The following is a 144,179-nucleotide window of genomic DNA, read 5'->3' as shown; positions in this document are numbered from 1 at the left end:
CATGTACTTGTGACTTATACATGAAACCGTTGGGGTCCAAGATAGGGGACATAACCGACCATAAAAATCCATATTTCCACAGAATGATGGCACCAGTTTGTAGCTGCCCAGGGACCAGCTTTCAGAGCATCCACACTTCTCCCATAAAGTTCCAGATGTCCCAAGGGGGAGCTCCCTAGGACTCTACAACTGATATCATCATCCCCTTGAATTCAGCCTGGCACAGACTTAGTTAAAGGGGATTGGGCATCACAAGAGTGGTGTGCAATGTCAAAGGCAGAATTTTCATTGACTCTCATTCTTTCAAATGGAAACTGGGAGGAGAAAAAGATACAAGTGGTGCAGATGGAGTCCCCCATGGAATGAAGGCCGCAGGAGTTTGAGTGAGGCTGGTGGAAATACCAAACTACTCCTTATCCTGTGTTTACAAAGGAAGATTATGTGAATTGAGGGTCCCTTAAATGGCTAACCCACTATATAGATGACTTATCAGCCATTCAAAGTATGTACAAGGTTAGGGAAAATAATTTTTCATTTATTTGGGAAATATAGGCTTACAAGAGGTTACACACACTGCTTCTGTTCAAAGAAATATTTTTGACACCAGCCTGCGAAACATTGTAAAGGAGTTTGAATTGTACAAATATATATATACATAGGTTGACCACAAAAGTTTAGAACATTACCACTAATTGTGTGAACCTGTAAAGAAAAATATCACATGTTTGCTGTTTAGGAACTAAGGTAAAGGTACACAATGCCATCCTTTCCAAAATGTCAAAAAAAGATGAACAGTTAAGACAAAGGGAACAAGCAAAACACATTCATCTTACTAAATGTGAAATATTCAAACTTCCAGACAACCACAAAACATGTTAAAGAGAGTAAGTACGATTATGAGGAAGATCACAATGAACACATGCCTGATCAATTCTCTCAAAACTCATGTATTTTTGTGCCAAATCCAGATATACTTGTACTTACTGTCTCTCTATTGCTCAGACTCTTCTAACTGAGCATGGAGGGTTGGACAGCAGATTTCAGGACCTTCTGGTACAGTGGTGTCATGCGGGGGGCTGAGTATGTGGCTATGAGGACAAGCCCATAATGTCCTTGGGCTCAGTATGAGCTCAGTGACTACAGTAATTACAGTGTTTATGGCACAGCTTACCCCACTAGTAGTGGACACCTACTGCACTGTGGAACATGGCTATGTACCACCAGATTTGGATCAGCTGGGTATCAGGTCACCTATAAAGATGAGGGTGCTTGGCTACAACCTTCTTTCTGATGATGGTTCATTCAGTTTCAGAAAAAAGGAGACTTTCTTAAAGTCCCTAGTCATGTTGAGGAAAAGATTCGGCAAAGAAGCCTCAGGACAGAGGATTATGCTTCTTTGAGGAGAGGATGATTCAAATTGAAAACAAAATGGCCAACTTCCTCTTCCTATATGTAATTTACGGTTTGTCAGCAATAAGCAGAGATCTCTGCCCCAAGCGTGGAGCCTCCACCCGAGTGTGGATTCTCTGCACTGTGTACAGAGCAGGACATCCCAGATGGGAAGGAGGCATTGCATGCAAGAGGTAGACCACCGTACCAACATGTATTAAAATACATTCTAATGTGAAGCTGTGACAAACTGACATGTACTGACATAATGTTTCAGACAAAAATGAGTGTAGTATGTGGATTAAAATGTTTGCTTGTTGCTCTTGATACGTGTAACAATGTGGGAGAACAGTCAACGCTTTCAACCTTGAGCACAGAATGTAACCTGATGACATAATAAAAAGTAAACAAGGTTGTCCCGGGTAGTATTTATGGACAGTGAGTTAGTTAGCAAAAAATGTCTTAATTGACAACAGACTGTCTAATCACATGAATGCAGTAACAAAAAAAAGAGCTCAAGAAACATTTGTTGACCAGCTGAATCTGCACCTGCAGACCCTAACCTTCATTCTGCACACTAACCTAGTGACTGGATGTGGGCATTGATCAGAATCAAGATCTATATCTAAGCCCCATTGTATGGTGAAGTTGTGCAATACACAACAGGCTACAATAATCTTGCACACAAGTTTTGGGGAGTACACCAGCAACCCCTATGTATGTTTAAGACATCTGAATCATGAATGGAGTGTATTGTGAATTCAAATAAAGTGCATTTACTAAGGGCTCATGTACACATGGGTGCCCGTTGGTACCTCTGCTGAGATATTCTATTTGGACATCTGCAGGTTGTGTAGAGATGGGGGAGAGAAAGAGAGCACACGTAGCTTCACCTGAAAAAAAAAATTCTAACTGTCCTCTATTCCAACTGAACTACATTATGCATGCTTTCCTACATGCAGTGTGTGATACAATTGTAGTCCGATGTGAGGTGTTACTTACCAAGACACCACATTTCACTGGAACCCCCAGAATCCAAATGATATGCAAGAGGTGATAGCGGAATATGAAGCTTTAGTGTGTGCATTCAGGAAAGGCAGCATACTCTTCAGCACCTGGCGTTGCAGACAGACTTCACATTATTGGAGTGCTAGCAGTGACTGCTGTGGAATAGGTGTGCTGAGTGGTGAGGTTAATTAAGAGGCACTTGGGTGCAGTCACTGGTACCCAGTACACGAGGGAAATGGACAAAGGCAAAAAGTTCCATTCCCAAGCTTTGCCTTTCTGCCAGACACTGTAGCATTGTGATACAGTAGGGCACTCTTCTGTTGAAAGCAGGCCACAGCAGCAGGCAGTCCTCAGAGAGTCATTTCACAGGTTCGGAAAGTGAACTGAAGAGTGGGTCTCACTGCCCTATTATAGCAAGTATATCGCTAGATGATGAACTATGGGTGGTTTTTATGGAGCAAATGCCCTGTATAGTTATAAATTAAGTAATCTCACCAGATACAAAATGCATACTGCTATCATATGCTAAACCATTTGGAAATTCTTCAAGATCAAATATAGATAAGGAAAAATCCATGACCATGTTTGTGTTACAACTGGAACAAAATCATGTTATATCTATCTGGAGTAGTAATCACACACAACTGTAAGATATTTAATATCTGAAAGTAATGCAAAGTAGGAGCCCATGACATCATCAACAATTTCTTCCAGGGATTTCCAGGTAGATCAACTCTTCTCAATGGCTTTTAAACACATTATCAGATGAAAAACAATGCTTTACATGCTTTATCATGCCTCTATAATTGTCCATCCATACCTAGCGGGGAACAACCTTTACAACGCAACTTTTACAACGCACTACACTTACAACGCATTTTTTACAACGCACAATCCATTACAACGCATGACATTACAACGCATGACACTACAACGCATTTTTAAAAACTACCTTTACAACGCATTCCATTACAACGCATACTACCATTACAACGCATACCATTACAACGCATAATATTAAATTGCATTTAAGGTAAGTATTAGTTAAATTGCATTTAAGGTAAGTATTAGTAATTTTTACCCCTATACTATCCAACACTTACCCTACTGTTGCACCCCCTGGAGTTAGAATAGTAATTTTTACCCCTATACTATCCAACACTTACCCTACTGTTGCACCCACTGGAATTAGAATAGTAATTTTTACCCCTATACTATCCAACATTTACCCTACTGTTGCACCCCCTGGAGTTAGAATAGTAATTTTTACCCCTATACTATCCAACACTTACCCTACTGTTGCACCCCCTGGAGTTAGAATAGTAATTTTTACCCCTATACTATCCAACACTTACCCTACTGTTGCACCCCCTGGAGTTAGAATAGTAATTTTTACCCCTACACTATCCAACACTTACCCTACTGTTGCACCCCCTGGAGTTAGAATAGTAATTTTTACCCCTATACTATCCAACACTTACCCTACTGTTGCACCCCCTGGAGTTAGAAAAGTAATTTTTACCCCTATACTATCTAATACTTACCTTAAATGCAATTTAACTAATACTTACCTTAAATGCAATTTAATATTATGCGTTGTAATGGTATGCGTTGTAATGGTAGTATGCGTTGTAATGGAATGCGTTGTAAAGGTAGTTTTTAAAAATGCGTTGTAGTGTCATGCGTTGTAATGTCATGCGTTGTAATGGATTGTGCGTTGTAAAAAATGCGTTGTAAGTGCATGCGTTGTAAAAGTGTGCGTTGTAACGACATACATCCATACCTAGCCACCAGAACATTTTATTGAATAGCTTCTGTGTAAATATAAAACTTAACTTTCCTGAATGTGCTAATGTTATGATTCTATCTCCTAATGATGCAGGGGGAATAAACAATTCCTGTCTAATTAAAATATTTCCTTCTACTGAAAGCTCTGCTCGTATTTGTGCACAATTATGAACACTACATTCCAAACCATGATCATGTGGCCAGCCAGTATCAACATAGTTCTTAACTTCCATTAATGTAAGATTGTTTCCTGTTTCAAATGCAACATCCTCAGGAGAAGTAGCAACTCTCAACTCCAGGACTGCATCAATAGTTGCTACAACTCACTAGCCAACCTCACCTTCATCTACAGAAGTATTATTGTTTACACAGGGTAATCTTAATAGGCAAACCACCTATACATTACTACAGAGAGACAGATAACCAACTTTAAAGTCATATTCTTGGAGTCTTAATATAAGACAACAACAGCCTGCTGGGGTTTTGACAATAACTTTAACATTCTGCATAAAAAAACTTTGCTCTCTATTGGCAAACTCTGCCTGGGGCGAACTCAGGGGAAGACACTGAGCGTCATGTCTAGGCTCAAAGGATTTGTAATTTGATCTCTTTTTTAATGGTAATGTAAGATTTTAAATATGAGTGGGCAAATAATACCACTCCACCGGCAGAGTTCCCTAAGTTTTCCCCACTCTGCATTCCACTTGGAACATGGGGTACCGGCAAAACTCCAACAGCCACCAGGTGTTTTTTCTTGCTCATGGCTCGCCAAAGTTAAGTTGGTGAGCGCAAGCGAGAATTTGCATCTTCTAGCATGAAATTTGGGCACTAGAACCCCTCTGGGTGAGATTTCTCAATTTGCGGGGTGATAGTAGGTCGCGACCTTTTGCTTTCCGAAAGCTGTCACTCAACTACAAAATCTACTCGAGTTGCAGAAAGAAGTAGTGCCCTCTACCGACTATGTGGTGCAGTTCGTACTGATTTTACAGTGCAGAACAAGCTTACTGCTCTAAAGCACAGCAGAGGCAGCACGACTTGCTGAATTTCGTTCACTCACGGAACTCTGCAGAATCTTGCTGAGTTTTTATGTAACTCCGCGAAATTCCTCAGAGTGAAATTGCCACTATTAGAAAGTTGGTATTTTCTTGCAGTAACCTTTTGGTGTTTACTGTCAGTGTCCTGGTTGTAAATGGCTCTGCTGTTGGTGTTTGTGTATTACTTCCAAATAGTGAGACAAAGGGGATTGCTTGTCAGCAGGATGGGGCATCTTGCCTGGATAGTTGGGGGCCGACCTGCTCCCTTCCGCAGTTACATTTCAAAAGATTTGCCTCCAGCACCCATAAAGGAACATGACACTAATCTTTTGTCATCCCAGTCTTCTTACAGCCTCGGCAGGAGAAGGGAATCTTTTCCAGAACCAGATGTAAGGGTACCCTAGGATGCCCCCCCCACTTCAAAAGCTAGCACTAAGTATAATATTGGACCGTCAGAACAACTCTTCGGTACACTACTGTACCTGTGGACACTACAGAAGAAGGACTGTCCTGCTACTACAAGAGGACTAACCTGCTGCTTAAAGCCAGCCTTGTTCCACAGAGGACTCCCTGTTGCTTGAGGCCTGCCTTGATCTCTGAGAAGAGACACTTGACCTGCTCCCTTCATTCCTAGATAATCTTAGTGACTCCAAAGGTCTGCTGTCTGATCTTCTGTTCTTAGCTATAGGGATACAACATGCTCCAGAGGCCTCCCTGCAACTGCAACTGGACCTGCCTGGCCTGCACCTGGACCTGCCTGAGCCCTGCTGAACTCTGCTAGTGGGAATCCCTGATCCCTAAGATGTACATCTCCAGCTCTGGACCCTTGGCTCACATCAGAGTCCGCTCTTCTGTGAAGAAAGAAGAAATCATGGAGTTTTGGCCTTTATGCCACTGCAAAAGAGCCTGTTTGCATGGAGACTCTTCCGCCTCTGATGACCACCAATGCTAATGGAAGAGCTCCGAAGCAAAACATATCTGCACAAATGTGGAATGCTGCTTATTAGGAACAACAGTAAAATACAATGTATTGATATCACAGTGGTGCTGTAGAAACCTAGTTGGGAATCTACTGAAAGGGACGGGTGATACAAGCTCGTCTGACAATGGGCAGGGTTTGTGGTGAACATCTCTGAGCCCTGGCATCTTTCAAAATAAATTAAGCACCGACTCCAGCTCTGGAAAGACGCTATATGTGAAGAAGACACACGGTGGCAGGATTTCATGAATAAAATGGTGCTGAAAAAGGATCCAAGAAGAAATAGAAAAGTGAAGCAGAGGCACTAGGAGTAATTCTTCACATAATTCAGAGTGAAACAGGATTATTTTATGAATTAAGATTATTCTGTGCTGAACTACAAAGTCCTTCATGATATGCTTGTTACCCCAGGGATGCCTGACTTAAAATCACTGCAAGGACTGTCCAAAATGTGAAAGGCAGACATATCAAGAAGCAATTACTTACAAACAACACAATTCAAATCTAGGTATTCCATGCCTGCTCCTGGAATCAAAAGATAATGGAAGAGTGCACCCCTTGTTACCTTTCAAAAGACTAATTTATAAGACTTTGTAAGGGCATCTCCTTGCACATAATTGGGTGCAATTGAAAACTCTTCCACAGCAAATGCAAAGGTGCACATCTGGATCAATATGGAATGATATGTGCACGCTGTGAATATCCACTGTTTTACAATGTGACTGAAGGGTATCATTTTTTCACACTTGTATGTCTACAATTTCTTCTGGCACTTGACGTTTTAACAACGAATCAAGATGATTTAGGATTTAATTATTTAATAATATATTTTCAAATTGTCACAGTTTCATTTCATTGCTAGACTGAACTCCAAGAACATTATCCATGGGTAATTTTTCACAAATACATTTTCTATGGAAATGAAACCCAGTGCAGGCAAGGAACACCACCCATGTCTGGTTGAGAGAGACCCAGACAGCAATGACCATTACTCTTAGTTTGTTCTCAGTTATTTCAAGGAGCAGCATTATTTACTTTTTGTTTAGCTTTAACATGTTGCATCTCATCCATGTCAGAGGGTATCTACAAACCTGGATATTTAGGTGTGAGCTTTCAGGCAGTTAACAGGGAAACACTTTGATTTACATATTGAAGTCCATTAGAAATTGATTGGTTTATCTGCCACCTCAAGAAGCAGCTAGAGAAATTGTAGTCTCAACTAGATGTGGAAGCTTGCATGGTGGAAGCATTTTTACAGGTATGGTTCCCTTCTGATCTATTTATTTCCCCTTCCACGTGTTCCCCTTCATTTTCACACCTGCCTGATCCTAGTGATCCACTGTTCTCCACCGAAGGTGTTGATACATTCTGTTCTGGAGTGTGCCCAAGACCTTCCTCAACTCCATACAACCGTCCGTAGAATTATTAGGAATTTTGAGGCACTATGAAATCACCTTCCTGGACAAAAACCATCCTTAACAGCGTTTTCCTCTAGCTACATGTGCTGCAAAATGTAGCACAGTTGGAAAGAGGAAGTAATGAGCAGAGGGGGGTCGGAGTTCACGGAGTCCTAATACGCGGAATTCCATGGAGTAAAAAAAAACTCTGACATGCTAAGAGGAGTTCTGCTTGTGGGTGGATGTTGCTGGTGTAGCCGTTCACGTTGGGTTGGGGATGCAGAGCATGCCTGCGCGCTCCAAAATCATGTGTGAACAACTATACGAAGTTCTCCAGTGTGTTCGTGCATTCTAAATTAGGCATTGACAGCACCACGTTGTCCCCATGGGTATGGCCTTCTTGTTTTTCTGCTCTCCGTCATGGTACTGGGCCCAACTTTTATCTGTCCTTAATCTTTTTTATCCTCCTCCTTTATTACCTTTTTACCCCCAAATTTTATTTTTTTATAATAGTGTGTCTTTGTGTCTGTTACGTTTTTGTGTTAATTCTTTTGTGTTTTTGTGACCTTTTTACTTTATTTACCCTTCTTTCCCTATTTCTTTCTTCTTTACTTTACTTTCCCTAGCTTTTCCTCTTTTCATTTCTACCCCACCCAGCGGCAGAGGGACAACTTCCTTGCGAGCGGTGCCTCCACCCAGGTATGCAGCCTCAGGCAATCTTTGGCGAGAAGTAGGTGGCAACACTATTTTTTTATGCAGTGCCACCTCCTGTCTATGGTGGCAGCAGGCGTGGTAGCGGCTACCCCCTGTGGGAGTTTCGACAGTGCTAGGGGATGGTACGCAGGAGGGTTGCAGGCCACCAGCCAGGTTCAGCACACTGCTGGGTAGCTGAAGCACCGCTGGGCAGACATTCTGGACCAGTACCTTTCGACCTGCTAGGCTTCAAGATTCCAGGGCTAAGTGAGTATTAATTATTTGTTGTGTTTGTTTTCTACAATGCTAAAAAAAATCCGAATAGCATGCTGCTCACACTCAGAGGTAAGTTATGTTTCGTTTATGCTGGTATATTATTGTGTGATCCAGTTTCTAGTTTCTGCTAGGCAGGTGCTCAGAGCTACCTAATCACATTCATCAGGCGCTTGCTTTGGCTGATTAAATAAGAAGCCATTGCAGACTGTTCTCCTGTCACTATAGTGAATCACTAAAGAGCACGTTCTCTCTGTGACTTTGTTTATGTAGCTCATACGTTTCCAGGTTATTTAATTGAATTCACAGTGATGTAAAGTATGCATCTATGTATTGCAAGAAAGGGAGACTGAGTTGACTCATCAAGGGTGTTGAGAAATGGGAATAGATAGAATCAAAGATCACTCACTCTAAGACATGAGTTCCAAATGTAGTTTTAGTGAAGGAAATTTGGAATATGGATTTTACGACAATCGATAAACTTGAGTCGAAACTAGTAGAACTAAAGGTGATTTGTTTTAGCGACTGCATTTGCTTTTCATAAAACATTTTGTGGAGATTATTCGCTGAATCACTAATCTATTTGTATTTATCTTATCATGTTCTATCATCAGCACCCAAGGGAAAGAAGAGGGACGTTTCTGAGGGTCCGTGGGAAGCTGGTCAGCCGGCAGAGACCACCAGTGTAGCTGCCGATGGCTCTGCTGATCCCAGTAAGTCCTTTTCTGAATGCTGTGGACTTCTTAGGGTAGAACCTTGGGGTATTGGAACGTTGGTGCCGTATTTTGTGAAAATTCAGATAGCAGGCCCAAGTAAGCTAGTTTTTAAAATAAAATCACCATGTATGTTTGTTGAGAAGGTTTCCCTTCTCCTGCTTATGCCTAGCTCTAACACAGTTCAGTTTACGAGAGAGTGGCCATGGTCATTGTGAGAACCTGAGCTGTTATATGATTCCCACTAATGTAAGAGGGCACCTTGCACCAGTCCAGACAACCCTTATGGTGATTTAAGAGGTATCAGACAACCTTAGAAAGCTCTGCAAGTGGTAGCTGTGGAGAGCAGCATTCAAGCTTAGTCTTGAAAGTAGTGTAAAGCAGCTTGTTTTACCAGAATGCAATCTATAGTATAGATTAGATGAAAAAGATTCAAACAAAGTATTTATAAAAATATGTAATTGTTATATAACACTATATAGTATGTTACCGTATCTCCCGCAAGGAGATAGACACAAAGCACACAATACTTTAGCAAAGAAATCACAGTAAATAGCACTAATACACAGTGAGCCCCGGGGGGAACCAAACCATGTACTAAGAAAGTGGTATAAGAACCCTGACTCGAGTCAGAACAATGTCAAGAGGATGAAGAATTGCTGGAGACCCACAGAACCACCCAAGGGAAGTTGATTGGGACCCCATGGAGAGCATGTGCAGTGTGTGAACATGACCCCGTGCTCCAAACAAGTCTATGTGCATGTCACGTTGGATTTTTAAAGTATAGGGACCCTTCCCAGTGGACCCTGAAGAAACCCTGTGGAAGACAGAATGTTGGAGAGCCACCCCACTTGTGGATACCGTGGTACACACGTTAGCTATCCCAGGAAAGCCGGGTGCATAGGTGTGAAGTGGCATTGGAAACTGCTGTCAAACCCAATTGAGGACTTCAGGAAAGGGCAGCTGTTGGAAGAGGAAAAAGTGTCTGTGGGAATCCAAACATAGATTCTTGAAAAAGAGTACCTGGAAGCATAGGGGAGAGGGTCTATGTCACTAGGAGTGACCAGGAGCCTTGGAAGATGAATGCCCTCCGATGTCGAGTGCTTCATGGATAAAGTCAATGACCTTGACTCTGCAGCTGTGGGGACCAAGCGATGCTGAGGATGACCAGGACCTGGATACGTGCTGTCCCATGAAGGATGTCGAGTGCTGAGGGGTCGGTGTCCAGCGGGAGCACCAACAAGCCTTGGCACATTCAGCCCACGCAGGAAGTCAAGCAGGTGCATGGTTGGAACCAGCAAGGTCCAGCCGACTCACCACAAGCAGGGAAGTCAGGGCAGGCATTCCGCAATCAGGGGAGCCCAAGGAAAACAAATGTGACCCTCAACTGGACCCACAGGCCGGAGGCACTGGAGTCGCAAGAGGATCTCAAGCAGCTCACCGAAAGATGCAGGCCACGATGCACACAATGCCATGTGGCCAAAGATTCTGGTTACTGGAGGTGTGCAACTTGGAGCCCGAAGATCTTCTTTCAAAGACAACAAAAAGCCTTTTCAACTGCAAAGGGGAAGCGTTACTCAGGGGTTTGGGTATTGCAACCCCCACAAGGACTACTGGCCTCAAACTTGGTTTGAGGGTAGAGCAGACCTTTCGGAGCTGTGGAAAACCACCACCTGGTTTGCAGAGCCCAAGGAGTCCAGAGGAGGTCAGGATCTGCAGATCGGTCGACTTAGTTGCGCTGCCTGCGAATGCAGGGGAGTAACTCCTTCACTCCAAGGGAGATTACTTCGGTTGTCCTTGATGCTTCACAGGCCTTGCAAGCTTCCTATGTGATGCACAGGCACGGACGATGCAGCAGATGAGGTCAGGCCCAAATGAAGTCCAGAGTGCCCAGACGGTAGAAGTGCAAGGGTGTCTGATCTGAATCTTTTGCCACGGTGAATCTAAAGACCTACACCCAGGTAAGCCCTTAAGTACCTCAGGGAAAGGGTTGGGAAGATTCAGGGGACACTCCCAGGGGAGGGTCTGAACAGGGGGGAGTTTACTCCCATGTTCTTTGTCCAGGTTTGCGCCAGAGCAGAAGCCAACAGCTCCCAGGCCTGGTTTGAACTGGACTATGCACAGGGACACCAAATGTGCACCTCATGCAGCACTCACCCAGCCCTAATACACTAATTCCAGTCTGGGAGGAGGTCACTCCTCCCTGTGCAGGATGCCTATTGTTCTACCTTCCCCCGATTGAGCTTGGCTCAGCAGCAGGAGGGCAAAAATGTGTCGCTGGTCAGCAGCAACGATTTTGTGCTGTCTGGGACTAGATGGCTGGTTTGGGGAACACTGAGAGCCTAACTGAGGGCTTTTACAGTGCTTGGAATCATACCTCCCACACCGTTTACAGTGTGGGAGTATGATTCCAACATGTTTGATACCAAACATTATAGGTTTCAATGCAGCTGTTTTTGAGATCGTCATTGCGTGATTATGCAGTGCCCCTCTATATAGTATAGGGCTGCTTCACCCTCTCACTTAGAACCAAGCACCCTACCTTCAGGATTGTTAAAGGCCTGCTATAGGGGTGACTTATAGGTTTTAAATGCAGTAACCCTTAGATATAGTATATCTATTTCTTTAGTAAGTGGTGCTTGCACCAACTTACACAGGCTGCAATGGCATATGAATAGTCTCTCCTGAGTGTCATAATACATGTTTCAGCCCATAGGAGGCCTTTGTGGTACCTATGCCATGGGTACATGGGTACCACATACTAGGGACTTATAAGGGTACCCCAGTATCCAATTGGGATATACCTAAGTACTGAACACAACAATTTAGGGAGAAAGCAGATAGACTGTGGTCCTGATTAGCAGGATCCCAGTCAGACTGGTCAAAAACAGTATCACATCAAGCAAAAAGTAGGGGTATCCATAAGAAGCAGATCCTACTTTCCTACAGTCATCATGGACCCCCTCAAAGTAGTGTGTTGCAGACTCGTTCATTTATAGTTCAATTATAGTTACAGTATACTAGCAGTTTTCCATGACAGTGCAGCACGATTGGAAAAAAATATGACGGCCCACTCCCATTGCATTTGCCAACCAACATCATATGTCTTTCATTGACTATTATTCCACGCCTGGCTTGTCTAACTTTGTGAACCAACCAATCAAATGGCCAGAGTGATATTTGAAAGCTACTGACCTGCTAACTGTGCTGCATTGCAGTTGTATTCGGGGTTGCATATCTGGGAACTAAATTATCTTAAATATTTTATTCTAGACACACAAAACATCTGTGATGCTGGCTCCAGTGACCCTGAAGGAGACGGGTCAGGAGGAGAAGCGGCAGCAGTGACGGGCACTAGTAAGTCGCATAATTTCTTGCAATTACTATGCTCACCAGGTTTTGCCATGGCGTCGCTCGTCATCATCAAAAATTACTGCAAAGTGAATCCTCCTCAGCTTTACCAGCCACAGCGGTAGTTGAGTTATTATGGCCTCTTCTATGTGCACCACAACAAAATCTCACATAATGAACTTTGATGGATTGAGTGAGACATGAAAAGGGGAAGGTAACTTAAAAGAATGGAAATGGTATATGAGTGAAAGGGTGTGGGTGGGTAAAGGGACGAATGGGTGAAAGGATGGTTTGAAGAAATGGTTACTATTGAATGGGTGGATAATGTATTTGACATTTTGGTGAAAGGCTGGATGGGATAAAGTAAACCTCAATCATGGTGGCTATGGGTGAAATAGAAAATTGGATGAATTAGCACAGCAGCTCTTCTTCTCATGCTGTTCACCTACTTTGCTTACTTAGTTTATGCAGGGTTATCAATATCATTCAAAGCAATGGTTCTAAGTGGGGGTTATTTCGTTGTATTCTTTGTTTCATGCCCTATTTGTCCAGAAGGGGCCCTCGAAGTTTGTCAGGACCAGGTATAGTGTGAAAAAACATTTGAAGAAACACAAGCCACCCTAATTCTTAGTCTGAAAAAGACTAAATAGTAAGGTACTGGCAACAGATACTCTTATATCAGCAAAGAGACAGAGAAGAAAAATGGTGTGAGTATATATCAGCCACAAGGAGTATATCATGGCTAGATAATGATAGCACATTAAGAATGAGGACTTTCTACATGTGTGGGGGAAATCGTATCACAACTTTGTGTCACTCATCCAGGGAGAATTTAAGTGAGTGATCGATGATCAAGTGCCCAAAGACATACATAGTTTCTTTTAGCAAGACCAAACATACTCGTCCCACCACATATATGTCCAAGAGTGTATGAGAAAACACCGAGGAGTGGTATCCGCTTACCCTGTCGAAGTGTAGGGTAGGGCCTCTGAGGTAAAAGCAGACGTACGCTACAGGCGACCTGTCAGGTGTGGCAACATAAAAGGATTTGGGATTACTGAGTAAATTTTGTGATCACTTTCTGAGATCATAGTGATGAAGACTCCTACCTACATGAAGGACACTACAGAACTGTTGAAACTCATACAGAACTTCACAGAGCCAGATACTATTGATCTCCTGATGACTTTAGACATTGAAGCCCTGCACACTAACATCCCACAGGATGCCACGTTAGACGTTCTGGAGACTATCTTCACAACAGAGACACCATGGATATCCCTGTCAGCCCCCAGCTACATCTTGGATTGCGCCTCCCTAGCTCTAAAGGATAATTTTTGCAAATTTAAAGGACAACTACACCATCAGGTGCCGGGCACTTCCATGGGGAGCACCTTTGCTCCTAGCCTGGTTTGCCTTTTCATGTCAGCATGCAAGGGTAACCAAATCCAAGGTGGAGAAAATCCCTATACAGGGAACATATTTACCTGGCGCAGATACATAGAAAGTGTGATATGATTTCCCCATACATGTAGCACAGCCACATTCTTAACATGCTACCATTATCTAGCCACGATATACTCCTTGTGGCTCATATACACTCGCACCATTTTTCTTCTCTGTCTCTTTTAGGATGGATTTTTTAGGTGACTGATGATATAAGAGTATCTTTTCTGGCATCCTACTACTTAGTCTTTTCCAGACTAAGACTCAGGGAGGCTTCCCCCTGTTTTTTAAGAATTTTTTTCTTCAAATCTTTTTTCACACTATACCTGGTCCTGATGAAACACTGTGTAGCCCTTCTTTACCAATAGGTAGTGAAACATGTCGACCCCACTTACTGCATGAACAACTCAAATCAAACTGTATTTACTCATTAGTGGAAAGTAGTAGTTTGCCTCCTGTTTTTACTCTATTCGGTAGACCCAGGAATAAAAACTTTCTTTTATTGGGCACCACTGCAATATTTTTAACTCACAATCACACTAGCACCACACACTTGCACTCACCATTATGGCGTTTTTTACTTAAAAAGATCTCCGCCAAAGAGCCCTCTTGTGGGGCCCGTGGGGTATTGCAGCGCTGACCCCATGAGGAGCAAACACGCCCAATGATGAACCATGATAACTTCTACACGTGTGTTAGGGCAATATTTCCAAATAAAGGAATTACCCCAGACCTATAGCTCCATCCTGAGACATTTCTCCCCTCCTCCCCTTCTTTATGTTTTCCGAAGCCCATTGGGTTGAAACCTCTTACAGAGACAGAACAATACAGTCCCAATTATCCATTCCCAGATCACCACACATTAACACCCCTGCACATAGAACAACTTGGATACTGTTGCCAGTTCACACAGATAAACCACAAAAAGGTAAACATCGAAAACCCATACTGACACCCAGGCATACATAGAAAGAGGAAAATGCCTCTCTGGATTACAAAAAAACAATCCTGTTTGCAAAGGCGGCACCTGCATGTGTGCCTACACCGGCTCTAGGCAGCAAATTGTGCACCAGAGAAGGGGGAAAGGACAGGAATGTACAGTATTGCATAATTATAGTGCATTCCTGCCCTTTCACATTGGCCTTGGGCAGCGCAGCAAGAAGACTTGCAGTGATACCCTGTACCAATTCTTCTTAAATGGGGCCCCTTGCATTTCTGCCCTTTACACTTTGGCGTGGGGCAACACAGCAAGGTGCCTTGCTGTGCTTCCCTACACCAAGATGCCATAAATGAGGCCCTAAGTATATTTGCACATTTCCTTGAACTTAGACATGTTGGTTCTTCCTTGTGATTGTAGTATGAAGACTTAAATATAAAGGAAGAATCAAGTCTTCAAAGTCAACAGAAGGGGTGGTGGAAGGAGACTCGAAGAAGTGCTGATCTCAGTATTGTGTGGAAATCAACAGCATCGTGATGCTGACAATGGGGAAGTTAGAGGAACAACTGGGCAAGGACCGGTAAAAGCAACACATTTCATCCGAGACACGCACTGTGCATGCAGTACATTGACAACACATCAAACAAATTGAGGGGCATGTTAACAAGGGCTTTATCTCTGCTTTAAAAGACAAAGAAGCGGAGATAAAAATATCGCCCTATCAACAACAGGTTGCTAGCATGCAAAGGCGTTCCAGAGCAAAATAATAGGAGAAATGTTGCTCTCCTATTATCAAGCTTCACGCTAACCCTGTTAGAGACAAAAAAAGCAGCGCTAACCACGGTTAACGCTGCTTTTTTACATCTGCTTATTTTCAGAGTTAGCCATTAAATTCAATGGGAGGTGGATTACATTGCTAAATCCACCATGGGCTATCAACAAGGATATCCCTATCCTTGTAGTTTTCTCGCTGCATTACCAGCGATAACCTCCCAAAATGCCGCTATCGCTGGATTTTTTTATCGCCTAGGCGGTTAGCGTTGTTAATAACGTGATAACCAGGCGATATTATCCAGCGATAGCGGGCGTTAACATTTTTTACGCTAAGCGCCCTTAGCGTTCATTTTCCATGTTCCTTGTTAATATGCCCCTAAATTGTTAGGCATGACGAAAGATAAAGACAAAGATTGTGATAACAGGAGCCTGTCCCTTCACCCTGGCTCTGTATTTAAATTCTACTCATGTGGTTATCAGTATACCTGCATGGGTGATTGTCGCTGATGCTTGTCAGAAGCAAATACAGTCATATTGAGCAGACAGAGCAGAAAAACTTCTTACAAAGGCAGAAATGCAAATCCGAGTATTTTACTGTCCATACAGCACTCAAGGGGTAGATCGGTTCAATCAGACAGACAAGGAACTTGAGGGGACAGAAAAAGCGGGGCGCCTCATACAAAGAGCCACACTTCCACCACTCATATGACACAGTGGGGGCTTTCATTTTGCTGTTGAATGCTGGGCGACAATAACAAAGTGAGCTTTTCTCTCGAGAGTGTTTTGTATCCTCTCGAATGTTTCCCGCACTGATGGTATATTTCAAGGCTTGTCTTTTTCACTGTACGGTCTTCCATCCTGCCTCTGTTTGCGTGGTAGCGTTTATTCTTTTCATCGCTGGCTGCATTGTACTAAACTTTCGAAGAGACAAAAGGCAGCTCTGCCTATCTGGGGGTTGTATTGATTTCACCTCCAGCCAAGGAAATTGTGAGCTCGTTTTCTGTATTCGGAAAACAGAATACAATGACATCTGCGAACTAACCACAAGCAGCTGTGGGCGTTTGCAGGACCTACATTTTTTATACTCGTTCAAAACTTGATCCTTTAGTCTAAAAAAATCCACAGCGTGAATTCCATGCAAAGTGTTATATTCCATAAAATAGCAAGATAGTTGGCAGAAACCCATATTTAATGAAGATCAAGAACATGACACCATAGTGAGAAGCAGAAAACGAAGGCCATGGGAACAAAAACGACCTAGGATACACCAGCCCAATTAACAAAAGAGAGTAAGAGCATGCAACAATGAACGACGAATATCATTTCGAGGTTGTACTGGCCTGAGTCGATTGACACATGCCAGCTCTGGGATCTGAGAAGCATTGCATAACACAGGGTAATGACCGTGGAGGAAGAAACATCTACCGACCATGAGAACATGGAAGGGAAGGTCTGCCTATCCTAGGGATAACCATTTAAATTGGCAAGACAGTCATTAAACAGCAATCAAAGGCAAGACCATGTGGACATAATGACACTTACCTGATTGTCACGTTAGCTGTGACAAAATGAACGCTAGGACCAAGCAACTTTCCACGTAACAAACTCATATGGAGGGAATGTGGAGCCAAATCCTCACTATATTGAAGTACAGCAGCTCCTCGTCTCTGTGACATACACTAAGTTCAAGATGTGACAGAAGAGTGAGCAACAGAGCTGTCCTGGCCGAAACTGAACACAGCAACACAAAGAGTACTAGATCATGCATATGCACATCTCTGAAGCAGGAAAATCACTGTCAAGCAGGAAACAATGAGACATGGTCCAATGAACAACTTCCAGCTCCAAGCACGAATTTTTACACATGTGCAGAAATGTGCAAATGCTGCAAAATGCATGCGCCCATCGCAGTGAGCATGCACACCTACCAATGATAGCACCACGCCATACAGAAGTGATCATGCCACATCTTTGAATATAGAAGGATTTGGGAGCAGTTAGTGGTCTGGCTGCAAAAAGGCAGTAACCCCAAATTCAAACAAGTATTTGCAATGCAATAGGTCTCGTATTTGCGAGGGTTTTGTAGGGTCTTGGGCGCTAGGCCCTCATGCAGTGGAAATTATGCCACAGACCCATGATTGTAGTGACTGGAACTGGCCCAGGGCACCTGCGCCCAGCCCTTTTTATTAGCAGGGTCACCTGACTGATGACACCTGTGGTGGGTGGGTGTGAAGTGTTTTACAACACACTCCTCAGCAGGACACTACATTCTCCCCAAACGTTATTGCAAAAGAAACAAACAAAAGTCTAACCTATTGAAAAAACAAACAACAATAGACAGCACCATTGAGTCCCTTAAGGCCATCTGCCGGGCAGTGTTGGGTATCTGGATAGCATTCAAGGTTTTAGTCCACCTCAGCGATGTAGTTCAGACTGGCCTGGTCTCACGGTGTTGGAGTCTATTTACACAATTCGAGTAGTGGTGCATCTGGAGCGGTGGTGGAGTACATTTTGGAGATCTTCTTGAAGGCGCTCAGGCTCCGGTGGATGGCAAACCTGCAAATACTGAGGATGACCTTGGTGGATGAGGGCTTTTCATGGAGGCGATTTTGCTGCCCAATGCCCACTGGTAGAGCAGCTTCAGACATGCCTCCCTTGCCTGGACTGACCTCTCACAGGAGTCTCCTGGAGGGCCTTCCTGCCGGGCTGCCATGGGACCTTGTGGACTGTGCGGGCCTCTCGTAGGCTGGCAAAGGGGTAGCTGAGGAACTGCCAACAGGGCCACAACCAAGTCGCTCATGCAGCCGCAAAGGGTGGTGTCTCAGTGTCTTTGTGTTCTCGCCCTCATGACTCAGGTTCACATGCCTTCATCAGATGGTCTCTGGGTGACCAGTCTCTGTCCGCGACTTCCAAGCTTCCCTGTGCCTGTCGAGTAGCTGCTGAAGACGCATCTCTCTTATTGGGATTCCCCTCTCACTGGAATTCTCTTTTAGGGTCCTTTCCCCTGGATTGTCACATGACTGCGTGGGCTGTAGGGGGCCTCTTGGAGGCCACACTAAGGGGTCTCTGTGGAACGCCCAACAATGCAATGGCCAAGCTCCGTGCAACCCCAAGGCTGGATATCCAATGGTCGAGTATTCTCTTCTTCGGCAGGCCTCAGGTTTATGGGAAACACAGGAGGTCCCTGGATGTCTAGCCTCCCATGGAGCCAGGAATGTCTCATCGGTCTCTGGATGTCTCAGGCGTTTGGATCCAATCTGGGGGTGCAATGCTCCTTAGGTGTTTCTGGTGATGCACCTGGGTAATGAGGACGATTACCTTCTTAAGTTTGGGTGACAGGTGGTGATATCATGCTTGAGGCGATATCATGGCCACTTGCGGTTGTCTTTTGATAGGCGCATTTGCTAGTGGTGATGCTATCAATGCCAAGCAGTCGGTCGCACTGTGAAGCGTGGGGCCTGGACGTAGATCGTGCTTGCTAGCAGCTTATGTTTGGTCCTCCCACAAAGCTGTCTCTAGTGATGTCTCTACACCCCGGTGGCTGACTTGTGTTGATGAACACCTTCTCTAGTGCTGGCACGAGCCCTCTGTCTTATTGCTCTTCTCACTTTTCTCTTGCGCATCTGTGGTGGTTGTTCGCCCTGTGGCATCATGCCACTCTCTTCTCCTCCTTCGCGGTGTTGTGTCCTGCCACCCTCTTCTCCTTTTACCAACCAGGTTCCTCATTCTGATGTTGCGGTATGCCACATCTCATGTTTGTGCCACATGGACAACTCGCTAGTTGTGTCCGGTTCTTAGGACTATCTTTTCTTTGCTGTGGAAGTTTCACAGGTCGTTCCTGTAAGTAGGACTTGCTTCTAAGCCTTGTGGACCTCTTGCAGTCACAACCCCCTCCTTAGGGATTTTTGCCGTTCTCCTCTGCCAGGATGGAATGTTTCCTTCCTTGCTCAAGGGCGTTGTGCTTGCGTCTCGAGCCTGTGATGTCATGGCACTTGATCCTGCCTCCGTTCAGGCATGCTTGGCAGGGTTCGTCACTTCTAGTGACATGCACAATGCCTGGCCAATGGTGGTCATACTGTGTCACAGGCAGTGGGTGGCGCAGCCTCTTTGCATTCAGCATTGCTTCTTCTCTATGGAGATCGCTCACTATCAGGGGTGCCTGCCTGTGCTGTCAAGCTTCTGGGTGCATGCGTCAGCACACCTTGGCCTCCGCGCTCTTGGTCCTTCTTTAAGACACCTTCTTCTGGTGCTTGGTGTGCTTGCTCTTATTTTCTGTGGTTGTGGCCGTTCACCACCAGCGGCGTGTGGAGCAATTTCCTCTCTTGTTGTGGTGTCAGACAGCCACTGGGGGGTGCATATGCGCTGTTTTCTTTACGCCTTCCATGAGACTTGCTTGGCTGCCTCCTGTCCCATTAGCTTGGTCCTTGCATTGACTCTTATATGGGCACTTTCTGACATCACACTTGCCTGTTGAGTGCGCTGTTAAGGAGCCCTTTTTCTCTGTACAGTGCAGCGGGCAGGCCACTTCACTCAGCCTCTTGCTTGGCCTCCGTGCCTCACAGCCAAGTTTACAGCCACAGTGGTACGATGGGGGGAGAGACAACAGGAGTTAACCTGTGAGGTGCCTGCTCCGCTATCTCCCTCAGAGTGAGCCTTTTCTGGGAACCAGATCTCTAGCTGCATCCATATGCAATAGTGCTTGCTGGCTGTGGCAGAGTGTATTGAAGCCTTCAACTCCCTCTGGGGACCGAGGCAGCCTTTCTGACATTACATGCTGTGATGCTCCTCACAGGCACTGCAACCAATGATTCAGTAGGTCATGCTGTTTTATTTCTCTTCCCCTTGGTAGGCACTGCCTTTCCATATGCTCTGCTGTGTAGGGCTTCTTGCTGGGGATGTACAGTCTCTCCCCTTAATTTGGAGCCCTTTAGTTCAATGCAGGGGCACTGCATGCCATGCTATCCACTGCTCACGGCAGTGCAGCTTGACTTCTTCAACTTAGCGTGCAGGGTCTACTTACACTGTTCATGCCAGGCTACCTGGTATCACTTTGTATTCATGATTTATTCTGCTGTAGGCGGGATGAATGCCCAGTGGGCCCTCATTGTGTCTGCACTTTATTGAGTGAGGCTCAGTGTGGCTGCGGGTGTCATACAGTTAACATCTTTCTGGGGCAGAGTTAAGGTGACCCTGGCAGTGTTCTCTTCTTTTTTTTCTTCATCCACAGCAACTTTCGCAGTGCTGTGGGCCATTTCTTGAAAGTTGTACCCTTGCAAACTGATGCTGTAACCACCAGTGGTCACTAGGTTGCAGTGCAGAGCTATTCGTAGACCTAGGCAGCTTTCCTAATGCTACTGGCCTATCTGGACATAGGGGAAGCTAGTGCTGCATAAGGAGACGACACTCGGTGGCGTCGCACAGAAGGTCTCCGGGAGCATTCAGCTTGTGGAGCCACATGTTATCCAGAGCGGGGCGGGCTCTTCTGGTTCATAATTAAGGCTGGGTGGCTTTGTCGACCACATAAATGCTTTCTTTAACTTTATTTCTGAGGCCGCATCATTGAGTCATTGGTACGGTGTACTGGGCCATGCTCTTCTCAGACCGCTGCAGTTTCTCCAGGCCTGCAGGTGGCTTCTTCCTCGCGGGAATTGCTGAGTCAGGTGTGCAGCCTCTCCTGACGTTTAAGCTGCATCGCGGCTTGTTAGCAGCCTGGGTTTGCAACTGCAGATCTGTTTTATCTTCACAGGCCACGGCAGTCTACTCATTGCTGCTGACCTCACGGACACCAGAGGGGCCAGTGCAGGGCTTTGGTCAGGAGCGGCTTTGTCCACGCCACACTGTTCATGGGTAGTTCAGGAGCTCCGGCATGCAGGTTCTGTAGTGGTACACCAAACACTGTTCTGCCTCATTTGGAAAAGCGCTCCCCTTTCTTTTTTTGTTTCTCACTGGGATGGCAGGCAGGACAGCTTACTGGTGTGTTGCAGGTGGGAAGGGAGGTATGGAGGAAGGCAGCTGCCCTTGCCTACATGCCTCTTTGGGGTTCTTTCGGTGAATCTCCTCTTCTTTCTCCTCATGCAAGAATGGATGGCGGCATGCAGGGGCACTTTGTGAGCTGGGGACTTCGCACAGTGCTGGTTTGCACCATGTATGCACCTCAGACACAGTGCCAGCTGCGACATGAATGCAGATTTCTCTCCTTCGCCTGCCCCCAATTGTTCTACCCCCGGGCTCACCTCATGCCTGGTGAGTCGTGGGGCACGGCTTCAAGTCGACTCCTGCTTACAGGGGTCGCAGCTGGCAGGCGAACACATGGCATAGAGGCTTGATGCTGTCACCTTGCGCATTGGTCAACTTCTCGCAGATGGTAACAGTGTTTGGTGATCTCAGGAGCAAGGCTTCGGGATATCTTGTAGCATAGTCGATAATGACCAGGGCATATTGGTTGCCTTTTCGAGATCGGGGTAGTGGTCCAATAAGGTCCATACCGATACGATCAAACGGTTTCCCGATGATCGGCGAGGGTTGTAGGGGAACAACAGGAGGTCTGTATGGATTCTTATGTTGGTAGACCTCGCATTCTTGGCAATACCGAGAGATGTGTGCATGAATTCCGGGCCAATAAAAGTGCTTGAGAATGGTTTTGCTTGTTTTCTTAGCCCCTGTATGGCCTGCTATTAGATGACTATGAGCAAAGAACATGACCTGCTCTCTGAAAGTCTGAGGCACAAGCAACTGCAGTAGGACCTCCCTTTTTATAGAGAAGATCGTTCTCTTTAATGAAGGCTGGATTTGTGGTAGTGGGTAAAGACACTTGTAGCCATGCGGCCTGAGGATAGGGGTCGTTTCTTTGGGTGTACCTAACATTTCTATCCCCCTGCCGAGGTGCCTGGATGAGAAATACCGGTGCCGTCCTTGGGTTCCCTCTTATCTTTTCTCTAAGTAGTCCCATGAATTCCGGATGGTCAGTCCCTAAAATGAGCTTTTCGGGTAAATCAGGCAATACCCCTACTATGATCCGCAGGGCCCGTCCATCAGGCAATCTCACACTGACTTGGGCAGTTGAATAGGTTTTGACGTCCCTGTGAACACATCTAATGGGAACATGCCGGTGGGGTAGTATCTCTTCGGGTTTAACTAGGGAGCTCTGTATGGCTGATTGTCGATACCCAGAGTCAAGAAGCGCCCGTACGTGAACCCCATCAATAACCATACTTACATAATACCCAATGCCTAATTCTTTTGTATACAAGCCGTGTCGGGGCACATAGCTGACATCCATTGGTTCTTCGCTAGTCTTCTTCTGGGGACAGAAGCGGGCTATGTGTCCCCAAGTACCGCAGTCAAATCATTGCGGTCCTTTAGCACTGCTGGATTCGGTTTTAGGGAGTCGTGTTTTAGCACCTTCCACCAGGGGTTTGACAGCCTTCTTGTCGATTTTCCCTACAACAGTACGCGGTTTATGCTCTCCCTCCCAGACAGGTGCTCTAGGTTGGGCCCTAGAATAGGTCGTAGTCAACTCCACCGCTTGTTCTATGGTAAGGCCAGTATTGCGATGTACTTAATTGCTATATGAATTCAATGTAAGTCACCCAGGGTAAGTTACCATTATGACCTATGTTGGTACATTCTGGGACCCCCCCACTGCATTTGGTTTGCCCCATGTCCCTGAAGGCGACTTTAGAATGTTGGTGTGACAGAGCATTGATGGAGAGAGGAGTGAGCAATAAAGGACTGGAAACTCACCTTCGTGTTGGTCTTACTTTATATCACTGGCGACGATCTGCGTGAGGGGGCAGATGTACCTCACTCCTCCCCTTCTGACTTACTCCATCAGCTGTGGTGTCGCATCGTGGTAGCACCTGCCTGGCTGTTCGTGGACCTGGACAAGTGACAATCTTTCACCATCTTTGGCGGAGGTGTGCATTGTAGCTCCATATGTCATCATGAGCCCGACCGACCTGTGTCTTCTGGTTGACGAGCATCATTCCACTGTGAGGCTGTTACGAGCACAAGAGCGCAGCCAGCAACCCGTGAGGAGTACCCTGATGCCTTGTGTGGGGCGCCGATTTTCACCTCAGACTGAGTGAAAATATCTGGATCTGTTTCCTGTCAGAGTCTAGTGCGCAGCAGCGGCTCCTGTTTCCTGTCAGTGACCGTGCGCAGATGCAGTTTCAAGATGCTTCCTCATCTAGCGCCGTTGCCAAGCTACCTCACGAAGCTTTCGACATGGAACGCTGCCGACGTATCCGCCTGAGTCTCTGAGGCTGCCTGGGTCCAAACACCGGTAAGGTGATTCGTCATTTTCAGAGGCACACACTCCTTGGCGTGTCTGCTGCATTCTTCGGTGACAAGCACACCAATTTACACCTCAAGTCCAAAAAAGGGTATTTGCGGTGACACGCACTCCTGTGTGTGTCTAATCGTACCTTCGGTGACACGCACACCACATCAAGGCTTTCACCGGTCAAATGTTTAGAAGGGTGTCTAAAGTATAGCGGTGAGACGTTTTACATCCACGCCTTTACGCCTAGACCATCCATATTCTGGCACATTTCTGGGCATCTTCAATCACTGCGTGTCGAGGCACTGTTTGGTGACACGTACACCAGTACTGCCATACCTTTGGTCACCTTGCAGTACAACTGACACTAGTAGTAGACAATTGAACTGGAAAAAAATAAAATAATAATGACAGGTGCGAATGATATATGGACCTAAAGCAATTAATGTCATTTCCATGTGAATGCCTATGTGAGTGCCTATGTTCTTTGGGGTTAAATCTGATTAGCATTCACTTCGTACCAGTTCCGTCTGCAAGCAGAAACAGAACAGAGCACTATAGGTTAAGTCATAGGTTAAGCTATACGCCGCACGCATTATTCTTGCTCGTTTCTATCTACTTTGGCGATTAAATATACCGCACTGACCCCTGACGTACCATTCTCAGCTAGGCAAGATAACCTGTAATCTTGTAGTGGGCTGTGAATCGCATTCCTAAGGCACCTCTGCTCTTTGTCATGTGACTTCTTGGTACAATGATTAAGTTTGCACTGTAGTAATCCCATTTTGTAGAATATTAAGCTTGCACTGGCATAATATCCTTGTACATTAGGGTACTAGCTACGCATTGCATTACACATGGTGGCAAATCACCTATTGTTCATCTAGCCTGCGCATCTCCAGTGTCACCTCAGTGTGTTACACAGTTATTTTCCCTTCGTTCCACAATGGCGGCTGCCAGCATGCTACAACCTGCACCATTCTTAAACGAGATGGGGGAACCAACTATTCCATGGGAAGATTGGGAGAAGGTTTTCGAATCTTACCTAGTGGCAATAGGAGGGGATAAATTCTGTGCTTTCAGGAAACAACATATCTTGCTACACAATTTGGGTTCAAATGGTAGGAAAATCTTCGAATCTCTGCCGGAGCCTGAGGGAGAGGAAGAAGATAACGATGCATATGATACAACGCTAACCAAATTGCGGAATCATTTTGGGGACAAGATAAACGTAGTCTTGGAGAGACACAAATTTTTTAGTCGTACACAGGGCAAGCACGAAAACGTTTCAACATACGTTGTGGTTCTCAGAGGTTTAAGTAAACTGTGTGTTTTCAATGAACTCAATGATTCACTGATCAGAGATCAGTTGGTACGCTGTACTAACAGCAAAGAAATACAAAGAAAGCTATTGGAAAAACAACCGGACCTTACAGAAGCTATTAAAATCGCTAAATCGATTGAGCACACTGCAATCTGCATGAAAGAAATAAATTCAACGGACTCCACTGGGCAGGTTGCTGAGATAAATAAACAAGAAGAGGAAATAGAAGTGTGCAAAATTAAACATGATTCCGCAAAGAAGAACGAAGGATGGCGAGGGCAAACGGCAAGCTCAGAGAATGGAAAAATTCAAATGCTACCGTTGTGGAAGCAACAACCATTTGGTGAATGATCCTAACTGCCAGGCAAGGCATGCTTGGTGCAGGAAATGCAATGAAAAAGGGCATCTCTCAAGAGTTTGTGGATGCTTCCCGAAGACATCGGGGGGAAGCCCAGCCACCACCACGCCGACACAAGTGAAGAAAATAATACTACAAGTGAAGGAGAATGAGGTTCAAGAGCGCCAAAGCTATCCGGTATGCGAGGTGACCCTCGATGGGAAGAAGGTGAAAATGTTCGCTGATTCGTGCTCACCTTTCACACTTGTGAATTTTGCAGATTGTGAAGCGATCCTAGAGAAAAGACAAGACAAGCTGGATGAAGCCGACATAGCTCCTAGTGGCTATAATAGAGATCCCATACCCATGAAAGGGATGTTTAAGTCACTCATTTTGTTCAAAGGAAGACGGACGGTAGGCAAAGTCTACGTAGTAGAGAACGGTTCGAACCTACTGGGGTGGCAACACCAAAGGGAGCTGGGGATCAAGTTGGACCCGAATAACCCAGAACAAGTGATGATAATAGACCCCCCAGGTCAGAGTGGAGACATTGCTAACGAATTCCCGGAGGTGTTTTCTGAGAATCTAGGATTACTTAAAGACTTCCAGCACAAAATTCAACTAAAAAAGAACGCCAAACCAGTGATCCACAAAACTAGACCCATCCCACATCTTATGTGGGAACCGTTGAGGAAGGAGCTGGAGAGGTTAGAAAAGATGGACATCATCCAACCAGTAGATTGCTCGGAATGGGTTGCCCCGATTGTAATCGCAAAAAAGGGGCATAGTCAGGACATTCGTATATGCATTGATCTTCGCGATCTGAACAATAGCATATTAGTGGAAAAACATCCTTTACCACGCATACACGAGATGTTAAGCACCATGGGAAGGGCGAGTTACTTCAGTGTCCTGGATCTCTCCATGGTATATCAACAAGTGGAACTACATCCGGAATCCAAGGCACTCACTGCATTCACCACACCCATGGGCAACTTCATGTTCTGCCGCATGCCGTTTGGATTGGCCTCTGCGGCAGGGGATTTTCAAAGAATTATGCAGCACATCTTGAAAGGGGTACCGAAAACGCTTTGTTTCCAGGACGACGTGCTGATATATGGGGCGAGCAAGGAGGAGCACGACAAAGCGTTAAGACAAGTGCTAGCTAGATTCAGAAATGCAGGACTCACACTGAAAAGAGAGAAGTGCCAGTTAGGGGTGGAATCAGTGGAGTACTTAGGACATTGCATTTCAAAGGAAGGCTTCAAACCCAAGCACTGCCTGGTGGAGGCGGTAAGAGACACACCTGCACCTACAAACAAAGATGAGCTAAAGTCATTCTTAGGATTGGCCGAGTACATGGCAAAGTATGTAGACCACTTCTCAGATCTGACGGCCAACCTGAGGGACCTCACAAAGAACAACACGCAATTCACATGGGCTGAGGAACATGAGAAGTCATTTTCAAAAGTAAAAGAAGGTATTCTGTCGGCTCCATTCTTATGCAACTTCGATCACAGCCGAAAGACTTTCCTCACAACGGATGCCAGTGGGAAAGGGTTAGGTGCGACGCTGTCACAAATCATTGAGGGAAAGGAGAAAAATGTCGCATTTGCGTCAAGGTCACTCACAAAAGCGGAACAGAACTATTCTGTGGTGGAGAGAGAAGCGTTGGCTTGCTTTTGGGGGGTGAAACATTTCAGATTATTTTTGTGGGGCATCCAATTTTGTCTGCGCACAGATCATAAGCCTTTGGTTTTCATGTTCAATCCAAAAAACAGTCCATGTAACACTCCCCGCATAGCGAAGTGGTTGTTAGGATTGGACGGGTTTTGCTTTACACTCAAATATGTACCGGGAGTTCAAAATGTAGCAGCCGACTTCTTATCTAGAAGCCCCATTGACAAGGAAGAACAATTTGAAACACAGGAATACCCGGTTTTCCAGCTCAACTTAGACACCATCACCACACAAGAGTGGCTAGAAGGCATGAACTCTGACACCAACATGACACAAATCATTAATTACACCATACAAGGTTGGCCCGAGTCTTCAGACCACATTAGCGCAGAGTTGAAAGCGTTCTGGGAGGTACGGGTGGAGCTTAGTGTAGACCAAGGCGTCCTATTCAGAAACGAGAAAATAGTCCCACCTGAACCCATGAGGGGTAAGATAATCGATTTGGTACACGAGGGCCACTTGGGTAGAAGCTTGACGAAAGCAAGGTTGCGAGAGAGGTATTGGTTGCCCAAGATGGACTCCCTGGTAGAGGCAAGGGTGAGAAGTTGTACCATTTGTTCCAACAGTGACAAGTCTAGACTAACAAGGAAGCCACCTTTGTCACCCGTAGCGGTACCGGACAGGCCGTGGGAGAAGGTTGCATTAGATATCATCGGGCCACTCAACTGGAAGGGGGTTGGAAAACCGTTTGCATTGGTCGTAATTGATTATCACTCCCACTGGACAGTAGTCAAAATGGTCCATCAGATAACGACCATATCGGTAGTCCAATTTCTGAAGGACACATTTGCACAGGAGGGTATACCGTCCTCAATAGTGACGGATAATGGGGTCCAATTTACATCCCATATCATGACAGAGTTCTTGAGTAAACTCGATATCACACACTTAAGAACAGCATTGTACTGTCCCAGGGCCAATGGACTGGTGGAGAGAATGAACCGCATGGTTAAAGGGTGCATTCAGCTAGCAGTGGTAAACAGAATACCAACCGAACAGGCATTACAGGAGATGTTATGGGCGTATCACACCACTCCTAATTCGGTCACGGGAGTTTCCCCATTTGCTGCACTGAGAGGGAGGAAACCAGGCACCAAATTCTTCCCATACTGGTTAGGAGGGGGATCCCAAGTCACAAGGAACAAGCACATTTTCAGGGAAAGAGTGGACGCTCACCAAGGCAAATACAAAGCCCAATATGACAACAAACATGGGACCAAAGACTCCCAGTGGAAAGTGGGAGACTGGGTATACGTCAAGGTGCCGAGGAGGTACGAAGGTGAGACAAAATTTACAGGACCCATGCGCATAAAGGACGTAAGAAACAACACAGCCATACTAGATAATGGCCAAATGTGGAGCATGGACAGGTTAGCTAAACCACAAAACACACACAGCCAACATAGAGCAGAAGTGCAACATAACCATGACATCGAGGGGCTACCTGTCACACGTAGATCATGCGGGGCTCCAGGTTGGCACAAAGACTTTATTATGTACAAGTAGGAAATTAACTGTTAGAAACTGTTCATTTTTCCTCAACGTAAAGGGGGATGATGTGTTGCGATGTACTTAGTTGCTATATGAATTCAATCTTAGTTACCCAGGGTAAGTTACCATTATGACCTATGTTGGTACATTCCGGGACCACCCCTACTGCATTTGGTTTGCCCCATGTCCCTGAAGGCGACTTTAGAATGTTGGTGTGACAGAGCATTGATGGAGAGAGGAGTGAGCAATAAAGGACTGGAAACTCACCTTCGTGTTGGTCTTACTTTATATCAGCCAGTATGTTGTTTTAGCCACTTCTGGGTGTGATAGGGTAAGGCCTCTAGGAAACGCTCAAGATAGATCATTGACATTATTTCCTCTTTCGTATGGTCTTGTGGCCTTAGCCATGTATCAGCAGGGGTATCCCCTGGTTTGCCCCTTTCTTTCCTAAAACGTGCTCTGTAGGCTTCGGCATCGAGTCCCAAGTGATCTAATATTATTTCTTTAACCTCTGCATACATAGAAGTGCCTGTGGGGTTAGCCACCTGATAGGCTGCCTGCGCCTCCCCGGTCAGTAGGGGAGCCAAGAAAAAGGGCCATTTGCTCTCAGGCCAGCCTGATGCCCGGGCAGCGCTTTCAAACTTGAAAATAAATGAGTCTGGATCTTCTCCCTCAGTATACTTTTGTAGGGCAACAGCGGGGAAAGAGGTATAAGGACTTTGTCTCGGAGGTATCTGTCAGTTGGGTGCTTTATATAGGCTCTCCAATTGTTGGTTAAAGGAAGCACTAAAGAGTTCCCGGTCAGCCTGAGCTGGCGACATAGGCTTCTCCAAGGCCCACTCGAGTTTTTCCTGTCCTACAATGAGCTGTTGGATGAGGTTTTCCATGTTGTATAGTCAAATGGAAGTCTAACCCACTTCTGACACCACGTGTAGAAAACCACGAGGAGCCAATACTGGAGATACAAATATAAGAGGACTTTATTTCAATCTCTCTTAGGGTACAACAAGTTTCTCTTTCTGGTGTGACTGTCTTTACTTGCTTCGGTTAGGGGATGACAGATGGCATACGGAGTCCCTCCTCTTCTCCCGCGGTCAGGTACGGACAGTCATTGTAGAGAAAACAAAAAAAGGGAAAAACAAAAGAAACGGGTTTCACGCTTGTGTTCTCAGCACACGGTAAGACAGGGGGCAGGGTGTGAGGGAGTAACACCGGGACCGCCACCATGGGGTAGTGAAAACGTATAACGGGGACTTTTAATACGTCAGACCCGACCCTCCTTATCAAGGGGCCTAGTGCCCGTGTCCTCTTTATTCAACCACCCCCGGATTCGGGCCCATACCTCAGGGAGCCACACTCCTCCAGGAGTGTTGCTGGCGTGCTCGTGGTACCGGATGGGGTCCAGCTCCCGTTCACGGAGGTCGGCTTGCTTCCTCGAGGCGGGTTCCAATTCCACTGGGTCGATCTTTCCCACAAAGGTCGTAGGGGGGTCTTTTTTCTTCGGCTCGTCTGCTGCTCCATCGGACGCTATGCAGCCTTGGCTCCAGAAGTAAGCGATTTCCATCCGGGTTGTGACGTCGCTTAAGAGGTGTTCTTCTTCGCCATCTGGATTTCCTATTGGAGCATGTGACCCTGTCACATGGAATGGGGAAGCTGCAGAATTAAAGGGACCTCTACAGTCCAGTCTTTGTATGTCCCTCGGCGACTGCAAGGGAAGAACAGGAGAGACATAAGGGGGTAACTGATTTGTGTTCTCTTCCTCCTCTAGCGCTTGGACAGGCATTTCGTGACAGAGGGTATGAAGTGTATTACAACACACTCCTCAACACTAGAACGTGTCCAGCAGGACACTACAAGTTTAAGCTTTTGGCATTGTAAATGACACTGTCTTTTATTTCTGTTTTTTAAAAACAAGACATAAATAAAAGGCATTTTCATTTAAAATGTCAATAGCTCAAACTCCTATTGCATTTCAAATGCCTATATAGTTTGCCTGCAGAGTGGACGCAGAAGAATTTTTTTAAATCAATTTCACTGTGCTGTTCAACAAAAAATCCATCATATTTCAAATGGTTCACTTTTTGGGCAAATCATTCTGTTTAACTCTGACATAAAGGCAACTTTTACAATAATTGATGCATACTCATCTACATACAACACAGTATACATACAGACAACTCACACACAGAAACATAACGAAGTACCACGCAGTATTCACTCACACACACATGAAGGCAGATGGACGACCTTTTTGCATGCGCAAAATTGGTTGCTAATTGATTTGCGCATGGGAAAATGGCCATACGCATTGTAAGAAATGCACCCGCAAAAAAAAAATTGCGCTGCTGAAAAAATGTGAGCTCTTTTTTGCGTATACCAAATTGCGAGTCGCAAATAGCGAGTCGCAAAATATTATGTATGGAGCGACTATGCGCAAAATGGCCCATTTGCTCATGCAATTCACCACTAACCTAAAACAGGTGGTAACAATCCCAAACTATAAAAACAGCCCCAGAATGCACCATAGCCTTTCAAAAATGGCTGCCCTGTATATGCAAGGAGGATGCTGCTCCTCAGGGGAGGCAGAGACAGGTGAGGATTTTCAGAGTCAGGCTGACATTGTTTGAGAAGACGAAGGAAAAGATATATGAGTAGCACTGTCATCCTATACCTCATAGACACCCGGAAGCCACATTTGGTTTGCAGAACCTAGTGCAGCAAAGCAATCGCAACACATGTGCAGGTGTTGTGCTCCCTCCACCTATTGGGCACTGGTAGCTACCAAGATGTAATTGCAGTGGCTGGACGTGTGTCACAGAGTGTGCTTTCGCGTTTCTTCCACAATTTCCTAGATGCCCTGCTACACCACATCCATCAACACATCTACATGCCAAGGAATGATGAAGAACTTAAAAATTCCAAAATTCAATTTTATAGAATAGCATGGTTCCCACAGGTCATAGGCTGCATAGATGGGACCCATGTGCCCACATGTCCACCCTCCCGCCCAGAATATGTTTTCTGTAATAGGAAAAGCACACATTCACTCAACATCCAGTCTGTGACACAAACCACATCATCACAGACATTGTTGCCAAATTTCCAGTGACATTTTACAGAAATTAGAAAGAGGTGGCTTTGATGAAGGATTCCTACTGGGTAATGAATCCTTCCGCCACTGACACACCCTAGCGCAGACCAACGCTCAGGGTGAAGTGCATATGTTTTTTGTTTTAGAGAGAACCTTTCTCTCTTGGAAGGGGATACCACATGCAGAGAAAAGAGAATGTATTTCAAACTGTCTAAGTGGCGTGCCCTACGTAATTTTATTCTTGGGCCACCATTGACAGGGTTAAAAAGATAAAGGAGGGTATATTGAAGAGTTTATGTCTCCATTTTCCTCACTGCCAGTATCAACATGTTTCAGCCTCTACACACTGCCAATAAGGGTCAGGCCTTCTTCAGGATTTAGATCCCTCTATTTTCATATACACTATCCCTATCAATAGATATTTCCTAGTTTTTGGGATGAATATTGCTGGCAATACTTGCCTATTTGTCAACACACTTGGGGCATGTTCCAGAATTTCCCTTTTGTCGATCTCAACACGGGGTCAGAATAGGAACGCTCTCCTCTCATCACACTTTCGTCAAGGAGTATCATCTCCGTGCATGCCACTTGAGACCCTCCGACAGTCTGCACCAGGGTGTGTCAGTGGCTCAATGAAGAGGCATGCCACTATCTAGTGGGTGAGGGCAGTATTTACAACCTTTTAGGTTTTCCACCCAAAGTGAATACTCACAAGACCAGAATTGTATTTCTGGACATCCAAATGGGATGCTCAGAGCTTTAAGTTTGTTTAGTAGTACTTCTCATTGGGTGAGTTTTTGAGCGTAGCTTTTGGGGAACAAGGGAAGGTTTAATCTCTAGTCCTCTGTATTGTGTGTACAGATATATGTGTAGGCCTGATTGAACATAATAAACAAAGGTTGTCAGAACATTTTCATATCTTTTTTAAAGCAATGGAAGACCAAGTTTGCTTATGTGTACAGAAATGGGCAACATAATTCGTAAAAGAGATCCCTCAGGAAATATTTATCCAAGCTATTATTATAAGGTACTCCATCAGTGAAATTGCTAAATTTCAAATGCAGCACTAGCTTCATTTATTTCATTTCTATATTAGCTTAGCAAAGATGGATAAGTGGAATACTGACAAGAGTATGTACAGTCCCAGGTGTAGATCTCAAGAGGTGGATCAGTGCACATGTTTGCGACATGCCAGGTACTTAGATCCTATTGGGAAATAGCATTATCTTAAGCTTCATTAGCCACAGGAATACTGCTAAGCTACAATCCTGTACATATTATGATGAGGCTCAATAGAAAAATGTACAATGTTTTTTTTTAATTCGTTTTAGCCATACTGATGGTGCATAGGCAAAAGCACCAGAAGATATCTACACATGTTGGGTCATGTACAGATACACACATTGTAAGAGAGTACTTCACTTAGTGGGATTAGTTAGGCCCCAAATAGGAAACTGTACTGGTCTGTATTTTCTCCACTTTAAATGAAGGATTCATTTTCTCTTTTAATCTGAATTTCTCCTGGGGATTTGTATTCTATGATACTATGTATATACTCATTTGTCTGTCTAATAAAAAAAAAACGTATAGAGGTCAGATGAGCAGTATTTTTAAAGTGCATACTACCAACCCCTTATGCTTGAAGGCATTCTGAATAGCAATGCTATTAGGGTCATCTCAAGTAATTAGGATTTATGTAATAAAAAAATGAATGCCTGTCATGACTCATCCAATCTAAAGCCTGCTCAGATATCAGAAGATTAGTCTCATGTGCACATGTTCCAAAATATGTTCAGCTTATGTCATTCTTTCAGTGCATGGCCCATTGTAGTTTTCCCTATGTTAGCCTAACTGTGCACGATAAAGGCCGCATTTGCTTTGCGCAAGTTACTATATAAACGTGCTTATTTTTGTGCTACATTGCACTTTCACACAGAACTTGCAGTTGTTGTCACATTCTATTCTTTACTTTGATTTAGTCTGAACACAGCAGACAAGGTCAAGCAACAATGTCTGTTGTTATTTTGTTTTGGTCAGGCACTAGCACCAAGACACAACACGTGAGTTCAGTTGTTGTTTGTGAGCATATGAGCCTTGCCATTAGAGATATGCACAGTAATGTAATATACATAGTGAGAGAGAGACTTTCTGAGAGGAGATCACAGCTGTACCTGAGATGTGTAACATCCACCTGTGTATGCTAAGCTACGGGGTCTGCTACTAAACCCAGAGATTTTATTTGTATGATCATTTCACTTCTGTAGAAGGGGGTTAGGCTAATCTGTTTTATAATATGACAGGGATTTTCATGCTGTACGGCTTACCGACTATGCTGACTGTATTTTCATTAGGCATTTTTTCTAATTGTGGCACAACTACTGCATTCTAGTGCACAATAGTTTAAATAAACATTTCAAACTTCCTTTGTGTCTCTGTTATATCTTATTGTGACGGGTACGAGTGTGAGAGCGAAAGGGAGTGTCATGTGACCACAATTCTTGAGAGGGTTGAGAGTGTTGTGTTCTGGGGTGTCAATTCACTTGTCTCTCTGGATATGGTTAGGAGGACAAGTGAGACACTATAGCTAGTCAAACTAGTCAAACTAGGGCTCATAGGTACTGGTGACTAAGTTTCTACCTACTGACATTCTATGGTCCCAAGTATAATTCTGTTCCTGAGCAGAATGCCCTCAACACTTATATATCCTGAAACCATAAAAGGTACAGAGCTAAAGATCAGAGACTCAAAGATATATATCTATCATATTATAATTAGCCAATCTCAGTCAGGCAGAGATTGATGTGACATAACAGCACTTCATTATGACATACTAAGTTTCCACGTTTAAATGTAGGAACTGTTGAGAGTTGTGCCTGGCTGTGATGGAGCTGGGTGTCTTGTTCTCTGTGCGAATAAACATGTGATGAACAACATGGAGGAAGTGATGTTGGTATTTATTCATCACAATTTTGGTGATGCTTGATTGGGCCAGGCGTATTAAATGCAGAGAGACAGCGATGAGACCAAAAGGATTCTAAGCGAGTACACCTGAGGAGGGTGCATCAGAAGCATCTTGAAGTGAGGAGACATTTTTGGAAATAAATGAATCAAATTTCTTTCATTATTATTCATTATAATATCATTGCAAATAGGGCAGCAGCACCAAAAGTCTATTAACTGAGAATCAGCCATTAATGATTTTGACCGGCCATGGTATTAAGAATAACTCACAAGCAGCACTAGAGAGTAGCCCCCTGAGCATCAAGCAAGGCTTAAACATGAAATAATAGGGTGGAAGGACAGTCAGATGCTAGCATGGCTAAACGTTCCAAAAATAACCACATGGGGGTGACATAGAAGAAATTGTTTTATTGTTTCCAACTTCTTAGCTTAGCAGCAAAGTCTCTATTGTGGAAACAAACGCGAAAAATCTGTACATATGCAACGTCCGTAGACCCCAAATAAGATCTATTATCTAAAAGGTAAGAGAGGAAAAAACTACATGTTTTGTCTCTAATTTTATTTGAAACAACAAAAAAAGGTTTTGGCCTGCAGCTTCTTTGGAACTGCTATCCACTAACCCCCACAACTCTTAGGAAGGGACATATAAGGGATATATCTGAGGGGAAAGGAGGTAAAAATGACGATTCCTCCCAACAGGAGGGTTGCTGCCCTTGAAACATTCCCAAAATTGGTACTCAGAGAGGACCAGGAAACAATACGTGATCACAAAGGTAGCATCAGGTCATATGTGTCACAGTGAACACTTCAAGGAAACACCACATCTCGAGCATATCGGAGGCAGAACTTTTTCACAACACATCCAAAATGTTTAAAATACGGAAAACAAAGAAAATAGGAAAGGGGACTTAGCTACGAAATGAGCAACATCCAACATCCAGTGAAGATCCTGGGTCAGATTGATTAAGGTTTATCATCTCCAAGCAGCACAGGGCCATCTTGTTTGGCCCTATATGGATTGATAAATCTAGAGTAGCGCGAGACAGTGGAACTCACTGCCTTGCTTTGCTCTGTGCCATGGAGGCGCTCCCAGGGTGGAGCGTGGGATTTCCGATGCAGCCACTCATTAGATTTTGGCGCATTCCCAGATTTAACTTTAGTGATAGACCTGGGAATGCGTCAAAATGTTACGCCTCCCCAGGTGAGGTGTAACGAGGAGAAATATATTTAGTTCACCTCATTTTTTCCTCTTTCTACATCGAAAGAGGAACATTTCTCCCAGGATTGTTTTTGTGCTATTAGGTATCCCTTGCTGCACAAATACAATCCTGCCTACAACGCAGGCACCCATGCTCCATGAGGCAAGAGTGACTGTGTTGACACTAGGCAGCCAAAAGTGTGCCAGTGGTGTGAAAGGATAGGAATTGCCGTATAATGATAAATACAGTGCATTCCTGCCCTTTCACGCAGCACAGCAAGGTGTCTTGCTGAGTTGCAATGCGTGACTGAATGATAAATCTGTCTCTCTCTCTCAAGGAAAGAGACAAGTGATACTTGTGGTGAGAATTCAGATTATTATGTCCTAAAGGCCAAAGGGGTTTCTAAAAATGTTAAATGAATGTAAAGTTCTAGTGCCGTTGCCTGGTTCCTGTACGACTCACATTCATCAGGTAAGAATAATTATGATGAGGAGGAGGAGTATTACTCAATGTAACCAGGATTATTGGGAAGTAATCAGAGCATGACTATCATCTCTCGTACCCCGAATGCATATGAATCAATATTTAAATACATATGGATATACATATACTTCAGACCCTCTTTTCCGACCACAAAATGTTACATTCAAAGATAGTGTAGATTTTTCTCCATTCAAAGAGAGAGGCAATATTATTGCTGTTCTCTGCTTAAGGTGCCCTGCTTCTGATATGCTAGCTATGAGTGCAATTTATATTTCACTTTCATTATTAACCGAAATATGGAGAAAATAAGCCTTACTTCTGTGTAAACACCGGGACTACTTCAGGGGCCTTCTGAGTAAAATTTAAAATACATGACACACTCCAAAGAAATTGACAGAATATTGCACAAATCACGAATAAAAATTATTCTAAATTGGGTAAATTACAAATATATTATTGGAATATGTTTCTTAGTATTTTTTTTAGATTTCTGAATGCCATATTAAAAGCGCTCACCTCTGCTCCCAGCCAACTACAGACCTATCAGTCTTATAGACGTCCCACAAAAAAATCTTTGGCAGACTGATTCTGAACCGACTCCAGGCCTGGGTTGATGACCACAAAATACTGAGCCCCTTTCAAGCGGGCTTCAGGAGGGGTGTCTCAACAGTGGATCAAATTTTTCACCTGAACCTACTATATTGGAAGTCAGTAACAATCGAGGGGGTAGCCTATACACAATATTCGTAGACCTCCGAGCGGCATTTGATTTAGTCCCTAGGGACAAATTATGGGCCGTTTTGGCAGTCTTAGGGGCCCCCGCTGACCTTCTCATAATCTTGAAAAAATTGCACCAGGGTAACTTTGCTAGGGTAAGGTGTGGCAGAGGAGGAACCCTTTCGGAGGGCTTTCCCTATTGACAGGGGGGTCAGACAGGGTTGTGTGCTTGCACCGACCCTTTTCTGCCTCTTTGTCAACGGGGTTTTTGGCCATCTAAACGAGCTAAATAATATTGATGCCCCTAGGTTGGCGGGCAGCAGGGTACCAGCAATTATGTTTGCAGATGACACCCTGCTGCTCTCCAAATCTCCTATGGGCATACAAAGGGTTCTCGATGGATTTGTCGACTTTTGCAAGTCGCACGGCTTGGAGATCAATACTACAAAAACTAAATATATGATCTTCAACCCGCCCGCTTTAACCCGACCGAGCCCTCGGATAGGGGCTCTCAGCCTCGAGAGGGTATATACCTTCGAATACTTGGGGGTCATTTTTAACCAATCAATGAAGTGGGACTCACACCAGACAAAAGTAAATTTGAAGCTTACGCAGATGACGGGTGCCATCTCCAGGATGTTGAGTGGGCTGAATTACAAACCACTAGGCCCTCGTCTCCAAATTTATAAAACACAGGCGAGGGCGGCCGGGCTATATGGGGGCGAAATCTGGGGACACACATCCAATCAGAAATTACAGATCACTGAGAATAATTTCTTGAGGCAGCTTACAGCCCTACCGTCTAGCACACCATTATTACCTTTAATACTAGATATGGGATTAAGACCCATTGTGGTGGATTTGGGCCTCAAACCTTTAATTTTGTGGCGTAAATTATGGTGCACCCCAGAGCTTGAGAATTATAGATTGGAGCTACTAGAGATTTTGCGCCTTGTAAGAGTTGACCAAGTACCATGGCTATTGTACGTCAAACAATCCTGTGAGTTAATAGGTAGATCTGATTTGTGGTCCTGATGAATACAGGCCCCAGCTAGGCCCGCAGGACACAAGGGTTCGCTCTCCTGCAATGGAATCTATAAGGAAGTTGGCACGGAAACTGCAAAGTACAAAGACAAAGTTTATTAACCCTTAAGGGTGGTCCTACAATCCATACAACACCCTTCAGTATTGCATAGAGTAGCACAAAGAACTTGCGTACACGGTCCCCTTTTATACACAACAGAGGGGCTCATAAGTGGGAGGATACAACATGAGGCAAGGAATGTTGTAATGTTCTAAGGAAGGAGAATTCATGTCTTTAGTAAATGCTTAATCACATCGTGGTTTCAATTTACAACAGACGACCCTTTCAGCATTTACTGAAGACATCCGGTTTGTTAGGATAATCATCGTATATGTCAATTGTCATCATTTCTTCTACTTCTTTAGCTAAACGTTTCTGATAGGTGACATTGGCAATAGCTTTCTTATCGGGAATACAGAATGATACACATAAGGAACAGAGCAAAGGACCACATTGGACACAGATGCAACAAGAAAACAGAACTGCTATAATTATACAGAGACCAGTTAAAATCTTCCTACCCCAAGCAGTGATCAATGCCCAGAACCATCCAGAAAAGGACCAAGTGCCGTTTTCTGTATGGATTTCAGCTGCAATTTTATGCAACCTGTTGATAGCATTATAGACTGACGGTGTGTGGTCAGGGATAAACACACAGCAACTACTTCCGATAATTTTACAAGCTCCACCTCGGTCAGCTAACATAACATCTAACACCATACGATTCTGCAATGCAACAATTCTAGTAATCTGCAATTCTTCCGTAAGATTCCCAAGAGCAGCAGCGGTTTGGTTTGTCACAGCCTCTACCACTCTTGTTAACCTTCGAACTTTCCTACTATTTAGGGCAGCTCCAACGAAGAAAAACAATCCTAAATTAAAATCAATGTACTGCTGCAGACTGGTGTCAGTCTGATCCACATCATCAATTGATAGAGTACGTATATACCTATTTACAGTCACATTATTTAACAACTTCAAATCCTTATGATAGGATGCAGGTGCCAAAAATACAGGAGGCAATAGAAATGCTACATAACATACTCCGGACCAACCGGCTGGCAAACGGTAATAACCTTTATTTCCGCATACGAAGTATGTATTATGGGATGCTAAGAAAGTACTGTTATTCAGCCCATCGATGTTTAATATGGTAATGCAATCACTAACACCAACAGGAATATAACCCACACTCTGGACACACAGGTCCGCTTGAGCTTGTGCCACTTGAATCACAAATCTGTCTTTTCCCACAGTGTCTCTGGTGTTCGTGAAAATATAAGGAATCGATTCATTGTCTGGTCGATACTCTTCCCATTCCCAAATTGTCCCATTCGCTTGCGGATATCCATCTTTATCCTGATGACATTCTTTATTGAGTCTGAAGAGTAATCGTCCCACTGTGGGTTTCCGGGTGGCAAAAAGCAAAGTGTACCATGCTCTACAAGAGCCATTATGAGAGAAAGGAAGAGGTATGAATGGCGTTCCTCCTTTCTTCTGATGAGCTGGCATCATACCACATATCCAACAGTTCGTAGCATTCGTGGCAACGTGGGTATGATGCAACATCTGGATGAAAGTGTTATTCAAATAAGACTGACGATGCTTCAATTCTTGATACGGAAGGGTATAGAAGTAGTGCTCCTCAGGCACTGGAGTGGTCAACACAAGTAACTCTCGAGCAGGAGTCACATCCTCCACAAACCATGTGGTTATCCCAACAATAGCTACTGTGAGCATAAAACCTGTTGCACAAAGGATCTTCTTTTTCTCCATGTCAAGATAAAGAATCAATATCTTCCTGAAACTAAAAGGTTTGTCAGAACTCTTCCCCTTGGGCAGCGGTCGATTTCTTCACCAACGGGCCAAGACGGGTGTCTCTACACTAATGCAGGGCTGATCCCCCCCCCTTGCCTCATTGGCTCTCCGTTTCACTAACCCAAGGGCCGTTCTGACAACATGTCCTGATACTGAAGGATTCACTTTCTTGGCCTGAGATGATATCGCTTTCCTCCAGGAGTCGCGTGGTGCGGAAAGAGCTCCTCAGCGTCGTTCGGTTCCACAGCACGGCCTTTCTCTGTGGTCAGAATCTCTCGTTGATCGGTCAATACAGCAGGCTCCACCAATCCGGGCGGTACTTTGCGGCAGTGCAGGGAATGGATCCAATTCTTTCTGTTGGAAACTCGCACAGCCGTCCTCGTTGCAAGTAGGACTTGCTCAGGACCAACCCATCTCGGTTCCAAGCTGTTCGTCCTGTCAAAGATTTTTATCATGACATAGTCGCCAGGCCGGAGACTATGTCCTTCACCGGTGGACCGATCAGGGAGCGCCTCCCGGACCTGTTGATGAATAGAAACCAAGTTATCCGTTAACTGCGCCAGATAATCATTCATCATTACACAAGGTACATTATACACAGTCTTAGGTTTTGGTGGACCCCAAATATTCATTGGGCGTCCAAAGACAATCTCGTACGGTGTAAGACCGGTTCGAGAGTGCGGTACCGATCTAATTGACAATAACGCCAGCGGTAAAGCATCTGGCCAAGTCAAAGACGTCGAAGCTTGGATTTTAGCGATCTTGAGCTTCAGTGTACCATTATACTTCTCGACTAGTCCTGCAGATTGAGGGTGAAACACTGCGTGGAACTTCTGGGTGATGCCCAGACCCTTCAAAACATACTTTATAACATCCGCTATAAAGTGGGGTCCGTTATCACTCCACAGAAGTCTACAAACGCCATATCGAGGGAAGAACTCCTTCAACAGCATCTTGGCGGTAGTCATTGCAGTATTGTCTTTCGTAGGGTATGCCTCAACCCATTTGCTAAAGGCACAAACCACTACTAGAACATACTTCAAATTGTTACAGCGCTCAAGCTGGATGTAATCCATCTGCAGAACCTCAAAGGGTGCAGTGGGCGTTACAAATCCTCCTGCTGGAGTTCGAGTACCCTTTCCTGGGTTGTACCTCAGGCAGATCATACAGGTCTGCACCACTCTCTTTGCTGTGCTAGCAATCTCTGGATGCTCCCAGACTTGGGTAAGCAATTTTACAATTGCGGAAGCTCCAACATGTGCTAGCCCATGTGTCATCTGAACCATAGGTTGTACAAAAGCCGTGGGTAATTTCCATCTATCCATCTGCTTATTTCTCCAGCAACCCTCATCATCCAATTCTCCCTCACTGGACCATTGCTCCCGCTCTTTATCAGAAGCGGTCCTCTGTATTTCTCGCACTTCTTCCTTCGCATCGTGCCATCTTTCTACTTGCGACTTCACTACATACATGGCAGTAGCACCAGGCTGCATCGCAGTCTCCCGTGCCACCCGGTCTGCTAACGCATTCCCTTCTCCAACTTTATCGACTACTTTCCTATGGGCGCTACATTTAACGATGGCAATTTTCTTCGGATATGTCAATGCAGTTAAAAGATTATGAACTAACTCCCCATGCATTATTTGTACTCCATGTGACGTTAAAAACCCTCTCTCCTTCCAGAGCAGGCCGAAATCGTGCGCTACTCCGAAGGCATACCGGCTATCTGTATAAACATTCACACACAATCCTGTACTGAGTTCACAAGCTCGTGTTAATGCTATCAGTTCCGCTGCTTGAGCTGATTTCTGTGGTATGCGTGCTGTCTCCACTATTGTTTGCAATGTGGTAATTGCATACGCTGCTGAAGTCGTACCATCTGGTAGCTTCAGGCATGACCCGTCCACCCACAGTTCTCCATCTACATCTGGAAAGGGCGTATCCTGGAGATCAATACGACCCTTTGTTTGTTCCTCAGTCACAAGAATACAATCATGTGCTTTCCGTGCTTCAGACTGAGTCTCGGGGTATGGCAACAATGTGGCCGGATTTAACGTCACGCACCTCTTTAACGTAATATGAGGAGCCAAAAGCGTCAGCTCATATCCCGTTAAACGGGCACTGGTCAAATGCTGCGTCTTTGTCTGATTAAGCAGGGCATCAACAGCATGGGGGACTAATACCAACAGCTTATGAGATAACACAATTCCCTCGCTTTGGCGTATTGACACAGCTGTCGCCGCAACCGAGCGAAAACAACCAGGCAATGCTCGGGCAACAGGATCAAGTACAGCCGAAAAATATGCACAAGGGCGCTGCTTGTCGCCGTGCATCTGCACTAAAACTGATAATGCACATCCATCTTTCTCATGCACATACAGCGAAAAAGGTTTGGTATAATCAGGAGTCCCTAACACTGGTGCTGAACAGAGGGCCTGTCGCAATTTCTGAAAGGCAGTGTCACACTCATTCGTCCAAGGAAGCGGGATAGGTGTGTCTTTTGTCAAAAGGGCTAACAATGGCTTAGCTATGTGTGAAAACCCTAGTATCCATTGCCTACAAAACGAAACAAGACCCAAAAATGCACGCACGTCCTTCTGCGTGGACGGCGTCGGCGTGTCCAGAATTACTTGGACACGATCTGGTGTGAGTGCACGCCCCTCCTTAGACAAAAGGTGACCCAGATAAGTCACCTTTGGTCTACAGAACTGTAACTTTTTCCGAGATACTTTGTGATTGTGGGATGCCAAAAAGGAAAGTAAAGACAACGTACTCGTTTCACACAACTCCGGAGTGTCGGCCGCAAGCAAGATGTCATCGACATATTGAATGAGGGCGACACCCTCGGACAGAACAAAGGAGTCCAATTGTCTTTTCAAAGCTTGACTGTAAATGCTAGGGCTTTCCGTGTAACCCTGAGGGATTCTACAAAATCGGTAAGACCTATTATTTAGAGTGAAACCAAAGAGGTATCGACTATCGGGATGAATAGGAATTGAAAAGAAGGCATTTTTCAAATCAATAACTGAAAACGTCGTCGCCGTAGGCGGGACCAAAGTAAGCAACGTCGTGATATCAGAAACCACTGGGTACTGAGGTATCACGATCTTGTTCACTTCTCTCAAGTCAATTATAAACCGATAGACTTTAGCATCCGTATCCTTTTTCAAAATGGGTAAAATCGGGCTATTACAGACTTTATAGGGAACTTCTTCCACTACTCCCACCTTAATCAAATCCTGCACAATCTGTATAAGAGCCTCTTCCCCCTCCTGCGAAATACGATACTGTGGAAGGCGTGGTAACACCGCCCCCTCCTGGACACTAATGTGAACAGGCGGAATCACCATCTGTCCCACATCAGTATCCGAGGTGGCCCACAAAGCACAAGGGAGGGTAGCTAACACAGCATCTTCTGCAACCACACACATCCGTTCAGACAGGGGGAAATTGTCATTTAATATCACCCGCACTCCAGCAGGGGAGCAGCGGATCGTAGCTCTGAAGTACTTTAACATATCAAGGCCCATAATATTGTCCGGCGTGTTCGGGGCAAGCAGAAACGGACAGGGTGCAGAAAAAGAATCAACCTGAAATGTGAGGGGCCGTGAAAGAGGGCTTCGGGAGAGTGTACCATCAAACCCTACCGATGTAACCATTAAGCCAGATGGGGGAGCCCTCGGAACCAATTGTTTAGACAGCGCACTACGAGTCGCTCCTGTATCCACTAGGAACTGATCAGTAGAACCCAAAACCTCAGCTGATACGTAAGGACCCTTCTGATCAACCGGCACCTCAACTGATTCTAACCCCCATCCAACGCATTCCTATGCATGCTGAGAATCATGGTACCCAGAACGGTCAATCCCCGACACTTGATACTGGTTTTGTCGATCGAAAACATTAGGCCTATCTCGTTGCTGCCCGGCAGGGTCAAAACGAGCGTGATCGACAGAATTCCCTCTAAAATTCGAGAAACCCCCTCTACCTCTCGGGCCACCCTGATTATGTCCCTGACGCGAAGCATGCAACGCCGGGCAATCTCTGGCCCAGTGTCCCGATTGCTTACAATACGCACATTGATTCCTATTCAAATCAGATCGGCCCGAGGGAGGACCATAAAATCCTCCCCTACCTCTATTGACACCCCGTCGGGGCGGACAATATACTTGTGCTAACATCACCTTCGTTTTTAAATCCTTCGATTTCTTCTCCTCCTGCCCCTTCGCTTCTTGCTCCCGGCGCTCATAGTACTGAGCTATAGTCAGGAGGGCCGTCGGGGTCGCAGTGGACCAAGAACTTTCACTCGCTTTTAGGCGGGCTGCGATCGCCGGTAATAAATTCGCCACATATTTATCAGCAAAGAGGTGTCGACCCGTATCATCCGTAAGTGACTGACCACTAAAATCATGAAACGTCTCCTCAAAGCGCGTAAAGAAATCTGCAACTGATTCATCAACTTTCTGCTTACACGAGGCTAGCATATTCCAGTCAATCTTTTTAGGGGGAATGATTGTCTTCAACTTAGTCAGAATAGCAGCAGGGAGATCTAAGATAAGCTGAGGTGGTTTCTGCGCGGGCTTCCTCTCCCTATCCTCATCCTCAAGCTCAGACCACCGAGCCTTAAAAGCGGCAACATCGTCCACCTTCCGCACAGATCGCCACATATCTGGTGGTAAAATAAGCCCAAAGAACAAATCTATATCTGCTAAGGTCATAGTACAAGAATTCAAGGCCCCCTCGACTTCTTCGTAAAAGGCCGCTGGATTCTTGCGGGGATCAGGCAACGCATTCTTTAACGCCATGACGTCAGCCCTGTGCCAGGGAGTATAAACCCAATTATACACAAAATATCCCTTAGCATCGGCGGAGGTAATATCCGAGCTAGTCCCCGCTCCTTTAGGAGGAACATTCAAAGGCGCCGCCTCTCGCATTGGTTTAGCATGCACTAGGTCGCTCTTATCTGACGGAGAGGTGGATGAATGGCCATCTCCGGTACGCGAATCCGACCGCTTCTCCTCCTCAGCTTGTTGGCGTGCTTTCTCTTTAAGGTCCCTCGCCGCATCCCGCAACGCAAACAGTCGCCGAACCGCATCAGGCGCCTTAGAGGGAGAGAAAACACCATTACGCAATGCTTTAGCATCTAATACCACATCGTCAGGCTCAAAAACACTGGAATATTTCCGGAAAGCAGCAATCACTTCCTCAGAAAAGTGGCCCAAAAAATACAACTTTTCTCTATCCTGCCACAACTCCCAAGAATTCAACAACTCAGCAAGGGATAACTTGCCCTTGAGTGCACGATAGGAAACTTGCCGAAGCTCACCCATTCGGTCAGCCGATAACATGGACCGCGTGTCTACCTTACCCGAACCCGATCCAGAATCTTGTGGCCTCGGGGCAGACGCGCCGACATAAGGAGGCGGAGAACGATCTAATAAATAAAAATCATCGTCATGATTATCAAGGACAGGATAAAGTGACTGACGAACAGCATATTGACCCGAGACTTGTAACCTACGCTCTTTCTCTTGCCTCTCCGTCTGTTCTCGCTCCTCCCGACGCTTTGCTTCCTGTGCTCTCACATGATCATTCTTCCGTTGCTCTTTATCAAACAGCGCTTTCTCACGTTTCTCTCGCTCACGCACTTCCTTCACCCATAATCGCACACATTCAAACATATCTTGCCGAGCACGCCGCTTACACATACACTGTTCCACATACTCAATCTTACGCATATCAAACGACCCATACAACGGCCACCGTAACTCAGGATCCTTTCTGGTATATTTCCTCCATACTGTGCTGTACATTATGGAAGAAAGACCATGCTTCACATACATATCCCTATTAGGAGTCCCCTCTCGGGGAGCTGGAGCAGATTCCTCGAGGTTTAACCGGTTTCCAAAGCAGCAGCACCACTTACGGAGTGCGCTAAAAGCAGGCATGCTCAAAAATAATGCAAAATATGCAGTATTATCAAAAATGGCACTTAAACGTTGTGCCGTTCAAAGTTACACAGTTCCGGAGAAATATCTCCACATTACCTGCCTATATGTGTTGCAACGCATATATTCTCACAATAATCAATACAAGATATGACCGGTCATCACAAATCAAACTCAAATAGCCAAACCAGGCTTCAAAAACTCGGAGCAAGTACCGTACAACGGTTCTTACCAATCAAGAGTCCAGATTCCAACTGCCAAGCTCCAAAATTCGCCCAAACGGCTGTCACGGCAGGACCGACAGAAGAGGTCTCAGTCGAGGACCGGCGCCACCCAGATGGTCAGGTCGGAAGGGAAGGAAGAAGAACCTCGGGATGCCAGGATTAAAGTGCCTCTGGCAGTGATCACATCCCCGGCCAAATTCCTCACCTTCGTCGCGACCAATCCTTCGAGCATCCGAGTCGCCGATGAGCCCCACGTGACGGGCGCCAATTGATGAATACAGGCCCCAGCTAGGCCCGCAGGACACAAGGGTTCGCTCTCCTGCAATGGAATCTATAAGGAAGTTGGCACGGAAACTGCAAAGTACAAAGACAAAGTTTATTAACCCTTAAGGGTGGTCCTACAATCCATACAACACCCTTCAGTATTGCATAGAGTAGCACAAAGAACTTGCGTACACGGTCCCCTTTTATACACAACAGAGGGGCTCATAAGTGGGAGGATACAACATGAGGCAAGGAATGTTACCTTTTATGGACATTTTCGATACAAGATCAATATGTGGGCGGAGCTGACACACTCCTTGAGCCCGCAAAAACATGGTCAAGCAAGGACTAACTGATAACAGATGTGGTCAAGCCTGGGCATGCGCCAGGCGGACAAAGGAACTATTTATAGACTGTTACTAGGCAGATTACAAGAGCAACTAACACGAAGATAGGACTCTTCTCATGTTGAGCACGTGGAGACTTGACAATACAAAATGGAGTCCAGACTTTAGTCAACATAACGAAAGAGACATGTTCTAAGGAAGGAGAATTAATGTCTTTAGTAAATGCTTAATCACATCGTGGTTTCAATTTACAACAGTCCGACCCAGCCAATGCATGTTGCATGATTTCTCGTAAAACCATCTCACTGGCCTACTATGAGCACAATCTACGTGCTCTATATATGAAGGCTAGGGCTGGCTCTTTAACTGAGCACTTTCTGGGATTCAAAGATACGTACAACCGAGAAGTAGTCTTAGATGCTATTGAACCAACGCTAACTAGAAAACTTTACTTACAATGGCGTTATGGCACCCTTCCCCTAGGAGCTCACACCGCCAGTTGGTCACAATCACAATCGGCATCACAATGCCCAGCATGTGGCTATCCTTATGAGTCCGATTTGCACATTATATTCTTCTGCCAAGCGTATCAAAGATCAAGGAGACACTGGCTCCTCCCACTTTAAAAAAACCTGGGCTTTAGGCAGCACATCCCAGCTTATAGAATTTTAAAAACTGATTTATCAGCACCTACAGTATTCGCAGTTGCGAAATTTTTAACAGCTATGTGGATTAGTCGCAATCGTTGCATAAAATCAAACATTGTGCTTGAACAAGCTTCCCCATAGCTACGTCGCAATTTCTATCTGGTGTATTTAAAATATGCTGTGACTAATATGTACTTTTTATTGTATGCTTGCATTATTTTACTCTTTTATGGTCCTTGTGACCGAAATAAAGCGATATGATGATGATGAATGCCATATTTTAAATTTTGTTTGTCATTTTGATGATTTAGTAGCAGGTTGCACTGACTCCATGTTGATCCGTGCAAAAAAGGGAAAACGGTTAGGTTTTGAAGGTGACCCCTTTTAAATAATCAATATAAAAGAAAATTAAAATTCTTAGGGCATATTATCAACGGCCAGCGATAATTATCGCTGGCCGTGCTTGGCTATCTCTGGAATGTATCGCCCTGGTAGCGCGTTATTAACAACGTGTTTCTCCAGGGCGATACAAATTCCAGAGATAGCGAGGTTATCTCCCTTTTGCAGGGAACATGGCTGGTTTTCCAGCGATGCTCCCTGCAAAACGGCAATAACCTTGCTGATATGACCCACAGGGTCGTATCAGCATAATCCGCCCCCTATGTTAGGGATGGCTAAATCAGGATTTTAGTAGACGTTAGATTTTGACAAAAACGGCAGTTTTTGCCAAAATCTAACATCTGCTAAAATCATGTGGGCTGCCTTGTAAATATCGTGATGTAAACATCAGCGATATTTGCAAGGTAGTCCATCCGGGGTATGCCCAGTAACGCCCACTTTGCATCTCATTGGAGATGCAAAGGGAGGCGTTGGGAAAAAGGGTGCTAACATGCGATTATGCATGTTAGTACCCTCTTGTAAATAGGGCGCTGGTTTTATCTCCGCTTTTTTGGCTTTGTAAGCCAAAATAGCGGAGATAAAGCCCTTCTAAAAATGCCCCTTAGGAAGTAATACGTATAGGCTGCAGTTTGAAGTGACAGTCGTATTTTTTAAAAATAATTTTTCCCCTTTGCAAACTTGCATCGTGTAACTTTAGTGGGAGGCCGAGGTGGTGTTATATCCGAGCTAGAGGCAATACGTCCTCTGACACTGTGTGAGCTTTTGCTTCTGTTATGTGTATTTGCCAGAGGTCAGGGAGACTGTTGTAGTAATGAAAAGGAGGTAGGATGGCCACCTAGGAAAAAATAAACTGGTGAGGAATTATAAAGGAGTAGGTCAAGATATAGAAAGAAGAATCAATAAAAGGAAAGTCACTATCGGGATTTGGGCTTAAGTAAGGGTAGGAAGCATTAACAAATGCATGATAGGTGAAGAGGAGACTCATTTCTTGGCCTAGTTTTTACGTGGCAACAGTGGAGGTTTGGGGGTCAGGAGAAGGGAGAGCAGTCGCCAGAAGTGCACTTTGGGTGTCAGCCTCCTTCTAGCCAGTTGACGAAAGATTAATATAAAATGCACAGGCTTGAACAATTGAGTCAAGCCACTTGCAACTTTCAACATAGAACAGATTATATGAAGAAGTCGCATATCTGCAACGTATGCAAGTGAAATACATCTAAAAGGTCACTTTTAGTTTTGCTTTGGCTGCTTGAAAGAAGGGCAGGAACTAACTGTCCCCTTATTTTGTGTATGAGTGAGCCCCAGAAGCTGTGTGAGGTAGAAAAGAGAAACAAGAACAACATATGATGGTGGGTTGAGGGCAATGAATGTTGAGCCATTCACAGTCCTATGAAGTGAACATCTACCACTATTTGCCACTGCCGCACTCCTGTGTGTTGTCATTTCAGAAGAGGCAAGGAGAGCTCAAAGGAGGTGTTCACTGATGTCCTTCGAGGAGTCGCCGGTGCAGGCAGGGGCTCAGAGGATTCCCTTCCCTGCCACTGATGGGAAAATATAACAAGATATTGTGATTAGCAAGACTTGCCACGCCTTCTGTCTTGTCTAACCACCACTGAAACCAGCCCCGTGGTACGTATGTAGCAGCCTCAGCCACACTGATGAATACCAAGGTCACTATAGGGCATATTTACAAGCCGGTTGTGATGCTTCGGTGGCGCAGATTTCAAAATATAGCTATGAGACCACGCAAAGCCACTATGTGTGCTTTTGAATGGCCTTATAGATATAGAGTAAGGCAAGGCTGCGTAAATCTCTGCGTTGCCTTATTTGGCACTCGGGAGGCATTTCATAGGCGTTGCAGTGGATTTTACCATGCAACATCCATGGATTTTGACACGTCCCCAGATTTCCCAGAGCATGTAAACCTGGGGTAGTGTTGAAAGCTTACACCCCCCCACATGAGGCCTAACAACTTTATTTCTCCTTGATTTTTCCTGGTTCGGCAGCACACATTGAAAAGGAAAACAACTCTTAGGCTTGGGTCTGTGTAGGAACGCTTCCTGCACAAAAGCAATCCTGGTGACAACACAGGCACCCCAGGCACCATCTAAGGGATTCTGCACTGGTGCCCGGCTGCCGACATGGCCCTAGCAAAGGACAAGAATGCACAAAATCGGATAAATACAGTGCATTCCTTCCCTTTCACTTTGATGTAGGGCAGCGCTGAAAGGTGACCTCCTGTGCTGCCCTACACCATATTTCCGTAAATGAGGGAATATGTGCGACTGCACACCATGCCCGTCTGTAGTGCACAAGAGGAAGCTCATCAGCTGCAGTCTTGCTGGGAAAATTCTTTACTTTTTCATTTACACAATGTAACCAATCATGAAGTGATTAGGTCTGATTCAAAACGAAAAGAACACAACAAACAATCCAATATGGAAGAGCCCTGACCAGCACAACACAGCGGCCGACCCAAAGACGTTTGCTGTATATCGCTTGGTGTTGTCTATCAAGCCAGAAAAAAAGAACTGGCCTGGCCAGATCCCGTCAATGACATTTTGATATCTGTTAAATGTATGTAAGTACAAAACTAACAATGGAATAAGTTGCAGGGGAAAGTGTTTGTAAGGATTCTATAAGCAAAATTAAAATCTATTTTATGAGTTAGTGAAAATTGCGTCCAAAATACAATAACATTTATTCTGAGATCAAGAAATACATGAACACAAGCGCAATGACACGCCACCATGTAATAGTACATAAACTCGACAGTCTTACCGTCAAGAGCAAAGTGCTCTGGAAGAAACTACCCTGCCTTACTAATAAGTAACACAACATAAATATAAGGAATAATCGGATGGCTTCCACGCAGGGGTATAGATGTATTTTCCCACGGATTAGAAAATGCTAGTTATTACGTAAGGCCCACCCAGAGAGACCCTAGACAACATCTTAATTCCGAAAATATTTTATATATCAATTTATAAGGCCACCACATCTGTTTACTTTAGGAAAAGGATGAACTGTCTTAGAATACTGCAGAAAAAGGCCTCTTTTGTTACAGTAATTTTTATAAACCTCACCTCCCTAATATTCTGTGTTTGGTATCGCATTCAGCCACATCGAATTAGAACTTTTGTAGCAAAGGTTTCAAGGTGCATCTTCTATTAAGCCTGCTACTTATCACCAAATGCCACAACCCACTGTAACGCTTTTCCATTTAACGACAGAACAGACCTGCAGTGGACCATTACTTAGAACTCGGCCTTCTAACAGGGTACTGACAAATACCACTTATCTTAACTATAAGGCGTTCAGCAGTCTTAAAGCCAGTGAAAAATACCACTTATCTTAACTTTAAAGTGCCTAGCAAATTTGTTCAGTCACTTACAGAGCAGCATAGATAAACAGGTCAAATAAAAGCCCTGATAACCTAGAGACGTTTTACAAGCTAAACTTGGTTAAAGAAAAAAAACACTAATCGAAAATTGTCACTATTTGTCTGGCTGGCAAGCCAAAATGACTACCATAAATGAACAAGATCGGAGAATAAAGTTTGTAAGTGTTTTAAAGAAAATAGTGTTTCATAGCCAGCCAGTTTTTTTTTTTAGCTAGATAATAAAGAGCCAAGATTGAATTTAAGAGGTACACTCTTCTATATAAATAAGAATGAAAAATAATCCTAAGAAAATATCTGTTTCGGCTTCATAATCAATGTGAATAATTTTATCTTTCTTAAAATTTTCCATGTTATTATCCATCCTGTTGGTATTGATCCATTTTTAATTTTGAGTAGACTGATGAATGCCTACTTACAAATTTATGACTTTCGGATTTCTGTGTGCAAAGTAGCCACGCCACAAGCAATAAATGTTTATCCTCACGTGAAAAAGTTGCATTGTGATAGTAGCACATATGCACATAGACAATTACCTAAGTTATATAAAGAAATGTTATCTCTGTTTCTTAACAGCCCATGTTTGAAATAGAGCATTGTTAGACCCAGCGGTTTATGGCTGGCTTTGATGCACCGAAGCCAGACAGAATCCACCGCCCTAAATAGGATGCGTAGAATACACTTTTCGGATAACCTGTGCTTAATCTTTGGTTGCTTGGAACAGAGAATTTCGGGTTATCCTTAAGGTCAAAGTGTAATGTATTGGCACATCACTACCCTAAAAACACTACATAAAGACTCCACACACACATTGAAATCAAAACGACATACACATCGGATATATGTTTTACTGTTATATGCAATTGTCGAACTCTTCCATTCACATCAGAATGGCATGAAATTACATGTACCCGTCATAGGAATTCATATGCTACTTTATCCCTTCAGCCTCAAAAGCGATATAAACCCATGTGCATACTCTCCAGAGGTATTCACGATCCAAGCTATCCCTCCCACTTCAAAATGACAAAACAAATATGCAGGCTTATACAAAGGTATTCCACTTTCCCACTATCATATTAGCATCAAAGATGACATTCCCAAATATTGCATACCCCGTACATCTTGTAATTGTCAAGAAATCACAGGTTTTGACTACACCTCATGACTCAGCCCTGCAGCCACTCAAACTACACCAGCCAATTATACACGTTTCACCCACTGGAAACACTTCGATTAGGTCATCGGGACCACTTAAAATAAAAGAAAAGAGTTTGTTTGGTTTCGTCCATCCCAATTAGGCCATTATGACATCCAGTGGCACCTTCACAAGTGCGGGATTCCTAGCCCCCCCATAGGCAGAAGACTGTGACACCAGAAGTTGGCACCCTTTGAAGTTGAAGAAATGTTTTCCCCCCAGGTGGAGGTGCGAGCCACAGTTGCTCCAGGCAGCCAGCTGTGGGTGCACACAAGGCACAATGAGACCTCTCTGATCTAGTCACGATGTTACCAACAACAGAGTACCTTGTGGCATGTTTAGAGGGAGCCAGTGACCACGGACTGAGGCCACGATGTCAGGCACTGTCATCCTCTTGATCTGGAGGTCAGAGACAGTACAGACTTATGGCTGGGGTCGTGAGGACTATGCAAACATTCACCAACACCCCTCGTACAGCACATGCTACAAAGTGTGAGCTAGCACAGACATCCAGTTGCAAGCTGAGGTCCTTAGACTCGGAAAACGTCTCCAGCACTCCACAACAGTGACGGCCCGTGTAGGGCGTTTTACCAGGGCGATGACGTGGCGCAGAGGAGGGGCAGGGTGGGGGGTTGCAAAATGCGGCAAAATGCCGATTTCAGGTAAGTTCCCAAAAAAATTCATAAAACGTATTTCGTTGCGCGTGCTGCATTGCATTTGGCGATGCAGTACGCGTAACGAAATTCGTTTTATTAATTATTTTCGTAACTTACCTGAAATCGCCCGTTTGCCGCATTTTGCAACCCCCCACCCTGCCCCACCTCTGCGCCATGTCACCGCCCCTGTAAAACGCCCTACACGGGCCGTCACTGCTCCTCAAACTCCTCATGCTACGGCACCGCAGGTGCGTTGCTGATCTTTACAACACATTTCTCTGCACAGTGTGATTACTGCATATGTCAGGATAGTCCATGTCCAAACCGACGATAACTTCCACCCATTTCCACCTCACCCTGTGCGGTCCTTATGATCTCATGGAAATAGGGAGAACCTTTCTATCCCTGGTATCTTGTGGACAGGAGGCCAGCCAACCAGCCCTTGGAGATTGTATAGGACCCAGATCCATGACAGGAGGCGATTTACTGCAGGCAAGTAACATCCAGCCAAAAATCCACAAAGTGATTGACTCCTTCCTGGAGGACAACAACCCCAGGCCACCACAAGTCTGCAGATAATCCTATAGCAGTCCCTCCCAGTCCTGATCCAATGTTTTCTCTTGTCAATGTCCCAGCATCAAACCAGCATAGAATGGTTTGGATCAACTCACTGCGGTCGGCTCCACTCCATTCCGAGTTTTCGTTTGCACCCGAGCTGCACCCGAGCTGCGAGCAGGCATGCAGCAGACGTGCAGGCAGCAGCAGCCGCAGGAGTTTCCCGGTTGGGTAAGCCGCAACTGTGGAAGACTTGACTTCACGGCATCTTGAGCGGGTAGAGCATAAGGCAGGCTCCCTGCTCCCCGCAGCCTCACCAGCCTATCTGTCACTTGCCCGCAATCGTTTGCTGAAGCCACCAGCCGCCACCAGCAGCAGCAGCCGTCACAAGGATTACAGAGGACTACGGCGGCCCACCATGACGAGGTAACGTGACAACGCTGGACAACTGCTGGGAGGTCCACTTGCTGGAGCCCCTCAGTGGAACTGATAGAACTGGGTTGGGCCTGGGTCAGCCGGCGTGTCTCTAGCTCTCCATTTCATTGACCATTTCTTTTGACCACACTGGGTAGGACATTCGCCTTGGCTACTCCCTGGGCATTGCCTTGACTTGCCCCGATTTGTTGACTTGCTACCTTGACATATTGTCACATTGTCACATTGATAGACCCCCTTCATCTAATAACTAGCCCCCACAGACTGCCCAGTGAAGGAGTAGAGAGAGGCAAAGGAGTATCAGCAGAGAGTATCAGCAGAGACACTATTACAAACAGGCTGCAATCAGGATTGGCCCTCCACTCTGACCCCTCAGCCTGCTCTGGAAATTGTCGTCTGGGAAACTACTGAAGGTCATCTGGAGGGGAGCACAGCTGCTCAGCATCTGATTAAATAGGGGCAATCAGGCCAAATCAGGCAGCTCTAATGCCCTCACCCGAGGCCCAGCCTGAGGCCCAGCCCACTCGGAGAAATCGCTATCTCGACAGAGCAGCCAAGGACCCAACCTACGAGGCATCAAGGAGGGCACTTCCTTTTCTCCAAGGATGGAAGTCGTCTCACAGAGCATTCCACCAACGGTGAGGTAACGCTCTTGAAAAATGGAAGGACCAAAAATATAAGGCACGCAGTTCAACAAAAATACATCCAAAGTAGCGGAAGTGCTGATGACAACTCAAGATGGATCATGCTCATTCTTCTCCCTCGGTAGCCCCAATCAGACAAACCAACGACCCTTGGAGACCCAGGTAGCTACCAAATCCACCAAAGACGGAGATGGCGTGATTCCATTAAAACTCAAATATTCATCTATCATAATGGCACGCATTGATAGTAAAAGGGCCAAAAAAACTCAATAATGGACTTTAAAAAAAAAATCCCCTCATACTACTCAGCCAGCCCATTTAGTCACCACAGATACCTCAGATTGAATTAAGAAAAAAGAACCCAACGGGGGCCCAGCAGCTACCCCGGTTCCCACTGTGGGTATAATATCTCTCATAACTCCGTCTCCAAAAACATATAGTACACACAACCAGGCGCAACCACATTTAATAAATAGCACAGCTATTGATATATCTTCTGGAAGCCCCTCGGACAACCTGTTGGCGGACATTGACCTAACAACCAGCCTGACGGAGAAAGACACAGGAGCTGAAAAGGGGACTTGCCTCCCAACACGCAAGGATAGCCCAGAGAAAGCAACACCCCACTTTAAACGAAACTGTATAACTACGGCTGCACAGATTCACAGCTCCATGGAAATAGGCGCAGGAGTTACAGGACAACAGGCAATCACAGGCTGCAGCCTCTGGCCTACTGATCAAGCAGCCTATGAAATTTTTAAAGGCGGCCAAAGAGGACCTTACACCGGCCTGAACTCACCCGGGATCCCTTCTCGAACCATGGGCAAATGTACAATAAAATCTACAGAGTCCGGGCAAGCACTCGAGCAGCATGAGCTCCACCCCTCAGTGATTTGCAGCTCTACGCTAAGTTTGAGCATTATGGAAAGCCTAATATTATCTGCTTCTAAAAATATTACAAGCAACACTGAACAAGACTCTCTACTGGCTTCTATAAATGAAACATTGGCAAACACAGTAAGGGCCCTGATATGGCAGTCCGATAAATTGGAGTTGCAACTAGACCTAATTCCAACCCTGGCTAGCTCAATACTAAAGATTGAGGAAAAAATCAGCGGCCTGCATGAGAAGCTAAAAAAAGGCGCAGACAAGGAATCTCCTTGCGCTTCTTGTTCCTGCCATTTGATTGCGGAATAATTATGCGCCCTGCCAGATGCTTTGTAGGCTTGACCAGAAACCAACAGACAAAGAATGTGGCCGCAACATGGAAAGAGAGATTACCATACTGGAGTCAGCTGATGGGGAAACCTCACTGCTAGGCGTGATGCTACCAAAGCAAGACCTCGCAAAATTTCCATCACGCACCTTGGAAGTAAATCACAAACAGTGGGCTGTTTTGCCCCCCATAGAGCACGAATTGGTCCTGTAAGCGAAGGACAAAAAATCGCCATGTTACCAACACAGAAAATCTCCAACTAATGACAACAAATTGCCTGTTGCTCTATCTAAAAGAGCAGAAAAAAGACAAAAGAAGGCCAGAAACAAAGCAGTGATAGATCGTCTTTCAAACCAGCTTCCACTCAAGCAAATAAAATTAGATAACAACTCGCCTAACGTATATCCACTGTTTAAAGGTTGTGGCAAGTTGAAGAATGAATTACGATCTACACAACCACCTGCTCTCTTACCCCAGGCACCCTTGTCTTCGACAATGACACTACCTAACCCAAATACATCCCCCACCACGGTACAAAGCCTAACATCACAATCCACTACATCAGGAACACACCTGCCAGGGCACCCACTCTCAACTATGCAAGACCAGAAGGAACCTCTGCCCTGTAACAGTGGTAACACAACAAAAGATCCAGAAGTAGGACAACTGCCGGCTTTCTCATCCAAATGCACTGAGATATTAGTTCATCCCACAACCAAGAAAGATCTAGGCTCCATCACTGACCAAAGCACCCCACTTCGGATCTTAGATCCCTCAATTCACTCACAAAGGGTGCAGCAACCTCCAGGATGGGCGGTGACTTCAGTCCCACAAGAAGCTTTCCCATCTGCGACAGAAAGTGGAGACCCACGGAGATTATTGCTAGTGCGTGAATCGATTAGACCAGTGATCAATAATCACTCTCCCCTAGCCCACCCTAACAATGAAGGTCATACTAAAAGGTGCCTAGGAGAGGATCAACCGACCAAGCTGGCCCTCTTCCCACACTATCCATCGGAAGGGAGGCATGACGTACTGAATCGATCCAACATACTAAGGTTACTTCAGGCTACTCCTATTCAGTCAAAGCTAACCTCAGATGACATACTGAGTGTGGAATTTAAAAACACCCCGGAGTGCCACAATGGGAGGGAAGCTACTTATTTAACACTAAAAGCGACTTCACTGGCAGAAGAAATACTAGACTGTAAGGACATCCTCGAGGAATGGGGCATAGGAATTTCAAAAATACAAGTACCGAAGTACCCAGCTCCGCTTAGAAAGCCACATGATCCATCCAACCCAAAAGCCCACCCCTATAGTATACTGAGGGGGACTGGGCCCTTCCTATGCCAATCACAGATAGATAATATAAATATATCTTGCTTTCCCTCTTCATGAAGGGGCATGACCAGGAAAATAGTAACAGAACAATCAGGGGGAGTACACCAACATGACCGGAAACGAGTTCCCCACATTTGGCCGAGCGAAGCCTTGCCCTATTCCTAGCAGTGAGAAGAGTGCATTAGTGCCACAACAACTGATAACTTTTCTGTCATGGAATGTAGCTGCACTCTCAAGACTTCTAAGCTCAAACACAGCAAAATCACTGCTTCTGGCATCTGACGTTCTCTGTTTCCAAGAAACATTGTCACTAACACATTTAACAATTGGTGGCTTCCAAGGGACCCATCACGCAACTAAGAAAAAAAACATCTTTGGGAGGAACTCCGGAGGCCTGTCAATATACCTCAACTTGAATATGAAAATAAAAACACATTCAATTTCAACTCAAGATGAGATGCTTCAAGCGCTCGTACTGGAGAGCACCAAGCTTTCGGCACCCTGCCCTAAAATCCTCCTGATTAACTTCTCCTTTAACAGCTTTGGCTCAGATCGAGCAAGACGACTCTGCCAGCTGTGCGACAATTTGGATCAAATACTTTGTTATCATGTTAACCATAACACAATAATCTGTGGCGACTTTAACCTGCGACAACTAGGATTATTTAACACCACCTGCTTACCTCTAAATCCCCTGAGCACCCAAATAAATAACATTTTAAGTAAAAATGGCCTACAATCTCTACAGATTTTAGCAAACAGCCAAGATTCTTCATCTCAACCCTTGAAGACCTTCAGGGGAATAAGTACCATCGACTACGTTTTTGCCTCGGCGCAACTTACGAATCACCTTGTGAGCTTTAAAGTGCATTCCTCTAATGACAGTGACCAACTTCCACTTCGCACAACCTTTAACATTAATCTCCCGAAACGCATAGGCCACAAGGTGCTGGGCACTTCCTGTAATGATGAAAGACTACATCTAACTTGGAGAATAAAATGGGGCCATGTCAACCTACGGAAGCTAGCATCTTGGAAAGCTGTTACAGAACAGTCCCTGCAAGCCCAAAGTGGCGAATACCTATTATCTCACTGGAGTCCCATCACTAGGGGCATCCATGAATTACTTAATCCCCAAACAGGCCCCAGGTGACATCAGTTAAAACCTATTAATAAAAATCAAACTATATTGGTGAGCTCACGGCACTTACGCAAGCTGACAATGGCAGATAAGAAAACTTGGAACAAACAAGTCGAAGCCGACCTGTCATTGGAACTCCAAGGTGCAAGAAAACAGCATAGGCAATTGATATGGCAGGAAAAAAATCAGCAGAGGGAAAAGGATTGGCAATACGTCCACTCAATCATGAGCAAACATAATCAGGCAGACCTATGGAGATATATACAAAACAAGCCAAGAACTTATAAGTTCGAAGCAATGTGGTCTTTGCATGTAAATAACCTTTATGTAGTTGATCAACCAGGAGTCTCTCAGCTCGAACCCTCAGATCTTTCTGATGACTCAAAGGATTGTGCCCCCATATTTACGACTAATAGCATTCACAAAGTACTAAGCAAAATAAGATCTTCAGGTGCACCTGGTCCAAATGGCCTCCCGGCCCAACTGTTCAAAAAAGACATGTCATTATGGCCCGCAATTCTTTCCTCACAGTTTACAACCTGCACTAAACTCCATCAAGTGCCCAACAGCTGGAGAGATTCAATATTGCACCCAATTTTTTAAAAAAGGCGACAGACAGAATCCCTGTAACTATCGGCTGATAGCCTTACTGGACATCGAGGCTAAGACCTACGCAGCTGCACTCCTAAAAGATCTAGATGCTTGAGCAACAACAAACGCATTAATTCCTTTCTGCCAAACTGGCTTTAGACCCAATTCCTTCAAACTGGATAACATAATCACCTTATCCTACCTTGTCCACCAGGCAAAAAACCAGAAGACATCAGCGCTTTATGCATGCTTCCTGGACTATTCATCTGCTTTCGATCTGGTGGACAGATGTATCCTTTGGAGAAAACTGCAGGCATGGGGTATTTCCAGCAGCCTCCTCAACGCCATCATATCACTATATACAACTACCTTGGGTGAGGGTCAAGTTTTCAGACACCGCGTTAACCAAGAAGATTAACACCACCCAATCCCTAAAGCAAGGGTGCGTCCTTGCTCCAATGTTGTTTAATTTATATACAGCGGATATGTCCCGGGCACTTATCAACGCTAATCTACTCTCCCCAAAAATTGGCAATACAAAGATCACAATATTGCAACACGCGGATGACATTGTCCTCCTCGACAACTCAAAAATAGGACTCCAGAGAGCCTTAAATTCCCTTCACTCATACAATAGCGTAAACAAGATGACAGTAAATTAAGCCAAAACAAAGGTTTTATCCATTGGAAGGACGCTACAAAAAATAAATAATAAATGGTCCCTGGGTCCCTTAAAAATCTCTGGAGCCAAATCTTATAACTATCTGGGCACACGGTTTTCTGCAAACGGCGCATCAACAATACACAAGCGTCACTTAAAGAACAAGGCAGCATTAATAACTACAAGACTTTGTCAACTATATACAGCCCTTAAACGCCCCTCCTCAGCACCAATTAGAAAGGTGCTCAGGACAGTATTACCATCCGCAATTATCTACGGCAGCGAGGCCTTTCCAGGTCAACTCACCAAAACCATCGAAAAATTACATCTAAAAATATATAAAAGGGTGTTTAAATTGCCCTATTATACCAGGGGACCCTTGGTGAGACTTGAATTTGGCCTGGAGGGCATCGTATGGTCTAGTATGTGGTGTTTTATAAAGTACTACCACAGAAGCATTACGGCAATGCCAGGTACCCTGAAATTCATTTTGCAAGACATTTTCAAATGTAAAATCAACCCATGGTCCACTTACTTAAGGACGGCAGTAGAAACTCTACAAATCGACCTGACCACTCTAAACACCTCTTCACTTACGTCCACTGCAATAAAAAACATAATGAAAAAACAGACTAAACTACTTTCCAAGACCACAGACCTGCACAAAATTAATTCTACATCGCCATTAAGGGCCCTGGCAGCGTCATGCAACAATGACAGCCAAGTTGGACTTAGTGCACAACCTTACCTTAACTGCACAATAGGGAAAGCTTGCCTGACTAAAATCTTGGCAGTAAGGATGCTGGCATTACAAATCAAAGATTTTATCCTAACTGGCCGCTGCTCTCTAAAGTAGTCAACTGTAGACTCTGCGGATACAAATCGGAAACTTTTTTACATCTACTGTGCAACTGTCTGACGTTGCTCGACTGCCGCTGAACCTTATTAAAGCAACTCTTCTTAATTCATGGTATAAGAACATGCAAACATACAATGAACTGGATTTCTAGCACGATGGTCCCCCTCAAACTGGCAAGCATAGGCACATTTTTTAAAGAAGTGCAGGACTTCCTTAAAAACTCCCAATAAAGCACTGAGATGATCATGAACCATTAACTTTTAGCTCTTGGATCACGGATATTGATGCACAGTAGAGTTTGACCACGCTGTAATTGAGTTCTCTTTTTGGTTGTAACTTTTTATCCATTTTATGGTGGATTTTTAACTTATTTTTATTCGTTATTTCCATAACAGATAAGGGAAAGGGAAGAAGGTAGAGAGAAAGCCTGTACACCAAGAGTTTTCTTTTTTCGGGCACAACAAGCAATCTACACTATATGGTCTTGTAAGGAACCATTATTCTCCTCTGCCTTTGCATAATCATGTCTCTTCTTTTTGAATGTTTTCTAATGTCATGGTTTTAAGTAATCTACACAATAAACTTTGTATTGACTTGACTTGGTTCGGATCCCAGAAGTGTTTCAAACTCCTGAGGGCAGAGCCCCAGTAGTTATACCCACAATGGCATTTAAAGATGAGATAAGCTCAAAAGGACACCTTTGAAATGCACAGGCCCCATCTAAATTTAGATCTATGTGCCATCCTAACCTGGGTGGCTTGATCAATATATTTAGTGGGGCCAGGACACTGCCCCTTGGAATGCAGGTGTCAATTCCACCCCCTCTTATCCATTCCAGGAAGGAAAGTAGGGGTGGGCGGAATTTGCGAAATGAACTTTCGCAAATTATCGCGAAAATGCAGAAAATCTCCGCAAACACGCCGGAAATATCGCGAAGACGCGGAAGTTTTTTTGCCGCCTGTTCGCGGTATTTTTTGCGTGATCGCGGGTCGCCAACTTACCCATGCGGTTGCTCACGGGCGCGGCCATCTTGTTTTCACTTGTCCCGCCCTCTCGAGATGCCTAATTCCTGTTCCGGGTCGCGCAATGCATGTTCGCGCCTGTTCGCGGTCGATATTTCCTGTTCGCGACCGCTTTTACTTGATCGCTTTGCTTTTTGCTTGCTCGGGGAGAAAATATCGCGCGAACTTGCGCACGTGGTCGCAATGGGCGCGGCCATCTTGTTTTTCACTCTATTGCATGGTTCTGGGGCCTGATTTTCAATCCTCCCTAAATCTTTTCAATCCTTTGTTTATAGCCACTTTTTTTTGGATCTTTATTACTTATTATTTCTCTAACTATTTTCCTGCTTCTATATTTTTGGTTTTTGTCTACTTTTTTTTTGTTTTTTAGCTACTTTTTCTCTTTCTATTGCCTGCTATTTATTTCCTTTACTCCTTTATTTATTTTACCTTTTCTTTCCCGCCCCGTCCCCAGAACCATGTCCAAGGGTAGGGCTGTTCGCCGGCGCAGCCAGAGCCGCGACCGCCTTCCTTGCGGAAGGCGGCGCCCACAAGGGGTGCAGGCACGGGCCTTATTTGGGGAGGTGGAGTTGGCTGCACTAATTTTCTTTGTGCAGCGCCACCTCCCCTCAACCCTGGCAGCAGGTGGCAGGCCTGGGTCCGGGTACGGCCTCCGGGAGCGTCGGCAGCGGTGGAGGAAGGTGCGCCGGGCAGTGTCGCACATCTCTGGGGTCCGGCACACCCAGGCACAGCTGACGCACCGGTGGTCCGACATCCTGGACCGTGAGCAGGACCTGCTGGACCTGCTAGGAGTGGAGGTCCCGGGGCTTGGTGAGTACCTATTTAATTATTACAACTTTGTGTCTGTTCTTCTGCTCTATGTTATATATTGCGAATATCTTTTTTTCCTTCCAACCAGCTGGAATGTTGCTGCTTACAAATACATTCCAGGTTAATAACGTTTAAAAGTCTTCTGTGATTATGACACAGGTGCTCTTCTGCGCTACTACTAATCTTACTTGTTTGCAGCTTTGCGTTTGCGCTTGCTTAGCGTGATTCTTTACCAGTTTATTTTAGAGAAATTAAGTTACGTAATGCTATAGTGACTCACGTCCACTCCTTACTTTGTCCTGTCACTAATAGATAGGGGCGGATTGATACTTAGGTTTAGGTACTTTGTATGAGCTTCTAATTGGTTAGTGGTATGCGTGATGCCCCCCTCACTCAGTTACGTGACGTGCTGCTAGTACGGCAGTCTTTAGAACCTTTTCTAGTTTGTTCAATGAGTGGAGGTAGGCTTAGCAGTTACTTAGCAGTAGCAGATCAGCATCAATCAAACCAAAATTTGGTGTATACAAAAAATGTAGTCATGTTCATGTGTCCTCCATGATTGGACCATACGCATTGTTGAGGAATACAGTGGAAATGCATACTTAATGTACAATTGGCATGCCTGGAATAGGTGGGCTAGGTTGGGTGGTACGTTGTACTACTACTTAGGCTTAGTTGTAACTTAGTTTTCTGGAATCAGAATGGAAGACTGGATTACTGTTGATAAATAGTAACTTAAGTAGTCGAACTGCGAATCCCCCGATAATACATGCTGACCAGATGAGATTGGTCAATGTAGTTATTGCAATTGTTGTTTACATAAGTGTTTTTTGACCGTTGTTGAAAAATATTGTATTTGTTTGACACCATCCATCAATGTTTGTCTCTTTCTTATATCTTTCCTGTTCATCAGCACCCAGGGGCAGACCGACAGGGACTGGGCAGTCGGCGGGACAGGAACACCACCAGGAGGACACCGCTGAGGGCTCCCCTGCTGGCCCCAGTAAGTCTTCTTGTTTTTAATAATATTTCTTATTCCATAACTTTTACTGCCCCATTTTTCCCGAACTATAGTGTGTTTCCTAATGCTATTTTTTTACCACCAATTATCCTTCGATCTGTACGGTTTCAAAAATCTTATCCCTGCCTCCGCTATGATGACTCTGAGTGCTACTACTACTACTACATACTATCAGTCTGTCTGTACTGTAGTAGCTAGTCTTGCCCAGTTGGCCAGTGCCACTCTTTGTGAAAGGTTGTAATATAAAACTCATATTCACCAGTAGCTCGTACAATCCGTTGGGTCGTTGTCTTGTACTACTTTTACTCTTATTGATGTTGAGGCTTTGAAAATTCACAGCAACAACAGCCCTACCAGATTTCTTAATATTTTGATATGATACCCTATAGGACATACCACTGTTGTAGGGATCTTGCACATACATTTGCACCAGAAAATAGGATGTTGGTGATGGTAGGTTGGACCTTCCTTGCACACTTCAATCAGAAATTCCGCACCCACCACAATTCCACTGCTTGACTATAGTACTGTCTTGTCATACCTATTAGGTCTCGGAACCCTCCCCCCAACAAGTACACAACCCAGAACTTAACACACCCAACCTCTGTCGTGGAAGCAATTCACATGCACACCCTTACTTTAATTTGCTCACTCGTGTAAGTTAGTCCACACCAAATACCACCAAGTCTATGTAAGTTTAAAATGTTTATTTCAATTTGAGAAGGTCTGTACACTGTTTTCTTAGCAGCACCAACCGGCAAATCAATAACATTAAAACAATATACATTGTTACACTTATACAGTTGGGAATTAAATCATGATAACTGAACAGTGGTGGAAGGCAGCACCACCATCCCATAGCAATTTAGTTTATATAAATTTATAAATGAAGATGTGAGTGAAGGGACCCTCACCTCAGAAGAACCTAGTACTGGTAGTTGGTGCATCGTTCAGAAGCTCTGGTTCGTAGAAGGGAATCTTGCGTCTTTAATGCGAAAAAAGAAATGGTGTGCGTTAGTATATTGCAACTTGCAAGCATTTCTCAGCTGTGCCAAAAAGTGTAGCATCTATGGATAAGCAATACGGACTAACAGTAACAGTAGTACACCAGTTCTTCCTAAAAAAGTGGCTTGTTAATGTTTGTTGACCGCTTGTACGCAGCGCGTAGACTAGACAGTAGCAGTGTGAGGCAGGTCATGTGGGCTCAAAGGTGTCTTAAGAAGCTGCAAGGTAAAGGTAACGTCACATGTGCATGGCTAGGGCTAATCAAGCAAAGGCTACAATGATCATATAACTATTAGTGTCTACTCTACTACTACCTGATTTGTACTAGTGATGTATGTTAGTATTAACTCATTTTTCAACCTTGCTACTGATCAATAGGGGGGAGGTGTATATGACGCCTAATAAATGTGTAATGTTTTCTAGGCGCACTACCGACCACCATTGCCGGGGCCAGCGAAGGCGACGCGGAGGGCGAGGATGCGGCAGTTGCAGATAGCAACGGAGCGGTAGGGGGAGTGGCAGCACCAGTGGCAGGCGGTGGTAAGTTAGATTCATAATCCTTAACTATTGTTGAACTTGACAGCACACTCACTGCAAGGGTGTACTGTATGTATATGTATACTGTACAGTTGTGACTTAGGGCCCCATTAGGATGGTGGGCATATTGCCCCCGCCGGGCCGGCTGGAATTCACTGCCGTCACCGCAGGGGCAAACCTCCCGCCATCCCTGTAGAAAATATTCAGACATGTCCAGGTGGAAAAGGGTTCAATATGGCGGTGGTGTCTCTCTCACCACACCGCCAGCCATATAATCTGCATTTTGGAATGCCTTTGCGTGGCGGCATTGCCGTCCGCCACGGAAAGGCATGCACACATTGCAGAGTATGCTTGGGGGCCCCCATGGAGGGTACCTACCTATGCTATGGTACCCCCCCCCACTTTCAAAGCAAAACGTGACAGGCTCCGTGCGGGGCCCGTCATGTTGTGCTTGGAAAAGCAGCACAACATTTTAGCATTGCTTTCAGCAAAGCCAACCAGAATTTAAATTAAAAAAACAGGGTGCGCCCGCCACTGTGCCGGGCGCATCATCCTAATTAATTGTCCCCACGGGACCCCCACCCTTTTTAGCAGTCGGATGGCGGGCGGACAAAGTCCGCCCGCTATCCGATGTCGTAAGTAAGTATGAGTTGTTGGGGACGTTTGAAGAGTGAACTAGAAGACTAGAATTCCCTTTAATTGGTATAGGACTAGGAGCCGGAGTATTGAGTAACCAATGGCCTCATCTATCTGATTTCAACTCCGCTTTGAAAGTTTTATGGAGAAGAGCACCTGGTGCACTGTTCAACTAAAAAGTGTAAGACAGGTGGAAGGAAGAAGGACGGGCGACATTTAAAATGTTATGTACTACTGTGCTTTATTTTATAGTGCTACTCTACCATGCCACTATGTGTATAAATAATTACCTTGTCCTACTGTTTAATTAAGACTATATTTTACAATTGTCTTGTTTTTTTCTTTTTGATACACAGCTACTCCGAAACTCAACCGGAAGGAGTTGGCCGCCAAGGCACGGCGCCGGAAGCTGGAGGCAATCCAGCAGGAATACCGGCGGCTGGTGGTCCTGGCCGAGGAGGAGGAGGAGACTGCAGCAGCAATTCAAGCCTCCTCCAGTGCCCCGGACCCCAGCCACCGCCCTCCAGCGGAACGGCGCCACCGTCTGGCGGCTGCCCACCGCCACCGTGCCATCTCCGGTGCCCCCCCCCACTGTGGCTGCAACTGCCGCGGCCTTAGACGCCGCATCGCCCATTTAGAGGATGAGATGCGCCAGATGCGTGTCCTCCTCCAGTCCCGCCCCACCAGTTAGTCCCTGTCACTGCCCCTTTTTTAATTCCTGTTCTTGTTCTTTACTCGTTTGGCCGTTAAGAATTTTTTCTACTGTGGACAGTGGTTGGGGTTAGGGAGGGGGGTGGGTCAGCTTTTGTGGGTTTAGTTTATTTTTGTTAGGGTAAATTAAATATATTTTTCTATGTTACATGCAATGTTGTTAATGTTTTGTAGGTGGGGTAACTGTTTTACATCACACTGTTTCCTTGCTGGTGCATGGCCGCCCATAGCCTGTGTTTGATTTCAATAATTAGCTGACTGTATAAGACACAAACAGATAGATGTGACACACCTCACTCATTGACTGGTCCTTCTAGTACTTTCAGTCTGTCCTCTAGTCTATGCATTCTTTGGAGTGGTGTGTGAAAATGAAATCATTGACAACATGTCCATTATTAATTCTGCCTCCCCCAAACTTGATGTTTATGTTCAACTGTGACACAGCACTGGCTGCATGGTGAAGATGGTTTCCTTTTTCATACATGCCATGATTGGGGTGGTGGTGGTGGTAGTATAGTAGTAGTAGTAGACACTGGCAGGGTGGCAGCATTTCCAAAAAAAGAAAAGGAGACAGTCAATCGCCTTTGAGAGACTGTTAGAGGAGTAGTTGAATGAAGTACATTACAGAACTTACCGAGCAACAATTATATGCTCAAATATTTTACAAAAAAACTGAATGGTGGTTATGAGGATAGCCTACTAGACAGAGGTACAAACTATAGTTGTGTCGACTCGAGTCACTTGACTATGCCTACAGTCTAACAGTTAGTGCTGTATATGAGGAATGACAACAAACAAATCCAATCAATGCCGGCAATTCATGCTGAGGTATATGTTCCTTTGTTAAATAAAATAACCTCTGAAATATCCTACTCATGGGTGGGCAAGCAGAAGAAGATCATCGCTCTGCATTGAAATTGAAGTAGTGTTGCTTTCACCACATCCGCCCCAGCAAGTGTGTGATTAAGTATTGGTGTAAATTTAATTTAGTTACACCTCGACAATAAGTCACACAGCCCGGGGGAAGAGGGTTAGGGTTTGTTGAATGGATGGGAAGGGGGATTTTGGGAAAGGTTTGACATAGAAAAACAGTATGCATACATAGACAAACAAACGACAATCATTGAAGACTACCATATCCATATGTTAAGGGAGAAAAAGGCAATGCATGCATGATGATGAGAGACCCGGATTACATAAACTTCTATTTCTTGTTCTGTTCCGGCCTTAATACTTTAAGAGATAGCAAATATAAATTTTAAATATTGGTAGTGAAGAATCGTAAACACAGAGCAAACCTAATGATGATTGATAATAACAACTCCAAGAGCACACTGTTGTAAAGATTGTTTACAAGATATTAATCAAATTATTTAAAAGAAGTTAAAAGTGGATACTGTTACTGTCTTATCCTGGTCAAAAATATGGACTGGATTTTTGCATTCCTCTTGCTCCTCTCGTCCATCAATGTTGGGTGTGTCGCCTCGCCACTCGCCACTGCCCGGCTGGAAAAAAAGGTGATTGATTGGTAAGGTAATTAATTAATATGCATTGTAATGTTTTACAAAGTTTTGGCCAAGGCCCGGACTGTAATTTTAGATTGAAAACCAAAGGGGATATTGAGAAATCAAGTGAAAACAAATGCACAAGTGATGGTGTAGTGCAACAAGAACACTTTCCGAGGTGGCATGTATGCATATGCATCATCTCTACTCTAGTCTGTTTCCAGCATTGACCTTCAACAGTAACAGGAGAGATCAGGCCCACAGTGCTTACTATTAGCACATCCTACGTTAACACTTTAGAGTCCTTTTTTTTTCTCTCAAAGAGTTGGACAAACGCAAAGCACATTATCCATTCCAAACATAGCATTTTACAGTTTAAGTTAGTAAAATCAATGCACTGCAGTCATCCCACCGCTACACTCTATTCAACTTCTACACAGACATTTGGGTCTGCTGTGGTTGTTGTTGACGTGTTTACCTTTAGGCTTTTCCGTTTTATGCCACTCCTGAAACATCCTCCTCCTGACTTCATCATCATCTCTGATACTTTTACTGACTGAAGATCGGCCTGCAGTATAAGTATAATTTTTATGACACAACAAGAGTAGAAATATAAATATTACTGACTTGAATCATTCTTTATTGTGTACAGAAAGATAGATTACTACTAGTACACTTTGACATCACTTTGTGCACAACAAACAAACAACGCAAACACAAAGACCAATAGCTCAGAGTCAGGTGTCCAATGCATGCCATTAATTGTCATCATTCATTACCTGTTCCTTCTCATCTTAAGTTAACGGGCCATCTCTTTCGCCATCATCATGATGGACGGTGCTGTTAAGTCACAGTCATTTGCATTGCGCAGATTGAGTGAGTCCCCTTCCTGTATTGAATTAAAAGCAATGTATCACCAAGATGCAGGAGAAGTACACATTTATTGTTTGCAAGAAGGGGAAAATTAGTGTGTTCTGTAGAAATTTGATTAGTGGCAGTGCACAATTACATCAATTCATGCGCAACACACACAACAAAATCTACATCATTCAGTCTGCGATTCTGCGGCCAATGCATGGCATCAATCATTACCTGTTCCATCTCATCTTGTTAACACTGCAGGCCGTCTCTTTCACCATCATCATGATGGACGGTGCTGTTAAGTCAAAGTCATTTGCATTGCGCAGATTGAGTGAGTCCCCTTCCTGTATTGAATTAAAAACAATGTATCACCAAGATGCAGGAGAAGTACACATTTCTTGTTTGCAAGAAGGGGAAAATTAGTGTGTTCTGTAGAAAGTTGATTAGTGGCAGTGCACAATTACATCAATTCATGCGCAACACACACAACAAAATGTACATCATTCAGTCTGCGATTCTGCGGCCAATGCATGGCATCAATCATTACCTGTTCCATCTCATCTTGTTAACGCTGCAGGCCGTCTCTTTCGCCATCATCATGATGGACGGTGCTGTTAAGTCACAGTCATTTGCATTGCGCAGATTGAGTGAGTCCCCTTCCTGTATTGAATTAAAAGCAATGTATCACCAAGATGCAGGAGAAGTACACATTTCTTGTTTGCAAGAAGGGGAAAATTAGTGTGTTCTGTAGAAAGTTGATTAGTGGCAGTGCACAATTACATCAATTCATGCGCAACACACACAACAAAATCTACATCATTCAGTCTGCGACTCTGCGGCCAATGCATGGCATCAATCATTACCTGTTGCATCTTATTTTCAGTTAATGGCCAGTCTCTCTCGGCTCTGAAAGGAGGATAGCTATAGTAGTCATCTGATACATGGTCCACTTGTTTTGGAAGGACGAGGAAAGTTTGAATTTGTTGTTACCATCATCCAATCATCATTCATGAGGGAAATGGAATTGAGCAGGAGATTCAGTATGATCGAGCGGAGGAGCTGGATTCTGAGGACTGTAGTGTCAAATGGCAGACACCTGAAACTTGTATCTTAAATTAGAAGATTAGAAGACAGTGAGAATGGATTTGTTGCGATTCACAAGTTTATAACCGGAACGACAGACACATAAACATAGGGGGAAAAACAGGAGGAAGACAGTAAGTGCGAGCCTAATTGTCAGGGAAATATAGCTCGTCCTCAAACTCTGGGGGTTCTTCCAGTAGTAGATAATCATCTGACACAATACTTCCGTCACCTGAGCCGCTGTCCTTATCTTCCTCTGTTGATTCATGCATTGTGTAATTCGGTGGTATGAAGTGCTGATTCATTTTGATCATTGTTAACCTCTCAACGTTTTTTGGAGATAGACTGGTCCTTCTCAAGGTTATAATGGAACCAGCAGCACTGAAAACACGTTCGGAAGAGACACTTGCGACAGGGCAAGCCAGATAGCTTATCGCCAGCCTGCTGAGCTGTGGCCATTCAGACCTTTTCCTATACCAATACTGCACTGGGTTTTGATCAACGTACACCTCTGTTGGGTCGTCCAGATAGGCCTGGACCATCCGCTCAATGTTCAGGGTTGCTGCTGGTAAGCTTTTGTGCTGTTTTTTCTGTGCATCAGCACTGTGCTTACAATAGCCCATCTTTACATACCAATCTGATAATGATTGTACTCGGCCTAATGATCCAGTTATTGTTTCTGTAGTCGATGGTGATGGTGAGTGTTGTGATTGTGAGCCAACCGCACTGCCCTCAGCCAACGAAGTTGCACTTGATTCTGCATGGCTTGCTTCAGTATCAGTACTTGTTGTGGGTTGATGTGGTGGGCTTTTAATTAGCAGCCCTTCCTTTTAAAACTTAATGGCTGCTTCAGCTATACAACTTTTGTAGCGGGCAACATCATTGTCGGAAAAAGCAAGGAATGTCTTCACTAGTCCTAATTTTGCACGTGGATCCAGAATTGTGGCACAAATGTAATGTTTTTGTGACAAAATGTTATTTTGTATCCTTACATTTTCAGTTAAGCACCTGGATAAGCTCTCCACCAAGTCATGGGCTTGCCTTCTGTCCTCTACACCTTTGTAGGATTCAGACACATTATTCAGCTCATGCTCTAGCATTTGCAACAATGGGATAGCTTGGCCCATTGTACAGTCCTCCTTGCTGACTTCACGTGTGAAGACCTCAAAAGGAGACAGCATCTCAGTCAGGCATTTAATTAGGGTCCATTGCTCCCTGTCAAGGGTCATGCCTTTAACACTAGCATCACTGCTTCTGTACCAGACATATTCATCGAGTGACCTGTGCTGTTCGTACAGACGATCAAGCATGTAATACGTTGAGTTCCAACGTGTTGCCACCTCCTGGATGAGTGCCTTGACTGGCATCCTACATTCACGTTGGATGATCCTCAGCTGCTTCCGAGCTTTAAAAGAATGGCTGAAATGAGTGCATATTCTTCGGCAGATGGCCAGTAAATTGCTGACTATGGGTTCTTTTTTCAGAAAGTCTTGCACTATAATGTATATGCAGTGTGCCAAACATGGAACCCTGAAATAGGAACCAAGTTCCATGGCCTTAAGTACATTACTGCCATTGTCTGTGGCAACAAAACCAATACCAAGCCCTCTGGGCCGCAGCCATTCCAAAACCTTGGTGCAAAACTCTTCTAAAATGTTTTCAGCCGTATGAGATTTCTCCATGGTGAACATGGCTACAGTTGCATGTTTCCGAGTACCTTCAAAAATCGCAGCTGTGTCAACAACACCTCGTGCAGATAGTTGATCTCTAACCCCTACAAAAGAGATCCAGTGTGCAGTGATGCACATGTAATCTGTGGCTTGGCAACTGCTCCACATGTCTGTTGTCAGGTGGATATTGTGCACAGCACTCTGCTGCAAACCTTGACCAACCAATTTCAGCACATCATGATGTAGTGCCGGAACAGCAATTCGTGCAAAATAGGACCGGCTGGGAACCTTCCATTTAGGGCAGATGGCAGACACAAATTCAAGGAAACCCACCCCTTCCACAAATGAAAAAGGAAGAAGGTCCAGCGCTAACACTTTAGCCAGCTTCGCATTGTACAATCGTGCCGTTGGGTGGTTGTGTTGGAACTGCCCCTCCAACCTAAACATGCTGTCAATGCTAGGTTGGCTTACTTTCCTTAGTGGTGCTGTTTTCATTAACCACTAAGGCTCAACGACACAGATTGTCTCAATGAGGTAGTCGCCGGTCGCCTTGGTGTCTCAGCCTGACTCTGAGTATGGCTTTTACTGTGGTTCCACTCTGATGTTACTGAGGAGGATGTGGGCGTTACCACTGCAGTACTGGGGACATGGCTAGAAATGCCTCCCTGTTCTTCACCTGCCACCACAATAATATCGCTCCCTGATTCCTGACCGACTTCAATGGATTGAGTTTTTCTACTTTCTTTTAACTTAAGTAGGTGATCCTCCCACACGATAGTGTAGTGTATTTTTAGATGACTTGCTTGTCCTCCGGTACCATAGTTTGTACCAAGCTTACCACGCCGAACACCTTGCCGACAAATTGAGCATATAGCAACGTTCTCCTCCTTGGCGCTAACAGAAAAAAGTCCCAAACTGGGGAGGAGAACTTTCTGGCACTGCTGGATGTGACACTTTCAACACCAGATGAACTTGAGGGGGTGCTTGAAAATATGTGACCCTGTCCACCTACACTGTCACTTTTACTACCACTACCTACTGAGATGGTTGAGCTGGATGTAGGTCCCTGGCGGGCCTTGGAAAATATGGCAGCTGGAGGTAGTGGTGGTGTAACCTGTGTTGGTGAGATCCGTGCTACATCCCGCTCAGTAGCAGCCTTTCTGGATAGGGTGAGAATGTCGGTCTCCAATCCCTTTGTGGTGGGAGTAATGTGCGTGATGACTGGCTCGTCTTCATCAACATCATCACCCCCCTCTTCTACATCTACCTCCATAACTCTAAGTTTTTCTGGGACCTTCCTTTTCAGAAGCAATGTCTTGTGGCGTACATCACTCTCAGACCGAGCTGGTGGGACCCAAGTGTCATCACGATCATCAGAAGCGGGGCTTGATGAAGAAGAAGATGATGGACTAAGCCTCCTTTTCCTTGCTGGTGGTCTGGAAGACAATTGATCTTCTGAAACAGTGGTTTGACTTCGCTCCACTTTGTCTGCAGGAAGCTCGATTTCCTGAAATGCTCCTACGTCAGGAGCAACAACTACTATGGTGGGCTGTTGCGGCGGCTGCTGCTGTTCTAGTTGCGGTGGCTGCTGCTGTTCTGGTTGCGGCGGCTGCTGCTGTTCTGGTTGCGGCGGCTGCTGCTGTTCTGGTTGCGGCGGCTGCTGCTGTTCTGGTTGCGGCGGCTGCTGCTGATCTGGTTGCGGCAGCTGCTGCTGTTCTGGTTGCGGCAGCTGCTGCTGTTCTGGTTGCGGCGGCTTGACACTGATCTGCTGAGTTTGCGCCTGCGTTGAACTTGATTGGGTACTACTTTGCGGTAATGACATTTCTTGAACATCGCTGCTCGTTAGTAGACTGGCTACCTCTGCGACACTAAAGCCCTTGGGCCTAGGTTGGTGGGTTTTGACCGCTGTGCTGCTCCCAGCTTGGTTCCCGGACAATGCTTTGGTGCCAAAAAAAACATTGGCCGGCACACCACCACCTGTTCCTTCTTCTCACCGGCAACTTTCTTGGTACTGGACCTGGTACCTTTCTTTGGGGCCATCTTCTTCAGATGTCAGGCAGGAGGCAGATGCACAACAAGTTCTGGTCACACGTGAGCGTGATGCGCAGCAGGACTTCTGTCTGGCTGGTAGTACAACGGGTAGCCAGGTGATGCCGATGACACCTCCTACTCTGTCTTTTGTGCACCTAAAAGCAAAGAAGACAGGAGAAGAACATCAGTGAAATGTTGCATTTGTTGTTGTGGTTCAGTTACTTAGTACTGTACTAGTGCAAACAAAAGATAGTCTAGCCATTTATGACTATTTTTTTTAACTAGAGCTATGTTATACTACTAGTACTGTGTACAGCCACACACTGCACTCTCAGGAAGGATAGGAAAGTTAATAATAAACAACAAAATAAAAATCTAATGGAAGTGGGGTGGACCATTGCATTATTTGAGCATCTCAGCATCCATGGAGCTGCTGCTGGCAAAGGGGGTGGATGGATGGAAGCAGTAAGCCAAAGAGCCAATAGGAAAACCATGCAGGCCTATGGCAAAAGCAGGACACTAATACTCACAGTCCAAACCCCCAAAAAGGCCACCACCCACATGGACACACACAAATCACAAAGAAGCCGGGGGCCTGGGAAACACCAGGAGCTGACAAAAGGCCTATAAAAGCCAGGTAAAGGATGCCTGCTAAAGCACACTGCTCTGACTTTTTAATGCAACAAAATGTAGGAACATTCACAGGCCCCAAAAAGCTCTGCAGGGTGCATGCATTGCACACCAACACACCAGTGACCAGACACATAAAAAAAGCATGGATTGTCTTTAAGACAACCAACATCAGCAAGGCCACCCCCCAAAAAGCACACTTCCCCAACTCAATCCAATGCCATCCATGCCCTAAATGAAGTCTAAATTCAACAGATCGCATAGAAAACACTTGATCAATAAAGCTGTGGCTACCTGCTCTGATCCTAGTGGATGAAAAAGAAGGCCTGTTGGCAGACAAGGCCAGGCAAGCTTGCAGGCCTAGGCCACAAAATGGCCACCAGCCACATGGCCAGGCCCAACAACATCAGCAAGGCCACCCCCAAAAACACACTTCCCCAACTCAATCCAATGCCATCCATGCCCTAAATGATGTCTAAATTCAACAGATCGCATAGAAAACAGTAGATTAATAAAGCTGTGGCTACCTGCTCTGGTCCTAGTGGATGAAAGCAGGCCTGTTGGCAGACAAGGCCAGGCAAGCTTGCAGGCCTAGGCCTCAAAATGGCCACCAGCCACATGGCCAGGCCCAACAACATCAGCAAGGCCACCCCCAAAAACACACTTCCTCAACTCAATCCAATGCCATCCATGCCCTAAATGATGTCTAAATTCAACAGATCACATAGAAAACAGTAGATTAATAAAGCTGTGGCTACCTGCTCTGGTCCTAGTGGATGAAAGCAGGCCTGTTGGCAGACAAGGCCAGGCAAGCTTGCAGGCCTAGGCCTCAAAATGGCCACCAGCCACATGGCCAGGCCCAACAACCTCAGCAAGGCCACCCCCAAAAACACACTTCCTAAACTCAATCCAATGCCATCCATGCCCTAAATGATGTCTAAATTCAACTGATCACATAGAAAACAGTAGATTAATAAAGCTGTGGTTACCTGCTCTGGTCCTAGTGAATGAAATCAGGCCTGTTGGCAGACAAGGCCAGGCAAGCTTGCAGGCCTAGGCCTCAAAAATGGCCACCAGCCACATGGCCAGGCCCAACAACATCAGCAAGGCCACCCCCAAAAACACACTTCCCCAACTCAATCCAATGCCATCCATGCCCTAAATGATGTCTAAATTAAACAGATCACATAGAAAACATTTGATCAATAAAGCTGTGGCTACCTGCTCTGATCCTAGTGGATGAAAAAGCAGGCCTGTTGGCAGACAAGGCCAGGCAAGCTTGCAGGCCTAGGCCTCAAAATGGCCACTAGCCACATGGCCAGGCCCAACATCATCAGCAAGGCCACCCCCAAAAACACACTTCCCCAACTCATTCCAATGCCATCCATGCCCTAAATGATGTCTAAATTCAACAGATCACATAGAAAACAGTAGATTTATAAAGCTGTGGCTACCTGCTCTGGTCCTAGTGGATGAAAGCAGGCCTGTTGGTAGACAAGGCCAGGCAAGCTTGCAGGCCTAGGCCTCAAAATGGCCACCAGCCACATGGCCAGGCCCAACAACATCAGCAAGGCCACCCCCAAAAACACACTTCCTCAACTCAATCCAATGCCATCCATGCCCTAAATGATGTCTAAATTCAACAGATCACATAGAAAACAGTAGATTAATAAAGCTGTGGCTACCTGCTCTGGTCCTAGTGGATGAAAGCAGGCCTGTTGGCAGACAAGGCCAGGCAAGCTTCCAGGCCTAGGCCTCAAAATGGCCACCAGCCACATGGCCAGGCCCAACAACATCAGCAAGGCCACCTCCAAAAACACACTTCCTAAACTCAATCCAATGCCATCCATGCCCTAAATGATGTCTAAATTCAACAGATCACATAGAAAACAGTAGATTAATAAAGCTGTGGCTACCTGCTCTGGTCCTAGTGGATGAATGCAGGCCTGTTGGCAGACAAGGCCAGGCAAGCTTGCAGGCCTAGGCCTCAAAATGGCCACCAGCCACATGGCCAGGCCCAACAACATCAGCAAGGCCACCCCCAAAAACACACTTCCTAAACTCAATCCAATGCCATCCATGTCCTAAATGATGTCTAAATTCAACAGATCACATAGAAAACAGTAGATTAATAAAGCTGTGGCTACCTGCTCTGGTCCTAGTGGATGAAAGCAGGCCTGTTGGCAGACAAGGCCAGGCAAGCTTCCAGGCCTAGGCCTCAAAATGGCCACCAGCCACATGGCCAGGCCCAACAACATCAGCAAGGCCACCCCCAAAAACACACTTCCTAAACTCAATCCAATGCCATCCATGCCCTAAATGATATCTAAATTCAACAGATCAAATAGAAAACAGTAGATTAATAAAGCTGTAGCTACCTGCTCTTGTCCTAGTGGATGAATGCAGGCCTGTTGGCAGACAAGGCCAGGCAAGCTTGCAGGCCTAGGCCTCAAAATGGCCACCAGCCACATGGCCAGGCCCAACAACATCAGCAAGGCCACCCCCCAAAAAGCACACTTCCCCAACTCAATCCAATGCCATCCATGCCCTAAATGAAGTCTAAATTCAACAGATCGCATAGAAAACACTTGATCAATAAAGCTGTGGCTACCTGCTCTGATCCTAGAAGATGAAAAAGAAGGCCTGTTGGCAGACAAGGCCAGGCAAGCTTGCAGGCCTAGGCCACAAAATGGCCACCAGCCACATGGCCAGGCCCAACAACATCAGCAAGGCCACCCCCAAAAACACACTTCCCCAACTCAATCCAATGCCATCCATGCCCTAAATGATGTCTAAATTCAACAGATCGCATAGAAAACAGTAGATTAATAAAGCTGTGGCTACCTGCTCTGGTCCTAGTGGATGAAAGCAGGCCTGTTGGCAGACAAGGCCAGGCAAGCTTGCAGGCCTAGGCCTCAAAATGGCCACCAGCCACATGGCCAGGCCCAACAACATCAGCAAGGCCACCCCCAAAAACACACTTCCTCAACTCAATCCAATGCCATCCATGCCCTAAATGATGTCTAAATTCAACAGATCACATAGAAAACAGTAGATTAATAAAGCTGTGGCTACCTGCTCTGGTCCTAGTGGATGAAAGCAGGCCTGTTGGCAGACAAGGCCAGGCAAGCTTGCAGGCCTAGGCCTCAAAATGGCCACCAGCCACATGGCCAGGCCCAACAACCTCAGCAAGGCCACCCCCAAAAACACACTTCCTAAACTCAATCCAATGCCATCCATGCCCTAAATGATGTCTAAATTCAACTGATCACATAGAAAACAGTAGATTAATAAAGCTGTGGTTACCTGCTCTGGTCCTAGTGGATGAAATCAGGCCTGTTGGCAGACAAGGCCAGGCAAGCTTGCAGGCCTAGGCCTCAAAAATGGCCACCAGCCACATGGCCAGGCCCAACAACATCAGCAAGGACACCCCCAAAAACACACTTCCCCAACTCAATCCAATGCCATCCATGCCCTAAATGATGTCTAAATTAAACAGATCACATAGAAAACACTTGATCAATAAAGCTGTGGCTACCTGCTCTGATCCTAGTGGATGAAAAAGCAGGCCTGTTGGCAGACAAGGCCAGGCAAGCTTGCAGGCCTAGGCCTCAAAATGGCCACCAGCCACATGGCCAGGCCCAACAACATCAGCAAGGCCACCCCCAAAAACACACTTCCCCAACTCAATCCAATGCCATCCATGCCCTAAATGATGTCTAAATTCAACAGATCACATAGAAAACACTTGATCAATAAAGCTGTGGCTACCTGCTCTGATCCTAGTGGATGAAAAAGCAGGCCTGTTGGCAGACAAGGCCAGGCAAGCTTGCAGGCCTAGGCCTCAAAATGGCCACTAGCCACATGGCCAGGCCCAACATCATCAGCAAGGCCACCCCCAAAAACACACTTCCCCAACTCAATCCAATGCCATCCATGCCCTAAATGATGTCTAAATTCAACAGATCACATAGAAAACAGTAGATTAATAAAGCTGTGGTTACCTGCTCTGGTCCTAGTGGATGAAATCAGGCCTGTTGGCAGACAAGGCCAGGCAAGCTTGCAGGCCTAGGCCTCAAAATGGCCACCAGCCACATGGCCAGGCCCAACAACATCAGCAAGGCCACCCCCAAAAACACACTTCCCCAACTCAATCCAATGCCATCCATGCCCTAAATGATGTCTAAATTCAACAGATCACATAGAAAACACTTGATCAATAAAGCTGTGGCTACCTGCTCTGATCCTAGTGGATGAAAAAGCAGGCCTGTTGGCAGACAAGGCCAGGCAAGCTTGCAGGCCTAGGCCTCAAAATGGCCACTAGCCACATGGCCAGGCCCAACATCATCAGCAAGGCCACCCCCAAAAACACACTTCCCCAACTCAATCCAATGCCATCCATGCCCTAAATGATGTCTAAATTCAACAGATCACATAGAAAACAGTAGATTAATAAAGCTGTGGCTACCTGCTCTGGTCCTAGTGGATGAAAGCAGGCCTGTTGGCAGACAAGGCCAGGCAAGCTTGCAGGCCTAGGCCTCAAAATGGCCACCAGCCACATGGCCAGGCCCAACAACATCAGCAAGCCCACCCCCAAAAACACACTTCCTCAACTCAATCCAATGCCATCCATGCCCTAAATGATGTCTAAATTTAACAGATCACATAGAAAACAGTAGATTAATAAAGCTGTGGCTACCTGCTCTGGTCCTAGTGGATGAAAGCAGGCCTGTTGGCAGACAAGGCCAGGCTAGCTTTCAGGCCTAGGCCTCAAAATGGCCACCAGCCACATGGCCAGGCCCAACAACATCAGCAAGGCCACCTCCAAAAACACACTTCCTAAACTCAATCCAATGCCATCCATGCCCTAAATGATGTCTAAATTCAACAGATCACATAGAAAACAGTAGATTAATAAAGCTGTGGCTACCTGCTCTGGTCCTAGTGGATGAATGCAGGCCTGTTGGCAGACAAGGCCAGGCAAGCTTGCAGGCCTAGGCCTCAAAATGGCCACCAGCCACATGGCCAGGCCCAACAACATCAGCAAGGCCACCCCCCAAAACACACTTCCTAAACTCAATCCAATGCCATCCATGTCCTAAATGATGTCTAAATTCAACAGATCACATAGAAAACAGTAGATTACTAAAGCTGTGGCTACCTGCTCTGGTCCTAGTGGATGAAAGCAGGCCTGTTGGCAGACAAGGCCAGGCAAGCTTCCAGGCCTAGGCCTCAAAATGGCCACCAGCCACATGGCCAGGCCCAACAACATCAGCAAGGCCACCCCCAAAAACACACTTCCTAAACTCAATCTAATGCCATCCATGCCCTAAATGATGTCTAAATTCAACAGATCAAATAGAAAACAGTAGATTAATAAAGCTGTGGCTACCTGCTCTGGTCCTAGTGGATGAATGCAGGCCTGTTGGCAGACAAGGCCAGGCAAGCTTGCAGGCCTAGGCCTCAAAATGGCCACCAGCCACATGGCCAGGCCCAACAACATCAGCAAGGCCACCCCCAAAAACACACTTCCTAAACTCAATCCAATGCCATCCATGCCCTAAATGATGTCTAAATTCAACAGATCACATAGAAAACAGTAGATTAATAAAGCTGTGGCTACCTGCTCTGGTCCTAGTGGATGAAAGCAGCCTGTTGGCAGACAAGGCCAGGCAAGCTTGCAGGCCTAGGCCTCAGAATGGCCACCAGCCACATGGCCAAGCCCAACAACATCATCAAGGCCACCCCCAAAAACACACTTCCTCAACTCAATCCAATGCCATCCATGCCCTAAATGATGTCTAAATTCAACAGATCACATAGAAAACAGTAGATTAATAAAGCTGTGGCTACCTGCTCTGGTCCTAGTGAATGAAAGCAGGCCTGTTGGCAGACAAGGCCAGGCAAGCTTGCAGGCCTAGGCCTCAAAATGGCCACCAGCCACATGGCCAGGCCCAACAACATCACAAAGGCCACCCCAAAAAACACACTTCCCCAACTCAATCCAATGCCATCCATGCCCTAAATGTGCTTGAAAATGAAATTCATTCAAAAAACAAAAGGAACAGTTGCTTCATCATACACACACACCCATGAGGCCATGCCCATGGCTAGCTCGGGCCTACTACTACAACCCACAAAATTATTTAAAAAAAAAAAAGGAATGATGATATTTAATTAATTATCAAAAATAAATTGTAGTTACAACAACTGCAATGCCCACAATCAAACACAACAACCACTTACTTGTAAAATATCCTATTCCAAAAATCCTGAAATCCAATTGCCATGATGCAGCAGACAAAAAGAGTGATCTTTCCAGCTCCAAATCCAAAGGCAGAATGAGCAGAGATGGACAAAGCACTGGGAGGAGCCTGCTGGACAGGAACAGGAAGTTGGAGATTCTGTGTCACTTCCTCCCTCTCTCCACCTTTTAAAAAAATGACTCCTTGCACAAAAAAGGAAAGCCAAATGTCAATGTAAGGAGTTCTTTTCATCCAAAATCAGCATTTGCAGATGGTTTCATGCTGCTAGAGCCGATGCTCCTCTCCTAATTGTAAATTTTACATTGTTGAGTTCTCGAGCTTCACATTACTTCCGCCGGCGTGTCGAAAACGATATGATCGCGTTCTCTTCTTTGTCCCTGTCGCGTTGGATATGACGTGTTCGCGAACTCTTTCTCCTGTTCGCGTTCGATTACACGTGCCCGCGTCCTCATCCTCTGGCTCGCGATGTAGAATGACATGTTTGAGATCTCAATCTTCTCATACTCGCGCGGTGCATGATCGCGAGAAGAAAGACGTGATCGCGCGACAAATGACGTGATCGCGTGACAAATGACGTTAATGCGGCCGCGAACTCTCGCGAGACAGCGCAAAATGGCTACCAAAATCCAACATCTCGTGGAGAACGCGACCGGGTCAAGAAAACTTGTCGGAGAACGCAGGGATTCAGGTAAGGCGATCGCGCACGCGCGAGAATGTATTATTTTACAGCGCGAGCAAGAAACAAATTATCGCTAAGCTGCGGAATGCGGAAATTTTGACATTTTCGCGCTTTCCGCGGAACGCGAAAATGCCAAAATATCGCAATTTCAGCGAACGGAACGGAATTTTGGCCCAGGCCTAAAGGAAAGCCACTCAGAGTCAGAGTTGTGCAGTTTCCCTTAAGTGCCTCAAGTTTATGGCTGTTGTTAGACCCAGTGGTTTCTGGCTGGCTTGGACGTCCCGAAGGCAGAAAAAATCCACTGTCCTAGATAAGATGAGTATAATGCACTTGTCCGATAACCTCTGCTTACCCTTAGGTATCTTGGCACCGAGCAGTTAGGCTTATACTCAGGGCCAAAGTGCAAAGTTTTGGCACAACATCACCAATGCAACACAATGTGTACGCTACAAAAAGAGACTTACACCATATGTATAAAACACTGGTCTTTGTATTACATACACATTGAAAACAAAATGACACACATTGGATATGTCCTTCGCAGTTATTTGCAATTGTAAAACACTCCAATTAGCAGTAGAACAGCTTCAACATATATGCACTATTCTGAGGTATTGATGAAACCCAATATTCCCAATTTTGCATACCCCATACAGTTGCAATGGTCAAGAAATCACAGGCCTCAACTACGTCTCGTTACCCAGCCCCTCAGTCACTCAAACGGCACCAGCCAATGATACATATTGCCCTTGCTGGTGAAACATTGATTAGATTATAGGGACCACTTAAAGTGGAAGGATCAGTTGCTGCATTTTGTCCCTCCAGATTAGGCTTTCATGCACCCAGTGACATCTTCATGAGTGTGGGATCACTATCCCCTCATAGAAAAAACACTGCGACACCGGAATCTGGTGCGCTTCCCAATTGGGGAAATATTCTCCCTCTGGCCACAGTTACTCCAGGCAGCCAGCTGTGGGTGTACACAAGGCACAACAAGACCTCTCAGATCCAGTCACGATGTTACCAACAACAGAGTGCCTTGTGGCATTGGTCCTGGGAGAGGGAGCCGGTGACCTCGGACTTAGGCTGCGATGTCAGGCACTGTCATCCTCCCAATCTGGAGGTCTAGGCTGCCAACTCGGGTCCTGTGGACTCAGCCAACTTTCCCTAGCACCTCTCTGACATCACACGCTATGGAATATAAGCTAGCACAGGTATCCATTTGCAAGTTTGGGTTCCTCAGACTTGGCTAACTTCCCCCACACTCCTTGAACTCCTCATGTTCAGGCCCCCCAGGTGCGCAAGCCCACTCCTCTGCACAGTTTGATTATTGGATACGTCACGATGGTCTTTGCCCCAACCGACAATCAATTTCACCCATGTCCACCGCACCGTGAGTGGTCCTTATGATCTCGTGGAAATGAGGAGATCCTTTCTGTCTCAGGGATCTTGTGAACAAGAGGTCAGCCAACTAACCCTTGTAGAGTGCTTATGGACCCAGGCCACGATGGTTGGCAATTAGCTGCTGGCCAGCAACATCCAGGCAAAATCCACCGAGTGAAAGTACCATTCCTAGAACACGAGGGGCCCTAGGCTAACATCAACTCTGTGGATAATCTAGCTGCAGTCCTCCTGCCCCAATAGTGCCTCTTGTCGATGTCCCTGCGTTAAACAAGCACAGTGTGGTTACAATCCCCAAAGCGTCTCAAACCCCTGAGGCTAGGGCCCCAGTAGTTATACCCAAAATGGCCTTTGAAGATTTGAAAAGCCCTCTCGACATTCTGTCCTGTCTGTCTGCCATCAACCCTGGAAGGCTTGACCAATATCTTTAGTGCGGCCAAGACTCTGGCCCTTGTAATGCAGATGCTAATTCCACCTCACTCTATCCATCCCAGAAAGGCCCCTCAGAGTCAGAGGTCTGCAGTTTCCATTGAGCCCCTAGGTTATGGCTATCTTATCAGGAATGTACAGATGTAGCTGCCCCAGCTAGCACCCAGATGAAGATTGGAGACAGGGTAATAGGCACACAGAGCCGCAAGCACGGAAATGTACACTTTCCCAAAGTGGTATTTCTACCGTTGTAATGTCGAATCCACTTGCACCACCAGAGAGGATTTGCCATTACTAACTCATCAATATTAAACTCTGTACTGCCACTCTTCTGCACAAAGAAAATACAGCTAAATAGCCTTCTCCAAATCATTCACTCCAATCCAATGTGAGAAGCAGGCCCGACCATACGGAACTGACCATCCGGTGCCATTCACTACCAGTGCATGTATCACACCTGCGCTACCTCTTTCCGAAACGCACCCTGTCCCCAGGAAGAACTCTGATCTAGAAGAGACATGCAGAACCTTGAAAAGCAGATTTTTAAATGCAAAGCAGAGTAACAGTAACCTGCACACAGACCTGACATGGCAAATCTGTGTCACATTTGAAGAGCTGGGTGGCACAACCAGTGCTGCAGGCCTACGGAGCAGCATTTGAGTTATGATGCCTAAGTATATATCGTACCCCTTTGAAAAGAGACTTTTAGCTCACTTCAATTTAGCCAATCATGTATACACTAACCACCAGTATGTATATGACAAGCACATCGCTTTGGCACTGAATGGCAGTGTCAAAAGCGTTCAACGTCCTATGCCAGCAAAACGAGGTTGAAGCAGGAGGTTGGAAGGCAGAAAGGTTAGGGGGAGACCACACCAAAAGACACCAGGTCTAACAGCTGTCTCTCAAGAATGCACAAATGTAGCTGTCCACCCAGATGTGGATTGGAAGCAGGCTGACAGGCACACACAGAGCCACAAGCATAGAAATTCCCACTTTCTGAAAATTACATTTCCAGATTACTAATGCCACATCCACTCTCACTATCGGAGATGATTTGCTGTTACTAATCCATTGATACTAAACACCATACCGCTACTCTTCTGTACTTAGGAAATACAACTCAACAGCCTTCCCACAGATCCTATGTTAATCAATCTGAGAAGCAGACCTCACAGTACTGAACATACCATTCAGTGTTATTCACTACTAGGGCATGTAGCGCACACATACACATGCCCTACCTCTTCCTTACACCACACCCTGCCCCCATGGAGTACTCAGATGTGGCAAGAGACATGCAGAACTTTGGCAAGTATCTTTTAAATGCCAAGCTGAGTAACAGTAGCCTGCACACACAGGCCCCACCATGGCAAGCCTGTGGTACATTAGAAGAGCTACCTCTGTGGGTGGCACAACCAGCCCTGCAGGTCCATGAAGCAGCATTTTAACTACATGCCTAGGTATATGTCTTACCATTAGACAAGTGACTTACAGCTAACTCAAATCAGCCAATCATGTACACACCAATCATGTATGTATATGACAAGCACATCGCTTCAGCACTGAAGGGCAGTGTCACAGCACTCGAAGTCCTAAGGCTAGCACAAAGATCAGTGGAAAACAAGGAGGTACAAAAGTAAAACATTGAGGGAAAGCACCATCAAAAGGTTCATTTCTAATAAGCATGAAGAAAATTTAAAAAAAAGCAATGCAATGTTGACAGCTGCGGTTCGGGGGGGGTCTGGTGGTAGGCTATGTTTTTTTGGGAGAAAATCATTGGAAAAGCTTCCCAGTCCAAGCTTTTAGAATCAGGTAGGAGGAGTACACTCTGACATTTATCTAAGGGACTACGGGCCATATGTAGGTAGCCCAATACCGGTCGGTAACGGCCGATTTTCGGTAAATATACCGTTACCGACCGGTATTTAGGCTTTTGAGATGTAGGGGGATCATTTCTGCATTCGGTAATTTACCGAATCGGTAAAATTACCGAATCGGTAATTTTACCGATTTGGTAAATACCGAATACAGAAATGAGATGTAGGGGGAGTGTGTGGTGGGTGTGGGGATTCGTTATTTACCACCAACTGAAAGTTGGTGGTAAATGACGAATGTCTCTGTTAATGCATTATTTGGCCCTTAGATGTGTGCAATGTGGCAGACACACATGCCCTCAGGGCATGTATGTGTGCCACATGTGCACACATGCAGGAATCAGGGGTGCAACAGGGTTCAATGTGACACCCTGCCACCCTTGATTGAGCTCCCCCCATCACCGATTCGGTATTTACCGATTCGGTAATGGTAACTGGCTTCCCATTGTTTCCTATGGGCCTCCTGGCCCATAGGAATCAATGAGATACAGGTTACCATTACCGAATCGGTAAATACCGATTCTAAAATACCAACACTTACCGAATCGGTATTTTTTTACCTACATTACATTTACCGATTCATAAATACCGAATCGGTAAAATTCGGTATTTAAGAATCGGTAAATGTAATTTACCTACATAAGGCCCTATGTGTCTTAGGGCCACCACTTGAGGACCCACTCCAGGGGAAGCCACCAGCAGGTCCATGGCAAGTCCAGTTAAAACTGGTGAAATGAGATCTTGCGGAAGGTGGGCTTCTTGCAGCTTTTGTGGCCCTGTAGCATATCAGGAAGCTAGCCAACAAGCCCTTGGATTGAAGTAGGAGCAGGTCCAGCTCTTGGGGTCACCCTCCACATGTTATAGTAAGTGCAGTCCTCTTTTTAAAGTCAGGGTTAAGCAGCAGAAATCTTTCTTCAGTTCTCCTCAGGTCCAACAGTGTTCTAAAGAAGGTAACATGGGGGACCACTTGGACATAATTTCCTAATAGTTTGGTTCTAAACAATCCCACAGTGCGCTGCTCTGCCAAAATCCAGCATGACAGAACATGTCTTCGCTTGGTCAGAGCTCTGGGCACACCCCTGAGGTGAGTCTAGATAAATAGGGAACTCTCCCTGAAAAACTAGTTCTGAGACGCCTCCCCCACTGAGATTGGTGCCACTCAGGCTACATGGACAATAGCAGGGGCAGGCCTAGGTGTGAGTTACATCTGCCTATGACAGGGTCTGCCCCTTTGAAGCATGTATAGTTGGTTGTCTCCACCCATGGCCATCCTGTCAGGGGAGATCAACCCTCGTCCCAGCCAAGGACGATTTGTTCCCCTTCCCGAGAGCTAATTAACATCTTCCAGCAGGCTACCAGGTGATAGGTACGGATTATTTAAAAAAAAGTTATTCAAACCTTTAGGCAGGAAAAATATAAAACAGCTATTTCACATCCAACATTACCATCCGATTAGATTTTAAATTCTAATTTATTTGAGTCCTTGAATCAAGGTTCTAACTATTTCCAAACTGAAGTTATACATTATAAGGTGATATAGTGTGGCTGTTAAGCCTGTTTTGTAATGAAAATCCTTCACCTTGTGATTGAAAGTTGAAAGTTGGTGCAGTCTTTCGCCTTTGTAATAGTAATCATTTAAGAGCAAGACCCTAAGTGGATCTTGCCTATGACATCATATAGTCTAATGAAAATCAAAGATGGCCAACAAATAGAATTTTTTTTTTAATTTTATATTTTGATTTATGTCAAATATGGCACAAAAGTTCATGTGTACACATCAGTTCATGTCATATGCTTGCGCACGTTGGATCTAGATTATGACGTCATAAACATAAAACAAAATGGCCACCAAAAGTATGTAAAAAACTTTAAAACTCAAATCTGTTATAAATTTGATGTAAATATTCATACTTATTGACATGTATCAACATTATTAATATGTATTATATATTCACATGTACCTTTCTTTCTTGCCAGCACCCGCAACCAGTGGTCAAGCCATCTAGCACGATGCTATTTTTGTAACAAATTGGTCCATATATGTTCTTTGTCAGGAAAGCACCTCAGGAAGACTTATTAGCCCAGAAAATGCTAAATGCAAACATTTTGGGTCTGGATAGTGTTTTAAACCATAACCTGAAGAAATTGAAAGAATTGGAATGCGTACCTATGAATATTAAACTATAATGGCTTAATGATGGTTCAGGTATTGACCAGATATTATGGACTAACAATGTAGTGTGGCATAAATCGTGGTTTAACAAATATGACAATCTAAGATGCAATGAGCTCCGAAAAGAAAATATAGTGATGCGGATTGATACGGTAGCCCAATTAGAACACGTTCAGCAATTCCAGTTCCAATTAAAATTACTGGAAGAAAAGCATGTTTCTTTTTCAATGAATCAGATTCATTTGCAAATGCATAAAGCAAAAAAAGATGATGTGGATGCTAATGTTCATGATTGAGTCGAGTTAGTTCAAGAGACAGCACGTATTCCAAAATTGGCTATGGATGATATGCACGCACAGGATGCTGAATACCATCATAAATGCTTAGTTGGACTCTACCACAGAGTACGCAGTGTACGAAAGAATAAAAAATAATCACCTAGGGAGACCTCAGTAGAATTAATAGCTGTAGCCGATCTTGGATCTTGTCTGTAAGATATGCGGGTGGGAGATGTTATAACAATTTTCAAACTATGTGACTTGGTAAACCTTTACACAAACATAGTAAAGCAGCTCAATTCCACTCAGAAAAGTTTAATTGATCAAGACTCAAAGAGAAAATTCTCAGAAATACAAGAGTTTGAAGGCATACAGTGAAGGAAGAGATGTCCTGTTAGCTTTTTAAAATAGCGTAGGATCCGCATTTGTACTTGCTTGTGACAAGCCAGAATCTGAAGGCGTAAATATTGCTAATGCAGCAAACATTGTCAAAAGGGGCGTGATGCAGAAATCTGAAAACCTTGCTGGATATTTGGGGATGAGTGTAGAAACCAATCAGTTCTGGAATTGCTTCTTGTCCTTGGTAAAATGATACTTGATTGATCCTACAAAAGAGATGATTATTCATTTGAAACAGCCATTACTAATATAGCATTGTTAGTTTCTGAATTTTTGATGTTTAACAGTGAAAAGAATTCAATAACAGACTCTTCTTCATTTCCTAGATATAAGCAAAAAAGAAACTCCTCTGGACATGTACATTGCTCTATCCACAGTCAAATGAGAAATTGAGAACTTATTAACAAGTACCATAAACTAGGTATTTGTATTTCATATGATAGGGATTTGAACACAACTACTGATTTAGTAAATAGCATTTGTGCACTGTATGAGAGTGGACCAGTTGTGTTTTCACCAAAACTGAAGTTGCAAGTACTCACCAGTCAAAATATTGATAACATAGATCACAACCCAAGTTTGATGACAGCTAGAGACTCCTTCCAGGGAACAGCAGTAACTCTGACACAACACCCAGAACAAGAACTAGACGTAATTGATCATGGTACTGTGGGGATTAGTCCTAATATGGCAAAATCAAAACAGATTTCGATTTTTTCTTTACTATATACAAACATAGAATCAGCTTCAATGAACAATAAAGATTATCACATTCTATTACTATCTGTAGGGGTTGATTGCCAGAGTGATCTAATTGATGCTGCTAGCACCTGTGAATATAAATGGCTTGATAGAGTGGTGCATTATGTTGAGAATGGAAATATTTCTTCTGATGAAAGCAGATCTTGGGCAGCATATCACGCATCATTGCTACTACCTATCAGTAGACCACTGTCAACTACTGCATTGCTGCCACTGTTCACCGAAACTGCTCAGTCTAATTCTACGATTTTGCATTGCATGAAAGCATCAAAGAAGTCTAGTCATTATCTCAATCCAGGGCAAACCCTATAATTTCAATGGACCAACCTCTCTTCGCCCTAGCAAAACAAATTCAATGGGATGTACACCTATATGGTAAAGATAAATAGGTTGTGATGATGCAGGGATGCCACAAACATTTTGTCTTCCTCATCCTCTTTTTCTGACCCTCTTTTTGTTGGCTTTAGTACTCTGAGCACTTTGCCACTGTTGATCAGTGCTAAAGTGCATGCGCTTGTCCCCTTAAAACATGGTTACATTGGCGTGCACCTGATTGGCATATTGAGTTTACCTGTAAGTTCCTTATAAGTGGAATACCATATACCCAGGCCTGTAATCTAAATGCTACTAGTGGGCCTGCAGCACTGGCTGTGACATCCACACAAGTAACCTTTCAAACCTGTTTCAGGCCTGCCATTGCAGGGCCTGTGTGTGCAGTTTACTGCCAACTCAAAGTGGCATTTACAACCACTTGCTAAGCCTTAAACTCCCCTTTTACTACACAGAAGGCCCAAAGTGTCCCTAAGGGAGGGTGCTGTGTAACTAAAAGGCAGGACATGTACTTTTAAGTTTTACATGCCCTGGCAGAGACAAACAGCTAAGTTCCTTTTTTATTGCTGTGAGGCCTACTCCTCTAAAAGGCTAGCATTGGGGATTCTTTAAAACACTTGCTCAAGACAAAGATTGGACCCATCTCACTTGAAACCAGAGGACTTCAAGGGCTTTCTGGCTTGTCTCCTGCTTTCTAAAGTCTCGGAAACACAAAGGTGTTTTCTGAAATCCTGCTGGTGCTGCTCGACTCTGGTATCTGTGAGTCCTTACCTTGCCTGAGGTGCCATCCCCAGTCCTGGGAGTCTGAAGTGGGTTCTACAGCTGATTTTTGTAAAAACCAACGACTGGGGGAGAATTGTCTGCTGCATAGCCCTTCAACGCAGAGGCTGCTAGAAGACAACAGATCCAGAGACTACACGGCTCGACAACTAAGCTCTGCAAGGCTCAACGACGAAGCATTGTATTCACTTCAACATACACGATGATGATGCTGGACCCCTTTCCGTGGCTTGACAATGACTCAGAACACTCTCAACGTTGACAAAAGCTTGATCCAAGTTATTTCTTCAGGAAGACCGTTCTTGATCCTGTAGCCAGCCTTCCCTCCATTGTGATCAGATTTAACTTTTAATTTGTACCGCTCCCCCAAGACCTCAAGTAACCTTTTATATCTTTTAAAAAGGGTGCCTCTTTAGGTTGACAAAGGGTGTTTCACAACCAAGACACATTCTGTTGTCGACGCTGCCAGATAAAGTGAAAATGAACTACTTATCTTTTGCCCTCAAGTGAAGGCTTTCTCTCTTATGCAAGAGGAAATGTGACAATTTTTATGACACGAGTGGTAGCATTACTTTGCCCCACCAGTGCCTAGTAACAAGCTAGCAACAATGGTCCATCAGATTTAAGTTAATAAATAAAGACTCAGTCAGCACTATATACCTCTGTCCAGCCGGACAGGGATTTAATATGCAAATTAAAGGATGTTTTACAGACAATACACAAAAAACAATATAAGTGGGACACAAGCCTACAACCAACTTAGCAAGAAAGGGCGTACAACATAAAGTAAGGGGTTTAGCCAAAAAGAGTATGTTTGTTTATAGCACATTTCAAATGAAACAAACAAAATATACATGAGACACCATTACACATTTATCATAACAATTTGAAAAGTATATATGGTGTACAAAGTGTTGACGGCGTTTCGATCCCTTAAGAAGGTGCTGGGATCATCTTCAGGCCATTTAAAATAGCATGCCTGTTTACAATAGCCTGTAATTGCTAGAACCATGGGAAAAGAGAAATGAAAAGAAGAAAAAAGAAAAGAAATAACATTAAATTAAAATTTGGCAATTGGAAGTACAGTACAGCCAAAGTGCTTGTGAGGGTGTCTCTAGTGTAGTATCCGACGTGATGCGCGGCGCTCCTGAAAAAGAGGATGTGCACGTGGATCAACTGTGCTATATAATATAAAGTGAAGAAAAAAGAATAGAAAAAATGGAGTAGAGCCAGGGATCAGGTACGCGGCGATGGCATGATCAGACTAGTCGTGGAAGAAATGGTGAGAATAATTCTATTGGTAGCCATGTAGTGGGTCAGAGGAGAAAGAGAAGGCACAGGAAAACTGAGAAAATGCTGTTACCTATGTGATTGGTAAAAATGGCCAGTGGACGTATGCCCTGAGTGGGGAGCATGGCCTCAACGTGGAGAGAGTATTCGTAGTGCACAGTGTCTCTAGGGGTAATCCTGGAAAAAGATTGGAAATCACTAATAGTGCTGTGATTAGCGATTGAGTACGCTGTGTGCTCTGTATGGCTCAGACTTACCTATCCCATGTGGGATGAGGCGCTGGAATGTGCAATGGCACAAGAAGGAATAGCCCAAACAATGGGGATGACACTGTGACTGTTGGATAGCCTCTGGATATGAGAGGCCAACAGGTGTCTAGCAAGTCGTGGCAGAACTGCATGCTTACCACGGATAAGTTAAATTAGCACTCACAGTCAGGAGAGGGTAGTGACTTGCCAGAAAGTATCTAAAAAACAGCGGCGATCAGTTGGAGACAATGCACAACACGTTCTAAAACATGAGAACAGCGAGAGTTTAAGACGCGCTTACCTAAGGTAATGAAATGCCTGAGTGGGCATATAGAGGTAAACGAGCCGCATTTGTTGTCTCGAGCCAGGATGCGGGCCAAAACTATAAGGGAAACAATGGAGGGGGGGGATAAAAACCAAATTGCCAGTAATTCAACAGGACGAAAACGGTGTGCAGGATCAGCGTGCTTACCGGGTAGGGTCTCGACCTTGTCACAGCGTCTGCTTCCTGTCACAGAGCTGCGTGAACCGGGCAGGAGAGTACATATGGAGTTTAATTGGTGGAACGGGGTCAGGTGACCAGGAAGACTAAATATAGAAGATGGACAGATTGATTGCAAAATGTGCGGCCATCTTTTAAAGAGGAGAGTGGTGTAATTGCCCGCTATTTACTAATGAATGACAAAGTAAAGGTACAGAAAGGGCTACTTTGGAATGACATAGAGTGACATCAAGGGGTTGGTTAGGCAGGGAGAAGACACAAGTGCGACAGGGGCAACATAGAGGAAGTAAAAAAAAGTGATATAGGGCATAGAGTGAACAGCACTTGGTAGGAAGTGAGAAGGGCATTTTTTTAAAACAGTATAATTCTGTTGGAACCATAAAACATAGCGCAGTTAGAAGGTTAATGTCTGAATTATAGAGCCCACGAGCGCAAAGATACTCATTACAGTCAAAATTAGATCAAAGAAGTCCAGTCCTCCAGGCGATTAAGTCCAGTGTGAATACTTCCAGTCCTCAAAATCCATATTAGCTCCTCCTTGTTAAGGAGCTGAGAGATGTCTGCACCCCTTGGTGGTGGTTTAATCATACTGATGATTGTCCATCTTATATCATCTTCAGTGTGTCCTGCTGCCTGAAAGTGTTCAACAAGAGGAGCATTTGTTGTATTGCAGAGTACTCTGCTGTGGTGCTGACAGATCCGTATATGTGCCTTCTGTGTGGTTTGACTGATGTAAATCTTGTTACTAGTACATAGAATTGCATAAATGACATTACAGGTGTTGCAATTTGAGAAGGCTTTACATTTAATCTTGATCTTATCAAAGATAAATTCTTTACCTTCAATCAAAGATTGGCAAACAATACAATCACCACATTTAACATGTCCTATGGTGGTAAACTCCAGAGTTCATTCAGTGGCCATGTGTTTTTTTGTGGATGGTAGGGCAGCACGTACTAGTTAGTCCTTTATGTTTTTGGCTTTGCGGAATGCGAACAAGGGACGTTCTAAATTGAGTACCCCTACATTCAAAACTTCCCAGTGCTTGGTGATACTTTTATGGATGGCGTGAGAGACTGGTGAAAAAGTAGTCACACAGACCATTTGGTTCTGTGTAAGGGTGGGCGCAGTGCTCCGCTCCGCCCACGGAGTGTGCGTAGTACTGCCCACTTCGCGCTGTGCAAAGTAGGCGTAGCAGGGGCAGACTACGCACACCCCGCGGCAGAGCAGAGTTGCCCGCCACCCGCCTCCCTCCCGCCCTCATTTTACAATTATTAGAAACATTAGATAAAGACAAATTACTTACCTGAGCTGCCGCGTCCCGGGGCTCCATCTTGTTGCTTCCTGGATAGCTTCTTCCTCACGAATGCACATGCACAGGCACCCACGCATTTCTCCCGAGAAATGTGCATGCGCGGGTGCCTGCGCATGCGCATTCGTGAGGAAGAAGATATCCAGGAAACAGCAAGATAGAGCCCCGGGACGCGGCAGCTCAGGTAAGTAATTTTTCTTTATCTAATGTTTCTAGTAATTGTAAAATAATGGCGGAGGGAGGCAGGCGGCATGTAGTGGGGCTACGCAAAGTGTGCGGGTGGGCGTAGATTTGCCCCCACCCCGTATTGCTTCACGTAGCCTCACATCTCCGGGACAGTACCATGTTCTCTTGAGTGAGTTGCAGACCAGCCTGCAGGGATAGCGTCTTGATGTCAGTTTATTGCTGAGTACTTTGGCTTCGCAAAAGTAGTCCTCCTTTAGTGAACAATTTCTCCTGATGCAGAGAAACTGCGAGTAAGGGAGCGAATCCCTGAGGGCGCGGGGATGATGATGATCATATATAAGGAGCGTGTTATGCTCTGTGGGCTTCCTGAATAAACTAGTAATCAGTATCCCGTCCTTGTATTGGATGTTCAAGTCCAGAAAAGGAATAGTGGTCTTACTGTGTGCCAAGGTAAAATTCAGTCCTTCACAGTTGTTATTTAGCCAATGAAGGAACTGTCTCATGATGGTGTCAGAATCTTGTCAAATCATAAAGATGTCGTCTATGTACCTTTTCCACAATGCAATTCCATTGCGGAACGGGTTCACTGGCGACTTTATACAATTGGTTTCAAGGTCTTCCATATAGAGTATGGCTAAGTTTGGAGCAAAAACGTCCCCCATCGATGTTCCCTTTACCTGCTCATGGTATTGGTCATTAAAGAGGAAGAAGTTCTTAGTGAGGCAAATTTCCAGGAGCTGATGTATAAAGATGGTTGGGACTGTGTGTAGACGGGGTCGTTTATTGAGGACTTGTTCGATGACGCGGATGGAGTAAATTTGTGGAATATTGGTGTAAAGCGATTCCACATCTAACGTGCATAGGGTGACGGCTGTGGGGTCGAACAGATGTTATTCAACTAAATTAATCATAGCCATGCTGTCACGTATGTAACATTGGGTTTCAGGTACAAAATCCTTAATGAAAAAATCAACGTACTGGCCCAGTGGTTCTAGGATAGAGCCACAGCCTGATACTATGGGGCGGCCAGGGGGTCTGTCCTGGGTTTTAGGAATCCTAGTTAGAGTGTAAATTACAGGTGTACGAGGTGATTTGGTATTCAAAAATTGGTGTTCATGTTTGCCAACAAACCCATGTTCCAAGCCTTCATTAGTGACTTGAAGGATGAGTTTCTGTAGTTCCTTGGTAGGGTTGGATGGAAGTCTACAGTAATGGTCAGTATTCGCCAGCTGTCTCAGGATTTTGTTTTTATATTCATCTCTTTCTTGGAGGACAATACCTCCCGCTTTGTCGACGGGTTTTATGAAAAGGGTGGGATTCGTTTTCAGAGTGGAGAGTGCCTTTTTCTCCTCCATCAAGATATTATATGGAATGAATCGGTGAGACGTTTCCAATTTGGTAACGTCATTGAGAAATGGTTTCTCAAATGTGAGTATTTCACCTGGAATCATGTTAGCAAAGGGCAAAAAGGTAGAGGAGGGTCTCAGCGGGGTGTTTTGATTAGTGCTGGTTTTGGTATTAAGCAGTAAGTAGCTGTGTAACCTTATCTTCCTGAGGAACCTAAGCAGTTCTGTCTGCAGATCTAGGAAATTGGGGGAACATTAAGCACAAAAGAGTGTTGCTTATTTAATAGGGACTGTTCAGGGTCTGATAATTGGTGCGTGGATAGGTTAAAGATAGGTAGTACAGAGCTATTGCACCCAGTAGAGGGCTCTGTGTCGTTGTCTACCATTGGTAATGCTGCTGGCGTGTTTGGCGCTCCCCTGGTGGGTTGTGCCATTGTTGTTGTTGCTTTACCTTCCCTCTTTTTGGAGGTTCGGCTTGTCCCGGTCCTAAAAAAGGAATGTTGGGTTTCCTATTAAAAGTACTTGGGCCTTCGCCTTGGTCTGAATTGTCAGAAGATACGGAGGATGTCTCAGAAAAGCCTTCTAGATTTTTAAGTCTGTTCAAACGCCCCCAGTGTCTTGCATTTTGGGGATTATTATATGATCTGTTGGTGTAAAAATCTGTAGCCAGATAAGGGTAAGCCCTTTCCTGAGTGAAAGATTTGATGTCTTTCCTCACCTTTGTAGACTTCTTGTTTTGTTCTAGCCTGTGGAACTCGTCTACAGTCTTCTGCACCTGTGCTTTAGTTTTTTGCACTCTGTAGTTGGGTTGTTATCTTTAATTTGCCTCTCTAAATCAGTAATTTCATTGGTTAGTTTCTTAAGTTCTTCAGTCACTGTATTGATACCGAGCACCATCCAGTGTCTGGAGCAAGTGGTGCCGATATAGCTGAAATTCGTACTATATTTGGGGATGTCAGTAAACACTCCGGGGACATTTCTAACTTATAGTCCTGTCAGGATGATGTTAGCTTTTAAGTATTCTGTTAGCATACGGGTTATCAATTGTAAACGGATACATTTCTTCTTACATTTTTCAAGTTGTTCACAGCACTATTAGTGATTTCCAATCTTTTTCCAAGATTACCCCTAGTGCCACTGTGCACTACTAATACTCTCTCCACGTTGAGGCCACGCTCCCCACTCCGGGCGTACGTCCACTGGCCATTTTTGCCAATCACATAGGTAGCAGCATTTTCTCAGTTTTCCTGCGCCTTCTCCCTCTCCTCTGACCCACTTCATGGCTACCAATAGAATTATTCTCACCATTTCTTTCAAGACGAGCCTGATCATGCCATCGCCCCCTACCTGATCCCTGGCTCTACTCCATTTTTTCTATACTTTTTTCTTCACTTTATACTATATAGCATGGTTGAGCCACGTGCACGTCCTCTTTTTCAGGAGCGTCGCCCATCACGTCGGATACAACACTAGAGACAACCTCACGAACACTTTGGTTGTACTGTACTTCCAATTGCCCAATTTTAATTTAATGTTATTTCTTTTCATTTTTCTTCTTTTCATTTCTCTTTTCCCATGGTGCTAGCAATTACAGACTATTGTAAACAGGCATGCTATTTTAAATGTCCTGAAGATGATCCAAGCACCTTCTTAAGGGATCGAAATGCCGTCGACACTTTGTACACCACATATACTTTTCAAATTGTTATGATAGATGTGTAATGATGTCTCATGTATATTTTATGTGTTTCATTTGAAATGTGCTCCAAACAAACAAACTATTTTTGTCTGAACCCCTTACTTTATGTTGTACGCCCTTTCTTTCTAAGTTGAATGCAGGCTTGTATCCCACTTATATTGTTTTTCATGTTTTGTCTGTAAAACATTCTTTAATTGCATATTAAATCCCTGTCCGACTGGACAGAGGTATATAGTACTGACTGAGTCTTTATTTATTACCTTGAATCTTATTATTGTCTAGGGTCCATTGTCTTTAGAAACAGTTAACTTACCCAACGTCCCTGACCGATTGTATTTGGATCCCCTTGTCTTTTTCATAGCTAGTAACAAGCTATCAGCAACAGTATTTGTGAGAAAATATATATATATTTCTATATATATCTTTTTTTTTTTTACCATGAATAAGTAATTGGACGCAGGTTATTCACCCATCGGCCCTAAAGAACGTCTTGTTTCCGTAAGTATTTTTTTTATAATAAGATATAAAGCCACCCTGCCTATTTACTTTATCAGTAATGTGAAATTTCTCAGAATACTGCAGAAAAAGGTCCTTTTAGTTGGAGGAATGTTGTACAACCTCTGTTACCTAATAGTTTGTGCATTTTATTACATTCAGCCAATTAACATTGAATTAGAAGGTTTGTAGCATAGATGACAAAGTTCATCTTAAATTAGGTCAGCTACTTATCACCAAATGCCACTACAAATTGAAATGCTTTTCCATTTAATCATAGAACAGACCTGCGAACAGTGTACTGACAAATTCCACTTATCTTAACTATAAGGCGTTCAGCAGACTCGAAGCCAGTGAAAAATACCCCTTATCCTAACCTTGAGGTGCCTAGCAAATCTGTTCAGTCGCTTTCAGACCTGCATAGATAAACAGGTCCAATAAAAGCCCTGGTGATAACCTACAGACGTTTTGCAAGCTAAGCCTGAACAAAGAAAAGAAAAAAAGTCAACAAACGGAAAATTTCCACTGGTTTTTCTGGCTGGAAAAGAGCCATAGTAACTCCCTTAGCTGAACAAGATCGATAAATAACATTTCTAAGAAAATCGTGTTTCACAGCTAGTGCCTGGAATTAGGTGAAACAAATATCTAATTCGATTATAAGAGTCAAGATTGAACGTAAGATGTACACACTATGCAAATATAAATGACAGTCTTTACTGAATATTTGTTTCGGCTTTATAATTAGAGTTTATCTGTTTTACATTTCTATGCATATATGCTTCTTACTCACCGTGCTGGTATTTATGTATATTTTTTCAGCGAGAATGACTACGTTTATTTAGCTGATAAACGGGCACTCACACTTGGACTTTTGTGTGCAAAATAGCCACGTGCAATAAAATATAATGAATATAAACGTTCATCTAAAGCAAAATCATTGTATTATCAGCACATGTGCTGTTGTGTAAATTTTATTAGGAATTCTTATCGCTGTTTATTTATAACCAACTCTACCAATATACAGCATGCAGTAAAGAAAAACAAGCAAAAGTGGCTACTTTTCCATTTTTAAAAATAAATACAAACATGGCAACATATTTCGTATGCAAATATCAGTAATAAGGAAGAACTGTGAGTCTCTTTTGTGCCTCACTAGGTAACAGTGTTTATAGCTATGATGAAACACAGTAAAAAAAATAATCATGCGCATAACATAGTAATATTACATATGGTATGTTTCATGGATCATATAGCACCAACCTCGCGTTTCACTTTTGATCTTTTTAAAAAAACTGAATGCCACCATTCATGTATCCTGATCAGCAGAGTTATCAGAAAAAATCAGGCATACTTTGTTAGGGGGAGTGTATTCACATCACAGGGATAAGTGATAGGAAAACCGAGAATTAACTAATGCTGAGGTCTGGGACACACGTATTCATTTGTTAAAGCTTGCTCTTTCCTTCCGATTTATGATTTTGTCTTCATTAATTACAACGAAAGGAAATCACTGAATGTTCCACTTTAGCAAATGACCATGAAAATACATATGATATCAGGACGGATTAGAGAACATTTAAAATTACTTTTAGAAGCATAGGATACACTTTGGGCAAAATGTGCTAGCCTTTGTTTGCAAAAAATAGTTGCAAGTTCCGTAACAACCTTTTGTGAATGATAGGTCAGCCTGCTGATGGAAATCAGGACGTGTTTGGAGTGGCCCCCCACCTTTTGCCCCATTTGAGACCCCTAGATGCAGCTTTTCTGACTCTCAGAGTGCCCTGGTACCAGTGCTATGTTGAACACACAGTGAAAACACTTACATGAGGGTACACTATAGATTAGGGCGCACTTACAATTGGACTGACTTACCCTATAAGTCTCTTGTACATAATGGGGCAGGGGGATTAAAACCACCTTTAAGTCCCAAGAATATAAAAGGGCATGGCAGTTTAGAGACCAACAGCCCTTTCTTCACTTATATGTGTGCACTGCTGAGAGCCTGAGGTCATTTTAAAAGAAGCTTGTGTTGCAGCACCGCTTTTAAATGTAAATTGTTGCCAAACCCGACTTTGAAGGTAGGGGCATTTAAAAAGTGATAAACTACAATAATTTGAGATATTAAGTACCACTAGGGTCTCGATTTGGTGTTCCGGGATCAGGGGTCATGTAAATATAAGGAGGCCCCTTATTGAAGAGGTTTGATATGCCCTCTGGATAGAGAAATTGCACATTTCCCTTTGCCCATTGTTAAAAAATAAATGCTTCCAAAATCGATGTTTGAACTAGGAGCACTGTGGAGTCAGAATCTACAACATGTTTGCATATTCCGGATCTCTGAAGTATCCCCTAGGTGTCCCGGGTGGGAGTCATGTAGCTATAAACAGGGCCCTTATAAAGGCCCTGGTGTTGGAGAAATTGGACCTTTCATTTTCCTCATTGTGGATCCCCAGCCATATAGGTTAACATTACAATAGTTTATGAACTCATAACTATCGCTAGGGATTACCAAAAATTATCATTCAAGGACTTAGGAGAATGGAATTGATAAATCCTACAATATGCTATTGTTGAATTTATTATAAAATATAAAGAAAATAGGTTATAAGACCTGTAGATTGTAAGCCAAAATTCAGCCTTTCTGCCTTCTTCCTTGATTGGCCAGAGTTAAGAAGATTAGCAAGGCTGATTTGATGAAGTGATAAGTGGCACCCAGGAAGAGAGGCTATCTGGTAGGTGTGGGTCTCTGCCCCTCAGGAATGCCAGAGCAGGGGGAAGGGTTGTAAGCATCTGCTTCAAAGGAAGAAGAGGACAGACAGAGAAAGCCAAGTCCATCTATTCCCATCCCCTCTAAATCCAGCCTGATGGCAGGCATAAGAATGGAATTAGCAGATGTCAGGGGAAGGAGAGCTATGGAAATGAGCCATACTGGAGGTTGGTTTACAGAGTTCTTGCTCCTCTGCTGAGATTTGAGACATATTGACTTTTGGAAGAATAGTGCTTTCTCGGAGACCATTGTGCCACACTTTGGAGGAAGTGGTCATGATCTGGGGTTTTGCACTGTACCTCTTTGGACAGGAGTGCCCTTCTGCTTGACCCCAGAGAACACTAAATACATATCTGAGAAGGGCAGAGCCTCTCAGATCTGCTGCTTGAAACTAGGAGAAAAATAAGGGTGTATGATGGAAGTTTGATTTGCAATAACCAGGCCCTGCACTCTGACTGACTATGCCAGCTGCACAATCTGGAACTACAGCCCTGTGGACCTAACTTGCTTCAAGAGGAGTAGGGAGTTGACTTCCTGTAAGCTACAAGTTAACAGAGCTCACTTGTACTATCACCACCAAGAATCCCCAGTCTCAACTTCATCCAGTGGATTTGTAAGCGTTTTGTACAAGTGCATTGTTGGAACTGAAGTCCCAAAACTTCAAGGACCATCTTGGAGATTCCAGACCCTTGAATTGTGTTTTTGACACTATGGCCTTCCCAGAGGAACTTCAGGAAGAAGTTCCAGAAGTCTGGAGAACTTTGTAGCAACTTTGGAAAAAAGCTACAGAGGAAAACCGACTCAATCGTGAAAGTCAAACTGGCGACCTTACACCGCAAGCCGGCCGGTCCTGCTGGTTCATCCCCCTGAAAATCACTGGAGATCCGACTTACAAAGCTTGACCTGGAACGCCCTGGAGAGCAAGCCGGCGAACCCTCACCAAACTTAGACTGATGAAGAGCACTGAGGGACTCCAGCAGGAAAGATCCAGAAAGGTTTCTAAGTCAAAAGGTAAAACTTTGACCAAGGCCTGCTGCGAGGAGTAGCCACGCAGGGCTCCATCGCGGTGGGCCTGAAACTTTGACTTTGTCCCGGTCTAGCGCAACCAGATGTCACAATAGGCACTATATGTTTCTATGTGTTATATAGTGCTGAATCTTTAAAAATGTATATCTTCAGTTTCCTACATTGGGGTTTTTCGTTTAGGTGTGATTTTAAAGATACAAATATTTCCTATTTTCATAAATTGGTGTTGGATTTTTATTGTGTGAGGTGTCTTAATTATTTACTGTATGTTGCTTTTAAATGTTTTACATACCTGCCTCTGAAGTTAAGCATGCCTGCTCGCAGCCAAGCTACCAAGGGATGAGCATGAGAATATTTTGAGCCCTGGATTGTGTTAGTGGACTAAGTGCCAGAGGTAGATGTATATTTAACACTACTAATAATACCCAATCCAACACCCACAAAATAGGGATTCATATTGGGTCACAATTTGACCTACTTCATTAATATGCATGAGGTAGGTCACAAAATGTGACTTCTCGAATTTGAGGCCATAAGAGAGATAGTGGCCTGCTAGGTTTCAACAAAATATAATTTTGTTTTAATGCATTCAATTGTCTTTAACCCCTTCAGCGCGGCGCGAATTACTGCGCTGTGCTGAAGGGTTCGTGCGCGAGCGGGGCCATGACAGAGCGGTTCCGTCATCTGTACAGCGCAACCGAGGCGCATGACGGAACCTCTCCGTCATGCGCATCGAAGGGGTTAAAGAAAACGGGGCTGTATTAAAAAATCGTCGGTAAAACTTGACAGTGATTGCCAAGCCTACTGCCTCCTCCCAAACAGTTTCCAACATTCAGATAGAGGACAAGGTCACCCTCTTTGCAAACGGGTTACCACCTCCTTTGAGATGTTGGTAACCTTTCAATGATTTGCAACTGGAATCATGGTTGCAAACCATTGACACATGCCATGAACATACCCCTTCCAAAATGTGATTTTGTATTAATTTCTAAACCCATTCGCAATTTGGTAGCCCGTTACTGAATCGCAAACTGTGTATAAAACATGCCAGAGAGACATTTTGAAGCCATCAGCCCTGTGATTTTGTGAGTGGGAGAGTTTGCAACAGCAAAATGATGTAGTACATTTAGCCCTTTTTTTGTTGCTAAAACAAGGGGTATGTACATTTGTTTGACAACTTCTACAAACTTTTTGAAGTTGTCTGGTTGACACCACACATATTGCAAGAAGTTGTAAAGTATTCCACTCTGATAATTTCACATACAAAGCATACATTTTCAAGGCACTAATGAAACCTACCATCGGGAATTTGGGCAGCAGAAGGAATGTATACCTATAGCATGATTACTGCCGAAGATGTTTCTGGACAATGGGGCATGGAATTATTGCGATCAAGTGCAATTTGAATTGGGTTGTATCTTCCTACTTCAGAACAAACAGAAGTAGAAGTAGAAATGCATATTGATTTATGATGTACAATGGTTTGGCAAAAGGTGGAAGGCATGGCGGGGAAAAAGTTGCAATTTTGTATAGATGGTTAAATTATATACTCTGACTAATAGTGAAGAATAATGGGCCTCCCAGAGGTCAAATGATTGAACAAATTTCAGTACATTTGCTAGATGATGCTTTGTACAGTGATAGATGTGCTTTGGGATCAGGTTTTGATTTCAATTTACGAATGGAAGAATGTAATCACAATTGGCATTACAGCACTTTTCCAAAATTGCACCATGCTGAGGCTAATTGAAACAAAGTAGAGCAGAGGTTTTAAAATGGCAGACAAACCTCTTATATGTGTCGGCCTGTGAAGTCTGTTCAAATTATCATTGTGGGAGTCGAAAAGAAAATTGTATCCTGTTCACATTGAAAGGAAAGAATGGAGATTAATTCCGTATATTGATACAGGCCAGACAATAGGCCCATTATGCAAAATATGACATATTCTTTTTCCAAATAAGTGAAATTGACCATGCAAAGGTGTCCTCAAAACGTGGCTTTCAATTTCAGGAAATAAATTTAAAGTCTGTCTAAAATATCGTACACAGTTATTTAGTTCATATTAACCATGCCCATAACAACAGACTACTATTTCATTTAAAATAGTACAAATAACTAATAAAGTACTTTCATTTCACAATTTAATGCAACACTGAGAAAATGTCCCTTTGTGCGCTGTCACCCTCATTTTTTGCTGGATTATTTTGATGTTTTTTAGACTCTACTCAGGGCCCAGTGTATGTGCTCTGACCCTTAAAAATTTAGAAATTGGCTAATCATGGATGCCTCTATAACCTTAAACTCTCCCATACTAAATGATGTAGGAAAGTTACATGTCACCTTTGGACTGCAGGACATATTGTGCTGTCCACTAATGTGACAAAGAAAACATGGCTTATGGCCTACCAATGTAGCCTGACTGCTGCAGTTTAAACCTGCAGCCTAGCTTTCAAAATAACTATTTTGAAAGGGGGGAAAAGGCTCCATTTAAATATAAATTAGTCACCCCTAACTAGGCATTGTATCCCATAATGTAGGGTGCTTAATATTTAAAAATGGCATATGTAGACATTTAATGTCACTATGTCCCTGCAGGAACAAATCCCTAAAAGCTATTTTCACTGTGGAATGCCTTGGCTATTCTATGCGACAACTAAAATACAGTTTTAAATATTAATTCAGTAACACAAGTCTGGGACCAGCTAACTAAATAATTCAGCCACCCTTTTTAATATTTACTAAAAGTCCAGTTCCGGGTAGGCATACAGGCTCTGTTCATGGGGAAAGGGTTTCCACATTTTTGATTTTGTGATAAAAGGGCCATTGGGCAAACTGCAACTCCTACTAACGTGGGTAGGGAGGCACCTATGATCCTTCACTCCATTGGTTAGGGAAGAATCAGGAATTACCCTCAACCCCAAGATGGTGCCGACCTCACGTGTGACAATCCAATACACCCCCTTCAGTACACTTGGTGGGCCTAAGGAAGCACAGACAATGTAGTGAACCTGCTGTTGGAAGCTTGTCAGGAGTCCTGAAGGGTTGGCCATGCTACAACTTATACCCAGGACAAAGAAGTAGACTCTAAGGCTCCATTAGCTGACCTCCTGTGTTGCTACTGGGACACAACAAGTTGCAAGAGGTCTTTTTCTTTATGTTTCTACCTGACCATTTGCCACTGGACTTTGCTATTGGCCTCTGTTGGAGTGAGCCTTAACCTTAATTGCTCTCTCAAAGGTCTTGGGACCCTTCGCTGTGTCTAACTGGACGTCTCCTAACAGCTCTGAAAAGATGGCTCTTTGAAAATATTTGGACTTTTAGACCTCTGGAGGACTGGAACAAACCATCCAAACCAATCTCTGCAAAGTGCGACTTTATAGACTGAGGAAACCGGTTTCTCCCACTTGGCTGTTGCTCACTATGTGTTTGCTGGAATGTGTCCTTGTGCACAGAATTGACACAAGCATACATTTTGCTCTAAAACATAGTGAAAAATTAAAGATTTGCAATTCACATAATTATGTTCAATTTGTTTCATGTTATTTTTTTTATTTTTTTAGCTTATTATGCTGTCATTTTGCATAATCACCCACAAGCAAATTAAACAAATGTGGCAGAACTATATTTTATAGGGGATAAAGATAGCTTGAGAGCAACAGAGCAGGGGACATGTCCCCTGGGGATCATACAATCATTGGGAAAAGGTCAAGGACCGATCATCCGATCAGATGCAGTTCTTTTTGGATGAGTGTGTACTCAGCTTTATTCTAAATTATATTTAGGCAATGCTGATCTAATGTATGAACCAAACCTACTTTCTGGTTTCTTCTGTTTTGAATAATTTTCCCTTTAGTATGGTGATATTCAAGCTTCTGATCTGACACTGTCCATCAGAAGTGACTGGTTTGTTTGCCAAGGGAGCTGAGGTCATGATGAGGGCTTTGTAAGTGACTCAGCATATCAGTCTGGCTGGCCGCGGCAGTCAATGTTCGTCTGCATTATACTATTCAGGAATTTTAAGGTAGTAATGAGGAAACTACTGATCAAGGTGTTGCCTCTATAACACGGAAGAACACTAGAGCTTGTACAGTTGTTCTTAAATTGTTTTCTCAGAGAAATGGCTGCAATTTCCTCAAGAGAGAGAGCTGAAACCAAGCTGTCTTTGTTCTCCTTGCAACTTGTTGCTTCTAGAACACGTCTGTGTTGAAGTGAATCTCAGAGATTTTGAGTTGTCTGTTAGCTGGGGTGGGGGTAAAGCCTGGTACTTACATATGGAAACATGCTTGAGACTGGGGTTGTCTTGTTCTGTTGGAAAACATGAGGAATTCAGACTTCATGGGGTTTAGTTTAGGTGGAGGTAGGGTTTGAATCTCTGTATATCGTTTGTCAGAAATATTATTAAGTAAAGTATAGCATCCCCTGCATATGGATGGATCATAAAGCTACAGTCTGCAATAATGAATCTTGGAAGGTGTTCCATGTAAAAGATGATGAATGGAGCTTTATTTATGCATAAAATGTTAACATTACCCAAGTGCCCTGCAACTTATAATCAGGACCGAAGTGTGCCGCTAATGCAATAGTGATGGACAGGACAAAGGGGTGCTGGGGGCACCTATTGTCTTCTTCTTCTGTAATAAGAGATATTGTGACAATTTGGGGGGGAAATCATATGCATCATTTACAGTTTTTATAAGTTAAAGTTATAAAATGTTGTTAGCCCTATGCATTTCATATATGTGTGATTTGTATTTTCTGGTATTTTACTGAGAATAGCATGTTGGTTTTTTTTAAACAATCTTTTTGATTGTTTTTTTTTTGCCCTCTGTTAAGTCATGAGTACGATTGAAATCACTATTTCTAGTGAAATTCAATATATTCTGAGAACAGCAAAAAAGGCAAACAAATTACTTTGTTGAAATTATGATGTGTTGTAAAAAATGTATTATTACATGTTATAACTATTTTGTCTCTTCTTTCACAGATCCTAATTCTAAAATAAGCAATTTATCTCAAATTATATTACAAAAAAAATCTGAAAAAAATGTGTACCATTTTTAATTTCTATTACTGTGAAGGTAAGTATAACTAAGTATTAATATGCAGAATGGGCAGATCTGCAAGAAGCTACAAAGTTTCAACACATTTTTAAAAACACTCTATTTATACCTATGTAGTTTTGAAATCTCTCTGTTATCGGATATCATGTGTCCTCCAAAAAAACAGATTTGAGTGGTTCATAATATTTCCCATTGTACCTATTGAAGGACTGCAATCATTTCAATCATTCTTCTTTGAGCATCTTTGCAGACAAAACTCTGTGCTTACCTTCTATCATTCGCAAGCAATTTTAAAAACTGAAATATGTCACTTTTTGTAACATACTTATTGCGCAAGACACTCTTTCATATTTACAAAGAGAGGAAAAGGCACTCTGTGTACTTTGTCTACTCCATGTAAATACAACCTCATCATACACACCACTTTGCGTTGAAAGGGTGTTCAATAAGTGTTGTTGTGCGTGATTGCACTGAATACTCACAGAACAAGACACATCTCCAGATTTATCAGAAATCATAAATCTCGATATGTGTGCGAATGCTGCACCATTCTCCAATTGGTGTAGGAAAGCACAACAAGGAAAATTGTTTTCATTTCTCCTCATTTTTTAATCTTCAATGCATGCTAAAATGTTCAGCATACATTGAAGGAGAAAAATGTGTTTCCCTATTGTTTTTGTGCAGGAAGGTGTGTCTTCCTGCTCAAAAACAAACAGCACATGACACAGATATCCTTGCACCATGGTGCAAGGGTGCCTGTGTCACCACATGGCTGCAGTTTAAGCACCCGTGCAGAGAGAAGCATAGATTTGCAACATATTTACGTACATATGTTGCATCCCTGTGCTTCGGAACTACCACAGCACACTGCAGTTAAAGAGCTTACTGTGTGATGCTGCAGCACTTCCTCATAGTTCTGCACTTATACATTCACCATACACTACTAATGCATTTGTTCAGTCAATTATGTACTACACATACATTCATCTATACTTTCACACACAAACAAACAAATATAGCTCTTTTTTTAAACCAGGAAAGTTAGTTCTTGGAAGAACTTTTTTTTTCTTCTTTTTTCTTTTATATTTATTTTTTTGTTTTTTTCAACGATTTTGTGATTTTATTTTTTTTTAAACAAAAAAAGGGAGCATGAAGAACAAAAAAGTGAACTTCAGGAAAAAAATAAAAATAAATTAACAGTGATGGTTTCTCTGTGCCCTGCAGATAAGTTCAACGGACTGCTCACCGTAACACAGCAGTTTATTACATTTAATGCAACTCATTTTAAGTTGTTCAAATTCGGGACATATGTCCGGGTGAACAACAGTTGGCGGTGCTGTAGATGTACTTGCCACTGCTGGCAGAGGGTTGTGACACATTCTTCTACATTCTTCCCTTGCCAGGTTGATGGTGTGGAGAGTCCTGAGGTGTTTCATCATGCTTGCGGTCCCGCAAGAGTATTTTTTAGTTGGATCTCCTCTTGATAGGACTCTCTGGCAAATTTTGCACGTCCCCATAGTTGCATTTGTCTTTGCTTCTCCATCAGGAAAGGTGAAAAAATTTCCATACCACTGAAGTATATCGTTGAGGGCGAGGAGCTTCTGGAAGAAACCCATCATCTGAAGAATGTTCTGAATCAGATGGTTCTTGCTGTCCAGAAGCCATTTTCTTTAGAATGAAAAGAATGGCAGCTGTGAAAATCTCCCAAAAAATGTTCTTCTCTGCAGAGAGATGCTCCTCCAAAGAAGGTCAAAGAAGAATGATTAAAATGGGTGGGGTCTTACAATAGTTAGAATAGGAAGTGCAGTGAACCAATCAAATCTCTTTTTTTCAGGTTACATTGGATCCGCGCACCGTGCGGATACGCAGCACGCACCCAGCGCGCATCCGCGAAATTGAATTAAAAACAAATATAGGATTAGAAGTAATAATATATTACTTTTATGAGTAGTTTAGAGTTTGTCTTCAATTAATATTCACATGAAATACATATATATATGTTTTTTTAAATGTAAAATATTTCGCGGGAATCGCGCACCCATCGCGTCATACACGCATATGACGCATCGCAGAAGTGCGCAAGCGTCACGTAACGTGCATCGTACCTGTCTCGTATAGGCTTGGAGTCGCGTACCGGTCGCATTGCAATCGCACACAAAAATCTGTACCCAACGCATACCGTACGCGGATGCTTACGCGCAGGGATCAAGAAAGGTGCGCATAGGGTGCTCGAATCCCCAAAGAAAATATAAAAAAATAATAATAAAGTATTGAAAATATAGCTTAAAAAATATTTTTAAAAAATATTTTAAAATTTTTTAATTTTTAAAAAAAAAAACCATTAAAAACAAATAATATTTTTTAATTTTTAAAAGAATTAATTGAACAAAATAAGTTTAAAAAATGGTGAAAAAAATATTTTAAAAAACATAAAGGAATTGACACACTGAAATAGAAACATTTAGAAATCCAATGAAAATCATTAAACTTCATAGCTTTAGAGATAAGTTTTAGATAGGAATTAGCATTTAAAAAACCTTTGAAATTCACTGAAAAAACCATAGGTTTCATGCAGGTTATAGTTAGGAATTGGCATTTAAAAAACCTTAGAAATTCACACAAAAAAACATAGGTTTCAGGGGCGTTATAGTTAGCTGGACATTTCCCTCGTACAAAACCCTAGAAATTCACCCGTTATAGTTAGTTCAGCTAACTATAACTCGCGCCCCCGCAATGCACTGCTGATGACGTCACATATCACATCACTCATGACATGGTCAGTGACATCACTGATGACATCACTGATGACATCTCAAATGACATCACTGATGACATCATCCATGTGATAAATTAGTGCATCTTCACACACCCTAATATAACCTTTCATACACCGACTCAAAATTTCAGACGGCCATTCTCAAAACCATAGATACTCCAATACCAATAACTACATACCCACTCATTGACTCTTAGGTCTACACACACATCCTCTCACTCACCTGTACAGTCACTCAAACTAACAGTCACTCAGTACAGGACTATCATATGCATTTATACACCTATATAGACACTCACACACCACCAATCATCCATAGAAATACTCACACACCTAGTCAGTGTGCAAATAATTAATCACACTCCCATTTACTCACCTATACAGTTATATACACACTTACTCATAAAAATAGTACCACATTCTTATGCTCTTATACAATTACTTATACAAGCACACACTCATTCATACAGCCACTCTCACAATCACACACTCTCACATATAGCCAGTTATATACTCTTACACACATATATACTGCCTTTCACATATGTAGTTACTCACACATGTACGACTGAGATATACATTCAATCAGTAACACACCCTTACATATACTCACCCAACCATATAGTCCATTACAGATGCACTCTTAAAACCATGCATCTATAGAATCAACCAATCACACATATATGCACTAAGTCACACACACCCCGCCCACACAAACACTCAGGCACCCATACAGATACTCAGAAAACCAATCAATAACCCATATAGACACTCATATAGCTATTCACAAAACCATGCAGCCACTTATACACCAACAGACAGACAGATACAGACATTCACACAGTTTAGTCACTAGTCTGCAGTAAGATACGTTTATGGCTCACTTATAGAGTCAGTCACGCACCGACAAAATCATCCATTCACACACTTATACACCCACTCATTCTTCCATAGGCCTTTCCCTATATCTATTAAACATATTTAAACTTTACAGAAACACAGACTCACTGGATGACGTCATGAGTGATGTCATCAGTGATGTCAGTTGAGATGTCATCAGTGATGTCATCAGTGATGTCACTGACCATGTCATGAATGATGTAATATGTGACGTCATCAGCAGTGCATTGCGGGGCCGCGAGTTATAGTTAGCTGAAATAACTTTAACGGGTGAATTTCTAGGGTTTTGTACGAGGGAAATGTCCAGCTAACTATAACGCCCATGAAACCTATGTTTTTTTAGTGAATTTCTAAGGTTTTTTAAATACCAATTCCTAACTATAACGTGCATGAAACCTATGGTTTATTCAGTGAATATATATTTATAACCTACTGGCAGTTACCAGTAGGTAGTTATAGTTAGAACCTATTATCCATAGGAAAAGCGTTTTTTGATTTGCCAATATCTTTGGCCGTTTGACGAATCTTTGCAAAATTAAAAAAATTAATGGTTCACTCAGGTCAGCTCCTGCCTTGAAAATTTGGGGGCGATTCGTCAAGCGGGGGCCGAGACAAAGGGGGGTCCCAAAACGCATTTTCTCCATGTTAATTTCCATAGGAATTTTGAAACAGGCTACAGCTCGAGCTGCTGAACAGAATTACACCAAATTTGGCAAAAAGGTAGGTCTTGGTCCAGAGGCATGCTTTTTTTATAAATGGTTTAAATCCATTTAGAAGTTCCTGAGAAATGAAAAAAATGAAAATATAGATATCTCAGCCCTGAGGAGGGTTTGGGAACCCTCCCTGGCAAAAGCTTCACTCTGATTGGCTGCCAACACTCTAAACCTTAATGTGTTTGTAGCCATCTTGCCGAGTCACGTGAAAAAAGGTAAAAAAAGGTAAAAAATAAGAAAAGGAGGCCTCTAGGCCTGCTCAGGGGGACCCACAAGGACCCCCAGTCCCCAAAATAGCATTTTTTATAATTTCAGGCGAATTCACGCTGGGTGAGCTAATCCGGCTGAAACTATTTTAAAAAAACAAACAAACAATGGTCTCCGGTGCTTCATTTGTTAAAAACCCCCCTGGTGGGCTAGGTCCCTGGGGCAATTCTAAATTATGGTGTGGGGGCCCCCACAGACCTGTCACCTCCCCAGGGCTTTATAATTTATGTGCGGGGGCACACGGATCCCCCACCGCGCAGGATCTGCCACCTCCCTGGGGATTAGTTTAAATAAAGGCGGGGGGCCTCACAGGACCCCCCAAGCCCCAGGGATCGCCACCACCCCAGGGCTTTATTAAAATTGAGTGGGGGTCCTCGCAGGCCCCCCTAAGCCCCGGGGACCTCCACTTCCCTGAGGCTGTAACTAATAATTAGTGTGGGGGGCTCGAGCCCCCCACACTGCCCTGGGGACCACCACATCCATGGGGCATCAAATATGTAAATCAGGGGTCCGTTGCAGACCCACGGCCCTGGGCCCAACACCTCCCCGGGGCTATTAACATGTTGGAGGGGGGCCACACGGCCCCCCTCGTGGAGCCTTTAATGACCATGGGGACCACCATCCCCAGGGATAGCTCCTGCAGTGTCCCGGGGTGCCCACCATCAGGACATTGTTGTTTGCTATGGCAGGGCAGGAGCACGGCTCCTGCCCTGTCATAGCAAACCCTGCTTTGCTTCATTGAAGCAAGAGCAGGAAACCTGCTCTCGCTTCAACGAAGCAAAGCAGGTTGCTTTTGGGCAAGGGGATGCTGCATGTTAGCAGCTCCCCTTGTCCAAAAGCAATGCCGGCCCCGCAGGAGGCACGGAGCTGGCTGGGACCGTGGGGGCATTGGGGCTCCCCCACGATCCCCAATGCTAAGGGACGGCCCCATGGCATTGGGTCCCCGAGGCTAGAAGTGGCCCAGGAGGGGGGCCACTTGGCCCCCTCCTCTTTAATTTTTGTTTTTTAAAAGAGGCCATGTCCCTGGGGATGGGGTCCTCGCGACCAATAGTGGTCCGGGAGGGGGGCCACTCAGCCCCTCCCCTTTAATTATTTTAAAATAAGAGGCCAGCCCCATGGAATAGGGTTCCTGAGACTAGAAGTGGCCCGGGAGGGGTGCCACTTGGCTCCCTCCTCTTTAATTTTTTTTTTATTATCTAAATAAAAGGAAGCCATGCCCCGGGGTAAGGGGTCCCTGGGCCAAAATCACCCCCAGGAGGGGGGCCGCGCAGTCTCCTTCCCGTTTTTAATTGTTTTTTTTAATAAAAAATGAGTCAGGCCCTGGGGGATGGGGTCCCAAGGGCCCAAAAAATACTAAAAGAAGGGGGGCCACACAGCCCCCCTACTACAAATATATATTTAAAAAATCCAGAAACTTGCCAGAGGCCCCGCCCCCTCCCTGCACCACTCTGCAAACGCGCCCCCTGGCCCGTTCTAAGTTGTGGAATTAAGTCCCCTTGAATACTGAGAGTCCCTGCGGTCCAACTAGCCCGCCAGGTAACTCCAGTAAGCGCCACACAGCTGGATTGCAGAGAGGTGGTCCGAGGCCTTGTCCCTTTTTACACCACTCTGCAAATGTGCCTCTTGGTACACTGCTGGTGGGATAATGAGGTCCTCTTGTGTCCTGAGGACCTCAGGACACAAGTGGACTTCATCCCCCGAGCAGCAGTGAACCAGGAGCTGCGTTTGCAGAGTGATGTAAAAAGGGGGATTAGCCTCAGACCACTCTCTGCAATCTGGCTGTGTGAGGCTTACTTGAGGTACTCGATGGGCTAGTTGGGTGCCAGGGACCCCCATGAGGAAAGAGGACTTCATCCCCCAACCAAGAGCATGCTGGGCGGTGCTTTTGCAGAGTGGTGGAGAAAGGGGGCATGGCTTGTGTCCACCTCTCAGCAATCCTACTGTGTGGGGCTTTCTAGAGGTAAGAGGTAGGCTGGTTGGTCCCTAAGGACCACCAGCAGTGAAGGGGACTACAATCCCCATCGAAGATTGCGCCAGGGAGTGCGTTTGCAGAGTGGTGGGCAAAGGGGGCGTGGCCTATTATGAGAACTTAGCAATGAATGAATGAATATTACATTTATAAAGCGCTAACTTAGCCCAAGGGCGTCAATGCCCTACAGAGGACTGATGTGCAACCGAATAAAATGCTCATACTGAAGTCTGTGTAAAGAGCCTTGAAGAGAATTCTTCGATCCAGAGGTAGCCAGTGCAACGAGATGAGGGAAGACGAAACTGAGTGGTACTTAGGCAAATCCATCACCAGCTTCGCTGCAGCATTCTGCACTAACTGTAACCATCGCCCTTGTTAATGCCCAGATCGAGGGCATTACAATAATCAAGTCTGGACATTATCAAGGCAATCACTGCCTGCTTTTGTGATGCAAATGAAAGGAACTGGGAGATTTTCCTACGAAGCCTGATTAAACTAAAACAGGTGGACGCTGTTCTGCTAATCTAAAGGTTTAGGGACGAAGATGTGTCCACTATAACCCCCAGATTTTTCCCATGGGATACAAGAGATGGGCAGCTGCCCAAAGTATCAGGCCACCAGTCATTCGACCAGATGTCATGTTGGTTACCAAAAATCAAAATCTTGTTTTTTCCCCATTCTGTGTAAGATAGTTTTCCACCATCCAGGATGAGACTGCCTGCATGCAGTTTTTGAAATTTGTGTCAGATTCCCTAATGCTGTCGGTAATGGACACCATAATTTGTGTGTTGTCAGCATAAGCCAACACCTCAAATCCAAAGGATCTCACAACCTTTGCCAATGAGGCAATGTAGATATTAAAAAGTGTTGGCTTAGGGAGGAGCCCTGCGGAACTCCACATATGAAAGGGTTTGAAGCCGAGTAACATTGGCCCATTTTCACTATCTGTGCCCACTCATTAAGGAAGGAGGCAAGAAGCCCAGGGGCCGTGCCCCCGATCCCTATCTCCTTGAGGCGCTTCACCAGCCTCAAAGGAGACAGGGTATCAAAAGCTGTGGTAAGGTCAAGAAGAACCAGCAAGGTAGTATACCCTGTGTCAACCTGGACCCAGATGTTGTCAAAAACTGCTGTTATCGCTGACTCAGTGCTATGATTGCTTCTAACGCCATGCGGTGAGCCATCAAGCAGCTGGTAGTCCAGTGGATAGGAGAGAAGGTGTGAGTTCAAGGGGCTTTCCATAATCTTGGCTGGGACCATTAGCAGGGAAATGGGGCGATAGTTTTTAATTCCTTAGGATCCAGAGAAGGCTTTTCTAAAAGCAGTTTGACCACAGCGGTTTTCCAAGGGGTGGGATACTGCCCCTCTGAAATAGCCATACTTAGTACAGTGGTGAGGTGGGGGACAATGACTTCACTTCCTACTTTTAAAACCTTTAGGGGGGAAGCATCCAAGGGAGGCCCAGAGGTGACTCCTTCTAACAGATGATCTGCCATTTCAAGTGAAATGCAAGGGATGGTGAGTAGCCTTGGTTCATCTTCCATGGTTACTGAAATATTAGAGTTGATTTTAGGAAGTTGCAGATATAGCAATTTCAGCATTATAGTACTCCAAGGTGGAATATATATCAGTGATTTTAGAGCAGAAAAATCTGCCATTCTGGCACAAAATTCTTGAGAGTGATCAGAGGAATCAGCAGCAGGAGGGGAAATAAGAGTTGATAGCATTAAAAGGCTCTCTAGAAGATTTAATTGTTTCAGTATCTTTAGAATAGTACAGTCTTTTTTACTCAGTAATGGCAGCTTTATATTCCCTCAAGCGCTGTTTATGTAGCTCTCTGCCCGCCGATGCCAAATCTGCACGCCATAACCTTTCCTGTTTGCGGCAAGATTGTCTCAGCTTTCTGAGTCTATCAGTATACCATGGAGTGGAGGGTTTTTTCCTCGCTACATAATGCTTTGTAACAGGTGCCAAAGTATCCATGGCTCCTAGCAACCATTTCGAAAGTTTATCTGCTGCTGAATTAGCATCCAAGTGCTCAGAAAACTTAAAGTTCATAAAATAATTAGCAAGAGCAGCTCAGATTTCTCTTTTCCTCCCTTATCCTTTTGCCAGCTAAGACAGTGCTTGATGCTGAGGTCTGAAGTGTAAAGGGGATGGCATAGTGATTAGGGGGGCGGAATTTGCATAGTTGCCCTACGCAAATTATCGCTCTAAATCTCCGCGAGCACGCGGAAATATTGCGAAGACGTGGAGATTGCTTTTCCGGCCCGTTCGCGATGTGTTTTTGCGTGCTCGATGGAAATATATCTCTAACTTGCCCATGCGGTCGCTAATGGGCGTGGCCATCTTGCTGCGATGCTTATTCCCTGTTCCGGGTCGAATGACGTGTTCGCGATCTCAAACTCTCATGGGATAGTGCGACCAGCTATCAACAATCCAACATCTTGTGGCGCACGCGAACGGATAGGAAAACTTGTTGGCGAATGCATGGTCACTACCGCACGTGTGAGAATGCATTTTTAAAGCGCGAACAAGAAAATACTTCCGCTTTCATAGCGGATCGCGGAAGTTTCAACATCTCCGTGTTTTCCACGGAACGCGGAAATGCCAAAACTTTGCAGCGTCCACGAGCGGGATGGAAATTTTCTCCCAGGCCTAATAGTGATCTGACCATGAAAGAGGTTTGGCACTTCCACCTTGATCCGTGGATCATTGGAAAATATGCCATCCAATATATGTCCAGCAATATGGGTGGGACTAGTAACTAGCTGCGAAAAACCACAGCAGCCTAAAGTTTCCAGAAGGGTATGAGTGTCTTTACATAAGGATTTGTCTAAATGAAAATTAAAATACCCCAACAATGTAAAATTAGGTCTTTACAAGTAGGGTTCTAAGAGATTACTAAAGTCTTGGCTGAAATGAGACCTGGATCCGGGTTGCCGTACGAAAGGACCCCAGAAAAACTTTCAGTGGGAAGAGTATTTATAGAGAAATATAATGCCTGGTACTGGTCAGAAGGTGTAGTAAGTGGCTCGGTGCGACAGGTATAGACATCCCTATAAAGAATGACTAAACCCCCTCCCATTCTACCTACTCTATCCAGTCTAGATAAGCTATATCCAGAAGGGATTGCTTCCACAAGATCAGGACCAGAACAATCCCTTACCTATGTCTCTGTAATTAACATACAATCCGGTTTGCGAAGCGAGACAAAGTTCCTGAACGCAATTTTGTTCTTAATCAGGGATCTGGTATTAATAAGGGAGCATATGCTCTTGGGAAGGGGATATAGGTTTACTTTTCTCCAAGGGGGTACAACCAACACCTACCTGTGCAGAGCAGAAACTGCACGAGGGACAGGCAAAGGGATGATTCACAATTAGGATCTCAGGGTCAACAGTATGGTGGCAAGGAGCACCACCATGCCGTGGGTCCAGAAGTACTTCCCTGGTGTATATAACATTTTTAGTCGGTTATAGCATACATTCAACAGCCTCCCTGGTGCAAGGCGCGGTCTTGGCGTGGACAGGGGCAGACGGGCTTGCCTTTGGCGCACCAGCAGCGCGCCTGCTGTGCGCGTCCTCTGTGTGACAGGAAAGGCATGAAGTTTAAATAGGCTGCGAGCACTGGGATGCTAACCTCCCGGCTCCGCCCCAACAAGCCGGAAATCGGAAATTGAGTCTTAGAATTGCTCGCACCCTCCACAGCAAACAGGAAACCCGCGGTGGACCGGGCGAGAGCGAGAAAAAGCAGGAGAAAGTGCAAAGTGCCAGGTACAATAGCAGCAATAAAAGTTTTAAAATGATGCGAGTAAAATCAATGTTGTGTGCCAACAAATTACCCAGATGTATTTAATATCAGCAAAGAAGTCACGTCAGCATGCGTCCGCTGCGCGACAGGAAAGGCATGCCATTTAAATAGGCTGCGAGCACTAGGATGCTAACCTCCCGGCTCCGCCCCAACCAGCCGGAAATTGAGTCTTAGAATCGCTTGCACCCGCCACAGCAAACAGGAAAACCGCGGTGGACCAGGGCGTGAGCGAAAGAAAGCAGGAGAAAGTGCAAAGTGCCAGGTACAATAGCAGCAATTAAATAGGAGGGGTAGTTGTCCCCCAAGGATGCCCAATACCCAATGTTAGAAATGGGATTTCTGGTTGGCTAAGGCTTGCGCCAAAGCCAGGCAGAGACCACCACTCTAGTCAGGGCAAGGGAGTAACACGCCAAAGATAACCCCTGCTTACCCCCTTGGTAGCTTGGCACGAGCAGTCAGGCTTATCCCGGAGGCCATGTGTAAAGCATTTGCGCACGCACGCAGCAACAACATCCCAGGCACACCACAAAAGGAACTCCACACAAGGTTTTATATAAAAATAGCCTTTGTATTATAATAAACACACGATCATAATCACTCAATATACACTGTGCCAACTGGCACTGGGCAGTAACCCCTCTTGTTACCTTCATTAAGTCCCACACTGAAGGATTCCTAAGACGTCTTCGGAGGCCATGCCCCCTTTCTCCATCACTCTGCAAACGCGCCTGCTGGCAGACTACAGGATGGGAGATTAAGTACACTTTATTCCTGATGGACTTTGGGGGCCAAGAAACCTTGCTGGTACCTCCTGCAAATCCTATGCAGCGGAATTCCTGGGCGCTAGTCGGAGGCCAAGCACCCTTTCTCTACCACTCTGCAAACGTGACTACTAGTTAAAGAAGCATGTTTGTGCACCTCTGACTTAGAGGTAGTTTTAATCCCCCTGCCCTATTATGAACTAGGGCCTTATAGGGGAGGTCATGCCAATCACAGCCGTACCCCAACCCATAGTGTACCCTAGTGTCTGTAGGTGTTTTCACTGTATTCTAAGTGTCTTTTAGCATAGCACTGGCTCGAGGCCTGGTTAGGCAGAGTCAGTTACTACCAGTAACCTTCAGCAAAACATTGGGGGCACAGGATGACTTTACAACAATGCCTCTTTCAACACCTCTGTTGGTTCTTTCTGCATTTCTCTTGCTTCCTTCTGCGCTTTTTTTCCTCTTTCTGCACATGTCCTACCTCTGTAGGCAAAGTTAGAGATTAGCATTTAAAAAACCTTTGAAATTCACTGTAAAAAACATAGGTTTCAGGGACGTTATGCTTAGAAATCAGCATTTAAAAATCTTTAAAAATTCACTGAAAAAAACACTGGTTTCAGGGACATTATAGTTAGTTGGACATTTCACTCATACATAACCAGAGAAATTCAGCCGTTATAGTTAGTTGAGCTAACTATAACACACGCTCCCGCAATACACTGCTGATGACGTCACATATTTCATCATTCATGAGTAATGTCTGGCTGATTATATGAGTGCACGAGAAATGTCTGGGTGGTTGAATGACTGTAGTGGTAGTGCCTGGGTGATTGGAAGAGTGCATAAGTAGTGTCTGGGTATATTTATAGGTGCATGGTTACTGGCTGGATGATTGGAGGAATGCATGGATAGTGCCTGGGTGAATGCAGCTGTGCAAGAGTAGTTCCTGGGTAATTATATGAGTGCATAGCTAGTGCCTGGGTGATTGCATAAGTGTATAGGTACTGCTTGGGTTATTGGATGAGTACACAGGTAGACCCATGGTGATGGCATGAGTGCAATGGTAGTACCTGGGTCGATGGCATAACTGCATAGGTAGTGCCTAGGTACCATCTGAGTGATTGAAGGAGTCCTGAGATGCTGTCTGGGTGATTGAAGGAGTGCAAGGGTAGTGCATGGGTGATTGGAGCAGTGCATAGCTAATGTTTTGGTGATTGCATGAGTGCCTGGGTGATTGGAGGAATCCATAAGTAATACCTGGGTGATTGAATGAGTGCAGAAGTAGAGCCTGGGTGATTAGAGGAGTGCATAGGTAGTGCCTTGGTGATTTTATATATGTCTGGTAAGAAGTGCCTGAGTGATTGAAGGAGTGCATGGGTAATGTTTAGGTGATTGCATGAGTGTAAGAGTAATGTTTGGATGATTGTATGAGAACAGGAATAATGTTAGGTTGGTTGCATGAGTGTAGTGATAGTGCCTAGGTGATTGGATGAGTGCATGAGTAGTGCCTTGGTGATTTTATAAGTGCATGTGTACTGTGTGAGTGATAGAAGGAGTGCATTTGTAATGACTAGGTGATTGCATGAGTGCAGGGGTTATGTCTGGGTAATTGAAGAAGTGCATGAGTAATGTCTGGGTGATTGCATGAGTGCAAGAATAATATCTTGATGGTTGCAAGAGTGTAGTGGTAGATCCTGGGTGATTGCAGGAGTGCATAAGTAGCACCTTTGTGATTGGAAGAGTGGTGCCTGGGTGATAGTAGCAGTGCATAGCTAATGCATTGGTGGTTCCATGAGTGCAGGGGTAATGTCTGGGGGATTAGAGGAGTACATAGATAAAGCCTGGGTAATTGCATTAGTGTAGCGGTAATGTCTAGCTTATTGCATGAGTGTAGAGGTAGTACCTGGGTGAGTTAATAAGTGCACAGGTATTGCCTGGGTAACTGTATGAGTACAGGGGTAGTACCTGGGTTCTAGGAGGAGTACAAGGGTAGTGCCTGGGTGATTTTATAAGTCTATAGGTAGTGGCTGGCTGATTGAAGGAGTGCTTGGGTAATACCTGGGGGATTGCATGAGTGCAGGAATAATGTGTGAGTGTTTCGAGGATTGCATAATTAATGTCTGTGTGATTGCATGAGTACAAGGCTAATCTCCGTGGGATTTGAGAAATCCATAGATAATGCCTGGGTAATTGCATAACTGCAGGGATAATGTCTTGCTGATTGCATGAGTATAGAGATAGTGCCTCAGTGATTGGAGGAGTGCATAGGTAGTACCTGGGTGATTGAATGAGTGCATGGGTAATGCCTAGCTGTTTGCAAGAGTGCATGGGCAGTGCTTGAGTGATTGGAGGAGTGTATGAGTAGTGCCTGGGTTATGGCATAAGTGCATGGTTACTGGCTGGGTGATTGGAGGAATGCATTGATAGTGCCTGGGTGATTGGAAGAGTGTATATCTAATGCATTGCTGACTGCATGAGTGCAGGGGTAATATCTGGGGGATTAGAGTAGTGCATAGGTAATGCCTGGGTAATTGAATGAGTGTAGGGGTAACGTCTAGCTGATTGCCCGGCCCACGGCTTCAAACTCTATCAGTAGTCCTCCTTTGCCAGCACCGGGCCGCAATACAAGAACGCTCTGAGGTTACCCCTCTCAATTTTTACCTCCACCATCCCCTCAGCATCCACGTCCGACACCATTGCTGATACCTTGATTACTTCCATAGGCCCTTGTGCCCCGTTGTCACCCCTACCAGATATCCGTCTGGCCAAGGTCACTCCGCCACAGCACCTGTGGTAAGTCCTTTTGCATTAGGTCACTTTCTTTCCTCCTTCCTCCTTTACCAGTCTTTCCCCACTGACTGGCTCATTCCATCTAAGTTTTGCGCGTATCCAGCCCATTGCTTTTCCGGCATACACACATCCTTCCGACCTTCATCTTCTAACACCTTGACCTACCTTGGCGATTTTACCGAGTTTGGTAAGCCCATTCAATTAGACCAACAACTCCCCCAAACCCCCCCCCCCCAATCACCATGAGCACCCTCACTGTGCACAGTCTAGGAACCTAATCATCCTTAATTTTTTAACTCGCCTCGTCATACGCACAATGGTGATAAGGAATGTCCTTTTAATTACTCTACTCTCAATTTCTTTTTTGCCTGTTTTTCTTTCACACTATTTCTATTGTTTCATAGACCTTATGGTCCTCAGGCATGCATTAAGTTTGTCCTGATGATGATCCCAATATCTTCGCAAAGGGATCAAAACATCGTCGACTTGCTTGACACTGTGTACACAACTTGATTTGATATTCAAGTGTAACGGTTGTGTTTCCATTTTGCTTGTTTAATTGTTCACATTGCAAACAAACCCTTTTTGCCCTCCCTGAATGTTTGTTTTCATTACTTTCTGTTTACTGTAATGTGTAGCACGCAGGACTGTGTCCCACTTTATTTATCTTTTTCAGATGCTTAACTTGATATTCATTAAATCGCACTGTCCAGCTGGACAGCAGGGATATAGTACTGATTTGAGTCTATATAGATTGTTTGTTTATACTAGACCTCTGCCAAGGACCACTGTTCTTACAAATTATCATATATAAAAGAAGCATACAAATATATGTATACCTGTGTTTTATAAATCTAACATCTTCAGACATATAACACGTTCAATAATAGATTTGCAAGCAGAGATATACCTCACTCACAACAGTATCCACATCTTAAAACTAGACAGACTACACTTCAAATTTCAAACAGACACTGAAAATTATGCGGTATATTTGAACTGTATCTTTCCACAGACTCATAAAAATGTGTCTAATATCTAATCTCTCTGCAAACATGTGTTAAACCTCATTTTTGTGCTGCAGCTTTACCATTCTACAACTACTTAGAGAGTTACAACTAACCAAAATAAAGCACAAACCCGTCACATGTCTCAACTGTAAGTCTCACCATATTCCTAAAAGCATGCATGTATATATCTGTACCTTTTGCTAGCGGCATCATATATAAAAGAAACATACAAATAGATACATATATGTGTTTTATACATCTGCCATCTTTAGATACATAACACACATCACAATATAGCTTCTAGTAAAGACTTTCTTCAATCACAACACTATGCACACTTCAAAACTTCACAGAACACACTTTCTATTTCATGAAAATACAAAAAAACTATGTGGCATATTTCAAATGTACCTCTCTATAGACTTACAAAAAGTACCCTAATCACTAATACCTTATGTACACATGTTTTAAACCACACTTTTGCACTACAACTTCACTATTCTACTACTATTCACAGTCCTGAGCTTAGCCAGATACAAAGCAACAACACCTCTTTCTTATACATCATGCATCTTCAAATGTATAAAACATTTGAGAATACATATACAAGTACACACATACTTCAATCACAACTCCATGCACACCTTAAAACTTGAAAGAGTGCATATTCAATTTGAAAGCAACACCAAAAATGATATGATATACTTCAATTTTAGATTTCCAAACACTAATACCAACTTCCATAATCACTAATTCATCTTCTAATATACACATATTACTATATACAGTCTAATCCAAACAACACTTTACCACAATAAAACAAACTACAATACATATCTCTACATTTAATAAAATATTAAAAACATCACAGTGCTTAAATACTTTTAAAAGTTTGAAAATAAGACTAATATATAATACACCTCACAAATATATAACTTACCTTCCAAATAGTTTTGTAGAATGCGCAATATCACAAACTCATAAAAGATTTTCTTATGCACACAATCAATGTAATGCACCACTGTCAACAAGGTAAAGCCAGTAATGGCATACTTCCCCTCTCTTTCTCCACAGAAATAAATGTAAGTAAAAAATCACATTGCTTCCTACATTATTTCATATTTTAAAACACATTTCTATTGGTTAGACATATTAACCCTTGCCAACTGAATTTTAAAAGTGCCCAAACTGATTCTGGAATTTTCTACAGTTGCGACTCTACCGTGCACCATCGCGATGGAGCGACGAATCCACAAGGGAGTTAAAAAAATATTACTAATAATAATAGCACTATTTTTTAAGAACACACCATTTCTAAACACAATACTGACTTGGGGAATCTTACTGTAATAACATATTACTTATATGTAAATTACAATTCCATATTTTAAAACCACAGTTAAGATTCAACTTTTCCCCCATACTGCTTAATCCCAGTTTCCATAGTAACAGTTTTTGCAACTTTCAACTGAACAGGCAGGTCACAAGTTCACTATATTTTCAAGTTCAGCACACAAGGTTACAGATGCAAACAGCAAGTGTGGTTGACTTTTGCAAAATATTACCTTATCCTATCTACTGTACCTTTCAAACATTTTTAAATAACCAATAAGAAATATGCTTTTTAAAGAAAGTAACATGTACCCTATTTTTTGAGTGTACAATGTTAAGAAACAACCAATCATTTATCTACTTTTTTTGAAAAAACAGACATCGCTTCAAGATGCTTACAGTATGAATTGTTGGACACAGCTATGTTTAGTGGTGCAAAGGGTATGCTGAATGCAGATTTATTGATAAAGACCTAGCTTTACAAAATGTGGGCATTAAATGGATTGCACAGAGAGGATTAAAGTGGCCCCAATTGATGCCTTTGGTTAAAACCTTTTTGCATCTCCAACCCCATGGCCTATGATTGTGCACTGTGGTGGCAATGAACTAGGCACATTGACTGGGGTAGCTCTGGAAATGCTAATGAAGAACACCTTTGCACAATTGATGTTGCTTTTGCCTCAAACTGTCCTTGTATACTCTAATATATGCCAAAAACAGAAATGTAAGTGGTGAAATCAATTATGTCCACAGATTGAGAAAGCTAGGAAGAATGTCAATAAAGCTGTTTCTGCTTACCTCAGAGATCATAGGATGGGCTCTATCTATAACAACAATATACGTTTTGATATGGAAGACATCTACAGAAGTCATGGAGTACACTTCACAACATATCAAGAAAACAGGGTTTTTCTCAACAACCTAAAGCTCTGCATCCGCACTTACATGTAGCTACCAAAAACTCATATAAAAACAAGGGCTCTTTTTTTAATAAATTCACCGATATGTATGTTCACCAAAAAAAACAAAGTTTACAGGGCCATTTAGGTGAGGCAGACATTTCACTTGTACAACACAATAGAAATTCAGCAGTTATAGTTAACTGCACTACTTGTGACCTCAACATATTACATCACTCATGACATGGTCAGTGACATCACTGATGACATCACTGAAGACATCTTAAACAACATCACTGATGACATCATCCACTGAATGTGCATGTTTTTAAAAATGTTTATGAGTGTTAAATATACATACCAAGTTGTATTGGTGAACCAGTGGGTGTATGAGTGCCTGATTGGATGATTCCATGGGTGTGTGAGTAACTGTATAAGTGAAAAATTAAGTGTCTCATTGAATTTATGGGTAAGTGACTTGTGTATCTGTCTGTCAGTTGGTGTCTAAGTGGGTGTATAAATGTGTGAGTGGGTATGTGAGTTTCTATATGAGTGAGTGATTGGTTGCCTAAGTACATGTATAGGTGTCTCAATGTCTGTGTCGGTGGATGAGGGAGTGTGTAACTACCCGGATGGAGGAGTACATGGGTGAGACAGTGGCTCTATGTGTTTGTTAGTATGTGTGTAAGGGATGTATTGGTTAGTGAGTGTGTGTATGGCTTGGTCGGTGAGTGAATGGATATGTCAGTGGTAAATGGGTGAGAAACTGCATATGTGAAAGGCAGAATAGGTGAGTGTTGGAGTATATGACTGACTATTTATGATGAGTGATAGCAATAGTGGCTGTATGGGTGAGTGTGTGCTTCTGTCAGTGACTGTATAGGTGAGTGAGTATGTGTTAGTATCAGTATAAATAAATCAGTGGGCATGTGTATAACTGTGTAGTTGAGTAAATGGCTGTGTGATTGACTATAGGTGAGTGAGTAGGTGTGTGAGTAGCTTTATTTGTGACTTTGCCTCAGTGACAGGATGGGCCCATGAGTGGATATCAGTGGCTGTATTAGTGAGTGAGTTGGTGTATGAGTGGCTGTATGGGTAACTGAGTGTATACATGTGTAGAATTATGAATTGGTGAGTGGGTGTGTAAGTACTGGTATAGTTGTGTCAATGGTTTTGAGAATGCTAGTGTAGAAGTTGGAGTGTGTATATGAAAGGTTATGTTGGAGTGTGCGTTGTGCGTCAGAGATTCTGTGGATAATGTCATGAGTGATGTCACTGACCATGTCATGAGTGATATAATATGTGAGGTTATAAGGAGTGCATTGTGGGGGTGCTGGTTATAGTTAGATCAGCTAACTATAACTGCTGAATTTCTCTGGTTTGGTACATGTGAAATGTCAGCATAACTATTACGTCCCTGTAGCCTTTGTTTTATTCAGTAAATTTCTAAGTTTAAAAAAATTATATTTCCTAACTTTAACAGCCCTGTAACCTTTATTTTTTTCAGTGAATTTCTTTGTTTTTTTAAGTAGCAATGGTGTTTGCAGAATGATGGGGAAAAGAGGGCAGGGCCTCTGACTAGCTCTCAGCAATCCCACTGTGTAGGACATACAAAAAGTACCAGCAGGGCTTCTTGGTCCCCAAAGTTCCTTAGCATCCAAGAGAATTTCACTCCCAACCAGTAGTGTGCTATGAGATGTATTTGCAGACTGATGGAGAAAAGAGGCGTGGTCTCCGAAGACCTTTTAGCAAACTCACTATGTGGAACTTGCTGGAGGTAACAGGGGTGGTAGTTGGCCTCCAATGACCCTCAGTAGCCAAGGGGACTACATCTCCCAAGTCATAGTGTACCAGGAGGAGTGTTTGCAGAGTGGTGGAGAAAGGACATCCTTGATGATTGCAAAGGTAGTGCCTGTGTGATTCCATGAGTACAATTTCCAAGGACAGACTGCAAATACCTGGTGTTTTTGAAAAAGTGTAAAGCACATATATAGACATATTTTACACAAAGTTTCAGTGTAGCTATTTAGTAAGATAGTAATGTAACTTTCCCATTTGTATTCATTTGTCAAAATAAATACATCAGTACATCAAAAATACGTTTTCCTTCTTCAAAGCAACACCGGAGGTCACAATGACATCAGTAGTCGCAAATACAAATGACAAAGTGTAAATCAGATGTATAGACATATTTTACACAAAGTTTGAGTCTAGCTGTTTAGTAACATAATAGTTTAACTTTATTTTAACAACATTTTTCTAAAACACAAGTTTAAAATAATTACTTTCAACATTTGAACTCACAAACACAACATAACTTCAAAACAAACATCAAACTTTCCATTTATTTATTTACAAAAGTTTTGTATGGCGCGAACAAGACCCTGAAGGGTATCAGAGCGCTTCACTTTAATGGGAAGGGGAAACAAAGTAGGGAAACGTTGAGGTAAGGGAGGCTTACATGTTAAGCTAGTATGATTCATTATCCATTGTTACCCAAACTCATGGGAAATCAAAAACTGCTGCAAAACTAGTGCAATGCAGAATGTGTGAAAATATTCTCTAGAGGGATAAACAAAAAATATTCTTGTGGGACAAAGTCCATCTTATGTTATCTTGAAACCTATCATAGAAATGGCTCCAGAGTTTTCGAGAATAGCCACATATTGCATGGACTGTAGTGAAGGTATATGTGCTGGTGAGCAGTGTGTTCAGTTATTTGCAATGCTGCAAACAATCATACATGCTCATTTTGAATTCCCTTATATATTTTTTTCAAATTTTTCATTGCACATTTTTGAATTCCTTCTGTCCCAGTTGCCTTTTTGTTACCATAAGAAAAAGAACATTTGTTTAAAACTTTACAAAAGCAATAAAAATAAAACAGAAAATCATGTCACAGAGAAATAACGGAAAATCATTGGATAATACAATTTTCAACTAAAAAAATAAGAACACGCCCATTTACCTATCGTGAACGTTCTTTAAGACAAGTTCATAGTGAGCAGATATGTGGAATGCACAATATGTCACAAAACATTGTCAAGGGGTACAAATAAAAAATATCAGTGCAGGACAACGTCCATGCTTTACCATCTAAAAACAAACCAGAGCAATAGTGTAAAAGCAACAAGAAGGCAACACAAGGCTGAAGGACCCTCAATTTCAATAGCAACCGCAACAACACCAGGGCTAAGAGTCCCTTCAGAAGTCAAGATTTGGCTTTACAGTTTTCCCAGATGGCATCATACTGTTGATTGGGGAGCTCTTGTGTGTGCTGGAGAGAAGTCCATAACAGCCCTTCGCAATGCTGCAAAGAATCATAAATGTTGATTTTTTTAAAAATGTGTGGCCCTTCATAGATTTTCTACATTAGCAGGCATTTTATTATCTTACAAAATGGGTATCTGATATCTATGTTGTCTTCGTTTTATTATCTTATAATTTTGTGTAACACTACTTACATATAACTTGCCATATGGGCAAGTCAGAGCATTCCTCTACAAATAAATACACAGCTAACTTTGCCAGTTTCCATTATTTACTTTTTCACTTTTTAAATACAAGTCAACATCTTTGTTTGAATCTTCCAGTGGTGCGTCAACAACATATACAAACATACTCTGGTTTTTTAGACCAAACTGTGTTAAATGTTTCAAAACTATCCACTGTAAGGTCTGTGTTCCTGTTCTGCAGCTCCTCCTCTTAACAACTTTTCATTTTCCCTAGAATCCTGCTCAGGACCAAAGAAACAAACTGAACATTGTCACAAACCTTTTCTACGTCTGCAAAAGGACCATGCAAAAGTATATTTTCAAGAAATGACTTTGTCCTCTTATCAATAGCTTTTTTTCCTTCACCAATTTTTCTTCATGTTGCCCCTTTTGAGTCTCAGTTCTGTATAGATACTGTAGTGGCTTCTGTTCCTTTTTTTCTCCGATTTTTGGTAGGCATTCTGTCTGTAATTATGCAGATATTGTTCTCTAAAAAAAGTAGCTGTATTTAAAAAAAAGTTCTAGCCAATGTACCAACTACTTTACTACTGGCTTACACATAATACAAAAACAGTTTTAATGTTATGATTAAGGCTCCCTGTTTTCCATTCTTACTGACTTTTACAGATCAATACATACAGAAAACAATGTGTTTTCTGTCTGCATTTATTTTTAAAAGTGGATAAATACTGAAATTTGTGCTGCTTTAAAGTGACTCTCTGTGCTGTCTTTCTTGAACTATAGCCCAGCAGCTGAGCAGATGGGCAGAATGGGAAAGTAAAAAGCAGGATGAAATTTCTTCAAATAAAAGCTTATGTCAATAAACATTTGTGGTATAATGCTAGTATTTACCAGTGGATGTATTGTTATGTAATATTTGGTAGCTTAAATAGCTAAAACATGACAGACATCAAAGTATGAGCGCACGTCTATCAGTTAAATAAATATCTAAATGTTTCGTTTTTCAACTTCATTTAGACACAAAACACAACATAAACATGGATAAATACAGATAAAATGGCCCAAAAATAAATATAGATAAATACAGACGGAAATGTAAAAAAAAAAATACCATAAAACTGGGAGCCCTAGTTATGATGTAGTTTAAAATCTACAAATGAACTTCCTATATAACTACAAGCACTTACTTCAATTTACCAAACCCAAACCCAACCAAAAAACAAAACTTAATTCATTAGTCAGGTTTTAATATAGCACCCTCTCCTACAACAAACCTGCACCATATCACAATTCTCACTTTTTTTATTGTTTGTTCGATTTAACTAACTAAACAATTGGGGCCTTATGTAGGTAAATTACATTTACCGATTCTTAAATACCGAATTTTACCGATTCAGTATTTATGAATCGGTAAATGTAATGTAGGTAAAAAAATACCGATTCGGTAAGTGTCGGTATTTTAGAATCGGTATTTACCGATTCGGTAATGGTAACCTGTATCTCATTGATACCTATGGGCCAGGAGGCCCATAGGAATCAATGGGAAGCCAGTTACCATTACCGAATCGGTAAATACCGAATCGGTAATGGGTGGAGCTCAATCAAGGGTGGCAGGGTGTCACATTGACACCCTGTTGCACCCCTGATTCCTGCATGTGTGCACATGTGGCACACATACATGCCCTGAGGGTATGTGTGTCTGCCACATTGCACACATCTAAGGGCCAAAAAATGCATTTACTGAGTCATTCGTCATTTACCACCAACTTTCAGTTGGTGGTAAATAACGAATCCCCACACCCACCACACACTCCCCCTACATCTCATTTCTGTATTCAGTATTTACCGAATCGGTAAAATTACCGATTCGGTAATTTTACCGATTCGGTAAATTACCGAATACAGAAATGATCCCCCTACATATCAAAAGCCTAAATACCGGTCGGTAACGGTATAATTACCGAAAATCGGCCGTTACCGACCGGTATTGGGCTACCTACATATGGCCCTAAATGTTTTCATATTTCAATTCTCACTTATACACGCTAAAACACCACTTTATCCCTTATGTACTCAATTTTAAAATAAACATCAACCAAAGTTTAAAAGTACATAGAGTGTCTCGATCCAGTAACCGATACAAAAACACAACATAAGAGCTATTTCTGTGCCTCTCTACTACTGTGTCACTGGTACATTTAGTGCTTCAATACATTTCTACTTAGATGTGTCAGATTTACATTTTTAGAAACTCTGCATATAAAAACTGTGTCACAGCAAATACCTCACTAATTCTTCTGAGTACATCCAAACAGTGTGTGACAGGTTACATATATAATTCTGGTATGTACAGGACCTAGGAGAGGGATGGGTGATCCTTTTCTCAAGTCTAAAGGGTAGAGCGGTCCTTCCACATTATGGAAGGGGCACAGGAGGGATACATCCTCCCAAATTATTTCATACAAACAAAAGGCATCCAATATTTTTTACCGGTGTGCTGAGTAATAGTCTTTTTAGGTGGCCTTCCTAGGGGCGGGGAAGGAAAGGGTTCCTTTTCTTTAAATAACCCTCACATACTCTAATAGTGTCATGCTTCATCATTGGGTTCACCCTGACTTCTAAAGGTCAGGTTGGGCTCAACCACGTCCCAGGGAGCACATAAAAGAAAGAAAAAAAGAACAGGGGGCATACATATTAAAAATCCTCCAACCTACTTCAAGGTATCCCTTTATTGGTAGTGTAGCCAGGGATGTTAAAAATATATATAAGGAGGGTATTTAGGATATAATAGTCCTATGACCTTAGACCTGCATGTTTCAGCCCTACTCTATGGTCTAGATAGGTCTGGGGCTTTTATCAGGGTGATTTGGATCACCTCTCTGGGCAAAGTATACACTTGCCCTTCTTGTTACTTTTTTTTCCTTGAGTCCAACCTGTAATTAAAAAGGCCATATTAGTACTGGTATCCGTGGTATATTTTTTCAAATCATGAATGGCCAGTGCTTTGTATCGAATCCTAATCTGAGATTCTATATGGTAGCATGCATCACCCAGTGCATACTACTTGTAGTGGTAACAGGGTTATTTTTTTGTTAACCCCTCAATTATCATTCAGGTAGTGCCAGAATTTGAACCTTTCTCATCCGATCTTCCATAGCAAAACAATATGTAGGGTGCCCACTAATTTTGCAAGAACCTGTGGTGTATCAAATATCAAATCAACTCAATCGTAATAGCTATAACAGTGCATGCCTATTCGGTGATATAATCATCCATCCATTATCAGTTGGAGAGCTGTGGTAACCCTCATAAGACATAGCATGCCCCGTGTGTGTGGTATATCAATTTAAATAGTGTAAAATAATCATGCAACAGACACACTCATACATGCTGTATAAACCCACTCACCCTTTGGTGTTAAACCTTTTGTGTCTCAGGAGAGAGCGAAGGCAAGGATCGCCTTGTAGTCACACTCTATGTTTTAAAAAAGGAAAGGATCAAAAATAGGGAAAGACAGAACCAAGCATGGGACCGGGAAAAAGCGTCTTATCTTACAGTAACACGCACTATATATTCGATCAAATAAGCACACATGCATGGACTTAATTCATCAAGGGTCCTACCCTTCTGACATACCTATTTGGTTACACATCTCCCAGCTTGCAATTGCCAAGTGCTGGTGAGTGCGTATTTTTAGGTCCGGGCATGCCGCAGCCGCATCCGATCGGATCACGTGCTCTGATCTCGTTGGGTGATGTGACATCACTGTGATGTGTATAGGGTGTAAAGGGTGGGCCGGAGGCTTTCTAGGAGGTTGTTGGGAGGAAAACCTGGTCATAGTGGGACTACAAACAACCCAAGCGTTCATGGGACTTGTAGTTCAGCTCATTTTCTGACCTCGCCGGAGTCAGTCCGCTTGCGAGGAGTGGTGGTACATGGCATTAAAGGGAAGCATTATGCAATACCCAAACGCTTGTGACATCTCAGAACATTTGGATTTTCCGTAAGCACTATGTTTGGGAGACTTCATAATAATCAGGTGGAGTACCAAATTGGTGTCTCCTGCTGATGTTTCTGCTTTTCCCATAGGTGGAGGTGACAGATAAGCGTAATAGTTGTATACATCGGTGTGTGTGAGTGTCATGTTTGCAGTATTGCATCAAGAATTGTATGTAACTAGTATTTATATAAGTAATATTTACTCTTCTCTCTCTTGTATCAATGGGTAACGTGTGTTAAAGTGGAAAAGGGAATATGCCTTTCAGTTGAGAGTCAACTGACTCCACAGGATCTCACCGTTGAGTCCAGATCTATGTGTACTAAGTCTGTAGACCCATCATTGTTCTTTTCGTGTAATTTCTTTGTTTGTCAAGTGCTGTAATTTACTTTCTCGATCACTGTCCATTTTATATCTAGATCAGTGTGTCCCATCTCTACGTAATGTGCTGTTAATTTAGTAGATGTCCTTTTACATTATGTTCACTTCTAAGAATTTTTACCTTTCTGGTGGTCTCCCCTATGTCGCGATGGCCACAAGGGCATGTGATCATATACATGACGTTGCTGCTATTGCAATTAGTGTGATGTCTTTGTTCCCACGCGGTGAGAATGCCTCGGTTGAGAGAATTGGATTGTGTAGTGAATGGACATATAGTACGGTAACCGCATGGAAAATGCCCCTTTACTTGTGCTTGTTCCCATAGGATGATTTGTTTCTCTTGTGGGCCTCTCCAGCTGTTACTGTGTACAATACATCCCTACTGCTCCTATTCCATTTTAATGAGAACAGGGTTTTTCTGAAGACCAATTGGTTAGAAGTGAGAATGTGCCATTTCTTGTTTATTATTCTTTCTATGGTATTAGAGGAGGAGTTATAAGTAGTGACACATCGTTGAATTGGTTGCTTCCTTCACATTGGTTTTGAGCAATGCCGACCGTGAAGTATTGCAGACCCTTTTCTGCCTTTGTTCGATGATCCTCTTTGGATATGCCTTCTCCTGTAGTTTTTCAATCAGTTTCTCTGATTCTTCTTTGAAACTATATAAGTCTGAACAGTTTCTTCTGGTCCTGAGGTATTGGCCCACTGGGAGATTTTCTCGTAGAGATCGTGGGTGGGCACTGTTAAAGTGGAGTAAGCTGTTGCGATCATTGGTTTTGTGTACAATGTGCTTTCAAGTTTTCAATTTTTAGCTATGATGTTTACATCCAAATAAGAGACCATGTTGATGTTGGTGGTCTTAATAAAGCATAGGTATGGATTGAGTTGGTTTAGCCATTCTTTAAATCCTTCAGTGAACTTTGTATCCCCATGCCATATAATACCTAGGATATCGTCTATGTAGCGGCACCACAGGCGTATCTCATTTTTACAAGGGTTGTTCATCCAGATGTTCTTTTCCTCTAGCCAGCTCATGTGGAGACAGGCTATGCTTGGGGCAAATGTACTGCCCATGGAAGTTCTGTGCCATTGTGGATGGATCTGATCTTCAAATTTGAAGAAGTTTTCTGTCACTGCTAGATGTGCTAATGTCATAATCCATTTGAAACCAGTCAGTGTATTGTGAGAGTGGTTCAAGGAGAGAGACTACTCCCGACACAATGGGTCTGCCCAGTGGGGGTAATCTAACTTAATGGATTTTGAGTATTGTGTAGAACTGAGGAGTCTTTGTTTCAGGGGTGTTTAGAAATTCATGTCCTTTTTTGATATCCATTCTTTTTCTAAGGCTACTCCCATGATGGTCTTGATGGTTCGTTTCAGACATCTGGTTGGGTCTCTTTGTAATGGGGTATACTGTTCGGTGTCAGAAAATAGGTTTAGAAATGCTTCCCTGTACCTTTTATGACCTTGAATGACAGGAGTTCTGCCTTTGCCTGCTGGTTTGAACACTAGATTTGTTTTCTTGCTGATAGATTTTAATGCCTCTTGTTCAATTTTGCTGAGGTTGTGGAAGATGTCTCTTCTTCCGTCTAATTTTGCCACCTACTTGATCACCGTATCTTTCCTATGGGGGCATTGTGGAGGCTGGTGGATTGAATCTGGATTTTTTCCTGATATTCATGTATCCATTATCCGTCTCTACCATGGGGTTTCTTTGGAAGAAAGTTTTCACTCGGATTTTCCTGATCAATTAATTCAATTCGCATCTGGTCTGAAATTTGTCCATACTGGTGGATGGGACAGAACCAAGACCCTTGTTCAAGACTGCCAGTTCACTAAGTGTGAGTACTTTATCTGTGAGGTTAACTACAAGGTCTACAGGCTGCTCGGGCCTGCTTGCTAGTTCCTTGTTTGACTCCTTGTGTTTACTCCTTCCCTTCCCCCGTCGTCCCACTGGATTCTCCTTGCACTTCGTCTGCCCTGTCTTCCTTGACTGCCGCCCGCCCTAAAAAATATTGTTGGTTTTGATTTGGCTGAAAGTATGTCATGTTTTGGAATTGTAGGAGGCCTTGAAAATGTTGGGGGACTGTCAAGGTTTTATTCCAAACTCCCAGGATCGGTGCGTTGCTCAAATGGGTCCACCTCTCAATCATTCCTAGGGGTGGGCGGAATTTGCAAAAGTGACTTTCGCAAATTATCGCGAAAATGTTAAAAATCTCCGCAAACACCCGGAAATATCGGGAAGATGCCGAAGTTTTTTTCCCGCCCGTTTGCGGTATTTTCTGCGTGGTCGCGGCTCGCCAACTTACCCATGCGGTTGCTCGCGGGCGCGGTCATCTTGTTTTCACTCTTCTCGCGGTGCATGATCGCGAGAAGAAAGACGTGATCGCGCGACCAATGACATTACTGCGGGCACGAACTGTCGCGAGACAGCGCAAATGGCTACCAACAATCCAACATCTCGTGGAGAAGGCGACCGGATCGGGAAAACTTGTCGGCGAACGCGGGGATTCAGGTAAGGCGATCGCGCGCGCGCGAGAATGTATTATTTTACAGCGCGAGCAAGAAACAAATTATCGCTAAGCTGCGGAATGCGGAAATTTTGACATTTTCGCGCTCTCCACGGAACGCGAAAATGTCAAATTATCGCAATTTCCGCGAGCGGAACGGAAATTTAGCCCAGGCCTAATCGTTCCACCCTCTGATGCTATAACAGCGCAGAGGGTAAGAATGATTAAGCGAGGGAAGGAAAGGATGAGGACAGCGGGGAGTGAGACCTACAAGTGAAAACAAAACACAATTACCAACCTATTCTACCTCCAGTACGCCTAAACCAATAACCCAAAGCAATATACTGTGCAATATCTACCTGTAAAGGAAAATACAACTGGCTTTCTTGTAATCAGGCTCTTGCTGAAGAGATCGCATATATGCAGGCTCCTTTACATGCAACATAAAGGAGAAAAAAGCTCAAGGTAAGTATTGAGATAATACAATACTAACACACACACACCTACTCATACATACACTGTACCCACCACAAGAACTGTAGTACTTGCATCACAGAGGGGGTTGAACCTATCTCACACCAGGCCCCTGCTAGAAGAGTGAGAAAGAGCACAAGGGCACATACGGTAGTTGCAGGGTAATCATCAACGTAAATGAAATATGCAAAAATTGCATTATCCTCATGCCAAGGGTTTCCTTTGTTCTATTAGCGCTTTTGGCTTAACACGTCTCACAAGCATTCCCCAGCTGTTTCAATACAGCTTAATTGTTTCACCATCTCATACCAGTAGGGCTTGTATGGGTTGAATGTTCAGCACAACGATACACAGCCCACGTTGGAAGTATTGCATCCCACCTATAGCATGAGGACCACTGTTAGGCAATTGCCCCAAATTGTTTGTTACACCACCACACTCAGACCAATGTCTTGCGCTTGCCCCAAATATTTGTTACACCACCACACTCAGACCAATGTCTTGCGCTTACACCAATTGTTTGTTCCACCTCTTTGCGAGGTGTCGAAAAGATATGCTCCCTCTAAAACGGTGACACCGTCACCCTTACTGCCCTTCAATGCCGATTCCAGAGGCGTCAGGATTCCAAGGCGCGGGTTATCATTGCGGCGAGTTTTCCGGATAATCCAAATTCGCAGCACCGATCGCTGCCTCCGCCCATCCTAAATGGCTTCCGGGTAGGCACGTCATCGGCCTGCGTGCGCGGCTACCTGGAAGCAAGGCCTGGGATTTGTAGTTTTTTGTGGTCGGTAATGCCCGTGCGTTCGCCGCGCGTCCTACTCTCCATCCCTACTTCAAAGAGCATGACAGGAACATACTGTCCTGGCAAAAGAAACATCGGTGGTTGAGGGAAAGTAGGATGGTGATATGCACCTCTTCTGTGTCTCTGTTCTCTCCAGCTCTTGGTTGAGTTGTCGCTGGACCAATCTTCTTGATCAGAGTAAGATGATCTCGAGTCACTCCCATTTGATGACTTTGCTTCTAAATCATATTGTCTCTTGCAGTCGTCTTTGATGTATGGATACAACTTCTCATGGGAACATTTCTTCAGATCTGTATGTAGTTTACTGATCTTACTCTGCCTGAGGTAGTCCTTGTGTTCACCGATCTCTTTGTTTATTTCATCCAGTTTTTTCTTGAATGCAGTGATCTTCTTTGGGGTGTTGAGTGCATCTTCGATGGCCTTGATCTTGATCAGCAAATCCTCCGATAACCGCTTTGCTGTGTTGATGATCAGAATAAAGTCAGTCTCGTGAGGTCTCCAAGCTATGAGTGAACATTCTTTTTTGAAAATGGGGTCTTCCAGGAAATTTCTGGGTTCATTGGTGACTAATATCCCTGTTTGTGCTGTGCTGCCTCATAAATATTCAGTCATTATAGCAGCATGTAAAAAGGGTTTTCATTTGGTCTTGTTTCAGTTTATTTTGTTTGTCCTAATTTTGTGATTCGTTTAAGCACTGTGTGATGTTAGGGTCTGGTAGGAGGGATGGAGCTGATAGTATTGCAGATACCATTTCGGCCGTATATGCTAATCCGAGTAGTTCCGTCATTTTGGATGGAAGGAGGTTTATATGCAAGTATCTCACAATGTAAGCTATCTTGTGTGAGCTATATGCATCAAGGAATTGGGAAGAAATTATGTTCTAATAAACCCTACAGTTGTCAGCTGCACAACAACTGGTATGTACAGGACCTGTGAGAGGGATGGGTGATCCTTTTCTCAAGTCTTAAGGGTAGAGTTCCTTCCACCTTATGGAAGGGACACAGTCCTCCCAAATTACTTCATACAAACAAAAGGTATCCCACCTAATATCTTTTACTGGCTTCCAGGGTAAAACTTGTTTCAGGTGAAGTACCACCTTCCAAGGGGCAGGGAAGGAAAGGGTTAATCTTATTTAAATAACCCTCACACACCCTAATAGTGCCCCTCCAGCAATCCTAAACCAGGTCTCTGAAATAGTATCCCCGGTTATGCAGGATGTGATAAACACCTCTCTCTTAGTGGAGTGGTGCCTCCTCTCTGGAAGAAGGCAAGGGTCAAAGCACTTTTGAAAAAGTCAAATCTTGACCCTGAGGATTGGGCCAATTATAGGCCTATTTCTCTGTTGCCGGGAATCAGCAAATTAGCTGAAAAAGATGTGAATTTGGTACTGTCTGCTTTTTTGGAAAAAACTACCTGCACTCCACACAGACAAGCTTCAGATGCCAACAGGGCACCGAAACTGCTCGTATTGCTGTGATAGAGGAGTCTAGGAAAATTATGGATGATGGAGGCTGTGCTGCTCTTATCCTGTTAGATCTCAGCGCAGCCTTCAACACGGTTAATCACCAACTAATGGTCCAAAGACTCAGGGAGGTGGGTGTGGCTGGAGTAACCCTGAACTGGCTTCAGTCCTTCCTCGAAAACCGTCTTTTTTCTGTCTACGAAGATGAAGCTTCTTCAGATCAGATTCCTCTGCGGTGTGGAGTCCCCCAGGGATCCTCCTTAAGTCCTACCATGTTTACCATCTACATGAATTCTCTTTCAGAATTGGTGTGTCCTTGTGGGATCCAGATCTTCACTTATGCTGACGACACCCAGCTGGTGGTATCCCTTAGCCAGCAGGGCAATTCTGAGCCTGGCCTAACATCATGCCTAAGGAAGATCTCTGTGTGGATGGACAAGTCATTCCTAAAACTGAATGGTGCAAAGACAGAGATCATGCTTCTTGGTCATTCTGTCCCTGCTAATATTGACTCTCTTTGGCCCAGTTGTCTTGGCCCCCCACCCGCTCCAAAAGAACAGATCAAGAGTCTGGGAGTCAAGCTTGACTGCAAGCTGGGCTTTAAAGAGCAAGCTCGCAAGGTTGCAGCTAGTTGCTACGGACTTCTTAGGATGATAAGGAAGATTCTCCCTCTTCTTCCTTTTGTCGCTAGACGAGTTCTAATTCAGGCACTGATACTTTCTCGGCTGGACTATGCGAATGCAGTCTATTTGGGTGCACCACAGGGCCCCACTAATAGACTGCAAATCATTCAGAACTGTGCAGCCCGCCTTCTAATGAACATTCCCAAACGCAGCTCAGCCAAGCCAGCTCTTACCAGTTTGCATTGGTTTCCCATCCAGGATAGGATTCGTTTTAAGGCAATGTGCATTGTCCATAAAGCCATCTCTGGGAAAGGTTCTGCATTGATTCAATCTGCAACTTTACTGCCCCAACAGGACTTAGAGATCCAATAATAAACGCTTACTTGCAGTTCCCATGGCTAAGCGATCACAAACGGGAGCTCGGCGGTTCTCATATAATGCAGCCAAGTGTTGGAATCGGATTACCGATCATATACGGCTGGAATCTAATCATCTTAAATTCAGGAAACTGCTTAAAACTTTTCTTTTTCTGTGATCTGTTCCTAGTTTGACTAAGGGGCAACATTAAGCACTGGGATGCCCTTGGGTAGCCATGCGCTATATAAATGTGTATTCATTCATTCATGCTTCATCATCTGGTTCACCCTGACTCCTAGAGGTTAGGGTGGTCTCGACCATGTTCCAAGGAGCACTTAAAAGAAAAGAAAAGATCAGGGGGCATAATGATTAAAAATCCTTCAACTTACTCCAAGGTATCCCTTTATTGGTATAACAGTTGGTGATGTTAAAAATTAAAAATATATATGGAGGCTGTTTAGGATATAATGGTCCTATGACCCTAAACCCACATGTTTCAGCCCTACTCTATGGCTCAGATGGGTCCGGGCCTTTCATCAGGGTGATTTGTCTCACCTCCATGGCTTGTCAGCTCAGCTCTGGCAGCTATCTATCATACAGAAAAGATGTATTTAACTAACTGCATTTGGAGCAAGGTACATACTTGCCCTTCTTGTTACTTTTTTCTTCTTGAGTGCAACCTGTAATTGAAATGGCCATATTAGTAACGGTATCCGTAGTATATTTTTTCAAATTATGAAATGCCAGTGTGTTACATCGAATACCAATGTGAGATTCTATATGGTAGCATGCATCACCCAGTGCATGCTAAGGTAGTGGTAACAGTTTTCTTTTTTTTAAGCACTCAATTATCACTTAGGGAGTGCACAAATTTGAACCTTTCTAATCAGGTGTCTTGTAGCAATACATATGTAGGGTGCCCACTAATTTAGCGAGAACCTGTGGTGTATCACTCATATATTATATCAACTCAATCATAATAGCTATAACAGTGCATGCATATTCAGTGATATAACCATCCGTCTGTTATCAGTTTGCGACCTGTGGCAGCCCTAGTAAGACATAGCATGCCCCGTGTGTGAGGTATGCTAATTTAAATAACGTAAAATAATCAAGCTATAGACACACTCATACATGCTGCATAAACTTATTGACCTGTTGGTGTAGAAAAATTTGCGTCACAGGAGAGAGGAGGCGAGGGTCACCCTGTAGTAACACTCTTTGTTTCTAAAAAAGGAAATGGTCAAAAATAGGAAAAGAAAGAACCAAGCATGAGACTGGGAAAAGGTGCCTTCTCTTACTGTGACACACACCATATCTTCGATCAGATATGCATACATCCATGGCATTAATTCATCAAGGGTCCTACCCTTGTGACATACCTATTCTCTTCTGCATCTGTCGGCTTGCAATTGCCAAGTGTCGTTGAGTGCATATTTGTATGGTCATACCACAGGTGCAGCTGATTGGATCTCCTGCTCCTCCCTCGTCGGGCGATGTGACATCACTGTGATGTGTAAATGGTAGACCGGAGTTGTTCTAGGAGGTTGTCAGGATGAAACGCCTAGTCATAGTGGGACTACAAAGTACCCAAGAGTTCATGGGACTAGTAGTTCAGTTCATTTTCTGTGCTTGGATTATTGGATGAGCACATAGATAGTGCCTAGGCGGTTCTCTCACAATATAGGTAGTGCCTGCATGATTCCTTGAGTATGCAGGAACTACGTTGGTGGCTCCATATCTGCAAAGTTAGTGCCATTGCATTCAGTTGACAATTTGCTACTGTCTTGGTGACTGGAAGAACACGTGGGTATTGCTTGCGTAGTTCAATGAGAGTGCCTGCGTGATTGGAAGAGCGCATGTGTAGTGCCTTGGTGATTGAATAAGTCTAGATATTACACTTGATATATAATTGCATACATGGCTCCCTAAGAGCATACATTGATCTGTTACTCAGCGTGCAGATGCATCAGTACGTTTCTAAAACTGAAAACAGCAATTCTCATTTTTACAAGGCACAAAACCATTTCTTAATGGCATACCTACATAATTTTGCAAATAGTTCTTGTGCCTTTAAAACATATATTCAGCATTTCTCATAGAAATGCTTCCAGCCAAGTACAGCTAGCACAAGAAGTCTCAAGAGAAATTCTGCACTATAAAACCTCCTCAATTTTAAACATAACATGTTTAAAGAAATACTCCACCCTCACCATATAAATGAAATGTTCAAAAGCCTTAAAAAGCATAGATCACCAGGTATACATATATGTGATTTCATTATAGATATAAACTTTCAGGCCATCTCTCCAAAAATATATAGTTCTCTACATCTTTAAGTAAACTCAAGAGTCTCATTGTACATATAACTATCTGCAACCAGAAAAACCATATCTCACCATAAAAACATATGCAAACCAGTCATATAAGTTAAAACCCTATTGCAAAACACTTCTCAATACATACCTAATCAGTATTACTTCATTCTCATTCATATACAGGCGGACAATATGTTCTCATCTTTAATTTGTGACTACACTACTCCTGTTTAATAATGGTACTATAACTCCCAGAATGCAAATAACAGATGTATATGTTCTGCACATGATGTTTAGACATTTAAAACATTCTTAGCTCCTCATTGCAACTTTCCACAATATTATACTGTTTTTTTTCAATAAAGTCCACAATGTAATAAACAGTCACTAATTCATTTTTCTCTTACTTCCCAAAACATTCACCACAAACCTCTTAAACACATACCCTCTAATAGATACACTTGACCTGATATATTTTTTTTAAATCATTGTGATGCTCTTTTTTATCAAACTCCCATATACATCTGAATTTCTAATGTAATTTTCACAAAGTATTAAAATGTTTTGTACATACCAGTGAATTCAGTCTGTAGATTATATTGTTGCTTTATCTCATTCTGGATAGTTTTGACATTGTTAGGATTTGTAAGGACTAAGCACAAGAATGGTACACCACTCTCACACAAAGCAACCATAAAATGGCAACCTCTGTGAGCATGAGAAAGGCAGCAAATGAAATCATGTCTTTCATTTTAGACCACATTATCTCCACTTATGAATGGTTAGTATTTGTTAACCCTGTCCCTCTCTTTCAAAAAGAGAGTCCTATCTATGTGTGTTCGAGATGTATTCACCATGATCTTGGAGAAATTGCGAAAAAAAACGATATCTAGCTTCATTTAAAATTTTTTTTTAAATATTATTCAGCAGTTTATTACATAGTCCTGAGTTGGAAATTAAAGCGTACCATTACTTAAATTGTGTCATCAATCCTCAGCTTTAAAAAAAGGTCCTGTCTCTTTAACACCCTTTCCCCCTACACACTCTTAGCTCAGTGTACCTGGCAACCCAGTGGAACCAGTCGGCTACAAGTTCACAGCATATTCTAGAAGGAATATGCTACTTCCAAATAAGATACAGCAGGTGTGGTTTACTCCACAGATTCAAAAACATATCCATGGCTGTATTACATATCTTTTTTTAAACAACAGCCGTTAATAAGACTTCTTGCTAAGGAATCCAAAACACTACGCAATTGTATTCAGTTTCATGCTGACAGCATCTAATGAAATATATCTTTAAGAAGAAAATACACCTCTATTTTAACTGTTTATCCTTTGGAAAATTACCTCATTCAGCTCCAGCCATATCCTGACTACTATTGCTCCTTCACTTCAAAATGCTCTCTAGTGGCAGCTCTAAACAGAACACATTTTAATGGTGAGCAGATTAAATGAAATGGAAGTTCATGAACATTTGAGTCTACCTCATACAATTGTATACATCTCGAATTCATCTGTTTAATGACAACAAATACTGTTTACAAAACACCTCTGAACAAGGTGAAGCCTGAATGTTAAACAGTTTAGTAAGGAACTCAGTCCTATGCAAGCATCTTTTCTCTGACTGAGCTGCATCTATTATTCTAGTCAGTTACAGCAAATCCTCTAGTGTGAAAACAGTCATGTATGGGTCTAAAAACCTTTAGTGTGAAGGTAAGCTCTCTACATGCAACTTTATTTCAGTAAACTGGGTTAATAAAGGGTTTAGCAAAAAACAGCCTCTACAGTAACCCATCAGTATAACATAAAGACTCTATGTTGATGGCGTAACAGAAATACCATGTCCTCTTTTTCTATTATAACTGGGTATTCAAATCTCTGCAGTACCTTTTCATACATTAGGTCCTTATCTTAGTACTCTATACCGGGAGAATACGTCATTTTTATGATAACAGATCCTCTTACTGACACTTTTCTACTGACTGATACCTTGGCACTATAACCTTGTTTGAGAAAGTTTCTTCCCTATAAACACATTTTATATTAGTAAACACTCCGTCTGAATGTGTTTAGGATATCTACTCTCCAACATTATATATAGTAAGAGCAATAATTGGAACGTATATCAGCCTCTCCTGAGAAATAGCTAGAACTCAATACAAAATTATCTCAATAGCCTTCTATGAACTCAACAACATATCAGATATGGTTCAATAGCAAGCACTCTTAATTTATATATGCAACTTAATTTTACAAATATTATGAAATTTCAACAGCAGCTAACACAATGTTCCATCAAATTTTCAATATTCATTTTTTAGCTCTGGTTTACAATCTTTCAATAGTAGAGACCTTGTTAATCACGTTTCAAAAATCCATATTATTAGAACTCTCATAATGAATTGTGTAACAAATTTAGTTAATTGTTTATTAATTTGTTATTTAATTGTTTAACTATATTAACAGAGACTTCATACTTTAATTACACCCATATTTTAATTACCTGCAAATAAAACTGTTTGTTGAAGGTAGTGGAATACAACAATGTCCTTTACCCAAAACTCAAATGAGCTCTGCTCCACACAAGTCAAAGAATTGCACATTCTTCACCTCCAAACCACCACAGGCAATCTCATGTATCTGAGGTTATGCAACAGATATACGTATCTGAACCTTCTAGACTTGCAGCCAATCACCTCATTGCTTTTTTTAAAAATTTGTAGAGGGAATATCTTTCATTGGTTGACCCTAATATAACCTCACTCTTGCTTTTTTCACACAGCAAATGTATCTGTCCCACAGTTTATGTACTACAAGTAATACAATGCTCTTCAAACTTATTTATACTCTTTTTTCTGAGCCTATTTATTAACATTCACAACCTATGGTTTATTTGTTTTGCTTTATGGTTATTTTAACCAGTTAATAACAAATGTACTGTCCTAAAACACACTTTCGTCTGTCCATTGTGCAATCTGGTGTGCAAGACTCACGGGATCATAAAAAGATATCATGGCAGGGTCACTTGGTATATTTCTATGCAGCTCTTATGAAAGTCTCATAGGATTGTACGAAGCTCACAGCAAGCTTCACCTGTACAAACTTGTAAATGACTCTCTCAAGACTCTCATGGAACCGTACCAAATTTCAAAATTACCAAATAGAAAACCTCATACTGTTTGACCAGTAACTGTGCTCCATACAAACAAAAGTTGGTCACAACCTAATCTACTTTTCTAATTGTTAAAAATCTACCAATAACATGAGTACATTTGACTCCCTTCCATTTTTTCTCCTGTCTTGTAATTCCATATGCCTCCTGATACTTACTCATTCTGCTGAGCTCTCCTCTTGTGACTTACTTCTCCATTCTGCTCCATAGTTTGCTTCTATATTTTGGGACACAGCTTCATCCACTGGGCTAGAGAATATACCATTAATTGTGGTATTGTCAAACATATTAAATTTCAAAAATATACTTTACTTGGTTTGGCCAAAGATGTATGGAGTGGCATCAATTATTACCAATGGATGAGAGTGTTTTGGATTGTGAGCACCCAGACCTGATGATAGTGCACTGGGGTGGCAATGACCTAGGCAAAATCATAGAGGCTTCTCTTGAAATCCAAATTTAGATACATTGTCACAATTGATGTCTCTCTTCCCTTGAACTGCCTTTGTGCATTCTAATGTATGACAATGACAATAAGCCCTAAGAAACAGAGGCAAGTTAATAAAACAGTTTCCATATCTCTTTCTGACCGTAGTATGGGCACTATTTATCATAACAATATCCGTTTTTAAGTGGCAGGTGTCAATAGGCAAAATGGAGTGCATTTTACTGCAGAAGAAAGCAGGCTCTTCCTTAATAATATCAAGGAATGCATCCACTTCTATGTGTAACTGAACACTACACATTATAAACACAGAGGGGCATATTCTCAAGGAGCTATTGTTAACAGCACTTTATCGCAGCCAAAGTTGCGATAAATTCATCGCCCCATTTACAAGCTGGTGTTAACAACCCATAACACCACTTTATCTGCGATAGCAGCCGCAAAAAACATCACCACAGATGACCCCGGCAACTATCGCTAATGAGATACAAAATAGGGTTTCCTGTGCAAAATGCCGCATCAACAGCACAGCGCAAAATTCTCAACAACCAGCCATATTGGCGATAAGTCCACAAAACATGCAATATGGCGTGTTAGCAGCGGGAAACTAACACCTGCTCTAACCTGGTGCAAAGTCCGACCACAGCCTGCACCACAAAATGGACCCCAGCCCAGAGTCACACCTGAAGGGCAACAGATGCCATGGAGCCACTGATCATGCAGCTCGGAGCCCCAATACGGCCACAACACCCACCGCCACCACCCCCGGGACCCCCTCCCCGGGCATCCCCGCCTCGTTCCCCGGCCAAAGACATGCCGCATCAACCACATGGAATCATGTACCAAATAATCCGCCTGATGTCGCACAATCACATTTGGTGACATGCATGTGTCATCACAAATACGAGCATCACACATTCACCTTTGATGTAACAAATGAAAATGTATTTAAAAAAAACACATAACAGAAATGAAGACACATATTGGCTCCCCTCGGGATAATCCGTAGATCACAGCCTGCAAGACAAAAATCATGATGAGAAGCTGTGTCTTGCGCACATCAAAGGACAGAGAGAGAGCAAAGGAGAGAGAGAGAGAAAGTGAGGGAGTGAGAAAAAGACAGACAGAGAGGGGTGCGAGAGAAAGACGGACAGAGAGGGGGAGCGAGACACAGATAACAGAAGACATGGACAGTGAGAGAGAGTGCCGCCAATGCGCACCCAGTCCACACTGCTCACCTGCTGCCACCAGTGTGTCTCCAACCACGTGTCGGTATGTAGTATAGTTCACCAG

This window comes from Triturus cristatus, chromosome 2_2 (assembly GCF_964204655.1).
Source record: "Triturus cristatus chromosome 2_2, aTriCri1.1, whole genome shotgun sequence".
NCBI classification, from domain to species: domain Eukaryota; kingdom Metazoa; phylum Chordata; class Amphibia; order Caudata; family Salamandridae; genus Triturus; species Triturus cristatus.
Note: the sequence above shows the minus strand (reverse complement) of the source record.